Below are 140,093 nucleotides of genomic sequence, written 5' to 3'. Positions count from 1 at the left end.
TGCCCTCAAGTGGTCCAAATACATTTTTAGTTAGTTAATTTTGACCAACCCTAACCCTGACCCTAACACTAACCCCCCATTTTCACATAATTTCCCAGATAATATTCACATGCAACTAACTAAATTCCATAGGGTGAGTGCTCACAAATAAGACTTCAACGTTTGTAAAATTACTTAAATGGATAACAGCCTCTCTTCCTTTGTTGTTATTTATTTAAGAATAAAAAGCACAGCTTTTTCTGCTTATTTCAAGACTCTGTTGACTGTGGTTTCATTGAGCTGGTGCTTTTCACCTTAATATTAGCTTACATTTACTCAGGCTTGTAAAGCAGGGTGGATAATTAGAATCTAAATGAGAACTAACTTATTAAGACCTCCTGTTGTGCTGGAGTTACATTGTTTTTTCATATGTTGTGTTAGAGATTGAACCAGACAAAATTAGTACAATATAATGAGTAGAGAATTGTGCCATCACACAGAATAGCAGCAGTTTAACTTTGAATATTTGAATACTGGAAGCCTATATAGTGATGAACCACACATCTGTGGTAGCCATTTAGTGAACTGCATGTAGCCATGTTACTGATGACTTTGCGGATAGATGGATTCTTCATTTACTTGAGCATTTCAAAAACTATGGACACAGCTATAAGTTTTGGAGGATTACCGCCCTGTGTAATCGAAGGCAAGGAAATAGGGCTGTTGGACAGATATAAATATCTGCTGTTGATAGCAAACTGTGCCTGAAGAATCATACAGCAGCAATCTGTACAGCTGTTACTGCAGCGCTAATTTTTTCCTGCAGAAAATTATCCCTTTTAATGCGACTGATAAAAGATGACCTTGTCGAATCAGAGTGTTGCTCAATATGTGTTGATATTTTGTAGCGTATGCCAATTGACAAGTTGAGTGTGCATGAATCACACGGAGGAGAAAAATACTCACCAGGGAAGGCTAACCATGCAACAAGGTAATGACATGTTTAATGCTGACAGTTCAATTGTATTCTCTCTTGTCATGGACACCTCTTCAGATGTCAATCCAAACGGCATTAGTCGTCCAAGCTGCGGTGAGGTATTATAAGTACCTTTTCTTTTTTTTACATTTTTCCTCCCACAGGGTGTAAATGGACTGTTAATGGCTGCTTAGAATGTGTTTATTTATATGGTTATTTAACTCCAGCTGTGGCGGTGAAACTAGCTGTTGCAACAACTGTTGCACAAATCAGATGCGCCACATAGAGGGGAGCAAATGTGATATTTGCTGTTTTTTTAATTAATGTGCATCGTGCCACTAGAGTTGGAAAATATAAAGAAATAAAACACATCAAGTTCACTTTATGATGGTCTGCATACCGGCGTATGGTCTGCATACCGGCGTATGGCATTGGGCGTGCCATACAGCAGGACTCGCACACGTGTGAGTAAGTACAAATACTTTGTTACTTTACTTAAGTAAATGTTTCTGGTGTCTGCATTTACTTGAGTTTAAATTTCTTTCTGATGATAGACATTTGACACAAATATTAATAATCTCTACTTTTTAAACTTTCAAAACAAGCTTGTAACGTTTATTTTTATCTAAGGGGCCACCTGTCAAACATCAATACAGATTTCCACCTAAATGGACCAAGCAATAACAGAGAAAAGATAATTTCTTGCTGTATGTCTCTCAGTGCATGGCATGCACAGTAGACATTAGAGGGTATAAAAGATGTATCAAGAAGAAACAGACAATACAGGGAGACTCAACTGTGGAGAAGAGGCATAATGTTCTTTACGCCTACTTGAAGGCCTGATTAACATTGCCTGCTTTAGCAACAAAGTAACAGAAACTGAAAATAAATGTCCAGGAAGGATGTGGACCTCTCTCAAAAAATGAAAGAAACAAACATTTTCAGATCATAATCAATGTCTTTTTTTATATTCCGTGTTTTGGTGTGTGCTATAGATGCAAAGCTTTCTTACATCATAGAGCCATGTTGTTTGATTTATTGGCAGAGTGTAAAGAAAACATCAGCATGCTAACATGCACATGTCGATGATCTACATTGTTCAGTAGGTTTTAGTATGATTACAGTTGCTAATCTGAATTAAACACAAAGTACAGCTGAGGCCGTAAAGCAGTGGAAGTTTAACCTGATCATGGTGCTTTAGGGTTAAAGTCAGAGGGATCACCAAGGCTCATCAAAATTCATCCCGTGGATATTTAAGTCAAGTTCAAAGTACTCATCAGATCAATCAACAAACATTGCCTAGAGAGCCAGGCCACTAGCACGACTAAAAAACAAATTTATATTATAATGTTGCAATGCAGTCAATTCCTTGAGTTTTATTATTAATTCACCAAAGTTAAAAGCGGGTAAAAACTCAAGGAATTGTTGCACCCTGGCCCAACTTGTTTGGCAAGGTTAGTGCTGCTGATGTGTTGTGAAATGTATAATAAATATTTCAAAGCTTAGCTGTGTTTACTATTCCCTGTACCTGTTTAAATTGTGCCAAAATGCTGCCAGCGGTGATAAGGGCTGAATGTAACTACATAAGGGCAGGCTCCTGTGTAGCAACACCATCTGTCTGTCTCTATCGCTCTCACACACATTTCTTTCTCCTCCTCTTTGCTGAGCCAAGGTACCGCTCTCGCATCCTATTTCCTCTAACTTCCCCTTCGTTGAAAGGCAGATGCCCAGAAAAATCAATTGCATTTACTCAATTTATATCTGCTCAAGTCAACACAGCTGAATGAGACGGAGGGACGTGCATGGCATGCGCCGGGCGAAGCGGCTGCAGTGTTCGCCTCATCAACAGCACAACTGATAGACATCAAGTGCAATGACAGGGTACAGAAAATAAACGTTACTGTTGAATCACAGATAACACTCTATTAGGCTGGTTGTGCCATCACTTCACTAGCGGCAGCCAATGTCCTACAAATGAACTTTAGTGCAGTGACAGCATCATCTCAGCCCACTGGCCATAAGGGATTACATGTGATCCACTGTTAGGAGGGAAGGGGCTTTTTAAAATTGAGATTCAGACTGACAGTGGATTTCTTTTCACCCAAAGAATAAAAGCCTGGACAGAAACTCAATCACACAAACGCTTAAAGGCAACATTTTAATAAGGCTCTTGGGGAAATCCTTAAAGTAAATGTCTTAACCCAAGACTTCGTTCAGTCATAGATACTGGAAAAGCAGAAGGTGTTATTAAAATAATAAATGGTTGTTTCATCCAGTTGTAGCTGGTTGATATTGAAACAATGAAACAATGGATATTGATATCAATAGCCCACCTGTTCACGTAATACTGAGTAATAGAAATTAAAGAAAGATATTCTTAGCTCAACATGCTGAATAATTACATGGCACTAAATTAAGCTTTTGAATTAATTCAGAACACCGGTTCTCCCTCAAAGTGACAAATGTTTCAGAAAGCAAACTCAATTTTGTCTTTAAAATATTCATAGTCATAAATGTATTGACAAACACAAACAGCTGACGCAAGTGTTTGCTCAGGGATATTGGGCTGGAAAGGAAGCAGCATTGCTTCCCTCCTCGTGGGAGGGAGAAATTGAATTGAAGGATTTGGAGAAAATCCTGGCGGGTGAACTATGTCTGCTCCAGTTGCAAATGCCGTGTTCTCCAGCATCCTGTCGTTCCCCTTGAGGCTCCGTGCAATTGTTGTGTGTGTCTGTTTGTCAGAGACTGTGAGGTGAGGGGGCGGGTAATAAAATCAAAGTTTTCAGTTCCCAAGACTTCTGAGCTGTAAAGGAAAGGTCGCAAGGTGTAGCATTTTCACGACAATAACTAGCGGTTTATTTAATGAGGAGAAAATATTATATTTGCTGTTTTAAACAGTACAGTCAACATGTGATTTACTGATTTATTAACACTAGAGGATTATATTAGGATGAAAACCTTTTTTTGGAGCATGAGTTCTTTAGTAAGCTGCAAATCTGACTAAAAGGTGACATCCAACAATCGATTCACAAGTCTACTCTGTAATTCTCTCTTCACAAGGGTTTCTGTTATTACTGTTTTCAAAGATAAGTTGACACTGAGCTGTATCCTCTCAGAAAACATACACATCTTCAATATTTGAACACACAATCTTTTAATGGAGATCTACTTGGGGGTTGGCACATAACTATTATCTGTATGTTGTTTTGAATTATGTTAGGTTATGAGAGGTTATGTTTATCATCTGTGTAGTTCAATGTGCTCGGGCCTGCATTGTGCTGCATTTTAAATTCCTGGCCTTATTAAGAAGACTTTGTATGGGAATTAGCGACACTATAGACAATTAAAAGTCAATAATTGAAGGCTAGTTTAATGGATATGGAGAGACTTCTGCTTTGGAGGAAAGACATTTTCATTCAAAATAACATTTTAGTAAACCATAGTATATCAACAGGGTATGTTATGTGATTTAAACGCATTTGTCCAAACATAAATATTTATTGAAAATTCACTCTTTACTTTTTTTTTGTCTATTATCATTTCTGTATGGGGGGTTTAAAGACCAGCATTTACCACAAGGCTCTATACAGTGGTCATGGATTAAACCATCCATTGATTTTATCAATTTGTATTGGAAATCACAGAACAAAGAGAGCGAGGCGCACAACACACAGTGTAGTCCGGCCCTGAGGCCAGTGGAGTTTGAACCAGTGGAAAGGAAGGGATGAATGGTGATGAAAAATCCTGAATGGTGATGAAGTCACCATCCACACACAGCAAGTACTGTGTTTGGTGATGACAGAAATAATAGCTGCAGTAGATCAGTGGGTAACTCTGATGTGACGTTAGGAGAACAGCTTGTATATGATGATCATTTTAACCTTTATGCAACCATCTGGAAGTATAGGCTTCAGTCATTACTCAGTTGTACATGACTAATCTTGTCCTTCATATTACCCCTATATTTAGCTGCTGTCTAAAGAGGGTCTTGTTGGCTAGGTAGTATAACACCTTAACCCTTATGATTTTCCATTTTGCTTTCTTTTCCCATCACCACCTTCCTTTCTATGTGACTCGATAGAAGCATAGCATCTCTCTCCGTCACCTGAACATTTAAGGCCCTTGACAGGAGCAAGGATTGCGTTGAAATGTGGTTCTTAAGTTATGTAAAATTTTGAAGAAGGTAGATTTTAGAGTTTATTCAATGAAATAAACAGTTGTCAGGTCTTATTTTTTCAGAAATTCGTAATCCGGACCTACTTCAATGTTGGACCTGAGACAAAACAAAACACAAGAGATACTCCTTTGCATGACAGAGAGGTTATAAGAGAAGCACAGGGCAGATACAGGAAAGACGCACAGGACATTTATTTGTTGTTTGTCTAAGAAAAAGAGGGTGTGAGGGGGGACACAGGGGTTAGAGAAGAACTTGAGGGATTTTAAAGGGATTGATTCCCTCATGTAAACTGTAGGAAAGAGTCAGTATTTGATGTTCTTCATGGAATATTGAATGAGGTATTTACCTGCTCTTTTCGTTACGTTGTTTTTCAATTGTTTATAGTGTATTAATGCAGCCACAATGAATGAATGGCAATGGTTGTTGACCATGCAATAAGTGGAATGACTTTCTACACTTGAGTGAGCAGTCAGTTGTGATAACTGGACAATTCAGTCACCGCTTGATATAAGAAGCTTGTCTATTTGTAGTGTTATGTTACAGGTGCATTTCGGCTTGACAGCTCACTTAATCCATACACTCATGACTTTACAGCAGTGAGTAACTGCTTGTCTCTCACACTTTGAGGATTTGTTTCTGTTGTGTATTTTTTCCCTTTGTGTTGTGCCTTTTGCATTTGTGTATTTTGTTAATGCGCTAGTGGGAGACTTCTCGGCCACTGTGTAAGTGGGTATCTGAAACGACAAATTCTATCCTGGCTGTGCGCAGACTTTTGTCACTGTTACAAGATGTGAACAGATATCTTCAATTGATAATAAAAACAAGGATATGTAACAATTATCACAATTCATAGGTCAAAATCCAATTTTGTAACTTTTTTGAAAAACACCTTTCGGAAAAGATTGTTTATCCTCATCTTAATAACTATTTCAAATAACTTAGTCTCCTTAATATCTATATATCTATACATCATATATACATCACAATAGCACAGAAAAAGTACACAGACCCTAATTAACGATCAGCTCACGTGCGCCGGGATCCTGAGCCAATTTGAACATCAATGAAAATAATATTTAATTGCCCCGTTTTAAAATGGTACCAGATCCTAGCTGCAGGATAGGCAGTTCTTTGAGTGCATTTGAGTCCCCTCTCTCCATGGGATAGAGAGGGGTATTATGTTTGGAGTACCCCAAGGTTCAATTCTTGGACCACTCTACCGTGACCCACTCACCCGTGATATATAGAAACACAAAGTAAATTTCACAGCAGTGCATATCCTATTTTCCTAGATCTCATGCATTTTCTAACTCCTGGTATTGATTGTATAAAAAACATTTTACAACTGAACAAAGACAAAACAAAAATGCTTTCTCTCTAGAGGGAAAATGTGAAGTTGTGAATCTGGGTGTAGTCATGGACAGCAAGGTCAATTTTATGAACAATACCAATCATCACACAAGATCAGCCTTTTACCTTCACTTCTCACTTCAAAACAAAGGGACTTTAGAGTTACATTTCATTTTCAGAGAAACAATACATTGATAACATGTAGATCCCTACACTACTCTAATGGTCTTTTCACCGCCTCCCAAAACCAGCTGTTAAGCAATTACTGCACATTCAGAAAGTTGCTGAACAGGTTCCAAATGGAACTAAAAAGTCTGACACATTACATCTGTTCCCAGATCTCCACATTGTCTCCCTGTTCAAACTAGAACAGATTTAACATTTCTGCCACTTGTATACAAAGTGTATAGAAAAGGCCTTGCACCCCAGTATTCAAAAAGCATGTTAAGTAGATATATATAGATAAATAGATGTTACTTTATATAGACAAAAAAAACGAATACTTCAAATGTTAGGGGGAAATATTGTACTTTTTAGATCTGACCGCTTTACGTAATTAATAGTTACTTGTTACTGTTAATACTTTTGTGACATTGAAACATTGGTCAAACAATGAAATACAGTGCGTTCAATGTGTGTATACAAACAGGACAGAAACACAGGTATACAAGCAACAGAAAGTGTTCCATCTGTACTTACAGTTTCTGAGTTTATACGATAAATACTCAAGTTATCTGTCCAGAGGGGGGCTTTCTCCCATTCTTGACCAAGGTATAAACATTTTCATGTTTTTGTCTCTGCTGCCCACTGTAATGCCATGCTGTCATAGGACTGAGGTGTATTTTTCAAACACAGTGGTGAAATTCTGTGTGATAACAGTTTCCTTCAAACAGTTCTACTGCATCTGTTGCCTTGTTGGATCAGTGCCTCATGTTCCAGCATGTGCATGCAGGAGCTCTGCAGCCGACAGCACTCTGCTGCTGCTGCTCTTCACTTCCTATTCAGCATTTCACATCTGCGAGAGGAGCACCGACTGGATTTGGGAGGACACAGAACGCAGATAAATTATCAAACCTTTCCTTCTCAGCAAACAGGCTGCAAGGTGGCAGCCGCTTTTTCATAATCTGTTTTCTTCCCACACTTCTGTGTTCAAGGTAAATGTCTTCACAGGAGCTCCAGAGCTGCCTGCAGAGGTGCTACAGGCTCATTTAAAATCGGTGGAGTAAAGACTGCGACTCCTCTCAATCTGAGAACGCCCTCTCACAAGTGAATCCTGACTACCACCCAGTGGCTTAACTACAACATCACATTCCTTGGTGAATTACCATCATCAAGTTCTTGCAATAGATTGCATGCTGCGTTATGGCATCAGTCAGACCTTGAAAACAAGTCTGAAATTGTTTTAGAGATTTAGTCGTTTAGTCTGAGTTTAAATAAAATCTAATAAAATAAAAAACCTCTTGTTTACTTTCTTCTGTTATATCCAGGAATATTCAATAATCTTATTACAAAATATAAATGTTATCATCCTTCTTCAAATATTATGATTATTAGTAATATTCTAAACTTAAAGGGAATATCAGACATTTTGGAAAATAAGTTTATTGGTCTCTTACCTGAATGACTTCTTGTGTTGCACCACATAAGCCCGGCTGGCTACAGCTGTCAGAAATCTTCTCACCTAACTCTCAGAAAGCAGTTAAGTATATATCCTGCAGGGTTCTGTTGTACTTTGTTGACAAATAAGAGATCATGTAAATTCTATTGAAGCTCTCATTAGGGCCCGAGCACTGATGGGGTGAGGCCATATTGAAATTGTAAGGATTATTATTATTATTATTAGGGCCCGAGCACCGAAATCGGTGGGAGGCCCTATTGAAATTGAAATGATTATTATTAGGGCCCTAGCACCGACGACGGGAGGCCCTACTGAAATTGCAAGGATTATTCTTATTATTACCACCCCAATGACTTGGCTTTTTGAGGGCTTCAACGTGCTCAAAAATCTTCTAAAGTTTGCAGCAAATTAGAAAGTTGTGAAAATGTACGTATTCTGGAGTATTTGAAAATGGGCGTGGCAAAATGGCTCAACAGCGCCACCTGGAACGCAGCCCCTTGGTTTCCACATGACCGATCATCACCAAAATCTGATATTTCCTCAAACCGTGGAAAAATTGAGGTACGGCGAAGGCAATCCTTCGCCAAAGGAGACGATGAGACCTATTGACTGTTACTGTTGCCCAGAGGTGAATGGAGACTTGCCAAGGTTTTGGAGACTGTCAGTTGCAAACATAGGCTTGTGAGGAAGGTGAAACTATCAGTGGAAGAACTTGAACAAGAAAGGTAAACGCTCTGGTAAACTTTCAAACGTGTTGGATCAGCCAGATCAGCTTTGATGGAAAATGCACTGAAATAGTAGATGAGAAATTATTCGTTGTAATTGTCATTTGATACAAGACACTCATAATATCGCCAGAAGTGTCTTTCTGATATTTTATTGTGAAAATCTTACATACTTTTATTAGGGCTTGAGCACTGACAGGGTGAGGCCCTATTGAAATTGTAAGGATTGTTATTATTATTCATGCAAATGAATTGGATTTTTTAGGGCTTTAACATGCTCAAATTCATACAAAAATTTGCAGAAAGTTAGAAAGTGGTGAAAATGTACGTATTCTGGAGGAATGTCCAATGGGCTTTGCAAAATGGTTGAATGGTGCCCCCCGAGGCCACTGGAACATGTTCACAAAAGACCGGTCATCATGACCAGACATTGGAAATTGGAAAAACACAACAGGAAGCCTCCTATTTTGCATTTAGTGGCCATTTTGGCCATATTCCACATTTTTACTTTGAGTCACTTGTACCAGGGCTTACATCAGATCAACTTCAAATTGAGATGAGTCTTATCACAACAAGACGGAGATACAGACTTAATAAAAGATACATTTTTCGACATTTATGTTTGATCCCTGTTTATTCTAGAACAAAATCCCTGATGTTAATAACTATGCATATATAAATACAAAAGTAACTTTTATATAAGAGTTGTTATTTTAATAGAACACTGTGTTGTGACCACCAAACCCACGTTGCTTATCGTTATAATTTTTTTATATCACATTAATCCCACACAACGCCTGGAGCTGAACACCATTGAATACATTTGATGCAACCATGTGGGAGATTCAGAAACAAAGCACTCAACATGTTCAGTAGCTTGAAGTGGCTCTGTCAACTCCTCTTCCTAGAAAAGCATTGAGTGTGTAATTTGTGCTGCTAATAGAGTCACTGGCTGCCTGTTGACCTCCATCAAGGACCTGACCGACACCGGAGCAGTGGAGCACATCACTACTGACCCTGCTCCTCAGATAAACACTCTATTTAAATGGTCCCGTGGCTCCGCAGGTCAGAACTCTGCCAATCATTACTGGCTTTGTTTACATCCTGATTTTTATACAGATTCAAAGGGCTTTCCTAAACTTGTTTCTGGTAGGTAAAAATTAATTAGTAAAATTGATTTTTAAATGTATCTCAATTCTGATAAAGGTTCAATTTAAAATTGCTTTAAAGCAACAATCCTCTTTTTAAAAACAGGTCAGGCTCCCCAGCCATATATATGAAAATTAGAAATGGCACATTAGCAGTTTTGTTTGGATTTTCGCGGGGGGCAGGCTGGCCAACACCTGCACACACATTACTCTGCGCCTTTCTACGCCTGCTCCTCTGCTCTTTTCTAATCATCACACAATGATCTTTATCAAAAAACAGCTGAATTCATTTTTATGTTCCTTGATAAACGGGGCGTTGCCTCTTTTGCAACTTCCCTCCTGTCTGCAGTGTGTGCGTGTCGGCCCGTCCTTACTCTTCAAAGAAACATAAACGATCACATTATTTAGTTATTATTTAGTTATTAATCAATGGCGTTGGATCATGAATCCGGATGGTTCCGGTCACTTTAACCCTGATGTCCTGGCTGTGTGTCAAGTGCCTCATAAGCACGAATCAAACAAAAAAACAGTTTGTGTCTTAATAACTAGTGATCGGTGTTAGTGTTTATTGTTAATGTGTAAGTTTGAAGCATTATAAGGAAGTTTACAACTTATGGAGCAGCTGCATACCTGCCAGGCCATGGAAGAAAGCCCCATAATTTCAACTCATATGTATCAATAAATGTTTGTTGTTGTTTAATGAGTTTTTTTGTCTTTATTTTCATTATCTTTCATCCTCATCACTGTAATGTCTTCTGAGGTGAGGGGGTTAACTATTTCTGATTGCAACTGTATATCTAATACTCCTCTTACAATGTATGGCAATTCCATAACAATCAGCCTCAAAGCAAAAATACATCTAATACACCTAAAGTTGAATTCCTCGTGAAATAAAGAACATTCTTGAGTGACAGCCCATTAAGTATTCCAACGCTCTTTTTTTAGGTGCAATCACTTGCATCACACCTGTTTTTTCAGCGACACCTGTTTGTGATTCCCCCCTCCTCACTTTCCCTCTACACTGCACTCACCAGCAAGGGGACAAGTGCAGACAAGTGTGGATGAGAGTGGAGAGCTGGCAGGAGCTGTGAGTGGAAAAGAAGAGTGAAAAAAACCCTTTTAAAAGAGGTGCTGTGGGAGGAGGTTAACTACTATATAGATGCAGGGATGCTGGAGCTTTAAACCCATGCAGAAATAGACTTGGCAACACACACATCATGCACTAACACACACAAGATCAGTATATGAGATGAAAGATGTTATGTGATATGGAATAAGTGGTGACTCAGAAGGTGATTAGAAAAGCAAACATTTAATTTGTTGAAAGCGTTTGTCTCCATTTCCCACGACTTGTGTTGTAATTGCCTTCTATTCCATAAAGCCTTTGTGGCACCATAGATAGAATGCATTAAGGCATTCTGTTGTCAAACTGGTGCTACATCATTGTATTTATTATGATTAATCTGGCATAGATGTGAACTGAAAGATTGATTTTGAGGAACAGTAGAATAAAAACAGCCCTGACTTTCCTCACTGAGGACCTATCAATGAGGTTCAAACTGCAAATCGCAGAGGACTGCCTTAGAGAAGTCTACACTATGAATATTCATGATCCATTCTTTAAAAAAAAAAGATTTCTAGAAAATCCTTGAAATGTATGAAACAGACTTTTTCTTTTTGGAATTTGAGTGTTTTTCAGCATTCTTAAAAGCAAGATGAAAATGATTTAAATCCCATGGTACCTTCTGTTAAAACCAACGGGGCGTAATTAATGCCACTCTCTTAAACAATTGTGTGATTCGTTTTGTTCAAATAGGAAAACAATTGGTTTTGTTTAACTACGGTAAGGTAGCGTTTGTTTTATGTCCACATCACTATGATGACATTTGTATGCACTTGCTCTGTAACTCTTTCACTTCCAGATTTAAAAGAATAGGCTGACTCTGCAGTTCACTGAGGGAGCAGTTTAGAAACTCATGACTTTTAAAACGACACTATGCAACTGTTTCTTAACTTAAAACAGCAGCTTTGAAATAAGAGTGATGGTTCACTGACTTGGAAAAGGGAGAATGTTTCCTCTTTCATTCCCACTCTTCACCCTGAATGTCTGATCTTTCTCTGTGGAACTTTAGTGAGCGGGTATGATCTCCTGTGAGAAGTTTGGAACTGACTGATAGTCGCAGCTTCAACTTTCAGAATCAGCTCCAGCGAGTTCAAGAGTGATGCTGAACTGTGGATAATAAAAAATCTGAGTTTATCTCCATTATTCAGCCAGGAAACTTAACAGATTGTGGTATATTTGTACAGGGGCAGTTCCTCTGGTTCAGGAAACCGGGGATCATGGGTAATATCCATGATTTAGCTGTGTTCCAGTATAATCGTCATGGCTCCAGTCAAGGAATTGTTTCTTTCTCTACATGAAAATCCCGGGATTGACGCTGAGCCCCACAGAATTAATCATCACATTTGGCAGCAGAGGGCGCTGTTGCTCCGTAAAAGTTACATAGTGTAGCTTTAAAGCACGTTCACATTGTAAAAACAAGAAATAATGTGTCCCCAAGCACAAAATCACAGGTTTTCTTGAAGAGAAAATATGGAAAAGGTAGACATTTTACACAGGGCAACAAATAACAGCTTTTCACTTTTAATTATACTGCTGACCATTTTCTACATTTCATATCTGGTCTTTAAAAAGTCCCACATTGTTGTTTTTGGGATATTTATTTGTCAGGAAGACAATTGATGGTTACATGTGTTGTTTTTGACACGACACACATTCCTTTCGATGGTTTAACATACTGTTTCACCCACAGGTGCCAGTAATACGCAGCACTGCGCCAACAGAAGGGAAGATGAAGACTGCCAGCCAGCACACATGGATGTAAACAAAATGGGTTTTGTCGATCAGACGGCTCAGATCCATTCAAAAACAGTAGGTTTTGTTTTGATTATTTATTTTGATTATTTAATGGCCATTTTCATCACCACAACAGGACTATATTTATTTTCTCTGACTTCCTCACAACACTCTGACTCCATCCCCCTCTATAACTCCCTCACCCTCAAGGTAAATCTGCCTCCTGCCCAGTGTTTATTTCAATCAGATCTCCCTCCCAACATAAAGCTGCAGCAGACACCTGTCCATGAAGGCTCCGAGTCAAAAGTAGCCCGCTAGAGAACTCCTGCTCCCACCAGTGGATGCTTGGTAATTAGTGCCAGCTCGTCTAATTAATGTCAGATTTCCTATACGGGTTAAAGCCCTGAAGAAAGCACACAGTCTGTAACTGCTGCACACAAACACTCAAGCCTTCTGTCTGAAGCTGCTCTTCATAAATACTCTGCAGAGTCAAAAGAAAATTAAACGGGAGGGTGCAAATTAATTATTATTTAATTACATAACAGCAATACATACAAATCTTATGTTTGCAATGAGTAATCGTCTTTAGAGGAGAATCAGCCTTTTGACACTGAAGTGCTCAGCCTGTAAGTTACCTGTAAGTTTAGTTTGTCACAAACATGTTCTGGCAGCACAGTGGTGCGGTGGTTAGCACTGTTGTCTTATAGTAAAGTGGTCACTGGTGTGGAGTTTGCATACAGGAAGTTTGCAGCTTGGAGTTTGTGCCTTCTCCCAGTGTCTGCAGATTGAGGTCAGTTTAAAGGTCAGTTTTGTAAGATTTAGGTGAAGTGATCTATCCTAGGGAACAAATCCTAGTGATGTTTTCTCTGGTGTTTCATCTAAATTTTACAAATTGTTGTTTTCTTTGTCCTAAAATGGGCCCTTTATGTTTAGATACTTTATATCTACATCAGGAGCGGCTCCTCTCTATGGAGGGTATGGGCAGGGTGTACCCCACCTCTCGTCAGCTGGGATTGGTTCCAATTCCCCCTGCGACTCTCAAAAGATTAACGGTATAGATAATGGATGGATGGATGGAAAGATAAGTTTGATTCTCTCCAACGAAACAAAGTAAAAGGCATATGTGACAGTAGCTAAACTGGAAGAAATCAAGCAGTTCCTTGGTGAAGCAAAGTGCTTTGAAGTTGAAGTGAGGGTTTTCATTGCTTGGTGTACATGAGTTCAGGCCACTAGATGTATAGTGTTGTGCACCTTTCAGGTCACAAGAAGGCAGGCCTCATTTACACGATACTACTGTAGTTTAATATAATATAATAATAATAATAATATCGTTGAATAGGATTAAAGCAATGTGCTTCATTATCCTCACACACATTAAATGCATACCTAGATCTTTCATAGTGACTCACACTTAACATAGGGATCATTACCTAGTTCCGAAATGTATATGTTAGTATTAGCAGGTTTCCAATGACCTTACTATATCAAGTGCCATGATATATTGGATATTAGGATTTGGCGCCATACATATACAATTGAATTGAATTGAAATTGTTTCTGAAACACACACATGATTGGTCGATGAACTTGCCTGTCACTAACTGCCTGTCTGTACACACCTTGCCCTGGCTGTCACTGAGCATGACCAATAGCTAGAAGCAAGTCATGGAAAAGTCCACTTCTAGCAGTTGTAAGGCACTGCATGTTCATGTGCGTTGCTTTGGCGAGAAGGCTGTTGAGAGGGGGTGGGGTGTATCAGTTGCATATTTTCATTGTATCCTGCTCTCGTTAGTTAATAGAGGATTACCAACCCTACCCCTAATAGTAATCTCTTAAATACCAAATCTGTGTTGTTTTTGGTATTGTGGGATGTCATGACTGTCTCTGTTTCTAGGTCCTACAGACAGACCCAAAGAGTAGTGTGTCTTTAATAATTGATAATTATTTGTACGGCTTGTGCTTTCTGACTAAGAGAGGGGATACGTTCTTTACTTAACTCACTTCACTCTAATAACAGAAGTTGTACTTAGGGTGAAACTTAGCTCACCTCATTGTCACTCTGTGTCTCTGGTTGACTGCTGTACAAGCATCCACCTGCTCGTCTGTCTGCTCCCTCCCAACAAGATGTCTGCTTCTTTTTACTTTGCTATGTCTATGGGTGCTGTTGGCCCTTCAATGTTCAATGTTTCTATGATTTTTCTCAGAGTTGTGGTTCAAGCCTTTTGACTTCAGATCTGTTGTCTGCGGCGTCCAGTTCTGTTCTCAATCAAGATCATACAATCAAGACTAATACGTTAAGAGCTGGATCATCCCTTTATTCTGGGCAGCTAACGTCATTGCCAGCCTGTCAGCTGCTTTGTTTGTCCGACTTATTGCTAAGAACTATATTGTGTGAGACTATTGTTGTGATTGAACGGCATTTGGTAAACTTTACCTGGGAACTACACAGGTATTTTCGTTTAATGACTGATTTCGCAAATCTTAGAAGAAATACACTTCTGTCTATGAACACTGTATGAGCAGGGTTGCTATTTGGTTGTTTTGTTGTTTGTGGTTTGTAGGGAGATCTCTAAGGGCAGCAGGGAGAAGAGCAAGTTTCCAGGTGGTTGGGCTGTCTGAGGATCTTCTCAGCCCTTGACCTGCATCGTCTGTTATGAGAGTCTTGCAGGTCGGAGAGGGTCGTTCTGATAGCGTGCTTGGCTGAACGGATGACTGCCCTTTTCAGGGCCAAGAAGTCCTGCTTAGTGCAGCTGCCCGTCCAGGTGGTGTTGCCTCCCTTGGGGTCAGAATATACTTTCTATTAACTATGCTGATTAAAGATTGCCGTTTTGCATATCCTGCATCAGTTTGGTGCATTGGCAGTGAAGGTCCTCAGAAATTAACATGCAAGATGCAATACCCACTCTAAAGGTCGGGGCAGTAGCGAGTCCTTGACAGGGTCAGTCGTTGTGTTATCAATATCAGAAATGGCAGAGAGGGTTGAAGACAAGCTGTCTGAATTACCTACATTTGTTTCATACAGAATCTATTTGTTGTCTCCTGTTTGGTCATACTCCAAGAACTTATTATACTGCTAAGAAACCTTGTCAGTATGGTCTTCGGCAATAAACAAAAAAAATAACTGTTTGCTGCCTGTGTGGCTGTGAGATGCGCTTGCCTCTTTCCATCTGTCATTCTCTTTTTGCTCAAATCTCAGTCTGTCTGGATTTCACAGGGGCCGACACCACTGCCGTCAAACAGTTTGTTCAGTATCATCTGCTGACAAACTCAGTGTAATGCAAGTGTTGACACATAATATAACCGTATACAGCAGTGATTCCAAATCACAGCAGCTTCCTAACTATAAATTCACCACTCTTTGTTCTTTCTTTCTTTGCAGCCATCTGTCTGAACCTCGATGCTCAACACTTGTTTTCCTTTCATCCCCAGGTTTCTAAAGCCAGGATTGCATTATTCATTATGAAAATGGACTTGGTACACACACGCACGCACACAAACACAAATTGGTTTACTGCTCTTTTCAAGTGGAAGGAACAAGAACAAAATTTGATATAAATGGACATTGCATATCAAAGGAACCTTTATCACAGCAGGTAATTTGACTGTGATGCCACTAATAACCTTAAAAACCACTACAGGGAAAATAATTCCATGGTGCTGGAATTGTGCAAATGAGCCGTCCTTGATGACAGTGGTCTTACCTGCACTTTTCCTGCCATGAAAAGTCCAACAGTCTGTTGGCTTGACTCATAACAAACAATTCCCCATGTGCATGTTGTTAGTGTAACAGCCCTGACAACTCCAGGGTGCAGGAGTCAGTGTAATCCCACAAGCCAGCAGCTCACTATATCAGAGTTAAGAGTTATGTTAGCGATCGTATGTAGCTATCAGATGCATACTTAAGACCCTTCTTATGTTCTTATACGAATCAGACAGTAAAGTTATAAACACAGCCACACAATGATTTCTCAATGAATTAATGATTGTTATTGACTGTTGTTATTTCAGCTTGAAAATTAGATTAAAACATCGACCTCTATCTGATATCATGGAGCCCCTCATTCACAATAATATACATGTTGTGTGTTAAAGCTGCCCATTAACAGAATACATTTTATACTAGCTAGGAGGGCTTGAGCAGCCCTCCTAGCTAGTATGTGGAGCAGCTGGACTAATATGAAAAATGGCAGTAGTAGCTGCCCTGTTCATAACAGAGGCTTTCTGTGGGTCAGTAAATTGTCTCAAAAATATAGTTAATCTGCTTTTCACGTGCCTCTCTTGATGCAGGCATGTTTGAGGGAATACTCTGTTGCTGCTGGACACACTGACCTGCCTGGTTGGGTTTCCTGTTGTTCACACGGTTTCCAGTCTTTAGAAACAAGAACTAAGAGAATACTCATGCGGGGTAACCTGGCCTACTGGATATTACCAGGGCTGATGTTGATGCGGCACACACACACACTGTAGGAAAACAAAGCAGAAACTTGCAATCTCAGCAACATCAAAATTGAGCTATAAACTCTTAAACCAGGTAGCCAGTAACTGCTTAATCTCTATTCTGGTGGTACCTTTTAGTTCACACCATAAACTGTTGAGAAAGGTGGAAGAAATGACAGCTTCCTAAAATGGTGGGAAAAAGTGGAGAAACATAATCCATCATCACTCAGTTTGAAAAACACACAAACACTTAGAAAAGGGTTGTTTCTGACGGTTCATCGTAACTCCTAGATAACAGCTTCAATAATCAAATCACTTACAAATACGTGACATCTGTTAAGTATCATGTATAATGAAAATGGTATTTTCTGACATTAAGAGAAATGGTCTTTATCTCAGATGAGGCTCTAAAGATGATTAATCTACTAAATAAAGAATCTGTCCCTTTGATCAGATTATTTTAATGTGAGTTCAGCTACACAGGGTGTTTGGTTTAATGGCAGTAATAAATACAGTGGATAAATGTACAACTCCTCAAGAAGTAGCCTGGACCTTTACAGCTTTAATCTCACCACAGAAAAGAGCCCCTATTACTGAAGATGTCTGTGTTCTGTGTATTGGAGTGGTGCAGCTGTTGAGAGAGAGAATGGAGGTCTCAGCAGGGCTGGAAGCCAGGAGGAGGTGTATTTATGCCCCTGCTAAGAGCAGAGCTATTCTGCAGCACTCCATCTCTCAGTCTGAAGGGGGAACTCCTCCATCTGTTTTACTGCAGGAAAAATCTTGTTTGTCTGAATGAGACGACCTCAGTGATCCTGGCAGCATGAAAGCTTAATGTGATGGAGGGTAGCATGTGCGTCGACCCCTGTGTGTGCTGTCTCTGTAGTTTCATAGAGACGGTTGTGTAATAGGTTCCACTGGAAACAACCACATGTACATAAAAGACACGTACTGTGCAGATACAGCCACAAGGACGTGGGAAAACCCTGTTCTTTGCTGTTAATTATTGAAAAGGCTTTTTCATTATATTTGTCATCCTTCTGTGTATGTGTTTTATCGTGTTAGCAGAAGACAGAGTTTAAATAAAATGGCTGGTGATTATCTATATTCTTCGAATCCTATGAAAAGACCAAACACATCAATGAATTCATTCTGCTAATGTCGTTGTTTAGCTAAAGCCTAAAATAGGTTATGCCTGTTTTTTTGATCTCGACTGTTGTTTATACACAGTCGAGAAAACTAGACTTGTGTTCTAGGTAATCTGTCCTGGCGCCTAGGATTGTGACCCAGATATCTTATCTTTAGCCCGGAATAATTCTCCACTTAAAAAAATGCATGATTGTGTCGTGACTAAGCCTGAATCATTTTGACAAAGGGGGGAAAATCTACAATCATCAAGATGTTTAAATAGCTAAATTGTCCATCACCCATAAGCTTTGCTGCTGCCTGTATTGTGGATGAGGAGAGACTGAGGGACAGAGGAACCACTTGTTGACAATTCAAAGCACTTTACAGCACCGTAAAATGAAGGATAGTCTAGGTTTTTCGTTTTCACAAACTGAGATCACATTAATCCTTGTCAGTTATCGTGGTAATTTCCCCTGATAATCGAACAACCCTTTCTCCTCCTGCCGAGCTGAAGACGCTGCCTCACATGACCCTTCATTTCATCAGTCAGTCTGACACTGATCATATCAGAGTAGTTTTCATTTGCACATATTTTTTAGAACAGAGTCCCTGTTGTACATTAGTTTGTGACCCATTAGCTTCACATTTAGTTTACACAGTGGCTTCATCCTCTGCTCAAAATAAATCTATACATGAGACAGAGACTATGGACGTAAAGATAACTGTTAGGTTGTCAATCAGTTCCCCTGCATTCAAACAGAACAATACTTTCCAAAGTTTAAGAAGGAATCCTCCGATAGGCTTCAAGCTAACAATCACTCTACAATCACTTCGGATTTTAAGAAAAATCCTAGCCCCCCTGGAAAGATTTATACACCATGTGAAGTTTAGAGGGTAGAACATTGCTCACCCATTGCAACCCTAACCTCAATCTAAAAGTCAATCCTTAAATCTCAAAAATGCCTCTGAAGTTGCGGGGAATGGCAGTTTATATCAAGATTAGTTAATTTGTCTTTAAACACAGGTGATGTGATGTTTATCACATCCCTGCTATTGTGAGGTAGCTTGAGAGAGGGAGAGAGAGAGCTCCATGTTTACTCCACAAATATGAAAACCGTTCCTTGGTGCCAGCAGCTCCCAGGTATTTTTTCTGTAATGCTGCATGCTACAGTACATCCCTCTGTGTGTGTGTGTTTGTGTGTGTGTGTAGCTTACTGAAAGGACAGTTTTTAGGCTGCTTGATAATGCCCTGTTCACTGTTTTGTATTAAAAAACGTCGCTGTATGTCTTTGTGTGTGCAGTTGTAGATGCATGCAAATGAGCTAAAACAACAGCTAAATTCATAATCATTCGCATTAATCATACCCAATGCAAAATGCCACAGCTTTCATGGTAATATCAATCAATGTCAACCAAGACCACCTGAAAAACATCACTTGTATTGTTGGTGCAGAGCCGAATAAAAGCTGTGATAACGGAAGACTTCAGTGTGAGGTTTTCTTATTTACAACTGGTCAGGGCTATTATTTAACTATTTGTAAGTTTCGTGAGATTATCATCACCAGAAAAGACAAATATGCATTTTGTGATATTAGATATTTTCATTTTATGGTTTTGGTATTTCCTAAACATTTCCTTCTAATTATATCACATAACATACCTGAAAAGTCTCACACACCCTTTCTTTACCAGTGTTATTGGTTTCCTCATCATACAGCTCTCTGCTGCACATTAATGCTGGAGGATAATCTGTACATGCGTAGATAGAGCACAGCTTAACTCTGCATTTTTGAGTCAGCAGAAAACCAATCCTTTTGTCAAATGTTTATAATGGAAATGCAAAAGTATTTTTACAGATCTCACTCCATTGGAGAAACAGAGGTAGAGTTTGCTTTGCAACATAGTTGGTTGATAACTGTTAAAGGGGACATATTGTGAAAATTCCACTTTTGTAGTGCTTCTTCACGTTAATTTGGGTATCTGGCATGTCTACCGTCCCAAAAAGTCTGGAAAAAATATGTTACAGACATTTCATTAAGACTCCTAGGAACCATATCAACTGTGGTAAAATTGGCATACGGTAGGTCCTTTAAAGTCAGAAGCCGTCCCAAAGTCTGGTTCTTTCTAGCTCCGGCTTACTTTCCTGTTGTGACTTGTGATAACATTCCCAGAGCATTCTATTTAAAGTTGGGCAATGAGAGCTACAGCTCTGTACTGAACGTTGAAAGTGGAACAGGTAACTTAGGTCAGATGTATAGTGATTAGCTATTTGTGCAGCTGTATTTATTATTTTATCCCGGCCTGTCTGTGTAGTCAGTGTGTGTAGGTGTCTTTAAAGGTTGTATGTAGTAATGCTCATCGTGGAGATTCTTGAAAGCTCAGCAGATGTAGGGTGATTACAGCTTTGTCTGAGCTTTTACTGGTAACAGAGCAGACACTGAACTCATCTGAACTCATGTGTGTTGTGTTTGGAAATGCAGCTGTTACAATGTTGGCAGGTCTCTTCATCGATGTCTGTCTTGATTATTGTCTACAGTATGTTCTTGATAGTGATTGGTATTGTTGATGATGTATTCATTAAAATGTTTCGTTGAAGAAGTGTAGAAGAGAGTGAATAGTATAATTTTCAACAACAACAATTTTGTAACAACTTCACAAAAAACAAAAAAAAAAACATATGTATATATATATTTACCCTGTTGTACTGAATATTACTACGCTACAAGAACTGATTGATTGATTTGAATCAGTTCAGCCATATTCGGAAGAACAAAGATGTTTCTAGAGCTGTTAAAATACTAAATGGTTTACTAGGATCAGGTGTTGATGAGTGATATTCATAATACCAAATACAAAATCTATGGGACTGAGCTGAATGTTCTCTTCAGCATTTTAATACAGCCGAGGCAGATGCCAATGTCATTAGTTTGCAGATATCAGGTCATAAACCAAATATATTTTTGAATGCATGAAATGTCAGGGATCAAAGTTATTACAATTCATCCTCTGGAGACCATGAATTTGTGCGACACAGCTGTGGAGCTATTTTCCCTGAACTACAAATCCTAGCCACATGGTGCCACTAGAGGAAAAGTCAGATGAACTCTTAAGTCTTTAGAATTTTATTCTCTTCTCTTAGCTGAGTAATGGCTTACGAATGATCTATAGAGCATCAATAAAACAACCACTAACATTTAACAGGACCATTAATTAAAACAGCAGAGTTAGAAAGTCCTTTATTTGGACAGAATAAAACTAAACCTTCAGATGATGTTCACCTGATGTATATATATATATGAATAAAACTGATGATGTCACTTTATGTAACACACCTTTCTATTTCTTCACCGTGATTATATATTACCTCTCTATTGTCACATTTCTGCCACAACACTCCGACTGGAAGAAAAATAGTTTTTCCAACTTAGTGTGAAAAACCCTGCCTTCAGTTGAGATCACATGTTGTCTGGTCTCAGAACTGTAAGGTTGAACTCACACTGTCCTGGTGGAGGCGAGAGTTACAAAGACAGGCCTAATAGTTTATACTAAGATATGTTATCATTGCAATTTACAGTACAGGCTATGAAACATATTTACAGCATACTTTTATTGAAGACACACAACTCCTTGTGTATTTCATATTATCAGTAGCCCATCTATTTGTTTATTAGCAGTCAAATTGTTGTACTTAATTAGTGTTGAAGGAATGACTAACAATAACACTCATATCGCACCAGGTATAAATACACAGCTGATGGAGAAATGCTGCACAGCTAATTAAAGGAAACACACACACACAAACACACACACACACACATTGCCACAACAAGCAATGGCACTTGAACAAGGCACATGCCCCTTACACATGCAAGAAAAAAAGCACAAACCCACTTTAACACACATGCAGGCTTACCACATGGTGACATCTGCACACGCAGTCGCATTGGCTTAAGATGCACAAATGCACACACATACACAAATGATTTTAGACTCATACTCATACTCATACAGAAATTAATTTCTTTCACCTACACAAATGTACACACATGCCTCCATAGCTCATGCTGATGTGTGACTGTCAACACCAGAGGCTGACTGAGGAGGAGGAGGTGGAGGAGGATGCAGAGGAGGGGGCTCGCGTTATGCTGCGTGGTGATTGGCTGTTGCCATACCAACGAGGGAGGGCCAAAGTCGGAGACTGGTGGGGGTGGAGCTGCAGGCTGATTATAAAATCCTTCAGAGCAGCACTCTCTCTCCTCTCCTGAACAGTCTCCACAGTGCCTCTGACTCTCTATCTAGTCTTTCCAGTTTGCTGGCCAGTAAGGTGGCTCGCGGTGCTCGTCTTGGTGGACGGAGGGAGCCTGGAAGCGTGAGCTGTCAAAAGGACTTGTGGACAGGTTGGTCAATTTCCCACATCAGTCTGTCCATCACTGGGATAGAGCTGCATGCGTCTTGTGGATTAATATGTGTGTGTGAGTGACACCTGGGAAGGCAAGGTAGCACAGGGGCAGGAGTCTGCTCCCCGGCTGCATCTCCTCTTCATCACGCCCTCCTGTGTGTGTGTGTGATTGACCTCTGCTCCTCTGTAAGTATCTCTGCTGCAGCCACGTCGGCTCACATTTTTCATTAAGTCATATCAACCTCACAGCATGGGTCAGGGGTTAGGGGAGGAAGAGAGAGGCAGAAGTCTGTGTAGCTGTACAGTGCAAGAGATTTGTTCATCATTTCTGTCTCAGGATTCCTCATTAGCTCACTGGCCATCTCTCAGAGTCGTCCTGTGATCCACTGGGGTCTCCTAATTGGCCACATTATCTGTTACTACCTTCTGAGGTTCAACTAATGGGGATTCATTTCTGTGACGATTCAAATGATCATATGCTGTAAACTGCAGAACGAAATTGAGAAAGGACGTGTAATAGTATTACCCCACTGTGACAAGGCCGGCCATTACATAATGTACAGAGAGTACAACAGGTACTGATGTGAGGAAAGATGAGACGACATGATATGAAAAGTTCAAAATGTCCAGAACTGCTGCTTCTGTTTTCTGATCACCAATTCGATAAGAACACGAGGACATGTGAAACCCCCGCACTCACTCACTCGCTCACTCACCCACCTCTCTGCTCTCTGGTCAGGCTCATGCATTAGTACTCACATGTAAACTGACACTGGAATAGTAGTAATGCAGGATTCAAATACACACAAGTCCATCCACGTTACACACACAGCACTGTTTACCTATAAGGGCCTGCCAGTGTAATTGGATGTCTGGTGTGATTGTGCGTGCGTGCGTGTTTCTGTGTGTGTGTGTGTGTGTGTGTGTGTGTGTGTGTACACAAACCTGGTTCCCTTTTCCATATCACTGTCATGTGTTGATGAATAATGCAGAGATTAGGCTGCTGTAGTGGTAGCACAAATACATGTGAGTGTGAATTTGGACTTTTGTTGAAAGGTTTTGATGAACACGTCACAGTCTAAATAAATGAGCTACCTATGTCATTATTATAATTTTGTTGAAGGGTCTTCAGAAGCATCACTAGACTTTGGCTCATTAGCCATTTTATTTGTATGTTCCATGTTACATGACTGAAGTGATTCCATCGTTTTCAATGCAACTATAGCATTAGATTTAAGATCAGGTTTACAGATTGTTACACTTCTCTTTCGAAAAGCAATTAATAATGATATATCCACCACAATTAAGCATGGTGTGTCAGGCTGTGACTTCTCGACATGCCGACACTGTGTGCATTGGGCTCTCTATAAGTGATATTCTGTAAAGTTTGCAAGGTGCAATCCTGCCTTTACAAAATCAAAACACTAGAATGAAGATTGAATGGGATTGAATGGATTGAATGAACAGTGTTGTTTGTTTGTGTTGCAGACGATGTTAGCATGCTTTGCTAACTACTTGATGGTCTAAATTTGGAATCTGCTATCATGCCCAAAGCCATGGAGTATCAAATTATTTGGTAAAGGTCCAGTGTGTAAAGGCTTTACGATCATCTGTCGGGCAGAATCATTTTATTTCATATTGGAATTTATTGATCATTTATATTGGAATGAAATGTTTATACGTACATCTGGAGTGATCTCTTCCATGGCGTCCATCATGTTTCTACAGTGGCTTAAAATTGTTTTACTCTCTCGTAAGTGAGGGTAATGTGAAGGACATTCTTGTAGTTGTTATATGCAACCTCACCACTTGATACAACTAAATTAAAGAGTTGCTTATCTTAGCAAACTGACCTCAGACTCATAACATGTCTTGTACTCTATATTGTATTTTCCTCAGTCAACATCCAAACAAGGCTATATTGGGAAAATGTATTTATACTACAAATGTTATCGCTGTAGTGTGTAATACAAAAACAATGGTGCTCCTTTGTTTCTGTGTCTTGTATATGGATACAAGCAGATGGCTCCATTCTTTGGATGTTCCCTGGATAAACCACGCAACATGCTAAGATTAAACTAAGAAAAAAAAAAACGGTGGGCGTGTTGCAGGCAAGATACGTTTTGTTCAAGATGTATAACTATTACAGAGACCATGTTGGCCTTGGTGCTAAAAGTTGGAGGTGATGAAGTAGCTAACAGCTTATGACGCTGAGCACACGACTCTGTGTCCTGCATGAAATAATGCGATGCCTTTATGTAACATTATGTATATATACAGTCTATGGTAACAACCTACGATTCATTCCAAACAAGATGATCGAATATACAAAAATGTCACTAATTGTTTATTGCGTGCAAATTCTGTCCATCTTTGATAGCTTTGCATCTTTTTGTCAAATCAGTCACAACAAGTAACGCTTGCACCGTCAGCCGAGTCTCTGAACACCTTCTTGTCATGATAATAGCACCATTATGAACATATACCTATTTACCTCTGAAAATGTAACAGTAATTCAGTGTCCATACTAGCAACATGTTTGCCTTAGCATGCTGCAGCTGAGGCACAATAATAATGTTTACATAAGCAGCTTATTACCGAGTCCCTGATTCATCACACAGCCCCGGGCCCACTCAGCCATGGCAATGTGTAGATAGAGCCAAGCATATTCAACAATAGCCCTGTCACCAGCGCTAAACACCACTCACAGATGAACAAACACGTTCAACCATTTGGTCAAACACATTAAATGGAAGGCGTTTTGCGTTTCAGCAGCCAATCAACTTGCCACTGAGATGAACCATTGAGACGTTAAATGCTTCAACTTCCAAGCAGCTTTGGTAAAAATAACCCGTCATGTCCATAACGTGTTCAAGTGCTGGAGCCTGTTACCTAAACAGGACTAAGATCACTTCCATTAGGTATTTAGGCTCTATCATTGCTTTAGTGTCAAAGAGATTATAGAGCCAATGTTGTTATTTGGTTATGGCAGAATTTCTAGATGAAGTCGTCCTCCTCTTGCAATTCTGAGAAAACAACGTACAAAATTGTCATTTGTATAAGGGTTGGTGGGTTTCCATTGTGATGTTGTGGCCTTCAGCTCTTTACTAACAGCAGAAAAATATTTGAATGTTCATTCGCAAGTTCTTTGCCATCGGTCAAACAGAGTTGACTAAACCTGACAGTAGACTGTAACACTTCTTTGCACTTTATCAAGGATAGCATTGATCTCTGAAACAATGGCAGGAAAATGCACCACGTTATAAACATGACGATGCTTGGAATAAACCAAAATTGGCTCGTACTTATATTGTCTTAGCATGGTGCTTTTGCTTTAGGTGGTATATTTGTAGTCCTTTCAGAGAGCATAATTTAAATATGTAACAACATTGCCAAATATCAAAGGCCCACTTACTTGGTTTCAGAGCCTTCAACTTTATCTCACTTACTACATTTAGAGATTGGAAAATCTTTCTCCATGCACAACTCATAGAGACATAATATAGCAGAAGAAGTCACAACTGATGCATTCACTATATGACATAGTCACAATGGTCAAATCATGTCTTGGTGTGGATGAGCTTCAGCAGCACACTCCTTCCTGTGCCACTGCTGCTGCCAGGGTCACATTATCTAATGGAAATAAAATATTTTTCCTCACTCTGTGTGATGACACCCTGAAGTCCAGCATTTGTTTGTCTGGGCAGGAGGGTGGCCAGCATGCTCACATTTAACTGCCACGCTCAGTGGTGTAGGCGCTTTGAATAATTGCTGGCTTCATCCTCCCCAGTTGGTAGTCCAGTGCTGCAGCTATGATGTGTTATTAGACGGTGGTTCGCACAATGACACAGGGTGTACCCCCTTGAGACTTGTATGTGTTTGCTGTTTGTGAGTGGGGTGACGTAAGATCTCTAAGATTATCCTGTCTAAGCGTTTCCTGTCAGGAGTGCGGCCAGGAGCCAAAACCTGAGGGAGAAGTCCAAACTCATCAGAATAATCCCACATACTGTGATGTGACGAGATCTGACCGATATAAAGGTCTCAAACACTAATGTATTGTTATGCCATTAAACTTAAAAATAACACATGCAATCAATTTAATGGTCATGGTTTGCTTTGTTTAGTGGAGAAGGAAAAGGTTAACTAGACTTACATCTGCTGAGTCAACCAGTTAAGGCCTATGTATGCTTCTCCGTTTTGAAGGACACGGACATACACGGTGAGGGAATGCCTCTCTCTGAGTTCCTTGGAGAGCTTTTCGTGCACCTCTGATTTTTCTAACCATCAGTCGGCATTTCGGAGATCCTAGGGATAGCCCTTGGCTGTGATTGGTCCGCTAACGTCCGCTAAGGACATTTCCGGACCTCAAACTTCCTGTTTCATTCCCTATAGCACAATAAACCCAAAACACAACTACGTGTGTTAAGCCAGCGGAGTTGTCTGGCTGACGGTGGCCGGTTAGAGCACTAACGGCATGTGTGTACGGTCACATACGGTTATAACACCCTGTCATAACGCCGCTAGCGGGCTAGCCACCATGCTAACTGTGGTGGTAACAGAGCAAAAACCCGCTGTCACGACTTTAATTCCAAGGCTGTCATGACACTGTTTCTAATATAGCGTCAGGTTAAAAGCAAACACTTGGTAGTAGTTAGTATCGGGAGTCCCTACTGACTGTGTGTGTGGAAGCTGGGGGGGAAGCTAGCTGCCTCCTTGTAGATTCAAGCTGATAAATTAGCAACGTAGTTTGGAAACAGGACCGGGGAATCGCTGCGCTAAGAAACAAAACATAAGCATTATGACTCGCTGGGTGCAATTGTCTTAACACACTTGTCACATTAATCCTAGAGTCGTAGTTGTTTTTTTGGGTTTATTGGGCTATAGGGAATGAAACAGGAAGTTTGAGGTACAGAAATGTCGTTAGCAGACATTAACGTTAGAAAAATAAGAGGTGCAGGAAAAGCTCTCCGAGCGTCCGTTCTTGTCTGTCAAAACGGAGAAGCATACATAGGCCTTGAATATACTTCACTGGACTCTTTTCTTTTTTAAAAGAACATTGAGTTCCTAATGTTTTTCCTAATGTGTTAATGTTTTTATTTGTGTTTGAAAACATTCACACCAAACATTAGGTTTATGCAGGTATTTTAGGCACAGCTAATTTAACCATAAAGAAGATGATCAACTCCTAACCCAATCCCAGTAACGTATCCGTTTTCTTTTCCCCGGTGTGTCATGTATGACTTCACAAACGGTGTAGCTTAAAACGTGAGCGGGTCGTCCTCTAACCAGGAGCTCAGCAGTTCGATCCCAGTCGTCCCCATTCCGCATGTCTCAGTGTCCTTGGGCAAGATACTGAACCCCAAATTGCCCCTTGGTTTGCAGTTCTCATGGAAAAAGTGCTGCCCATAGATGCACTGTAGGAATCCGTGGACGATTGGGTGAATGGCAAAGAAAAATGCTCTTTAAAAGCAAATTGAGTGTTCCTCAAAACTAGACAAAGCGCTTTATGAATATAGGCCATATTTAAACAAACCAAGGACAGGCGCTCTCTCACCTCGCTGTCTTGCCAAATTAACACATTAACCTGGGTTTGGTGTTTTCATTGCTGCTGATCAAAGCCAGAGCTGATTACGACCTGTCATTTGATGAAGAAGTATATGCTGATTTTACCCATTCACTAGAAGACAAAAGACAGATCTCAGTGGATGTTAATGAATGTTAGTCGCCTTTTAGTGATTTCGATCACAGATTTTCTTAAAATTGAAAATACTGTTGAAGACTGATGGATTGTGCACAGCCATATTCATATGCTATTCTATAAATAACTTCCACATGTGTCTCCTCCACAGCACAGAGACAGCATGAGGTTAACACAATGCATGGAGGACACTAAAGCACCAACATGGCTGCTGCAATAGGTGTCAGTGCGTTAGCAGGTGGTGTTGTCATCAAGAGTAGTGCACACACGGTCTGCCTGCTAAGACCAATACATCCACCTGGTAAGTCTACTAACATTGACACTAATAGCATTCAGAGTTTGCAGGGAGGGAAGTGAAAATGACACCTCATTAAGATGTGGCTTCTTGCAGGTTTTTGTAAACTGCAGTATCGAAATCGCTGGCTCCTTGTCAGCAGGTAGTCTCTTTTGGTCTTGCTCCAGTAGTTTCATGTTTTCCGTCACAACAAACAGACGTCCATTAGACTGAGCCTGTCTGAGGACGATAAATGTGTGTGTCATTGCTATCTCTTCCACAGAAGAAAAAAAAAACTCTTTCTATTGTCTGTTCCTGACTCTTCCTCTTTTTTTCTCTGTTTCTTTCTTCCCTCACTTAACACAAGAACCCTTTCCCTCCACTCCAATCCTTCTTTTCCTTGTTCCTAGAATTAATTTCAAAAATAGTCAGCAGAGACATAGTCAGGCCTCACATTAACACATTTTAATATCAGCTCCATGGTGACCCTCAGACATCATCATTTAGTTCATGCATGTCACATGTGCACAGGTGGTTGGTGCAGTGTCAGGAGGTATGTGGACATTGTAATGGACTCTTGGGCCATTTTGTGTAAAAGAAGTAGTTGAGCCACAAGGCCAATCTTCTGAATCACGGGTGAGTCCACATTGCAACCCCTCACATATCGTCACAAGCTTTGGTTAGTGAAAAAACAAGGTCGTAGATACAAGAGGTTGAAATTAGGACTCTCAATGGTTGGCTGGGCTCAGCCTCAGAGATAGATCAGATATCCGGAGGTCCCTCATGTTGAAAGGGGACAGTTGCGTTGGTTGTTGTAATTATTTATATAATTGGTGATTTCTTAAATTTTTTTTTTTTCATTGCTCTGATGTTTGACAAACTCAGAAAAGCTAATAAAAATTGATTGACACTGTCTTTAATTAAACAAAAGCCTTGTTCCTGCAGTTATCAAACAACATTGTGATAATTGTCCAGAGCAATACAATTATCTTCATAGCATTATAAGCAAATTTGCATCCTTTTTATATCTGATTTACACTCATAAATCAAGGCCATGACAATTTTTTTTAAATAGAAGTTAAACTTTAAAATAAATTCCTAAATGTTAAAAAATGTATTATGTTTGTGGGCCGGCAGTTTTTTGAATGGGCTCCTTAGTGTCACTAAACACTAATTTCAGTGTTTTTAGAAATTTAAATGCTATAAATGCCCAAACAAAACAGCCCTATTGAAATGAGTGGCCTGTTGCACAAGGTGATAACCTGTGATTCAACAGGCCAATCTGATGTTGACCCCAGTGGTGTTGTTCTTCACTCACGGCCCCTGGATACACTAGGCCCTCTGTTCATACAGGGGCAGAGGGTGACATGTAGACGGCAACAGAAGGGAAGACAGAGGGGTTTATTGTTGCTGTCAATGCTACTTTCAGTATTGCTTCTAGTGACGTCTTCTTTATGAGAGAAAACATCTATGAAGATGTGAGTTGGATGAGACCCCAAGGACAATGTGGGATAAACAAAATAAAGAAAAGACAAGTAAGTCAGTCAGAGAGATGGCAGGAGTGATATATCAACCATATAACAGAGCAAATAAGGGAGTGATTGTTGTCTAGTGAGACCCGAGTTCAAGAAAAGATGGGATGGGAGGAAACAAAAGGTCATTTTATCACAGCTTTAGCCCAGTGATAAAGAGGCCATGAGAATTTGACAATATATTTGTAACCACTCGCCTTGTGTAACATGTCATGAAGATGTCAAGCAACAAGACCGCTAGATTTCTCCTACTGAGTCACAGGCTCAAGGTTGCTCTAGACCTAATGTTCTCTCAATGTTTCATCTGCGAAGAGAGATGTGTGGCAGAATTGATTAAGCCTGTAGGACCACCTTTGGGTTGATTCTATCTCCTAAAACAATGAGGGCTTAAGCCAAGTCTCATACTTTTTTTAGTAAATTGCAGTTTGTCTATTCCAACTTCTCATCAAGTGAGACAGTGTTAAGGCAACACAACTGTTAGGGAGTCTCTCTGCAGGCTCTGTTCAAAGTTCATGTGGATACAATCTGACTGTGAGCTGGATGTGGAATCAACACAGATATGATCAGACTCAGCTAATTCTCTGGTTTCTTGGTACCTCAGATTGTATGAATAGTCCTCTAATAAAATTCAGTAGAATTTACAATTGACTGCTTTCAGAAGACTGATAAAGATAAGTGCTTTTCTTTAGAGTTTAAGAAATCAATATTTTTCTAAACCAATGACTGATGAAAATCAATTATGTATTAAGTGGAAGGGTTGCTTGCAGGGACAGACAGAAGTGTTATAACTACATAACCTGCCCAGCAAAACAACTGACGCAGCTGCTAGTATGTGAAGTGAGCTTAAAGCAGCTATAAAATCCTGATATTTCTCTGAGGTGAAGGAGGAGACCAAAATTGAGCTTAAAAGAAATTGACCACAGGACATTTATCAGGTGGCCAGACAGAATACTTCATGTGGCCAAACTAACAGTTAATAACAGTTAATAGTTAACAGTAATTATATAAACATTTCATGTTCATCTAATCCTGTAAATACTGCCTTAAAGTTGTGAAACTTTATATCTGAAAACAGAGACATTTTTATTTCACATCTGTAATAAAGGTGGTATAATTTCAGAAAAATGTCCAGATCCTAGACTGTTTGGTAAAGATACATGAGGTTTTCATTTTTGCATTGGATTTCCCACTACACTGTTGTGTCTCCCTTATACAGTGTGTGTTGTTTTAAGAACTTGGCTGGATAATGGTAGCTAAAATTAGATCAGCTGCATTACAGAATATACACAGCAGCTGTTAAACACCAATTCTGTTTAAGCCACTGTGGTTTCTGTGAAGCAGCACTGTCACCACCATTCATCTCTTTAGGAGACCACGTGTGTATGTGTGTGTGTGTGTTGTCTGTGTGTACAAGCTTTGCTGTTTTTCAGTCCATATGAACTACTGGAGCAGATAGTGATGTAGCCCCAGGCCCAAGGTCAGTTTTTGAGCATATGACCAATCAAACATACAAACACAGATAACACAGGTCCATGTAATGTTTATCAGTTACATTTTCCATAAAAAAAAAATCGAAGTGTATTTTGAAGTTATTTTTTCTAACGATCTATTAGTATATGGTTGGCTAGAAATAGAAAAAAAAAGAAAAGTAGCATTTCTTTTTTTCTGTTTGTAGAATATGAAGGTTGGATGAATTCACATCTGATTGGCTAGCAGAGGCTACTTCATCCAATCATAGCATTGCACAGATCTCACTGTTACTTTGAAGGGTCATTCTTCACTTGAAACACAAACTCTGAAGGAAGACTGGAAATATACAGCAATTTTCTTTATTACTCAGGAGAAAAAAGTTAAATATCAATCCTATGAAGGCGATGCTATTATTGTTTGACAGTGAATCTGATGTGCAGATTGAAATAGATAAAAAAAGTCCGGTTGGTGGCAGTCACTGTAAAGCTGATTAGCTGAATAGTCCCTGGCCTCCTGACTCACTACTGTGTATACTTAGTGAAGTCACACGATACACTTTGCAATCGTGAAATATCCTTTTAGATTAGTATAATTATTCCCATGTATATGATGGGAATACTTCTTCAGAACAACTAGCCAGAGCTGAAACCTGATGCTGTTCCTTGTCTCTCTCTCTCTTCTTCTCCTCTTTTCCAAACATTATTTGTGTTGAATTTATTTCTAATGTTGATGCACTCCTGCTCTGTTCTGAAACTTGAACTCACTGATGCAGCCCCTCTGATGTGGGTTTGCTTGCATAGTTAAAGTCAGACCATATCTGACATGTCTCATATGTTGCTGAAATGCTGAGAAGTAATGGGAGAAGTGTTGCTGCTGAGCAAGACTAGTTTGATAAAAAGGTTATGTCAGGGAATCTTTTCTTATCACCAACACTGATGACTTAAGGTGATTATTATTAATGGGACTTCAGTTTCTTACTGAAAGATAAGAGCCCCAATTAGAATTCTACAAATAAAGCCGAAGTTTGTTTTCTTTCCCTTTGTATCTCTTGTCTCAGATGATGTTTCTCCAAATGGCAGACAGTTCACCTTTCTCTTGTTTATTTTTTGTGTTTATGCCCCCTCCATCCTGACCCTCTCAGAGATCATAGCTTGTGTTGGCAGACTGTGCGGAACAGGAAGCCGCCAAACCAGATTTCACTGGATAAACACAGCATACGGACGAAGCTGTGGTCCTCACTTTAGCTTGCTAATGGTCTGCCCTAGAGCTGCTTTTCCGTGGCCTCTCACTTCACGACCATTGATTCATTCATTCCTTTTCTACAAACCTGGACAGAGAGCAAAAAATGAAAGAGAGCGTCAGAAATTATTTGCCTGAGGTTTGCCCAGTGTGAGTCACACTTGTGTATCCCCATACCTTTTGCTTTATGCCTCGTAGGTGGATGTTGCAATGTGTGTCATATTCTCTGATGGCTGTGTCCACTGACCTGTAGAAAATCTTGAAGCCCATCTAAACAAGCCCTGCATCCTTTCCATCAGCTGGCTGACTTGACATGCAAATGCATCAGATGAGTTATGCATTTTAATTTAGGGTCATGAGGACAGGGACATATGGCTTTTTTGCTGAATCCAACTAAATCATTGTCAACCCAACTGATGCGACTATCCCTGAGCTGCTCCAGCAGATTGCCACTGGCCAAAAGGACAATATTGTGTTTGCACTGGGCAGGTCATGTTTTTGCAGTGATGACCTTTGAGGGTATGGAGAGTCCAAAATGGAGGGAGCCAGCTTATTAGCAATCACTCCATCCGCCTTTATTTGAAGGTATGCTATGCAGAATTTACCTAAAAACATGGACTCATACTCAAGTAGCTTCATTATTATGTCGATTTTCTGTGTTCAGGATGTTTCTTGGCTGCATCCTTTCGATGGTGGCTGTGTAGCCCCCCCAGTCAGAACGTGACTGCATTCACACAGCTGGTGTACCAAAATAAAAAAATATCCATCCAACCTGGACAGGAGCCAATCAAAATATACATCAATCCAAAATATACATGTACCAAAAATTAAGCAAACATATAAAGGTGTAATCGAATAAATATAAATGCTTTTATTTGTATTTGCTGAGCTTAATGAACAGTTGTTTATCTCAAAGTGTAAAGTAACAGTAAACAGAGACATGATGTCTGGGGCAACTGCGGCTCAGGAGGCAGAGTGGTTGGTTCAATCCTGGGCTCCTCCAGTCTGCATTCTGAAGTGTCCTTTGGCAAGATAGTTGTGCCCTGTGACTGATGTGTGACAGACTAAATGCTACATGAATCGGTGAATTTGATTACTACTCTAAAGCACTTTAAGTCGTCAATAAGACTCGAGAAAGGACTGCAAAATACAGTCCATTTAAACAGAATCAAGCTCTTTGTCAGAGCTTCTCTTTCTTAGTTATATTCTTGAACAATGCATTTTTCAGTAACCTTACTTTTCAGTAAGGTTAAAATCTCATTCAGGCTTAATTTATCCAGTTTATTCATCTGTGGGTATATCACAACCATACTACATGTCCTGCTGTCTATGTGTACTGCTTTTGTGCTCCAACAAACTTTCCCTCTTGTATCAAAGAGGCTTTTAACAATACACATGCCAAGTGTCAAGCCAATAAGATTAACTGTTCTCGAGATATATAAACTGAAGACTGACTGACAGACATATTTTGAGCATGCTAGCTTCGAAAAGAGGAGGAATTTTTGGAAGCTCTTGTGACAGACTAGTGCAAACATGTTCCTTACTTACTAGTGTCAGATCTCCGGTATTTCACCAGCTTGTCCTTTGACTGGTCCTTCGGTCACTACAATTTACAGTGACTTGTGTTCACTGTTACCACTGATAAATTGTTTTCTCATAGTAGCCTGCTTTTTGAGTCCATAAAAATGTTCATGATGTGGTGAGATTGTGTTGGATAACAACAGCTCATAGGACGCTGTGGATGAGGGGTAGAGTGGTCATCCTCCAACCTGAAGGTCGGTGGTTCGATCACGAGTCTCACCCATCTGCATGCCGAAGTGTCTTTGGGCAAGATGCTGAACCCTGAAAGGCCCCCCGTAGAATAACTAAGTGCTGCGATTAGATGCACTGTATGAATGTGTGTGTGAATGTAAAACTGTATTGTAAAGCACTTTGAGTGGTCGTCAAGACTAGAAAAGTGCTATATAAATACAAAACCATATCTGACTAGGTTTAAGGGGCTCTCTGGCCAAATTGAAATTAATGTCACAACATTGTAAATGCAGCCATTCTGATTTGTTGGGTCCGTCCAAAGCTGTTCGAAAATTATAAATTTCAATGTTTTCTAATCTAATCCCTACTTGGGTAATTTTCTGTCAAGTTTAGGTAGACATGATTTAAAAAAATGTTGCTTCATCAATACCATTGTGATGTCGGGTAATCACTTTCGGGTTTGAACGAACAACAAAGGATCATTTTTGTTGTTATGACATCTTTCTAATGTCCCATTGTTCTGGATTGTGGTGCCTGCGGTCAGGTCCAAAGCTGCTGCGTTGGCCTTCTATCAGCTCTAATTTGTACCTTCATCTTATATTTTTTGCTGACAGCACTACCGTACAAAGTTAAGTTATCCACAATTCATTATTCAGTGTTGCTGTTTAATTTCAGTAAACACATCAAATTACTTTGTGATCCCGTCTGTAATATTGCTCACATGATGCCTCACAGTCAACTGATTTTCTTGTTGATTTGTCCGCTAAATGTATTAGAAATAAATGTTAAATCAGAATAAACCTTTATGAAGATGAATGAGATGGAGGAGGGGCAGAGAAAGACAAACAGACATCAGAGAGGAGCAGGAAAAGAGTGAAGAGGAGAGTGGGCGCCGTGGCAACATGAAGTGTGTTTGTGTCGAGGGAGGATCACAGCTACGGGCAAACTGAGATTTGCTGGCACCTCATCCGAAGCAGTGTGTGTCCGACAGTGTCACCCAACTTCCTCCCTTTAACAGAGACACTCAGTGAGTGATGCCAGAAACTCTGCGAAGTTCCGGACCCTAAAAACTGTACCCTTCCCCAACAGACGTTTGTTGTTTAAAAGATAAATGAAGCACACCGCCAGTCCTGCACACACACACACACACACACACAGTCCATTTGTCCGATGCAATAAGGAACTTTGTCACTGAGGACACATGCGATTAAGTTGTTAAAGAAGGCAAATGAGGGAGCTCAGTGAATATAAAGGAGACCCCCTGTCAGTTTGGGGCCATGTCCTGTTCAGAAAATATATGGTTCATATTCTCTCTCAGTCAAGGCGGGGAGAGAAGAGGGAACAAGTGCAGACGACAGGAAGAGGATATCATGCTGAGGACGCTGTAAATAAGAAGTATAAAACAAGAGTTGAGGTGGGGACCTGTGGAGCCTCTCACCTTGGCGGGACACCAGACCTCTCACATCCTCCTGATCACAAACACTATGCTGCTTTGACGAAGGGGATCATTTCACTGAAAGCATTTTGACGACAAATGATGATATCAATCTAATATTTAAGATTGCAGAGGCTGATTCTTGAGGAGAATTAGATTTGAGTGGGCAAGTCCCGATCATGTGCTCACACTCTGTTGAGACTGCAGTCTCAATTTTATCAAGCAGATGTTCTGTCTTAACGAACTGGAACAAGAGACACTCATATTCACTTTTCAAATTCATAAAAAAAGAATTCTAAATACTATTTCCATTCAAGATGCTTGGTACCCACCTGTGACTATTTAAGATGTATTCTTAATATTCACATAAAACCTTTTTTGATGATACATGAAAAAATATTATTATTAATTATTATGAATTATATTAATTTTTTGAAATCCCACAAGAAAAGATCACAGACAACCGAGCTACAGCGTATCATATATTGGCTCATAAACTAGATAATTTGAAACAGACTTAATTTAATTGGTGGCACTCATTTAGATCATTTAAGATAAAATAGCTAATGCCCCATCTCCATCTGTGGATTTTAAAACCCTCCAGGGTTTAATTCTGAAAGTCTTGTGATGCTCTGCTGTCAGTTTGCACAGACTGGCATGGAGATTGGACGGAGTGTGAACTTGTGGTATTGCTGTTGCAAATAAGAGACAAATCAAATCATCTGCTTGACTCATGACTCCCTAACCCTCAGCCCTGCTTTTACATCGTCGTACTTCCACAATGTTCAGCCATGATTTAGAGGTTTGGTTACACAACAAAGTGGACAGAGCCAAAGTAGAAGAAAGTTTATTTTTTCTCTATGGACTAAGCTCAGAGTTATAGCGTTGGTCTGAAGTGTAAACAGGCAGCAATGGGTGGAAATGAGGTTATGTTAGACGTGTGTATGGGCCCTGGACTCTTCCAAGGTTGCATAAAACACTTTCATGTTAGTATTTGAAACATTTCACTGAATCTTTCTTTCAGAGAAACTTTAACCATGTCACTCAAAGATAAGTAGCATTGAAACTCAACATGAAGCTTATTTGTCATTCTCCTTAACCATCTTTTTGTCTAATGTTCATTGTTTCAGTGCCATTTTTTTTATAAAGAGGAATTATTAGTAACAGTTTGTACTTTACATTGTTCCATTTGTCATTGATTAATTGTTGGTGAAATTAAACTAGATATGATCTATAAACCGTTCGTAAACAATCTTTGATATGACTGAAGGTAGAGTTGGGAGCCTTTCTTTTTATTGTATTTTATCCACTTAATTGTATACAATCCATGCCAGTGGCGCTGGTCCAGAAAAACATACTAAAAGTCCTAAGAAATCCTCATTGAGGAAATATGTTTTCATCAACCATTCGTGGTGGGGAGGCTTGTGTGCCTCTGTGTCCCTGAAGACTATACCGGCGGGGGTTTTACCCCTGGCAGGTACTACCAAGCCAGGCAGTTTTCAGGTTAGAGGCCAGTCTAAAAGCAACTTTGACATCATCCATTGGCAGTAGGATGATTGGATGAAAATTATTTGTCATACATATGAATGATGTTTCTGCCTATGCAAATTAGGACATATTCAATAAGTGTGTAGCTCATGTGCATATTCAAATTCATTTCAAAAGAAACTTGTAATACAAAAAAAGTTTATTTTCATGTAAACTTTGAACATGTAAAGTTTTATTGTGGTAGGAGTAAAGGAAAAACTTAAGCCTATTTGAGTGTATTTTGGGCATATTCGATTTGTGTATGGCTCATTTGCATATTCTACTTAATTTTCAAAGAAACTTGTAATACAAAAAATGTTACTTGTCATGGGTAGTTTCATTGTGTAAAGTTTCATTTTGATAGGAGTAAAGGAAAAAAATAGCCCCATTGGGATGTTTTGTTGCATCGCCTTATTGGCACACATCTCGGATTGATGAGAATTAAACATATTTCCTCATCTAGGATTTCTTAGGACTTTAAGTATGTTGTTCTGGACACCTCAAAGAAATGATCTATGCTGAAAAAAATTATTTTACAATTAGTCTGTCGTAAAACGCTACTTTGCCTGGACTATAAAGATAAAAAAAGCTTCATACATCTGCATGATTTTTAGGCTGAGCTTAACGTAGTTTAGTTAACTCTAAGTATCTTTATCGATAGAAAAAGTGGATGCGGTGATACATTTGGATATAGTGTTGACTGAGTGAAAATTATCCGCGGATACTTTTCTATTCCTTTATAAAAATGTTTTCCAGAATGGAACTGATCAAGTCACAAGATAGATTTAATGGCACCGCACAGCAATTATAACAGCACTACTCTAAACAAAATCAGAAACCTTGACATAATTTATCTGGGTGACCCTCATTGACAATAAATAAAGGTGGACGACACGTCTCTCTCCTCCCATTGTACAAAAATTTAGCCAAAAATATCCCAGATATGGATGCTGCCATCGTGTATGTCTTGCTAATGATACATTGATGGAAAATACCTAAAATGGCAGGAACCATCTTTGGGAACAATGTATTGCACATGCACTCTTTTATTTTTGTCCATTTCCCATCTGCTAAAACGGATGAGGCAGGTTCATGACCTATACTGCAGCCAGCCACAAGGGGGGCAATCAAGAGGATTCAGCTTCAAGGAAGCTGTGTTATCCAGGGGCGGATCCATGCAAGGGGGAGGTCAGGGGGCTACTGGCCCAAGCTGGAATCTGATTGGCCTCTTTTTTTTAGTAGTCACTAACTAACAATAGAAACAATAAAAATGATAATGTTTTAAGAATATTTATTTTCTAAGCTTTTTTTTAAGTACACAATGTGCATGAACAAGATTTTAGGAATTGTGCATGTTTGTTGGACCACCACTGGTGTTGTCCATCTTTATATTCAGTCATTGATGGAAACACTTAAGAAAAGCGCCTGTGCAGCATCAGTTAAATGCTGCAGGGATAGAGGTGTGAAGTTAACTTCTCATCACAGTAATAAACACGTCCTCCTCACTGAAAAGACAATAACTGAGAAAACGAGTAAAGCAACACAGCAGTGTTATTCAGCTCCTGAGACAAAGAGCACTTTGTACTCTGTTTTAATACTAATGCCAGTTTGCCTGAGTGGATTACACCTCTTGTTTAAAGCAGTTTGTTCTATTGAACTCCTGTATGAAGACGACTGGAGGCACTTCCTGTTTCACAGTTTAGACCTACAGTACAGTGTAGCTTAACCCTGCTGAGACACAGGGGAAGTCAGCATAAGCCACAACCATAAACACATCAGCCTTGCTGCCACCTGCATTTCCTTCAGCAAAGAAAAACCTCTTCTAAACTCCACCCCCGTATTGCTCTTGGCAGACTCTGTAGCCCAATGCACAAGACAGCAGCATGTATCCAGCTTATTTTGGCTTAATTTCTGAATGGTGGGAGGAAGTGGAGACTAGCCATCCATTTTCATATACCGTCTATTGACTGTAGGAACCTAAACGTGAATCATGCGTGGCGTTTCTTTCAGTCGCAGCTTCACACAGGTTCAGCATGCTGCAGCACAAGTGATATAACTGGTGAAAGTTGTGCTTATTGAACTCAACTGGCGTCGCTCACTCCACCCTCACAGCCAAATGTTTACCCCTTAATGCACTCTGCCAGCCTCTGTCAGAAGTAGAAATGTCAAGGATAAGAATAAATGACAAGAAACCACACATGCCTACATCTTAGAGAGCGTTCTTTGCAGTCATAATAAGGTTTTCTTCATCATGCAGATCTTCCACAAGACATGTATTCCTCAGTCTACCATTTCCTAGATTATCTGGGTGCACCTGTTTTCTCTCTTTTTTGAGCCTCTTCATCATTTTCTTTACCTCACGTCACCTTTTCACTCCACATTTATGAGGACGAATAAACCTCACCGAAATGGTGACTTTCAATCTACTCTGTAGCACAGAACATTTAGTAGAAAGGTATCTAATTAATTTTGAGCCCATGCCACTTGGGTACTGTGTTAATGGGGCTGTGTCTTATTATTATTGGCAATTGAATGACTGTATTTGTGGCTTATCGTGATTTCACAAACATTGAACTCTCATGAGTGCTGATGGATGGTCATTCTCACGATGTAGACATAAAGAATCAGAAATGGAAATCTGCTAAATATCTGGTTTGAGATGAACGTCTATGTGGCACACGTCTTTACTGCTTGCTACAGTTTGATAGACCTTTCTCATCTGCTGTAGTTATAACAAGTTAGCTGTCTAGTATTGAAGGTAGCAAGAATTTAACTCTGAGTATGTCAATAGCATGGTACAGCATGAGCACAACAACTCCCTCATTTTGGGTACTTCATAATTGACTTTAGCTTGTATGAAATTCCTACTGTTTACCTTTAAATTACATTAGAAATATAGTATATTTTCAGCTTTCTTACATCACAACAAAACCACATATCAGAAGTATGGGGTGCGTACAGGAAACTTGCGGTAATCCATCTGTGTCAATTTAAGACTTCACAAGTATTCAAGCCACACAGGATTATAAGGCACAATTTATTAATCTCCTCTGAACAAGGGAAACAAATTGGTGCATTTTTCACCTGTTTCCCGAGTTTCCCGCCTACATCAGCTTCCCCTTAGTCCCACACACTAACTCTGATTACAAAATGTAAATATTGCAAATGTCTTCCCTCAGAACAGAAATTTCTCTCTGTGTAAAAACACCCTGCAGTATGTAAATAGCAGGTTTTCCACTCTGAGCTAACAGCCAGTTTCCTCTTTGGGGTAATGAACATTTTCCATCCACCACTTGTGACTTAGCAGGGTAAAGCACAAAAATAAGTCCTTTTTTTTCCAGTCATTCTGTTTTGTTCTTCCCTCCACAATGATGCTGCATGGATTCACTCTGTTTATAAAAAGCAGTCGTAGCTGTGTATTCAAACATCATAAATGTGCAGACTCTGAATGTGCTTCATGTAGTGGAGAAAATTGGAGTGGATTATTAGATTATATTTAGATTATAGAACTGGTCGCACTCAGTGAGGTTGTAGTTGATTGGTCGACTGTTAAATATGCTCTTCGCAAATTTTCATTGATTGAACAATTTTGGACTCTGCCAACCTAATGGAGACTTATTTCTCAGATTTAATGTTTACTGAACGTGTACTCCAAACTAAAGCCGTTTTCAGACATGGAGAGTGTCCTTGCAATTTAGACTGGAGTTTCTCCAGAGTTTTGAAACATTATTAACACACTGGTTCATCTCCTGCTGTGTTCTCGCAGGAGTTTATTCAGCTATTAAATAGTGTTTTTGCTAGACCGCCTGCCAGAGAAACTCCAGAGAGAGTCAGAAGCCTCTCTCTCCGACATTTGCATCCTCAGATGTAGCCCCTCTGGATAATGCCAGGAAATTCTCCAGAGTTCAGTGCAAGTCTGGAAGGAGCTTATTGACATAATGTCTAAAAAGTAATTGCTCTTGCTGCACTTGCTCGGTTTGATGCTTTGTCAACTTTGTGTTTAACACCTCAGGGCTTTAGTTCGAACAGTGCAAAATTGCAGTATTTCACTGTTTTGTTCGATAATGCCTAATTGTGCCTGGTTCATTTATAATTAATTTGGGCTAATGAGGTGCCGATATAGACTGCACCCACTGCTCTGTGACCATTGAGATAATCCAGTAATTACACATTTTACCCTGCTAGCAGTTACATGGTTGACAAGTAGCTATGAGTTTTACAAGAAAGATTTTAATTAGTTTGCTACAGTTCTAGCACTAAGATGCTGTGTGTATTTTGAGTAAATTTGTGTGCAGTTGTTTGTATGAATTCATGAATGCATGTACATTGCATGTGTACAGTAATATCTTACTAATATGGCTATCAGGGCCTAAAAATAAAAGGAGGGATTCTTGCTGTAATTGAGCCCATGACAGACATCTCTTCTTTCACAATAATGAGAAGAAACACACACACACACACACACACACACATGCACATGTCCATGACACTAAAGGAATCATGGAGACCCCATGACACCGGCCTCTGCACCACGTAGAGCGAGGGAAGAGAATGAAAAGATGAGTGAAAAATTGAAAATCAGGAAAGTGAAAACGAACTAATAGGCCTGGCTGTGGTTGTGTAACCTACCAAGCAGGGACTCTGTTGATCAGCTGTATTCCTGCTGCTTTCTTCCTCATTATAAGATGAGTGTGTTTGGTGAAGTTACACAAAAAGATCCCACAGGCGCTGCACACACCCTGCAAGCAAGGAATGTTTACATAGTTTCTTTGACCGAGGCTGTACTGTATGTTCTGTACACAATAAGATCCATTTCTGGATTGCTTTGCATTGAAATTGTTTTCATATCTCAGTAGTTTTAATGGCACAGACTTATTGCTCAAATATCGGACCATTACACTTTTCTTCACAAGAATCATCCAAGAGTCAGCTGATGTATTGAGTGGAGGATTGATATTGTTGGTAAAAGTCCTTTTCTATGTTTTTTTCTCCCCCCAGGGTCTGCTCCTCAGCAACATGAACAAGATGAAGAACTTTAAGAGGCGTTTCTCTCTATCTGTTCCTCGCACCGAGACCATTGAGGAGAATGAATTCACTGAGCAGATCAACCAGCTCAACATTCAGCACACTCAGGGTAAGACCCCTATATCTACCCTCACTTAAAGTGTCAACTGTACAATCCTGGTTAAGATTAAAGGAAAACATTTGCCCTTAAAACCAAAATAACCTATATATTATTATATATGTCGCCAGAATATTTTTCTAATATGCCGTACTTGTCCATCCACAAGCCCAACCACAATGTATTAAAAAGACAATGTCAAAACATAGTGACTGTTTTGTTCAAGTTTCAGCTCATTGCTTAGCTCTTTAAATGAACAACAAAACTTGAAAAAAATCTAGTATACTGTATCAACCTAAAACGTGATACATCAATGTATTTCATAACTTTCCACTTCCCCCAAATGAAAATAATCAGCAATTGAGGCCTCTGACCGGGTGGCCACATTGGCTGAAGAAAACCTTTTAGAGCCTATAAAGCACTGGTTAATTAAACACATTGAAAGTCCTGTACCCTGAGCTCGTCCATTTCCTGGTGTCTTTTGGTCTCAGTGTTAGAATAATAGGTCATGTCTAATAATAGAGCACATACTGCAATCCATTTCTGGGTTTAATACCCAATACAAAAGCCCTCCTTGCTGCCGTGTCTGTAGCAGCCCCCCACAGATTAGCCAGGGTTTTTCCCTGCTATGCCTGGTACCGCTGCTGGCGCTCAGTCACAGAGGATCAGCAGGCCTCCAGGGGAATGAGGGTTATTGTGGGATAAATGGGGATAGATAAGGAAAAGTAGAGAAATACATTCAGAATTAGCATTTCAAGTGTGTCTGCTTTATTGTGCAGAGTTTGAGTGTAGAGAAGCAATAACAATGATGTAAGCACATTATGTAACCCTTCGTGAACATCAATGTGTATTGCTGCCTTTAAATGTAGGTTGTTTGCTGTAAGGTGGGACCTTTTGATATCACTAAAATATCCCAACATGGGTTATACCATGCTACTTGAGAGGATCAGAGGTTAATGCCAAATCAAGTGCACAATTTCCACATAGAAACCATGATGTGCTGTAAACAGGTGGCGTTATCCTTACGATAACACTTGAGTTAAGTCATCAGCTTCTAACTAAAGCTCGTGCCTGCTGTGTGAACACAGAGTGCACATCAGTGAGTCTGTAATTCAGCTGCCGGAGAGAGAAGCAGCTGGCTGTGTGGTTTAAAGCCCCCTGAGCACATCTGCCTGCATGTCTCTCTGCTCCTGAAGGTCAGGACAGAGGTAACCTTACACACACATTCACACAATCAGATAGAAAGACGGAGGAAGAGGGCAAACAAAGATAAACAACTGAGCGAAGACGAAAGAAGACACAGCGACATACAGAGGTTGAACCATCCCGGCAGACGTTTCATATTTATAAAATAGTTTTCATTTCACCTCTCTTTTCTATCTTGCTCACTCCATCCTCTCCTGGGGGATTATGTAATGCTCCCAAAGAGTGACACACAACATATAGCAGTGTTTAAATGTAGAGAATATATTTTTAGTGTAAGTTCAAGAGGATATCATATATGTTAAAAGGTCACCCTGAATGAATAAATAAAGCTCTATATTAAACAGCAGCGGAATGGAGGAAATAAAAGGCACATGGTTGTGGTCTTGGTTATTTGATCAGTAGGATCTAACATTTGGTGGGCAGATTTCTAACAGCTAAAGCATACATCAATATATTGGAACTATTGTGTTTGTTGCGTGTTTTTTATGCAGCAATAAGTAATTTTTGTTTTGCTTTTTTCCAGAAGGACATGAATCTTATTGAACTTTATCATTAGAAATAAAGACATCAACCAAAACACTGTAGTTTAGGCTAAACAACTTACTTCCCTTAGACACTGCATTATGTGTCAACATGATCCAGCAGGGCATAAAAAGTCCCACATACATCCTAAAATATCTGCGAAAACATTGCCTTTGGTAGAGCTGCTTGTGTCAATGGAATTCACTTAAAAAATGTGTAAATCTAATTTTTATGGCTGCACACCGGCAACAGTCTTTGGCCAGAGGATTTATGTTTTCCATTTTATTCTCATGAATGTGATTTTTCAAGAAAACTTTGGGAGAATACAAACATTCACTTGGACTCAAGGATGACCTGATTAGAATTTGGTGGTCAAAGGTTAAATGTCAAGGTCACTGTGACATAACTTGAGGTAATTTCTTTAGCTTTGGCACAAATCATCAGTACGACTCACACATTATTGTGTTTGTGTGTGTGTGTGTGTGTGTGTGTGTGTCCTGAGGCATGACTTACCACTAATATTTCACATTGGACAAAATCCCACTGTTCACTTTCTGTATATTTAGTCCATTTAGAGCTGTTGTGTTGAACGTGCTAATGTAGTGTTGAGAGTAATCACTGAGCCACTGTGACACACCACCACTCTGATGAGGGCTTTGTCTTGATAGAGTCGAAAACAATAGGGGATTGATGGAAGGATGAATAGATAGTTAGATAAAAAGATAGATAGATAGATAGATAGATAGATAGATAGATAGATAGATAGATAGATAGATAGATAGATAGATAGATAGATAGATAGATAGATAGATAGATAGATAGATAGAAAAATTGACAGATTTTCATCTGTACTATGTAATAGTGGTTGCTTTTAACCTGATTATTCACGTCATCAGATGACCTTATATTAAACTCTGTCACTAGTTCAGCATTTATCTACTGGGACCGATCTGGATCCCAGATGTCAAGCACACAAAGAAAGCCAGTAAAAAGACTGGCAGGGCTGCCAAAAACTTTAATTTTTTAGTGAACCCCTGACCTACTACCATGATGGTTTACTGGTAGGCCTATTTGTCCTTGTTGTCCCAGGGGCTTTGTCCCTTTTGCCAATATTTGTAATATCTAATTAGTTAACTTCCAGTCACCATTGTCTTATTTGTGTGCCTGGTACTGGTAAATATTTGTCCATAAACATTTGTCTTATCTTCTAAATTACCAAGATATGCGGCAGGAGAGTTGCAAATATTGATTTCTCTAGCTGGTGGTCCCTATCTGGGAAACATCCTCTTTAGGTGTTTGAAGCCTGCTCCACCTTTAAATCTCCCCTTTTCATCATTCTATTTCTTTTTCTCTTCATCTGCCTTACCTCAGCCTTGGAGTCACTACCTGACTCCACTTCCTGTTGCCTTGATCTCAAATTAAAAGCCCTCTGCCGAGATCGGTTATTGCAATTTAATGACATTTCAGCTTTGGTGATACGTGTTTGTATAAAGCAAAAACACTGCAGTGTACAGTGAGTTTGTCAGAACTGACTAAGGCTGTGAAGACAACACTGATGAGTGCTTGAGTGAATTAAATAGTTTTGTCAATCACAAGCAACACTTACATGTCATCATTGCTTTCATTACAAAACCATGAACAGAGTGCAAAACCATGAACAGAAATCTCTATAACACTACTATATAAAAACCTGTCAGTACCTTAAATATAAAGGTTATCCAAGATTTAACCAAACCTGAGAACTAAACTATATATGAAAACAAAAATTGTATAACCATCATTTGTCATACAAGCAACTAAAATGGCTCCAAGAATGCTTACATCATTCAACCTGCTGGAAAATCAGATCGCTACTTTGGTACAGACTGAAACAACTCAAAACCCATTGGTTATTTTTTCATTCAATTTGGCACAGACATGGTCCCAAAGAATCCGACTAGTTTTTGTGATCCTTATTGGAGCGCATCGTACGGTTAACATTTGTGGTTTTGAGTGAAATGGTTCTGCAACTATCTGATTGATTGTTGTGAAATCTGGTTCAGACATTCATGTTCACTCAAGAATGACATGTGATAACTTTGGAGAGCTTAAATCTTGTTCAAGTACCAGTTTCAAATTTTGAAATGGTCTGATACTCTTTTTTATGACCAAATTATGCCGATCACTATTTTTTATACTTTGTGTGGAGTGCTAAGTAGAAAATATGTACATGTGGACATGAATTTAAATGTGAGTATCACTTTGAATATAAAAAGGATCTTAAACTCTTAATCTTAAACTCAGTGTGGATTTTTATTCTAAAGCTTATTCCCCAGCAGATTTTTCTTGATTATTTTAATTTATTTAGACATTCACTTTCTCCCTCTCTCTCTCCCTGTAATCACAATTTCAGATGGAAACGCTACAAAAACATCATGTGGCACACCATATTGGATTGTCCTTTCCCTAACAAGATCTGTAACAGGCATCCATCCATATCTCACAGCAATCAGGAACAGTGGCACAGTGTGCGGTGTGCATGTGTGTGTGTGCTCACATCAGTGTCGCCTTCACTGACCCTAATTAGCATCGGGAGATCAAAGAAGCGCTGTAGCTGTGATATTCAAATGACTAGCAAACAGGTTGTCATTTCATCCCTCCAGCCCATCTAGACTATCAGTCTGACACAAAGTGGCCTGACAGGAGACGTTCTGCCTTGTTAAACTCATCCAAGAGATTTCACATTGTCAAGCTCTGCAATGAACAACCTGTGTCTCCATATGTCTGTCTACTACTGTAATTGTGATTCACCTGTCTTTATATGAATATATTGCGTGTTTCTTTAAATGATGCAACACTACTGAATTTCCAATGACAGAGGCCATAGGCCAAGGAGTAAAATGGATTTATCTGTGTTTTCATTTGTGTGTGTGTGTGTGTGTGTTTGTGTCGAGGGGAAGGCTTTTAAGAGCTATACAGTGTGTGACCCAGGGTCTGCATCCCTTGTCAGCCATTGTCCCCATGGAAACAAGGAGTTAAAGTGCTAAATGCTTCAACCCAGGAGGGACTGGTTATAACACACACACATCGGGAAGCTGCCATAAAATAGACAGACATGTCCACTTAACACCTGACGCCTGCCGTACCGATGAGGCGGCCAACAGACGCCATTGAAACTGGAGATCAAACTGTGGCTGAGATCTCACAGCAGGGTACTCTCAAAAGACACTGAGCGGGCATCAAACATGCACGACGTACAGCGAAGTACGTTCTTCCCACTACACTGTCTAACATGTTCGCTTCAGCAGCTATAACTGTGATCTCTTCTGTCGTCTTGATGAGCCTCATCTCTGAAAAAAAGCTGAGGTTAAATTCTGTGGTTGTGATGAGGAGATTAAGTCAGTATTAGCATTTGTTGTCTAATAAGTTTGGGAAAGGCGCTTAGCTTTCTTATCAAGAGCAATGTAAGAACATGGATACCGCTCTTCACTTAAAAGGAAAATGAAAATGTTCACAATGTCTACTCAACATTATGCCGATAGAGGGGGTGGAGTCAGGGATAAACAGAGTTGCAGCCAAATCCAAATGGTGACCGATTCTTCAAACTGAAAAAAAATTACATAAAATGCCTTTGTGCTCCTGTGGTTTCATCCAAGCATCAGTAAACCCCGACATTTAAATTTGACTCAAGACGCTGTCATTTACACCAGGTTTTTTACTCCAATGTTCACTGTGATCCACCCCCTTTCAGAGGAGGAATTTAGAGGACATTCATGGTAAAAACATTTTGAATGAATCATATGCGAAGGTGAATGTTGTTCCAACCCCACCAGAATATACCCGGATGAGCACTGCAGGTGTTCTGTGTCGTTCACACACCATTGGCTTTTCCTGCACCACCCATCTGTTCATCTACTGGTTTGTTTTCTTGGTCAGGTTTGACTCCCGACAGACTGGGTCCTCCCTCTCATGATGCCAGTCCCATGAGCCCTGAACCCACCACACCAGGAGCTCAGTCTCCCTCCGAACTCCACTACAACAGCAAGGCCCAGCACAGACGTTTCTCCATGGAGGTGAGTAGCATGGTCTCTCAGAGCAGCTGTGGGAGAGCACAGGTTAATATAAAGGCAAGTGTTTACTTTGGTGTGTTGTCATGTTGTTGTCAGACACTGCCAAGCTTTTCTTACACAAAATGTATGTGCTGCCGAATAAGCGCTTACAGAAAAGCATACAGTCCATGTTCACATTAAAAGCATTACATATTATTCTGACATTGTTGTCAACAGGGACACAGGTAGTTTGTTCCGCTGTTTAAACTCTTCCCCAGGATTCATTTCTCCATTTCCACCAGCTTGATGAGATGAGTCACCTCTTTTTACTCTATCCACAGCACTATCATTTTTATTGGATATGAGAGAGTTCACAGTTCCACCTTTTGAGAAAATGTCCCTGCAGAGCTTGTGTGATTCACTCTCAATCTTTCTCATACCCCGCACAACTCGTACCAGACATGTATAGGCTATGCCAGAGAGAGAGAGGATTATCAGTAAAGGACACTGTGCTGTGAAGACAAAAATAATGGTGTGACAGTGAGATGGCTGCGAGCTGAACAGTGTGGATTGACGTATGTAGGTATTTTTGAAAAAGGGGTTTATCTCAAATGGCAAATTGTGGTTGATGGATGCTTCATAGATCAGTCAGCCAATGATAATGACCACATGGTTAACAGGTTGTGAAAATTCTGCTTAGCTACGTTTTAGCTAATTTAACAAGGCAAACATTATGGAGCATTCAGACCAAAAGTCACATACATTTATTATTTAAATTACAAGCCTAGATTTGTCCTGTTATTGAAACAGGAGATCACCTTGTTCATTGATGACTTCTTAACATTTAAAGGGGACATATTATGCCCTTGTTTATGCGGCCACTTAAATGTCTGACGGGAGGCTCGCGAGCTAATGCTAGCCGGGCTCCACCTGCCCGGTTAGCTTGTGAGTTAACGCTAGGGGAACCCGGCTAGCGTTAGCTCGCTCGTCCAAGGCCATGTAGCGAGACTCCCTACATGGGCATGGTGTGACTATGACGTTTATGTCGGTCGTAATCCCATTCGACACACTCTAGCGTATCGTTTCTGAAATAGAGGAACCACAACAAATCGCGGGAGTTGTTTTTTCCCAGAGTTTTTGTAGATGTAGACATGCCAGATACCCAAATTAACGTGGAGAAGCACTACAAAAGTGGAATTTGAATAATATGTCCCCTTTACAGGGCCTGCACACACCCACATTCTGTAGGTTTGGAATGGCTGTGACATGTAATTCTCAGCGCACTTCCACTCACCTTCAACAACAGCGGAGATCCAAACAGTTGAAACAACTAAAAACAAAAGGGAATGTTTGCTGGACCTACAGCACTGCAGGACTGACAGATTTTTTAAATTAGTTTATTGATTGACTCACTCTCTAATAAGCCATCACTATGACGGCAGACATCATGGCACATGTCTGCTGTTTTTCAGGAAAATGTGATCAATTAACTTAATGGCTTAACATCCTACCTGTCTTCGATATATCTGTAGCTGAAGTTAAAAGGAAACAGTGACAAACTTATTCCGTTTGGAGAATGGTAGGTATAATAGAGTGTTTAAAAATGTGTATATTGATCTTTATAATATGATATTAGGTTAAAATTTAAGGTTAAAAATTTAAATATTCATTTTTTCTTCCTTAAGTAAAATCAAGCACATTTTCTGTTATTTGTGTCAAGCCAATGTTATGAATAAACATATCACAGACTTCTCTCAAGAGTAGGTCTAAGTAATATGATTTTTATTGGCAGTAATGCTGATATGGATATGAGAATCACAACCTGTTTGTGGAAAAATTGATAACATTACTTTAACTTCAGGCCCAACACAGCCATGAAAGGGTTCCTGATGATGAGAATCAGGTCTGTTGTTTATGTTACTAAGTGGCGAATAGATAGATTCTGGTCTGGAGCTGCAGCTCTTTTTTAGAAGGCTGGTTGTTAGACTGTCTCTATATGATGATTCAGAAAAACCCTTGATGAATGATTCATTCATGCTATATGGAGAGTACCTGCCTCTCATGCACAGAAGTCAATGAAACACTGGTCTATGTTGGTAAATAACATAATATTAGGCCATAGCAGTTTGACATGGTGCAAAATTAGCAGATGACCTGGTTGTAGTCTGTTGGTTTCTGGTTTCTTAAAGCCACATTAATACCTCAAAGAGTGAGCTAATTTCTGCAGATAAATGATTTATGTACAAGTCACCCAAGTAAGAAAAGAATCCCAATATCATGTCAGCTTACTGTAACTAGCTCACTGTAGATTAGGCCATATGAATTGAGGTAAGAATACTAGATTGGCTAAAGCAATGATGTTACTAACGTCCATCCATCCATTATCTACACCACTCATCCTTTGAGGATCACATATGGGCTGCAGCCAATCCAATCTGAGATTGGGTGAGACTAAAAAGGACCTTGGACAGATGAAAAGTCCATTTTCATAATGCTAGAAATAAAATGTATCTCTTTGTCCAAAACAGACAGACAGGAGAAATATATATGTTGTTAATATGCTGTCTTCCTCCAGGATGTCAGTAAGCGCATGTCCCTGCCAATGGACATCCGCCTGCCTCCAGAGTTTCTGCAGAAACTGCAGCTAGAGAGTGAAAACTCACCGCTCAGCAAACCATTCAGTCGCACGTCTCGACGCGCTTCACTGGTTAGTTACTACATATTATCTCTCTATCTCTCCATCCACGTTATCAGCCTATGAACTGTTGAACCTTGACAAGGATCACAGACCACTGTAATATATGCTTTATTGATTGCTCTCATAAATCTCATTTAGTAACCCTGTTGGCTTGTTTCTATTTGAGAGATTCCTCTTCAGCCAGTGAATGTCTCAGTTCAGAGCATATTTGTTCTTTGTGAGTCCTCTTATCTTGTCCTCTTATCTTGTCAAAGGTCCCTTATTTTCTTTCATATCTTCTCCATTTCACCATTCAAAAACAATGTACTTGAATTAAGTCTGCAAATGTATTCTAAGGTGCTGTTAAAGGACTGAATAGTGAAAGACTAATTTGGCTCTTTCTCTTTTCTTCTAGTCTGATATAGGCTTTGGGAAACTAGAGACATACGTGAAGCTCGGCAAATTGGGTGAGGTACGTCTCTCCTAATTACTCACACCTTCACCTTTTAACAACTTCCAGGCTCTAAGTCCATTGGGGGATCAAAACGTCGCCATAACACCCACCGCTGCTGCCACACAGCAGTAATTCTAGTTGGAGTGAACTTCATCAAATAGAAATAAACCATCTCTCAGATGTGTTATGTCAACCGCACTGACCACAAGTTCTCTGTGAGTTTTCATTTTGCTCCTTAGCCCGGCTGTGAGTCAAATCTCTTGGGCGCATGCAGGATCCTTTCAAAACCGGGAACAACACAGTAGCTTTGTTTACATGCCAGAACAAGTCAAACTACAGTACACACATGTCCAGCTTCCTGCTGTAGCTCCTGCAACTTAACAATAAGGAAAGTATTAATGTGCTTGGATGATTTGCTCCCTGCAGGGTCACAATGTTAGGAGCCCCACTGGATGAACATGGCATTTAAGTTGTGTGACATACATGATGTGCTTACATACAAAACCATTCATGTGAGAACGATTGTTGCCTTGAGGAGTCTAGAATGATTAGTGACGGAATCAGCTTGAACCCAGTCACGAGGCTCAGCAGCTGATAACAGAAGAAATAACTCATTTCAGCCAGTTATTCGAATATCCACAATCATTTATCATGTGTAAATGAAGCATAATCTCAAGAAAGAACATCTGATCCTGATGAAATTAATATATGTATTTAAATATTAGTTTAAATCAGCGGCCGTTTAAAATGCTTGCTTGACATTTAAGTCATTAAAGTACTGTGATGCTGCTTGTGGGTGATAGTGTTGTTTAAAACTTCTAACCTGATTCAGTCAGCTGCAATAAATAAAGTGGTAAGCTTTTGTTTATGCGCTACTTTAAAGATGATGATGAGAAGGTAAACAGGCAGCGACGATAAACAAATTCCAGTCACATTAACTTCATTATTCTGTTGCTTGTAGGCTTATCTTCAAGAGTTCTTTCGTATATAGTGTTATCAGAATGTCACCTAGAGATGTATTGTGTGTGTGTGTGTGTGTGTGTGTGTGTGTGTGTGTGTTTAGGGGACGTATGCCACAGTGTTCAAAGGGCGAAGCAAATTAACAGAGAACTTGGTGGCGTTGAAGGAGATTCGACTGGAGCACGAGGAGGGAGCACCATGCACGGCTATCAGAGAGGGTACACACATCACACACTCACTCACTCTCACACACACACACAAACACTCAAATTGTCCGTCAAGGTTGAGAGCCACGTGTCCTGCCCTCCAGAAGATAATAATTCTATTTTAGGATCAACAAGAAGGAATTGACTTTACTACATTTCTCAGATCTTGTCTTTCACGAAACTCAATTTTAATACCTTTCATTTAAAAGAAAAATGCATGTTAGTGGTCTGAGATTTTGAGCAAGATCATGCAAAAACTATTGGATAGGTTATCACAAAACTTGGTGGAAGGATGCAGTCTAGGTAGAGCCCATCAAGGTGTGAATTGGAAGAAAAGAAAAATTACAGATTGTGATATTTATGTTTTTGACATTTTCACTGATTCCAGAGGTTATAATTCATGGATTCTAATAAAAAAATCTGGAATATTTCTATGAGTGTTTCCAATTTGTGCAGCTTGATTTAGTTTAAGAAGACGATTGGGCCTTGGTGGAGATATGTGCACTATAGAGTTTAAACTACAGGAGGACATGAGGACATGAGGACATGGCAGCTTGGTTTATTGACCTCACACTTGTGTTCCTGACAACGGACACTGAAACAAATTTTTAACCGAATTTTAGGGCAAATCTCACCCGCCTCTTAAGAGGCTAAATCATGGCTAAGTTATTGTTCAAGCAGCTTTGAGGTGATGAGAGATTGATTTGTTGTAGTTATTAGTGTTGTTTTTTTACTGGTGGGGCATTGTCTCCTTTCTATGTCCGCACAGTGTCTCTACTGAAGAACCTGAAGCATGCCAACATCGTCACGCTGCATGACATCATCCACACGGACCGCTGCCTAACGCTGGTGTTTGAGTATCTTGTAAGTGCCGAAAGCGTTGACCTCAAATACGAAAGTGGAATATAGATATGAATATGAAGGTGAATACTGTGAATACTTTGTCTTCCAGGACAGTGACCTTAAACAGTACTTGGACAACTGCGGGAATCTCATGAGCATGAACAACGTCAAGGTGAGCTGCACGCCAGGAAGTGACTCGTCTGCAGCTGCATCAGATGTCAGGCACACCCCCACCCACACATTTAAGACAGACAGGCACATGTAATGGGTTACATGTGTGCTTACACATGCGACACATGATTCATTAGTAACTGAGTAACTGAGCAAAATAAATAATTGGTGAGTTTGGAAAAGCCAGAGGGTCTTCGACGAAGCTCAAAAGGTATTTTCAGACTGTTCAGACTCTCTTCTAACCATCATGGATTAAAGGAATACTCTGTCTACTGTAAAATAAATCAGTTTAATCATTTAAAAATGTTATAATATTTTTTTTTAACTTATTTTATGTTAACAACATCTGCCATGCAACAGTTTCAGCAAGAGTTCGTTATTTCTGTCCACCATCTTTGTATGGTTTTTAAAAAAAGTGCATCTCTGGAAATAGTTTGAAAATCTTTTTTGTAGCACAACAGGAGGATTTCTTTTCACATTTATGGTTCAAGGAGTCTTTTACGATTCTGAAAAGACTTTTTACAAAAGCAGAAAGTCTCAGGTATGTGAGGCAGTGCCAGTATTACATTTTCAGTCTAAGATTTTGTGGAATTTCTGCACTTATCCCCAAAAAAAGGCAATATATTCTTTTACTTTGTCCCACAATGGGGAAATTTGCCGAACATCAAGGCTGCGTATCCTCAAAGGATGGCTCGGCTGCTGAAGTATAAAAGTACCGTTTCTATTATGAGAATGTGAACATGTTTGTTAGGGTCAGGCCCTCAGGGAATAGGATGCTTTATAGGGATGTGGTCAGACATTCTGTTGATTTCGCTAAAGGGTGATACAGGTCATATGTCACATTTTTACTCCAAACTAACTTGGTCACATTAGTTTAAAAATATCCATTAATGTCAGATTAAGATATGGGCAGATGTTGACCTCCCGTCTCTGCTGAAAGCCTGAAGAAACAAATAAGTGATACAAATCGGTCTGGCATCAGTAACACCCAAGAGAAAATATTTCATGGTTTTATATTATGATATTAATGATGAGGTCAGGATTCAGTTGTCCTGTTTCTTGGATAACGTGCAATAGTATCATAACTAGCTTCTCTTTTAATAAGTGTGTTGCTCTATTTGTGTTATATAGGATTTGTGCAATTTACTGTGTGTATTCTAGAAATGTTCTTAATCTTTCAAATTAATTTTTGACATTTTTGTTAACGTATGACTATGTATTTTGGGCAATTCATGCTTGTCATCCAAGTTTGCCCTACAAGCTGGAACCACCATTGTATTCCATTATAAACATGTAGAAAGAATGAGGTCTAAGATTTGATCTTCCCTGTATACCTACAGATCTTTATGTTCCAGCTGATGCGTGGCCTGTCCTACTGCCACAAGAGGAAAATCCTCCACAGAGACCTAAAGCCTCAGAACCTGCTCATCAACGATAAGGGCGAGCTCAAACTGGCTGACTTCGGTATTAAAAAAGCAAACTTTTACAATCCGGCTCCACTCACTTTCCAATTCTATTTTACTCTAATATTTTAAGTCTTCTTCATTTTAGCACCTTTGCTTCCTGTATCCTAGCAACTATGCCCCTCTCTCTGTTTAACTTGAAGTGGGTAGAAAAGCCCACTAGAGGTCCATTAGTCTTTTTCAATATTTTTATCTCAACGCAGCAAATAAGCTTGTTTCGAATATTTTTATTCAGTGATCTGTCGGACGCTCTATGACTACACAATGTATAGAGGTCAGAAGGTGATATGAGGATATTACTGCTCTGATTCATTATATTAGACTTATGTATCTTAATATTTGTCAAATTGTCAAAATTAAGGTTTGTAAATGTAGTCTGATGAAATCCAATCTGCTGTCACTCAGGTCTCAAAACCTTTTTTGTTGTCAGGTCTGGCCAGGGCCAAGTCCGTCCCCACTAAGACCTACTCCAATGAGGTGGTCACTCTGTGGTACAGGCCCCCTGACGTGCTCCTGGGCTCTACAGAATACTCCACACCCATCGACATGTGGTGAGTAGGACATTGATTATTAGTTGTCTAGGTTGCACTAGACCTCCTTGGTTTACTAGACCAGACTTATCCTGTGTCTCAATTCAGAATCTAAATGGACCACGAATGATGTGGTCTTTGAGTTTTTATTTAACCTGTGTACAGTTTAATCGAGTAGAAATAATGTGATATATATATATACCATATCCTTAGTTACTTAGAAGGTGGGAAAAACAACAAAACAGGGGTGCAAAGTAACAACGGATAAAAACTGGCCACACTGACACTCACGTTGGTGTTTTCAAGTATTAAATTATGGATAAATTCACAAAAGAAATTCTTTGTAACATATTTTTTATTTTATATTTATTTTACTTAGAAATGTTGTCTTCAAAACTTATTATTTCAAGCATAGTACAACCAAGACATGAATCTTGGAGTATAAAGCCCATCTGGATCAGGTAACGATAATTTAATTGTATTTAGCACTTTTATGCTACGATTCGCATTCACACACACATTCATACAGTGCTTCTTTATGCAGTACACTTTCTATCACCCGCCATTCACACACTTTCAGGGGAAATTTGGGGTTCATTGTCTTGCCCAAGGACACTGTGGAGTAAAGACTGGAGGAGCTGGGAATTGAACCACCGACCTATGTCCTTCCAAGTTCTGTTGATTACTTAATCACATGTGTAAAAACGGTTAATACGTTTATATCTTGTGACTGAGGTGGTCGCTGCAAACAGCAGCAGCAGAGAAACCAAAACGACAATCAAACGATAAAAATCTTAATGTGACATGAGAGAGATCATTGTGTTTAGGCATAGATTCCAATGCTGCTAATATCAGAGCTGAAAATGTGATTAACTGTTATTAGTGTAGATGCTTGAGGCACGGATCCACCCACCAGTAATATTTCTGCTCAGACGTCACTTGTGGCCTTAACCTGTATTTGATCTGAACAGAGCTGACACGCTTCAATCTTTAGGGCAACGCAGAGCAAATGGGGTCCTCAACACGCTTGTGTTAGCTCTGGCTCTGTGTGATACTGTTACCTTGTGATCTAGATGGATACCTAACAGCGTGAGGAGAGTCCAGGCTTTCTATGAATCTATTTCAATCTCCCAAGTTATTAACAGAGAGATGAGTCACTGTCACACAATGGAGAGTAATTTGTCTGCGTTCACCTTCCATGTGTGTGCGTTTGCCCAGCCGCAGTTTGCCATGGAGAGACGACTGTATCTCTCTAACGACACGACAGGCTTTTATGAGTTCACATATCGTCTCATCAGACAACAGGACACCTCTTCAACACACCATCTTAGATGGAAAAAGACCCACTCACAATAAACGTGTTTGTACCTTTAGCACACTTTGAGGTGTGTGTTTATTGAACCGGGCCTCACCAACAATATGACTTTATCTTTTCCGTCCTATTCCAGGGGAGTGGGCTGTATCATGTTTGAGATGGCGACAGGTCGTCCCATGTTTCCTGGTGCCACTGTGAAGGAGGAGCTACATCTCGTTTTCAGACTCATCGGTAACAGAGCAACAGAATATAACAGCATCTTTTCAGGCCAGATAAAAAGTAGTATATGATGTGACAGTGTCCTCTGTGAGAAGATGACTGCACAGTCCCTTTACTCCTTTTCCTTCAGGCACTCCAACAGAAGACACTTGGCCTGGTATCAGCAGTAATGATGAGTTTCGGTCCTACCTCTTTCCTCAGTACAGACCTCAAGCTCTCATCAACCACGTTCCCAGGTATCACAACATTTCTCTGTCTGTTCAGATGAGTGGTGACAGGAGAGTCAAAAGACGAGATGAACTGTTTGCAGCCATGCTAGCTGGCCTAAGAGCCTGAACTACACTGTGATAGTTTCACTTAAATGCTATTGGCATGCTAATGTGCTCACACTGACAGTGTTACTGTAACATACTGATGTACTAGGTGAATGTTCACCACCTTATTTTAGCATATAAGCCAGCCTGCTCAATTTGAGGTGAAGTGAAGTTGTGTACTTGTCCCAAACACAGGTTCCGGCTCGGTCCAAAGGATATGAAGATTAATGTCAGAAGGACAAAATAAATTATTTGTATGAAGCAGAATTTAATAACAGGGCCTGCTAGACTTGTCAGCTAACTTGTTGAAACTGTTGAAACGTGAGGTTTAACTCAGAGTTTTTAGCCTTGTGGTAAATCACCATGGTAACATGTTGAACTGCTAGTTTGAGTTTGAGAATAGAGATAGAAACCTCTCAACGACCGAACTACTGACCAATCAGGTCAGTGGAACCAGAGTCATCAATCTACAGGATTCTGACAGGGACAGGAGAGTTAAGGCTACATTAGAGAAACAACAAACGTCAGCAGATTTCAGCTTGTTGAGAGCAACTTGTGTTAGTTGATTTTACAGACTCTACAGCCAGATATCAGCATTTCAATCAATCAATCATCAATCAAATTGTATTTGTATAGGCCATATACATAAATTTCAATTTGTTTCATAGGGCTAAACAAGGTGCGACATTGGTGCTCTTATCATAAGAACAACAAGAACTTTATTTAGGGTTCTGACAATGTTCCTCAGAAAAAAAGTACACCTCTGTCACATGAACGTGCTCATAGCTGGATAATAAAACCAGAGTTGACTGAGATGGTTGGTAACCAGCTATGTAGTCCAGGTTATCAGAATGGCCTGGATAGTTGAACTCGCTTTATGCAGGCCCCAGGTCTGTGTTGCCAAATAGCTTTATTGACCTACATTAACAAATTGTTTTAAACTAAGGTCTAAGATCTTAGTAGATTAGATAATACAATGATGGATAATAACGTTTTATACTATTTTATTGCAGCATTGGGATTAGTATTATCTGCCCTATGTTACATTTAGCTTAGCAATTAAAATGGATTATTGCCTACGTAGCTAAACCATATTTTCTTGTACATACGTAATACGCATTCATATATTTATCCCCTCATTACTTTGGTTTATTACCAGTAACAAAGTAACTCCTCTGAACAGTCATAGTATGTGCAAACTGAGCTCTCTTCTTTGTCTCCACCAGGCTGGACACGGAGGGGATTGACCTGCTGTCTGCTCTGCTGCTGGTATGAGACAAAAGCACGATGACATTCACACACCGGGATCTCACAGTTGGTCTAATCAGCTGCTTTTGTGCTTTGATTGCAGTACAATACCAGGAGCAGAATGTCATCCGAAGCTTCTCTGCGACACCCCTACTTCCTGACTCTGGGGGATAACATACACAATTTGGCAGACAGTAAGACACACATAAATACACTGTTCAACACTATAAAGGCTTCGCAGGTGTAATTAAGATTCACGGGTCTCGGTAACTCAGCTGTGAACATAAAAGAAGTTCTGAAAAAAAAAGGTTTTAAACATCCTGAAACAAAATGCACAGAAGGATTTGACAGAACGTGTAAAACGTTTTAAAAAGGTTAGTGCAAAACAATGTGAGACTTTACATCTGAAGAAAATTTTGACCAACTTCTTTTGGTGTTTTGTTGAAGATGCTAAAACAAGCTGTCAAAGGTTAACCAGTGGTTTAGAAAAAAAATTGCTTCTGGCAAATCATTTGGGGCTAAAGAAAAAACTTCTGTGTCTAGAGCCCCGGATACCCAAGCCAGGCGACACCCCTGGGCGACTGACGAGTTTTAATCAGTGCTTCTCTCCCTCTCTTTGTTTTAGCTAGCTCAGTGTTTTCCCTCAGAGAGGTGCAGCTCCAGAAGGACCCAGGCCACCGCACTTCTGTGTTTCAGCCTTTAAGTAAGTGACCGCCACAGGTGACATGATATGAATTCACTATAAGCTGATTACAAGTCATAGTTACCGGCAGCCAAACACTTTGTTCGCATAGTGGTAATTCTGATAACTATGTTATGATGTTAAAATAGTTCTGCGCATCTTAGACCTGTAAACAAAAAATATTTGTTTTTACCTTATATTCTCGTAATGTCGTGTTCTGTAAACACATTCGACTGACAAAGTATTGATTGATAACTATGGGATGGATTATCTCTTACACTGTGAGTTTCCAGAATTTTTTCTAATGAAAATGAATTAAACTCGTCTGTGTTTTACTCTTGGCCACAACATCTGAAATGTTAAACTGTCTGCAGACATACTTTGCTAATTAGCAGTGCTTTGCAAGAAGCCGGCATGCTGAGTTTGTTTATTGTGACACAAATGAAATAGTAGAACGATGAGTCTCATAGGGACTGAAAAGACTAATAACCAAAGGGTTGTTTTCATATTCAAGCCAATTACTGTCTACTCTAGTATACACTCTGATAGGTTAATTTAATTTAAAGTCTCACTATGACTGTATATCCACCTGAGTACCACCAAGAAGCATCAAGTTAATTTAGGTTAAAGGGGTGATGCATTCAGGGAAAAGATGGAGTTGTTGCTTCCCTGTAAATAGACTGTGTCTATAGACGATAGACTGTGAATAATTACAGGTGTAAATTAAGTGTGTTCTCACTTTGTCTCTCCTCAGCTCGAGGAAAGAACAGAAGACAAAGCATCTTCTAGGTGACACACGGATTAGGACGAGAGACACACATTAAAGAGGAGCAGCCTTTACGGACCACAGCACTAAGGCCATCACAGCTCCTCACATTCACAAGCATGCCTCAGTTACACACACGCACATGCAAGTACACACAAACTTGTATGTGCACTCACTCATTTCTATGGCAGCTGACTGTGGAGACACACAGGGTCTCTGCAAATAACTTGCTTGAACTGCACTTGAAATGACTGAGCTGAGACAAACACACATTTGCATACATTTGCACAATCAGCTACAATTGTGCCATTTCTCAGTGGCAGTAGAGACAGCAGATATTTAAGTATCTTGCTGACACACACACATTTCAAGGAAAGAACTGTCCACTAAATAAAACTTCTTCAGATAGGATTAATATGTATAATTTCTGTACATGCACACACCCGGTGTTCTGGCCATCCACGGTAGCGACCACATCTGGAACATCATCTACCTGTCAATGTAAAGAAGTGTTGCTTGAACACCACTGGGTCAAACAAAAAGGAGAATTGGGATGCAAATGGAAGTTGCTTCAGTTTTGTGTAAAAATCTTCTGAGGTTACTTTCTTTTCAAATAGTTTTGTCCTTATTATGCTTAGGCTTATCTGTACACCAAAAGACACAAAGATGTAGCTCAAAGGTACACTCTCTGATTTTTGATTTACCATCAAATGTTTAGAATACATTTGGTCTAAATTAACTTTTATGTTTTATTAATTAACTTTACAGACTTGCTTTATGTACATTTTTTGGTCTTTTTTATAAAAAAAAGGGTTTCAAAGCCTTTTCTGTTGGGACGTTTTATTTTATTATTAAGATTATTATTATTATTATTATTATTATTATTATTATCATTTTTGGCCCGAACTTTGTCAAATGGACACATTTTAAATCTGAAAATGCTTTAATTTTTTAACTTATACAGAATAAGTTTGAAACATGCTTTCACTTATAGAAAATGGTCCCTGTAGCTATAGCCCTGGGTGCTATTAGACACTTGCTAAATAACAAACTCAGAGTGTGTACTTTTAAAAAGGATTCACACATTACGGGCAAAATAAGCAAAAGTTTCCAACCTCAAAAAAAGACGACAGAATAGATTCAACCTTGTATAAGTAAATCACAAATGTGTGGGGGAAGTAACCATGGTTAGCTACCTGAACATGTAAGCTAGCTCATTATCTGACGTCATTTAAGCTAAATCCGATTTATCTGTGATACTGCCATACTGGCAGCCACATGAGCTGCCAGTATGGCAGCTCATGTGGCTCAGGTGTCATGTGACCTGACAGCCTTGAAATACACAAATAATCTGGACATTGAAATCGTAGCATCACACTGTTCATCTGACTCAATTATGAATATAAAGCAGATTTGCCTTGCTACAGGGACTCCATGTGCCAGTGCATTGTGGGGTTTTCTGTTCCATGCAGTGTTAACAGCTGACTTTCACTTCAGTTCTTGAAGTTGCCTTAGTAAACTGTGCATGATGTCTTGGCTTGTGAAGACTCTCTGGGGGACTCTCTGGGGGAGAGCGTGGCCTAGGGGATAGAGCGGGTGCTCTGCAACAAGAAGGTTGCCGGTTCGAACCCCACTCTATCCCATCTGCATGCCTAAGTGTCCTTGGCAAGATACTGAACCCCTAGATGGCCCCTCATAAAATGATGAGTGTTGTAAAAATGTAAGTTGCTTTGGATAAAAGCGTCAGCTAAATGACATGTAATGTAATGTAATATTTGATCTAGTGCATCCAGTGTGTTAGGAGGCATTTGCTCTGTGTATGTAAATAACTCATTGCGAGCATATGTATTTCTTAGTCTCCTATTTGCACAAACCAGAAGTGTCCTCTGACGCCTGCTCCCTTCCTGTAGTGTCTTTCTTACCTACTGTGGTTTGAAAATATGACCCCATATTGTATGTAAGCCCAGAGGTTAAATCCTATGCCCTTGATAATGAAGTGATCTTCAGTAAGAAAGTGATGGGGGCATGTTGCTGAGCTACACTTCTTTCCTAACTCTGCTTCCATCTGCTCACTCCGCATCCAGCACTGCTGAGTTACTGCAGACAAGGAAATGCTGAGGGGAGGCGTTCCAGTGCCAATGACACGCTTAGGGTTGGGGCCACATAAATGACCTGTGGGGTCTGATCAAGGTTGTCTAATTAATTAACAGTGCAATATGAAAGAGATATAGACAGTTTGTGTGGAGCGCAATAGTGGCTTCCTATCACCATCATACTTCCAGTTGCTAAGTTGTTCTGTGCTTTGATATCGGCAGACCTATTGATAAGAAGTTGCGTATAAAAATGGCACCATAATTTATTTACTTATTTCTCGATTTTAAATTACACCGACCAAATCTTTTTTTTACAATTTGGTTTAGTAAGATAAATGGTGACAGACTGTTTCCTTTGTAAATAATGATGATTCCATCCTCAATAGGTATGAGACATGCTTCTTCGAGGCTCCAGATGTGTTAAGTGTAGAACAACAGGACTTGATTTAGATTTTAGAAGACATGTTGCCTTTCATCTTCCTTAATTGTGACTGTTTTGTTGGCAGTATGTCTGAAACAAACTCATTCATTACTGTTGTGTCATATAACATCATCTGAAAAGTGCCAAATTTGTGGTGGCTAATAAGTCTGCTGTCAAAGAGATGGGCTAAATGAGGTAAACACGTGGAGATAATGGAGGACAGGCTCTCCTCAAAGGTCATGGTGCTGCACTTGAAAAAAAAGGAAAGAAGTTGTGTGAAGAATGAGAAAACAGAGTTTGAGAGAGGGAACAGTTTTTTTTAGACTATCGGAAAATAACCAAAATTATTTGAGATGGCGTAGAATAATCCTATAAGAACTAAAACTGAGGTGTACTGAACCCTTGCCAAGTATTAAATCACTGTTGGATTGTACGCACATTGAAAACTGTTGCCACTCAGAGATGTGCGAGCATGCCCAGAAAAATGCAGATGGTTTAGAAAAGGAGTGGAGGATGCCATGTATGTCCAACTAGAGCAAGAGAGGGCAGATGGATGGTTCAAGAATCCTTCCAAGGCAGTTGAAGATCCATTTATACCTTTATTTATGAGACTGTAAAAACACTTGCAAGACTGCCCTTTGACATGAAGTGTCTAATAGGGCCAGGTTATCAGGAACAAATATTATATTTGAGAATATTTTTTTCTGTAACATATTATCTGATCATATCAGAGGCCAAAAGGGTTCAAAGTTTTGGTAAATGACCGCAGAACAAACATGGGATGATGAGATGAACAGCATTGATAGAGGCGAGGTGTGATGAATGGTTGAAGTATGGAGATAACATACATTTGCAGACTGCTTCTTGACAGCCTCTCTTCCTAGGAGTGCTGTGGACATATGGGTGCAAATCTATTATCAGTTTCTCAAATCAAGAAATAGTTGAGAGCATTTAAACAATATAGTATGAAAGAGAAGTTCCAACCCCGCTAACGTTCCCACTTTCCCACTAAAATTGTTATTGGAACCCCCTCATCTTTCCCAAAACAGATTTTGGCAGGTTACATCAAACAGTTTCCTTGCAAATATACAAAACTCTGAAATTACAGGATTTCCAACCTGACTCATGCCTCCAAAATTCCAAGCATTGTGGTCTGCGGTCTGTTGAATTGCTAGGGATGATTTGCACTCCTGACACTATCACTTCTTCCAAGGCATAGCTGTTTTAAAAGTAAGAGTAAGAGTTTAAGAACCACCACATCCTGGTTCCCCTGCTTTAGTCTTCTAGAGAACCCTTCCTGTGTACTGCTGTGGAGACTTCCACAGTGCTCAAGAATATAATGTAGGTAATGCAAGTGTGTACACATTATTTGTTATGGACAGTTTACACACACAGAGGAGATGCACAAACTTTCCCAACAGCTTGATAACTTTTACATGTCTCAAGGACGATCGTACGAACGACCCTATGAGGTTTGAATCCTTGACTCAACCATCCCTCGGACCTGAGGAAGCCGTTTAGATTAGAGGCAAAACGTCTTTAAGAAATTTGCAGCAACTTGACAGCAGTCAGCTATGATTAGGCATTCCAGGATTATTTGTTTAACAAAATGTAAAGAGGTTACCAAGCAGGGGCAAAAATTATGATATTTGAGATTGTCCAGGCAAGCCAGCGATAGAGAAGCTAATAATCAGGAGCCCCTTTTACACATCCTCTTTAAAGCAGAAATGTTCCACCTTCTATCTGGAAGTGGAGGTTGACACTGAATGTAATCTTTATAAAGCTGAAAGCAGGCATTCTGGGAACATGTCCTCTGAATACAGAACACTATCTAATCCAGGGTGGCAGTATGTCGGCTTTATTTGCTTCAGTGTAAGGAAGCATGTAGTGAGGGATGTTTTAACAGCAATATAGTGGGATCTTTGTACCAAAGGGGCCAGGGAGTTGTTGGTTTGAGCCTCAAAAGGAGGGTGTGTTCAGGGGCCTTAAACCAAGCGCTGAACCCCAAAAGCAATCCAGCGGCATGTGCAGGTCGGGCTGTGTTATGTTTGCTTGTGTGAAGAGACAAATTCCAATAAGAGTGTTAAAGGGTTGCTGAAAGTTTTCCTACCTCTAAACATGAATGACGCTGATGGAAGAATAATGTTGTGACCCTCCAACCCTCTGATCACCTGTTAGTCAGCTCAAGTAAAGGTGGTGGGAACAAGAAGAGGGGAATTCAGGGCAAAGCTCCAGGGATTTCAGAGAGACGCTCTGTGGATTGTTACACTTCCGAACCTCCCCTTTCTTCCCTCAGTGGCAGAAGTATTACTTTGTGTTATAGTTGTGGTAAATGAAGCTATTTTAAATACTGTAATGACAAAGAAATAATATATATGTATTTTAACAGCTGTTTTCATCTTTCTCAGTGAGTTTTATGCTGTAATAAAAAAACAATAGAGCCCTGTATTTAAAATGAAATAAAAAAAAAACAGATTATGTCTAAATGTTTTATAAAAGATAAGTTTAGATTTTGTATAAGATGTGATATTTTGTGTGTTTTGTCTACACTGTTCTAAAATGATAAATTGAATGTACTGTGACTGCCAACAGGCATACAATTGATGAATAATTGATTAATTAATCAATATATAAGCTATTAAAACTCTCGAACACTCACCCGTTCAAAGTCTTCTTCTTTCATAGTTCATTTTAACATTATGAGAGGATATGATATACATGTTGGAGGATACAGTGCATATGCGAATGTACAATAACTTGGAGCAACAGAAGATGGTGCTATTGGACAACTGCATTTTAATCACCAGACGTCGTTTACTTTGAAAGATAGATAGTTGCTACAACCAAAGTAACTCAACTGAATTTGTTTCATTCCATTTTGTTGCAAGACTTTATTTTCAAAAGATAATCAATACATAAAACCGTTTCTGTATTTCATGTTACTATTCAAATTAATTAAGTTAATAAAATAAGAACCAAAGCACATGTGAATAAGATGATTATGAATGAAACTTTTTATGATTACATATGCTAAAAAAAAAAAATTTGAGTGCTGGGAAAGGGAACAAGGTCACAAGGATTTTATACATGGCCTTCAATACATAATAGCTTTATTAATATTAAAAATATATATCATATTCTCTATATCAAAATGTTCGTGTTAAAAAGTATGAGACAAAGATTGATGTGTAAATGTATCTTATGTCAGGTACTCATGTTACTGCCCTAAACCAAACGTCCTTTTTGTGTGCAAGCAGTTTCCAGTAGCATTTCAAGTTATTATTATTATTATATTGATTTATTTGTCTGATTTATATCACATCTCTCAGAGAGAAACAGACTCCCGTCCAAAGCAGGGCGGGACCTTGGGGACATCAACCAATCAGCGCCACCACCATGTCAACAGTAGATAACCGGCACGCCTGGCAAATGTGTTTAAGTGATTGTTTACTTTCTCCGCTGATACTTCCTTTGGACTCAGTGTAGACGCGTGGCCGTGAGGCTGTGTGCAGCTCGTCTCAGGACCGACATGAAGCTGCTGGACGAGCGCATCTGCTCGCTGTTCAAGCGTCACTGGAGGCAGACTCTCACCTACTGGAGCGTGTTCTTCAGCTTCGGCCTGTGCATCGCCTTCCTGGGGCCCACCATCCTGGACCTGCGGTGTCAGACCCAGTCCACCCTGCAGCAGATCACCTGGGTCTTCTTCTCCCAGCAGCTCTTCCTGCTGGTGGGCTCCGGCGTGGGAGGACTCTTCAAGAAAACGTGAGTGTGGTTAGGGGGACGTGATGGGAGTGATCCACACCATGTTGTTTTCTATCATAAAGTCATGGTGAACATGGCAAAAGGTACAAAAAGAAATAAATTCGCAACAACTCTAATATAATGACTGTTTCTATATTTAAACCTGAGTATGGACAGGACTGATAACGTTGTCTGTTCAACTCCCACATTAAAAAGCTAGCTTAATGATCAGATGTCTATCAACTAACTGCAAGGAGTTATACGGCTAATGATAAGGAGTGCCGGAGGCAGGTTAACGTTTGTAATAACTGTAAAATATTTCAATGTTGTTGAAACAGGAGCTTTACTGACCTCTAAAAATGTGTCAGACTGGGGTGTTGGTCTTCAAGGCCTTTTGCCTTGTATACAAAATTTGCTTTTATAACTTTTCAACCCCTTAGTATCGGTTAGTATCTGAATTTAAAAGTGTACCCTCACGCTTTGTCAGATTTGCCTCCATTCAGGACATCCAGGTCACGTCCTCACAAATATGAGGAATGTGAATTTAATTCAATTTGATCTTGACTGCCTTGAGTCGACAGTCCTGCCATTGAGGCTGAATAATTTAAGTGACTGATAAAGTGTCCGGATGTTGAACATTTCATTGACCACATCATCCTTCATTGAGACTTTCGCTAGACTGAATTCTTGATTTGACTGGCAAATACTTAACATTCAAAGTACAGACGGTTGTTTCCGGTCTGTGCTGAACCTCACACTGAGCAGCCACTCAACCGCGACTCAACCGTGACCTGAGGTGTAAATGTGAGTGTGTGAGGTGGATGATTAGAGTGCTGTTTAAAAAAAACTTTATTTCACAGAAGGGTTCTTCTTCGTGTATCATATTCAAATCCCTGCTCAAATCTTAGTAACTTAGTAGCTAATGACAGTTATAGAATAGTTGATTAAGTGCAGGGGCGTTGCAACACAAGGGGCACATCATCTTCTTCTTCTTCATCATCTTCTTCGTCTAGACCCTGACCAAACAGTTTTTCTGTGCAATGCAGTGACAAGAATTAAACTTCTGGTTGTTGGCGCGTAAATATCCATGAACGTTTATGTAGCTATTGTTTTTTTAAATCTTGGGAAAGAACTTTGGTAAAGACAGCAAGGAGAGAGATTACAGAAAGATTACCTAACATTGAAAACATTACATAAAACCTCAGCGTTCATCATGTTCACATGCTTACCGAGGATTTTTATCCTGTGATGATTACGGACTAATCTGTATTGCAAGCCGTCATCACAGGCTGAACAGTCTTGTGAGCAAACTAAAAGTTATGTAGGACAAGGTTAAAGTTGGCAAGTTGGCAGGAAAGAATGGGGAATACAAGGTGAAGATAACGTGTCTATACTGGGTATATACAAGTTAGAGCAGTAGCAGAGCATCAAGGTGACTTCACTGCAATAACAAGATAAAGCCTGAAATCACTCTGGCCTGGGCTGAGTCACTTAAATAACAACAAGGTTATAATATGATGACTATGGGGTCATTTAAAAATAATTATTATATATTTGCAATGAATCTGTTGTTATTCTCTATAGACTTAACATGAAGATTAAAGCTGTGGCTGTTGTTTCTTCTCCAGACTACTGTCCTCCCTGGCTGCTCTCTTGTCCTCAACGCTCATCATCTCGATTGTGTTTGCCATCATACCGTTATGTCACCACGTGGTGCTGTTGGCCATCACCATGGCGCTTGCTGGCAAAGCCATGGGGGTGATTGACACCATCGCCAACCGACAGCTGGTGAAGCTGTATCAGAAGGACTCGGCCGTCTTCCTGCAGGTCAGAGGAGGAGGGGGAGGGGAGAGGACGGGTGTGAACGTCTGTGTGTTTGTGTCTGTTCTTGGTTTATTTTCATGAGTTGAGGCTGAAGATGGCATGCTGACTGTATTGTATTCGGACCAATACAAAATTAAGCCCTTGTGCACACACACATGTAAATATACCACTAGAATTGTGACAGCAGGGACAGGCAGTGCAATATAACATAAAATACTTTTACTACTAAAAATAAACATAGGGTTCTTCGTTCTTCAATATAACAATGACGAGCAAGCCTCAACACACATTTGATGACTTCAACATCTTAAATTAGGCACTGACTTGTTGACGTCACACCAAAGGGAATGAATAGGAGTGAGAAGATGTAAAGGGAACTCTCTGCCTCCAAGTTAAATCCACTGACGCTTTGCCTCTGTGTACAGATTAAATTTTGCTAAACCGATTCTTCACACGATAATGCATGGTTACTTTTTATATCATGACTTTGAAAAGTTGGACAAATTTAATATTAACTGTGGAAGGTGCAAACCTTTGGGCAGCCCTCTAAGTCAATCCTTGGATCTTGGCATCTCCTTCCACAGGCTTTGCATTTCTTCATTGGCCTGGGAGCACTGGTCAGTCCCCTGGTGGCTGACCCATTCCTGGCAGATGACAACTGTGTTCATGCGACCAACTGGACCCCCAACTCGTCCTCCTCGTCGGACCTTGAGCACCTCCGCAGCAGCCTCTCTGGCCATGCAACAACACTGCACAACATCTCCCAGTATCCTCTGTACACTGAGGGTGTCGTCGTCACCAGGGTGTCTTATGCTTTCTGGATCATGGCTCTTATCAATGTGAGTTCAGGACACTAATACATGAGACACATGAGTGATGTTGACTAGGAGTTATATAAGATGCTCACCATCGGATTCTTTCTAAAATATTGACTCAATGGTCTACTGCTTTTTTAATAGGATGATGAAAGGGACTTAGGTTGAGCCGGTTGAAACCGTGTGATTTGCCTAAGAGGAAAGATAACACATAAGGTCCAGAGTCTGTTCTACCAGGGCTGTCAGTTTTTCCCCAAATCTACTTTGAACAAATTTGCCATTACACACAATTTGTTTGGATAAAAATTGCGTGTACCTCACACACGCAATCAGACAAGGTTGAACACTTGACCATGCTCCATTCGTCTGTGGTGCCTCCTCTGCTGCTGCAGGTGAACCGGTGAACACACAGAGTTACAGGTTACAGAGAGGACAAACAGCCTCACCTTCGATCATTACATTTCCATCTACAGTCTAGAGTGCCTCTAAGGCACGGGCAAATTAAAATTGTGAAGAATGAAGTAAAAGTTGATCTTGGTTAACTTGCTGAAGTCAAATGCGGAAGAAAGTGAAGAATGTTGTCAGTGAGCTCTTTTCCCACGATGCTTTGCAGTTTTACAGCAACATGCTATGTACTGGTTCTGCAGTAGGCATGTGTCGATTATACAGTAATAATGCTATAAAAACAGAAACCTGTTACAGTGTGCAAGTCTCCAGAGACCGACCTGTGCTATTCTTTTTGAACTGGAGCTGCTCCAAGCAGAGAGCAGGATGAGACCAAGTGGACTCAACTAGTATGAGAGGAGGTTCACGAACGGAATCAACTGACAGGAAGTGGTGACTGTTCAGTTAGTCAACAAGAGATTCCTTGTGTGTTCTGCCAGCTCCCTGTGCCTGCAGTAGTGCTTGCTCTTATGTACCACGAGAGATTGCTGCCGTGCTTCAACAAGGGTCCACGTCTGCTGGATAAGGAGTCGCTGCCTGACACGAGTCCCACCCAGGAAAGTGGCCAAGGTAATGGATAGATGTATTTGTGTGTGTGTGCTTGTCGCCAAGCTATTCAAATGAAGTGACAAATCTCTTTATATCCCTATTCCTCCAGGACACTTGAGCTGGTGTGGTTGCTGCAACCCTGCCACACTCCGGGGCCGCCCTACTACTTTCTTCATCCTACATGCTCTAGGCGGAGCCATCCTCTTCATCACCGATGGGATCATAGTCAGTGTTCCCTCCAACATAACACATATTGGATATTCAACACATGAAACGTCTGTGCCAGGATGTCTCAAACTGTGAGGCTGTAGGGGGATGCATGGGAACTGTGAGACATGAGGATAGAACTTTATTTATCCACACATCAGGGAAATACACTTGTTACAGCAGGAAGGACAGAATGAGGCTCTAAAATCTTAATCTAAAATAAAAAATGGATGATTTGTACGACACACAGGGTGATTAGTACCTGGCAAGTAAAGAATCTTTTGTACATAAGAGTGAGACAGTTTTACATAAAATAAACTTAAAAGTACTGCAAAATAGTACAATCAATTATGCAAAAGAAAAAACTGTGCAAGATATTGTAACTAAACATGAAGGATCTGTGGAAGGGTTCTTTTTTAACCGCAGGTCAAGCAGTCCGCTGCTGAATGAGCTGCTAAGGGCTCCCACGGTATGATGTAGGGGGGAGAGGTGTTGTCCATGATTGAATTTAACTTTGCATCCTCCTCTCACCCACCTCCTTAGTGGGATCAAGAGGGCAGTCCAAGACCGACCGGTCCTTAATAGTGTCCTGTACCCTCCAAAGGACCTCAGTCTCCTGGCTCTATGACTGTGTCATCAGAGAATGTCTAGATATGACAGCTGTCTGTGTTCTGTCCCAAGTCTGATGTAAATATGGCAAACAGGAAAGCAGAAAGCACTGTCCCTTGAGAGGCTCATGTGCTGCAAACTGCTACATCTGACACACAGTCAAAAAGCCTCACATACTGGGGTCTGTCGGTGAGGTATTTGATGGTCCATGCAGCCAGATGGCAGTCCACTCCAGCACCTTCCTGCAGTGATGGCTGGATTGTGTTGAAAGCACTGGAGAATTCAAAGCACATAAGTCTCACAGTGCTGCCGGTGTTCTCCAGGTGCTCAAGGGATATGTGAAGGAGTTAGATGATGCGTCATCCACACCAATGCCTGGCCGATACGCAAACTGTAGGGGGTCCAGCTCAGTGCTCACCAGAGGGCGTAGGTGCTGGAGTATAATCCTTTTCATGGATTTATTCAGGTGAGAGGTCAAGGCTACCGGCCTGAAGTTGGGGTGGAAGCTGGAAGTGGGGGGTGGAAGCTGGAAGCCAGAACATCAGTTCCACCCTCACCTGCCGGAAAGACTGCATTTAGGTTGAGGCACAGAGTCGTGTTTGGGTGAAGCTTGAAAGAGGCAGGAGATGACACAAAATGTTTGCTGCAGAATTTATACTTTTGTTTGCATCAACCAACAGAATGTTGCTTTTCTTTGAGTTGATTTTGGCTTCGACCCTTATCAACTAGGGTTCCTGAATCATTTTGTTGACCTCTCTGTGTAAATTATCTGTGTTTCTTGGCATGCAGGGCTCATACGCTGGTTTCATCTACACCTATGCCATCTCCTCTCCTCTGCTGATGGGCCATAAGACTGCTGGCTATCTGAACAGTGTATTTTGGGCCTCCATCACAGCAGGAAGACTGGCTTTCATCTACCTGTCCTACAAATACAAAGCACCCACGCTGCTCACCTTCAGTCTGGTATGAATGCACATCGAAAAGACAAATCCCACTTAAAGTCTAGACTGGAAATTACAGTCCAGTGAGAAAAAAGATCAACACGCAGACATCAAACATAACTCAAACTATTCAAATAATTAATTATTTCCTAAGTACAGTAAGTATATTGTAAAATAGCAAGAACTGAAGACCAAACTAAACTGCTTTGACATCTTCAGCCCTCTAAGGACCCAGTCACACCTATTGGTAACATTTGTTTTAGATCCAAGCCCAAGTGCAGCTCTATGGCTTTGTCTAGAGTAATATATTTTTTGTTTCAATGTGCTAATTTTACTAAATTCACACCTGGCATCCACACAAATCGAGAGATTTCGAGAGATTTCGAGACCTTGACAACACAACAACCTGATTGGGTCTTTTTAAAATGAGCTTTGCTTATTTCACTGTCTGTAAAAACTCTACTTCATTGTCAGTCCAAGCAAGACAAATGTCCTAGTTACTTTACATAATTTTAAGTATGCTGAGGAGACAATCTGCTTCCTGTTTACACTGACCTAGTGGCACATTAAATCCCAAAACAAATTGGCCATTTTGCTATGGTTTCTGGGCTGAAACTCTCCTGACAACGTCAGATACAGGCTAGTTAACTATGTTTAAAGTTTTTATGTAAAATAACTTGTTGACTGATTATTATATTATTTTATTAAGCTCTATGACACCATTAGATAATTTATACTGAGGTAGTTGTGCAAGCAGCAGGTTGAGCTAGAGCAAAATTCGTTTTAAACTGTGTTATATACAGAGCTTGTTTTTCTCTTTGATTTGTGTTGAGATGTTGGATCATTAAAGCATTAGAGAGCTTAAAAGCAACTCGGATATTTGAAAAATCGAAATCGCTTTTTCAGAAGTAGAAAATGTTCTAAACCACTTGTTTAGTCTGAAAAAACATGTGTAATATTTCTCAATTTAAAAATAAAGTAAATCTGTCAAAGAATTGTAAAGTATTGGAGATTTACAGTATTTGTGACATTGTATAGTGTAAACTCTCCAGCCGGCAGAAGAGAAGTAGTCATATTCAGTGAAGGAAATAAGTATTTGATCCCTTGCCGATTTAGTAAGTTTGCCCTCTGACTAAGAAATGAACAGTCTATAATTGTAATGGTAGATTTATTGTAAAAGTGAGAGACAGAATATATATATATATATATCCAGAAAATCACAATATATAAAAGTTATAAATTGATTTGCATTTGATTATGTGAAATAAGTATTTGATCCCCTAGCAAAACCTGACTTACTACTTGCTGGAGAAACTGTTGTTGGCAAGCATAGAGGTCAGATGTCTCTTGTAGCTGATCACCAGGTTTGCGCACATCTCAGGAGGGATTTTGGTCTGGTAAAATAGCCACCAGTCTGGCTCCTGCTTTTGGGAGCTTGTGGGTTCAGATAACTAGTACACATAGTAATTCAGTTCTTGTGATATTGTTCAAAGTTTTGGTATTATCGTTGCTAAAACAGTTTCTGTGTTGTGCACTGCAATAGCCTCCTTACCTTAGGTTTAGCCTCTTGAAATAATTCAATTTCAAGATCGTTAGCCTGAAGATCTAAAGGTCCTCGGTCCATTCCTTGGTTTCTACAGCCAACCAGATGTCTTTTTCAATTTCAAGCGATACAAACATTTCAGAAGTGCTTTCAAGTTTTGGGATATATTTGCTAAAAAGTTTCTGTGTTTTGCACAGTCTAGCCTCAGTTCAGTTGGGAAAATGGAAGGACCCTGATTCAACCTTGGACTTTGATAGATGATGAGCTCTCCATACATATGACATTGTTGTCTAGGGTTGTGAGTATTCAAACAGAATGTCAAAAAACTTACTCACTTAACTTACTAAAATATTGATTGGCACTGTGTAGTCTCCATAACTACAGTTTAGCATGCCAAAATAGTTCAGTTGGTTGAACATTACACTCCAATGGTTAAACTTCAGGTCTCAGCAGATGCTAGACTGTGATTCAACCTGAAGTTATTCTGTCTTTATGATGTGAAAGCTCTCTTCATTCATGTGGGTTTCCTCAGACCCCATATAGCAGGTATCTTAGGGAAACTCACCTTCCCCTCTTCACCTCTTTGGTGACACTATGAACTCAGGTTTTGGCAGATTTTGTTGACTCAGTCTTTTTGTTCATGGTCATTGGCTCACTCTCGTCTGTCTGTTCATCTTGCAGGTGGGAGTCATACTGGTACAGTGCCTGTTGATGATCTTCTACACAAGCTGTGTGTTTCTCTTCATCTGTACTTGTGTGTTGGGACTGTGCATCAGCAGCGTGTTTCCCTCCATGCTTGCTTTTACAGAGGACATCATGGACTACAAAGGTAAAAAAGAACACATACACAAGTTTGGACGCACAACATAACACCCAACATCATTATCAATTTTGTAGGTTAGAAACCTCTTAAGCAGTGGTCGCCAACCAGTCGATCGCGATCTACCGGTTGATCTCCCAGTCTTCACTGTGGATATCCCCAAACTCACTGGCTGTCGTCGGGCAGAAGATTAGATTTGTGTCGGTTGTCTGTTGGTCACACGCATTGTGTGTGCGCTACTGGTGGTGGAGTTGCAGGTTTATCTCCTGCATTTCCTTCAAGAACAAGTCGGTTTATGGACTAAAGTAAATGGCAGGACTCTACGGTATGAAGATGTGCATCTTTTGGTCTGTCGAAAAAAATCAAAGCCCCGTTTGAACAAATGGGTGGATTTAGTAAGTGAAACGCTGGAGTGCTTTTGCTTGAAATGGGTTCGGAAAGGGTTGTAAATACATTTGTGTTATAGACAGTTAAACATCTTGGTTCACAGCAGAATAAACAGAGAACCCTGAGTTTTATTGTTTATCTGATGAATTATTTCACAAACAAATAGTTGCAGTGCTTTCTGTATGCCTTTTTTAAATAAAAGCACTCCAGCGTTTCTTTTGATGGAATCCGTTCCCTTGTTTAAAAAGGTTTTTTTATTGTGAAAAATTTTCCAGAGCGGAAGATGCACGGCTTCATTCTGTGTTGTACTGGTATTAATTTGAGTACAAGGGACTTGAGTACCCTAACCCTAACCCTAACCCTTTATACAAGGCAATAATCATATTTGTGGCCATATTCAAATCAAACCCTCTTTGCAAAGCCATTGTGCTCCTCTGTAAAACATGATGTGGACCTGAGAAGCTACATATTGTGCATTGTAAATATGAATCGATATTAATTTTTATATTGTGCATTGAATAGAAAAAGTTGCACAACAGCCTCTCTTTGTGTATATTTATTTCTTGTACATTCAGCCTTCACCAGAAATTGCTAAAAATAATAAATATTACCCTCCTAAGAGGGTGGTAGATCATGGCTTACGGTTGGAAGTTAAAAGTGATCTTGCGCTTGAAAAGGTTGGTGACCACGGCTCTAAAGGAAGGTTCCCAGGAGGCATCCTGACTAGATGCCTGGAGCAGCACTACATGTCAGAGCTTCCTCCTGATGCCTGAACTCCACACCCCAACCTCGAGGCTGAGCCCAGCCACCCACCGGTGAAAACTAATTCCGGCTGCTTTTGTTAGCAACCTCATTCTTTCAGTCACTACCCAGAGCTCGTGACCACATGTGAGGATCAGAACGTAAATTAACCGGTTAATTCAAGGCTGCATTACTGTTAAGAACCGGTACAGTTCCTGCCTCACTAGTGACGCTGCGCCGACCCGCCTGTCCATCTCGCCCTAAGGTACTTAGACTCCTTTACTTGGGGCATCAACTCACCCCAATCCATCATCTGATTATTTCGTTTGATTACATTACACTTTTATGTATTTGGGTGTTATTTCATTTTTTGAAATATGAAATAATTTTTTTTATTATTTGATCATTTATGTTGTATTTCCTTATTATTTAACGGTGACTACGTGTTTTTCAGTCCTCTTTAACCCAACCCACTTTGTTTCTCACCCAGGTTGTGTCACAACCGTCCTTGTGACCAGCGCCAGCACAGGAGAGATGATGCTGCAGTTGATCGTAGGATCGGTAAGAAGTCTCTAACGGGTCTTTGTGAACACAATCCTATCGTTCTAAGTAATGATAACATCAACACAGTGCTTCCTCATTACTTTGGAACAGGTTTTTATGCCACTAATGCATATTTGATACCAACAAATAGAGTGTATGGAAAAACAAATTATCCAGAATTAAATATTTACTCAAAGGCGTGTGATTTGTTCTACTGATCGTGTGTGTGTGTGTGTGTGTGTGTGTGTGTGTGTGTGTGTGTGTGTGTGTGTGTGTGTGTGTGTGTGTGTGTGTGTGTGTGTGTGTGTGTGTGTGTGTGTGTGTGTGTGTGTGTGTGTGTGTGTGTGTGTGTGTGTGTGTGTGTGTGTGTGTGTGTGTGTGTGTGTGTGTGCACGCGCGCGCATGTACCTTCTCACTTCAGATGATCCAAAGTCACGGCAGCTACGCTTTCCTGTTGTGTGGTACAATATCCTCCATCATCGGCTTCTGCCTTTTCCTGCTGCTCATCTATGTCCAGTCCATCTACAGAAACCGCAGCCCAGGTACACACACACCTGAGGACGGAAACTCCGACAACTCTCTGGACTTTGTTTGAGAATACAATTTCAAACAAAGAGTTAAGGTTTTATAAGCTGTACATTTAGAGTTTAAACATTTTATTTTTCTGAAATGTTGTGATAATGACCACGGAGATTGTCCAGAGCAGGTTGAACTGAAGCTCTTTAAGGTCTCTGGTTTGATCCTCAATAACATTTTGGTAGCAGAGGGCTGCTAGGTCATGTTCGTCAATGGGGACACTGTGAACCAAACACATATGCTGCAAATCATCTTATCATCCCAACAGTCAAATTTCCAAAATAGAAGCTAAGATTGTGAAAAATATTGCCACAATCGCACAATAGAGCACATACCACTGCCAAGGTCCCTTTGAATGATGAGGGCGCTGCAAAATATGCCAGATTTTTTTCATCAAGCTCCATCAAGACTGGAAAACTTAACAGGACAAAAGCTGCCAAACTAATATGTCCATACTGGATTCAAGTAAACACTCAGTCATGGTGTTTTGATAGTACAGCTGTACATACCTCTGATCCAAAGTGACTGCTTCTTCTTATTTGTTATCGGACCACCTAGCAGTCACTGTGTCTTGGTGCTGACTGTAGGTTTTCTAATCAGAAACTCTTCTATACAGTAGCAGTAGCAGTAGACATGAATGTGCATGGCTAAGACCGGGCGTAGTTTTGTTGGTGCAACCAGCCTCAGGATGTTTGGCTTGTGGTTGAACTGCAGCAGCATCAGCCTGCATGATGTCAGTATTCAAATAATCAACACATCAACATGTTTTTTTTGGTCAGAATCATCTGCAAACATGAACATGAAAGAGAAGCCACCGACAGAAGGCTCGTGATCTGAGGCTCCGTCCGGGACCAGGGGACACAGTGTGGAGAACAGTCTCAGGGAAACTGGCATCCCTCCAGAACCAATACGCAGAACTGCAGCCTGTCCTCCTCCAGCTCAACACTTTTGAAACTAGAGATAGAGAATTCTACTTTCAAGCCAGATGATCAAAAAGCAGCTCTATGAATGTGCAATAGCTGAATTCACTTTAATGTTTATTAACTTTTAAGTGTGAATGAAATGTGGAGGTTAACGTTTTCTTACTGTTAAAACATGACTTGTGTCAGTCTGGGTTAACAGCAGTGTCATGGGTGCTTGGTGGTGAACTGTAGCAGTCAGACTTTATTTATTATAATGCCATTTCAAAATGATGTAATTTATACATTATGACGCCAAATCATTCATCTAAATAATGAATGTACAATCTTACGATATGATAAAACCCATATCTATATAAGCTTCAGGTTGTGTCTGGAGTCCTACAGGATGTAGAGAAACCTAAAAAAATATGCATTTTTGTACCAGGAATTACATGATTTTTTCACTTACCTTACCTTACTTATCATATGAATGAATCATTTTCTGATCATCATAAACTTTAGATTGACTGTTTCCAGGAATTGTGTTTTTGGGATCTATTTTTCTTGATCAATCTGCTCAAAATATAAATCATGTGTAGATACTCTCCAATGTTTGATGAAAACCTGTCTACACACACACACATACACACAGAGTGTGTACAGGATAATGAAAGACTGGAGGCGATGTGGTCAGTTTGAGATCTTTTATTACTGGTCTCACTTATCTCTTCCATTATAAACACTTCCTCTTAACCTGTCAGACATCAATACGCCACTTAAGACAAGTAGCTTGTAAACATTTGAAAAAAGCTTCAACAAATAAGAGAACTGGACAAAACAAAGTGAGAACAATGTCATTTCTTTTTTTTAAAACAAGATTTTACAATTCAAGATAAGCTGAAGGAAAAACATCATCAGAAAATACAAACAAACAAATAAGCTCATGACACGTCTTGATGGGGGTAACTTTTAAATGGGCTTCAAGGTTATTTTTCCCTCTATTTTATAGTAGGGTTACATAGATTTGGTTGCTTATATTGCAAGGTTAGGTTTAGAGTAACCCTAACCCTGCAATCTATCTGGCTCAAATATAAATTCAAATAAATAAATATTGTACTGCCAAATTACAATGAAGGTGAAGTAAACTACATGATATGTGCTGTAGAAGATTAGATTGAACTCTTGTTTTGTGGTATAAAATACTAAGTGCATAACTGTATCCTCCCTTCTGGAAAATATACATTTCTCAATAAGCAAACATCACAACATGTCATTAAATCTGAGTCATAGAAAAAGCCACAGAATCCAATACTACAGGAACCCCGACATTTTTAAGTGCAAACGTTTCATCACAACATCTGCATGTACAATATCAACACTATATCAAAACACATCACATATAAAAACATGGATTTACATTTCTCCCCATAAGGCTTTGATTTCCTTTAATAAAAAATAAAAGCCAACACCACAACGGGGCCACGGCTGCCCACCTCCACAAGAGGATAACAACATATTGAAAAACACATGCACAGAGAGAACATTAAATCAAAGAAACCAAAATAGCAGACTTCTACCTATCTGGCCATTACAAAAATAGAAATGAATCTTAAATTCTATTGGATTTAGAGGAAAATAAAAGATTAGACAAAAATGATATAGGTTTTTATCCTATATATATATATATATTTCTATATATTTTCTGAGTAGGTCTGTTATCACAAAGATTTATAAGCAGGTTGGATAGAGACAATGGTTGCCAACTCTTAAAATTATGCCAGGTTCAGTTCTAGGTACTGTGCATATTAACCCACGCTGCCGTCTCTATGTCGAGTGAGGCAACCTTAAAACCTTGCAGCACACGCAATGTGGCGGTGAACTTTATTTCAAACTTCCTCTGGCCTATGGTTTGGTATACTCAGAGATATGGCATAAAAACAAACAGGAGTGCTGTTGTTACGGTTAAATCTGTACTCCTTCCACTTGGGGGAGGGAAACTTGAGCTTGGCTGTGGTAAGGCACCATGTATCATTGATGGACAGCAGGTTGGGGGGGAGGATAATGTCTGTAGGTTAAGTAAAAGTGAGCAAATTCAACCCCCCCTCCCCCCAAAAAAAGATTCATTGGTCATCCATCCCTGGGTTTAGAAAGTGACACTTGGGTAAACACACTCACTTGTGTGTTTTATGTTTCGTGTAAACAAGGGTAATGTACAATATCCATGTTAAATAGCATAGAAAGTTGGGATATACCTCGTGAGTCTGAGTCTCAGAGTTATGGCTTTAAAGTCGTGTAGAAAACAGGTGCAGACCTTTCATGGCTGATCATCTCGACGAGAAAGATTTAGGGGACAGGAAGGTGTTTGCAAGTTCTATAACATTTCTACATCCTCGTGATTAAAAGTCAATGTAGTTCAGATTTGCTAAAGTGAAAGAGTCCAGCTACTGAGATGAGGAGGTTCAGTCTGGGTTTCAGTAGCTGCACTGAAACGGCAAGCAATAAAAATGTCAAAGCTCGTTAATTTACAAGAATAAAGGAAACTGACCTGTGGACAATGAACAAGGTTCCAAGGTCTGCTGTGATTTTGATTCACGAGGAACAATTCTTTCTGCTTCCAGAGCAGAATGTAGGTAAAAGACACTGAGCATGCATTAGCAAAAATTTGATACAATGGTTGAAACCTCTCTCATGTCTGTCTATTCTCTAAGTATCTGTATAGCTGGAGACAGCATGTTGTTTTTTCACTTGGGATTTTGTAAATATTAGGATTTGTAGCTGCCAGGCATCAGACATCAGGGACAGTCACCGCCCCTTTGCCTCCCAATAAAAAGTGGTGTTTTAACATTTTTTATTAAAACACACAAATAACAGTGTTTATTGGTGAGCAGAAAATGTTTTGTTACTCTCAGACTCAGCTTAACTAGTCATTTACCAATATCCAGCTTTTGTGCTACGCTAAGTTAAGGAAGCTACATGTTTCCTGGTCAAACATGATGGCTGTGAACAATCCTGTCATTTACCTCTCAACTGTATTTTTCAACATGTCAAACTACTGTCTTCTTAGAAATTTACCATTTCATTACATGTTTTTTTCATTACTTGAAACTATCATCTGTACCATGATAAGTGAATTATGTCTGCCTTTATCAATTAATGGTTAAGTTAAAAAAGCAACATCAGAGCAGTAAGACGTTCAGGGTTTCTGAGTTTCTAATTGCAGAGTCGATACTCAGAAAGGGTTATGGCTTCACTTTGTGTCATTGAAAGCTTTCTGGCTGGAGGCAGACCAGGCCACACTGGCTTTCAGGGCTATTCTACTTTATCCACACAATAGAACAGTTACATAGAGGTGTGATTCAAGGTTCAGCTCGGACTATGGCCACACGTCACAATAAGACATTCAAGGTAAAAGTCCAGTTGGATATGGCTATAACAATACAGAGCAGCTGAAGGCAAGGCTTGACATTGAAGTTCAGGTTGAAAATGAAAGATCTTTAGTTTCACATGCCAGGTACATGAGCATAAGGACAGCGCACCAAAAGGAGCAGAGTGTCAGCAGAGAAAAAAATTGGTTGGGAGCTTTTTTTGTGGCAGTAACTGTTACACAAGATAAGAACGGAGCTCTAAAGGAAAGGTTGAGCTATCTGCAATTTGACTGGTCTTGTAGCAGCTTGTGGCTGACGACGGTCCGATCCACATGCACACAGTTGCCATGGAAATTCCTCCCTCCTTTGAACTGCCGTGACTGAGGATCCCAACAAGCCAGACAAAAATACTATGTAAGTGTGTGTGAGTGCAGTATGGCATCCTCAGGGTGTAAATGCTAAATGCTATGAACGTGTTACCTTCATCCATCAAACCTGGATTCCTCAGCTCCTCCCTCCACACAGCCGATTGTAGTGAACTTTAAAGCACCAGTGTGAGGGGGAAAGGTCATGACGGAGCTCCCAAATTAGTGTCCTGGATGTGGGATGGCGTTCTGGAGTGGTGGGTTGGGGGGAGTTTAACTGTCTGGGTCCAAACATGGTGATCCCTGGGCGGTTGAACTCTATGTCTTTTGAGGGTCTGGTGAAATAGGGCCTGGCGTGTTGGTCCCATCTGTGCTGAATACAGGGATCTGGAACTGGGGGGTGAGGACCGACGGAAACTGGAACAGGTGTCCTCCCTGGCGGCGTGTGGCTGGGCTGAGTGGAGCTACAGGACTGAGCGTGCTCCAGAAGTGGATGTTGGACAGCAGAGGACTGGGAGTCAGCAACAGTGTGGGAGTCTGAGGAGGAAGACATACAATAAAGACTCATGTCACTTTCATAACAACGTGAACACAGACGCAGCCATGGCTGATACTGGCTAATTTGATCTATTTACATATAGAAGTGCAGCGCCCTTTCTTAAGCTGCCTCTTTGGAATGTTTGCCTGTTGGTTCAAAGTTCTGTGAAGATCGACTCAGCACATGGAACCCCAAACTGAAGTATCAGTGTCTGTTGTCATGAACGATGTTGTCTGTAAGACAATGTCTATTACGTTGTTGCGTCCCAACCACTGCTGCTTCAGTGAACTGCTCGCCTGTTTATTCAAGGTCTATTAAGATATCGTGTACACAAGGGTGAAGAAAATAGGATAGTTGGTTCTCAAGATATGTGAGCCACAAACAGAAAAACATTAGTAGATAGATATTGTAGCTGCCTTTTAACAACAATAACTAATGAGAAATTCCAATAGAGAGATGTGTCCATTACCAGTAGAGGGCCCAGACATTCAAAATTTTTCTAAGTATCGTCTACATAGTGTTCATACATTTTACTTGGTAATCCCTTGGGCTCTAGCATCTATGAGAATTATCAACACTACTATAAGCACTCACACGGACACACAGACACACCCACACACACACACACACACACCCCACATACACACACCTGATCAGTAGAACAAATCACATGCCTTTGAGTAAATATTTCGTTTTTTTAGCTGTCACATCTATTGCACTAGGTCTATAATCCCTTATTGACATGTATTTTTCAGGTTTCAGTGTAATCTTAAAACACTTCATATTGTCACTAACTCTGTATAATTTGTTTTCGGTTAGTGAATGAAGGGTTAGGTCACATGTTAAGATACTGAACACAAGAGTATGTAAAAAATGACATGTAAATGACATGTCAAAGAGTAATTACACGCTAGTAAAAACCTTCAACTACATGAATTTGTATTGATAATCAAGAAAGCAACTCAACAGAGTCCTCCTATATGACCAAGAGACACTGCTTTCAGTTGGTCTCTAACGGAGAGAGAGAAATCAGAATGGAACTCTTGGCTGTACTGGCTGTGGATCTCATGACTTAAGCTGACCTACTGCAAAGAGACAGAATAATATACTCTTGGAATCAGCAGATCTAATAGACATTTTTACAGTAGCTAACAGTCATGTGGTCTATAAACAGCATCAGCAGGATTAAATTAAGCACAACAAAACTAGTCCAAACACCCTAGCATCAAACGATAAATGAAGCTCTGCTGCCAGCTACTGGTCACAAACATTAAATGCTGTTCTCTCTGCAAAACCAGTTCTCGACTGTTATTTAATCGGCTAATGAAGTTTGTCCCCTGATGTGTTTTTCTATTTACTTACAGTCTTAGTTTACTCTACTAAGTTTATAGTAAGTGACAGGTCTAACCGCAATACATGGAGGTGCACATAATGGCATGGAAAACAGTCACGATACGATAGTATCAGTTCAGGAGTCAACACTGAGCTTTGTTGGATATAGAAATAATTATACAGTGCTGTGCAAAAGTTTAAGGCAGGTGTGAAAAAATGCTGTAAACTAAGAATGCTTTGAAAAATATAAATAATAATTGTTTTATTTTTAATATTTGGTTTTACTACCCTTTGCCTTCAAACCAGCATCAATTCTTAGAGGTACACTTGCACAAAGTCTGGGATTTTGTAGGATTATAGTCAGGTGTATGATCAACCAATTATACCAAACAGGTACTAATGATCATAATTTCACATGTAGGTTAAAACATAGTCATTCACTGAAACCGAAACAGCTCTGCTACCAATGTGAGGTTGTGAAAGACAGTTTGATGTCACAGGTCATACACCATGGCAAGACGGAGCACAGCAAAATGTTGCATTGTACTTTATATGTACAGCACATGCAACCCCAATTAGTATTTTGAAATAATAATAAAAAAAATACTTTTGTTGTTTTTAACATTTTGAATAATGCAGGATTACACGGGACAATTTTTAGCTCGCTCTTCTTCGATGACTATGCTGTTTCCATACGAATGCAGGACCTTACATTGCAGTGGGTCACAATCAGGACTGAAGACGATATGTTATGCTTCTCACAAATTATTCAGACTACAGCAGGTGTTCTGTGGAATGGATGCTGCCATGTTGTTGACATAAAAAGTGTTTACATACTGTGGCAGGAAGAAATTGGGTCATTTGATTGTCTCACTAGCACAGGGGTCGGCAACCCGCGGCTCTGGATCCGCATGCGGCTCTTCAGCCCCTCTGCAGTGAATGTAGTCTAACCATGGATAAATCCCCAAAAAGAAATGTCTGCAAATATATGTTTTACTTATTTCAATGTGGGCTCTTATTTCCCACAAATACGACTCAAATAGGCCTGCATAGTTCTGTTTTAAATTTATTTCAAAGTAGGCCTACACATGCCAGTGTATTTTGTTCTCCTCTTCATAAGAGTTTGGTGCTTTCCTTTGTTGTAACCGGTAAAAATAGCAATAAAATGTCAACAGTTTTCTTTACTTTTAAACTATAGTTTTTATATATGTATAGTACAACTATATATACACTACTTTATAAGCTGTGTTATAAAATATGTTTTGTGGCTCAAGACTTATTTTATTTGGTGGAAGAGAGGGCAAAATGTCTCTTTTGATAGTATAGGTTGCCTATCCCTGCACCAGCATCAAGCTACATGCTCTCAGCTACAGAATTATATGCACATAACACATTTCGTTTATCATCAACATGTTCAATCTAGTTCAGACAGGTTTCGTGGCGCTGTTATTCTATCTCTCATGAGCCTGAAAACAAATGCTCACCAAATCAGCTTTTCAATCTTTTATCGAGTTTGTTTATATTTGTGTGCGTTTCACAATTACTTTTCTGCTGTTGCTTTCAAGTGCTGTTTTGACACACATCACTCTTGCAAACTGGCATCTTGAGACGTTTTCATCTTTCAAACAGTCTGCACACTTTACTAAGCTGTCCAACCACTTCATGTTCTTGCTGCTGTGTTTGGTTATTGTTTAAGTGTGACCTGAAGTCAAATTCTCTTCACAACCTCAGGAAAAAAGACCCCACTCACCTGTAGCATTGCTGGTGTGAGAGATGCAGTAGGTAGTGAGGGGCTGCAGAGGTTCATGGGGGAGAAGTCGGACGCGGTGACCAGCAGAGCAGGTGGACTGATCTGCAGGATTTTCGGCGGCTTGCGTGTCTTTCCTAAACTCTGAGTGCTGAATGTGGTAGAGCTGCTCACTGAGGATGAACTGGTTTCAGCATCCATAAAACTGATCTCATCTCCAGAGAGAGCGGCGCCGCTGTCCACCTGCTGGACACAGTGAGACACTTGTCATACTCATAAAATATCTGTGGATATACATTAGCAAAGCATGTGCCGTAAGCAGTGTACACATTTTATAAGTAGAAACAGTAGGCCATAATAGGTTCAATTTTAATATAGAACACACACAAGAATGATCCCCTGGACTAATTGCGTTAGAACAGAAATTGTATTTATTCATTTTGTTAATAGTGAAACCTATTTTATTTTCCTGAGTTAGTGGTTGTTGGGTGGGGTGCTGAATGACTACAAGAACAAAATTGCGTAGTTTAGCAACTATTTATATATCAAAAGATATTAATAACAACAAATCCAAAATCTGTTAATATTGTTTTGCTCAGTTTGATGTAAAGCACTTTGTGTTACATTGTATGAAAAGTGCTCAGCTTGACTCCTTGAAAGACAAAGGTTTGTGTGTCGTGATGAACTTAAACAGAATAATCACTTGACTGTGCTATCTGCTGTCTCCACCAAAAGCCCCCAAATATTGGCTATTGCTCACAGAGGCTAATTCTTCATCAGACGAATAACCAATGGGCTCCAAAATTGATGCTGTGGAAACCCAATGACCTTAAGAATGGACCTGTTGCTCATGTGAGATGCTTTAATGCTCACCATAGATTTGGCTATCAAAGTTACTATAGCCTGTCAGCTACCGTCATCTGATCATTCTCCACACTAATATGGAATTAGTGATTCTGCCTGCAGATCTACTAAGCGCTGTTTTTTGGGCTCCATTCTGAGTTCACTCACACTCACAATGACACTTGTGGACATCAATTGAAGCTTGTGAACTGTATCTGAACAGTTTAATACACTGAAGTGCTGCCACATGATTGGCTAGTTGGTGAGTATTTGTTACACAGGAGTTCGTGGAGACCAACAAAGAGCTAAAATGTGATGATGGTGATCGTTGATGGTGATTTACAGACTAAGCTTTTATTTATTGAAAGTTTATTTGGCTTCATCATTCATATATGGGTGCATTTTAATTTAACTGAGTCAGCTTTTAAAGGTAATGAAATAAAATGTCATCAGATTCAAATGTCAAAAGTCGCTCAAATCTGATTGGTGCCTGAAATTCAAACCAGTGAAGCAGAGCGCACAAAGAAATTTAAAATCTTTCAGAGTTGGAACATATAAGAAGCGGACTTATTAATTGCGTGTGATGTGTTTGTATGTATATTTGCCTTTTCCTGTGCCTGAGCGTCTCTCAGCTCTGCCGCCTTAGCATTTTTGGGCTGAGATGATCCAGACTCGATGTCGCTGTCAATCACCAGTTCCTGAGAGGAGTCAGGCACTAAGTTTGGGGATGGGCTGGCTGAAGTCAGTTCTGATAGGTTGAATGTTGGTTCTGATGGGCGGATGTGTTCAAATAAGAAGACAGAATGGTGCGGCAGGGAGGAGTGTGAGCTGATTTCTTTGACCTTCTGGGGTGGAGCTTGCAGAGGATTGAAGTGGTTGGACACAATGATTGGCTCTATGGCAACCTGAGGAGGCGATGCTAGTGCTGGTTTCGAAGGGGTGTTTCCAAACTTGATGACCGACGGCAAAGCAGTGGGCTGTTGTGGCTGGCTCTGGGCTGTGGCAGTGAGACCCCTCTTGTCTGCCATCTTCTCTGCTGGGTTCTCCATTTTTATGGATTTGAAGAGCTGGCGTCCATTTTGTAGCGAGTTGAGTGTGAAGGACGTGTACAGGCCTGAGTGTATATAGTCGTTACGGTTTGACTGCTTGATGCTTGAGCCCAGAGCCCCTGTGCTACCTCCTTCCTGTCCTCCGTCACCAGACTCACCCTCCTGTTGGGTGCTGTCGCTTCTTGTTAAGGGTGGAATGCCCCCACCACCCACATCCCCATCATCTATCCGGGTAGCCACATCTCCTTTCAGGATTTCAGGATAGGACACAAAGCGATAGACAAACTTCTGACCATTCACCTTCTTTATGATGTTCTGTAAGACACAGAAAACATGTTATGTTATACGTTTATCTGCAGTTGAGAAATTCTACTCAGTATAAAGCATGATAGCAACAAAATGAATGCTGTGCTTTTACCTTCAAGACAACATGCTAAAGAGGAGGTGATTCTATTTATTTTGCTGCCATGACGGAGATCTTTGAATGTCTATCTGTCCGATATGGTTGTGAAAATTATATTGCTGCGATTTTGACCCCTGGTTTGACACCATAGCCAACCACTGTTGTAGTTTATCCTAGGGCGTAGAAAAAGACAAGGAAGGAAGACTGTCCTAATCACACCAAAATCTGTACTTCATTTTCTTGGGCAATTTACAATACATATGCCAACTGTGAAGCCAATAAGATGAACTGTTCTCCAGATATGCATTCTACATACAGACAGAGAGACGTCTGTGGACTTATTAGGTAGAAATAAAATATCTAAAGAACTACATCACTTAAAGAAGGATATGAAAGCAAGCACACGGTGAGAGCAGAAACAAGACTTTCCATCATGTAGTATGTGTCTACCCAGGAGGCACTAGAAGTAACATAGAAAAGGGGAGACCACAGCAAAGTCTGACGGATGGGACAACTCTGTCCTTCCTGTCTGTACCAAACCAGCAGCCACTAACACTGCAGCCACACATACCAAAGCAGCCCCGCCCAGAACGCCCACAGAGTTAGGCAGTGCTCCTGTCAAACCACAAGCAGACTGAGAGACAGACACCACTCTCCCTCTCTACACATGTCACTCAGCAATGGACCTTTACCATTCTGGTTGTTTGTGGGAATGACAATGTAGAGCACAGGCAACAGTTGACTATTGACTATAGTTGGATATTTCCTTTATTTACCTCAAGGTAGATTTGTATTAGAGGCAGGTCTTTCTAATTCCCTCTGTTTGATGAGTATAATTGGTCATATAAGTATAACACATCTTTTTGTTCAGCTTCCATTTGCCCCATTAGTTACTGCATTACGCTGTCAATACATCACTTCCTTAAATTGTTTCGATTAAAAAGCCCTCAAGCATTTCATTGGAAAGAGACTTTATCATCAATCTAGAGCAGGGGCTCTCAAACTTTTGCTGGTTAGGGGTAGTTGCCCCCCCCCCCCCCCCCGTCACCCTCAACTACGCCACAATATATAGATCGTAAGATAGCTTGGAGACAGTGCTATGCTTGGAGTTGGTGGATGGTTGTTGCTGGAGGCCATCACGTTTACCTTTTGAAGAAGTCCACAGGCTTCTCTTTCAAGTCGGGGTGTTCTGTGTTGAGGTGCCTTTTCAATGTGCATGGCTTCTTGCTGTCAATTGCCAGCACCTGGGCACACAAGACACACTGTGGACGTTGCTGAGTGACGCTGAAACCAAACTGCAAATAGCTCTCGTCATATTTGCGAAGCTTAGGCTTCTTCGCAACTGGCGCATCAGTTGCCTGACTTTTACCTATCAGAAACTTGTCCATAGTTGTGTTTGTTTGCTGATAGAGTGTGTGGGATGTTAATAAAGTTCTAATTGTAACGTTGTGGTCTTGTGAGTGTGTTTGTATGTGTGGCTGGGAGCGACTTCCACACGAATAATGAATAAGGCTGTGCTAGGCAATGGTTCCTAACAAAACGATCAGTACACAATGTAGACAGGGACAGCACAGAATAGTATTCAAGTGCTGGTGTTATATTTGTTTCAACACGGTGGATGATTGAAGATGTAAAGGTAGGTGTTAAGGAGAAAAGGGCTAGCTGCAGTTGGAAGAAGTTAGCTAGCTAGAAGGCTAGCTCTTCGGGCTAGGAGCTTTCTAAAAAAGACTGTGGAGCAAATTACTCTTTAGATTAGGCTACGAATAGGCCTGCTGCAAGTTAAGGAAGGTATTACTAAGGAAGGAGTGAGTCTTTAAAAAGACTGTTTATTAAGCAATGAATATCTGAATTATAGAGGAAACAAGAGCAATCGCACAAACTGTGCAGGGTGTCGTCTCAGTGAGAGTGAGCGCTGACCATGCCTGCAGTTACTTTTATACTCTGAAACATACGTGCAACTCGCATTCAAATGATAACACTCCTCTTTTGATTCGTGGATCAGGAACAAAACAGTAATTGATTTGTTTGTGTCAGTCCAGCCCCTAGCATTTCGCCACTGAGGGAGCTTCTTTTTTTTGGTCTGTGACACTGCGTCCCCCATGGAGAGTGTCCGCTCCCCCAACTTTGAGAACCACTGATCTAGAGATCACCCACCCCTCCATCGGCATAGTGGTGAGTAGATAATGATAACATTTTCATATTTGGGTGAAATATTAATTTAGGTGTTAAATATATGAGGGTTATATTACTGGAATGATAGATTGGTATTTTTTTTTTTATTATTTTCATACATAATATGTGCCCACCCTAGAACAGGCTTACAAGACAGTTATTTAGAAAAAGAAAAACTACAAGATATAAAGAAACCGCAGCATCAATAACAATACTAAACAAATACAACTTTCTGACTTTTCCCCCAAGATTTAGAAACAAACATCTTTTTTGAGCCGCGGAACATTTTTTACATTTACAAAATGCTGGGGCACACCACCAACCAAAATGTAACAAAATGACAATCTATGGTCTAACACAGTACATATAATACATAAAGTTAGTAAAACAGTTTCCAGATGTATTAAAAATCACTATTTTAAATTATTTCAGCCCATTATTACTCTTATTATATTATTATCTTTTAATGAGCACAAATTTAATCAGATTTACAACACAATCTTTGATTTAACTAAACTTTATTTAACAGAGACATAGTATTCCCATTTTACCACAAGTCGATATGGTTCCTTGGGGTCTCAATGAAATTACATTTTTACCCTGTCTAAAACAGCACTCCTCAGATTTACCTGTTTTTTAGTGCCAACAGTTACTCCCGCCGTTTACCCGCGCTTCATTGTATTTTTTCACTTTGACATTCAGAGCACTCCACCCACCATGGGCCTTCGCGATGCTTTGTTTTAAATAAACGGTGGGATTCCCATGGTCCGCACCAGTTCTAAGTCAGCTGGGAACCCTCCGTCGCATGAGAGGTGATCCGGTCTCTGAGGTGATCCGCGAGAAGGGCCCGACACGTGTCCAGAGTCGACGCCGCCATCCTCCGTACCCGGTCCCCTCCAACGGCCCGCCTTCCGCACCGCCGACGGACACTGCCCCGCGGTCCAAGGGAAAGAAAGCCCCCGCACGCCTGGTTGAAAATCACTGCACTACAGACATAATAGCTTGTCCCCCTCGTTTTTTCCTGGCCTGTATTTGAGGTCCAGCCTTTATTTGTTTGTGACGGGTGCGCCTTTGGCAGAGACCCAGCTGTTAATTGGCTACCAGCCTTTATTTTAGGATATGTAGTTTAGTGGCAATGTAAAGGTACTGTTCTAGTGACCTGAGAAAATCTGAAGACTAAATACTGAGCTGCCACATCAAATACAAGGCAGCTGCTTTCAGTCAACTAGAACCACTGCAGAAGAGAGGAGTTGATGTGTGTTTACCTTGTCGTAGTAGTATCTGAGGGCCCTGCTCAGTTTGTCATAGTTCATGTTGGGCTTGTTTTTTCGAGCACCCCACAGCCGGGCAACCTCCTCTGCCTGCCGCAGCTTGAACTCTCCTTCCTCATTGGTCCAGCAGATGAGTTGGTCATTACTGGAATCCAATAGGAGCTGGAGTAGGAACTGCCACAGGGTGACAGAGTTGTCCATGTCTCTCACTTTGAAAGAGGAGAAAAACCATTAGGCTCATTAACCAAGAAATTGCTGCTCACAGCACAACAATATTGAATTACAAAAGCTTCAGGGAAATATATCAGCCTTATATCAACACACTGCCATGAGTCACTTAAGTTCATTCTGACAATTAAGCCATGATGAATGAAATGTTGCAATTTAGTTCTTCTTATGATTTGCCTTGTTTGATCAGTCAACCAAAGAACGGGCGAAAGCTCCAACACCAAGCATGTGAATGAACAGCAGCACACAGAGAGATGATAAATGTAGGCATCAGCCTTATTATCATTCTGCTATATAGATTACAAAGAGGGCTAGATTTTACCTTCAGGACGTATGCAAAGACTATTTAGTCATCTTTACCATTATTTTTTAAAAGCAAAAAAAAAACTACCTAAAACAATAGGAAACAGATGAATAGAAATCAGGTGTAATTTCTGTAAATGGTTATTTAATAGCCATGGAACAAGAGGCTGTTTAACAAGACCATGTGCACCTTTTATTATAAAAAAAACTTCCTCACATGCTTCACACATTTCAGGGTGAAAATGTCACCATACATCCTGTTGAATAAACTATAGAGTGTTTTATTAACATCTGGATGAAGCCAAACACCTTCCTTGACTTTCCCTTCAGGGAAAAATTCTGATGCCTAAAGTAAATGTCCAGCTTCTTTGTCCCTTGGTAAGCTAGAGTGTGCAGGAAAGCATAGGGATCTTGTCCATTCAGTTCAGGGTGAGTATAACGGCTTATGTGTGACCCTCTTATGGTTCGATCTATGACCATATCTAAACATGTCAATTTGTTCACATTAAACCAATAATTCAGGAATAAGAAAATTACACCAAGTTAAGTCATTCACACATTACGATGGGGCTGTAGAGCTGACATACAGTACTTGTATCATAGTTGTAGTGTTAAAATCACAATTAGAACTAAATGAGTTAGTTATATTAAAGAAAAAATTGCTAAATTAAATTCACTTTTAAAATTGCTGGTTAAAATTGCTGTTTAAAAATGGGGGTATTTTCTGGTTATCTTCAGTGATAATAAACCAAATGTCAATGTCTTATTAACAGTTTGTCTGACAATAAAAGGCATTTTAAGCGTGTCATCATGGTCTTTGTTAAATTGTGATGGGCTTTTTTATTATTATGATGTATTAGTCAATAAAGAAAATAATTGGTAAAGAAATCAATAAAACATTTTTTTGTAGCCCTTATCACATTTTTACTGTAATATGATGACTTCAGCTCCTACAAATGTCACATCCAACATAATATTAGACATTACAACAGAAACTTACGTTTACAGGCCTAAAGGAAGTATTATTGTATGTCGCACTGTCAGTCTTTGTCTAAAACCCTTACAAGAAAACACCTCCAAACAAATCAAGGTAAATAATTTTTTTGAAGTGCTTTCATTATGCTTCAGTAACAGTAAACCATATTTTGGTGTTCTGTCATTTGCTTGTGGGTTGCTGACAACACAATGACTTGTAAACAACGTAGTTCAAAAGAAGCTGATTTCCTGTTACGCCTGTGTTTGACTGTATTTTCTTTTCTGCTAAGGTACAAGGCCACATCTGGCACTTTCTTTGATGCTGTTGAGGGTCTCTGCTGCAGTCTTTGCAGCTTTTCCACCATGACATCCTACGCACAGATTAAAGGCCATGCACACTGGAGGTACACCCACACAGGTGTTTTCACTTTGGATAAGACCTCCTCTCAGCTCTTTGGGGCTTGTACAGAAGCTGTTTCATTGACATCTGCCTAATTTATTTGCTGGACCAGTCAGAAGTGGAAAATCATTAAAGTCTTCAAACATATTTTTGTGATCTCTGCAAACTCCCAACTCCCAGGGTTATTACACCCAGCTTCAATCTGAAATAAAAGCATTACAGTGGCAAAGCATACCTCTTCCCTGCATACACACCAATCAGGCAATGCCAACTTTTATGTATTTTAATAACTAATGCAGTGCCTGTTCTGAACCTGCATGGGTTGAATGGGCTGCTTGCTCGGGCTGTGGGGATGCTAGTTTCATACAAGAAACTGCAGTAATTGAACCACAGCAAATACAGACTAACTGCTGTACTTAGTCTCCAGAAACCTGAAGCTGCACCAACGCTGCTGCACCAATGTAACTTACGCTGAAAGAATCTTTTTTATCTCTGTGAGTTGTATAAAACCTGATGTCACCAGTCATATGAAACATCCTTCACATCAACAAGGTGGAAGCTCATGCAGGGTTTTTTTAGTAAAGTTAGCAAACGTGCTTTATTGGATGTGTTTAGCTTTCATGTATCCTCCTCTCACTGCTGGTTAAAGTCAGTAGACGTGAGATTTAAAGAAGACTTGGGCGATGTTGATGATGAGCCGGGTTCAGTCATTTGAGAATGAAAATCACCCAACCACTCATCAGAAAACGGTTTACAGTTGACTAAAATTTGTTTTGAGTATTTCTGTAATGCAAGTGCTATTTATCAATCTGTGTTCAACAGATGATCAAACTGAACTGTGTTGAGTGAAATGTCAACAAGACACATTGTACAAATCTTGAACACTACCCTCATGTCTTCATTGTTGAATACCATGGACTCATCATTTACTTCAATTGTATAGGATTTGGCTGCAACGTTGTTTACACCTGAATCTCCAAAAGTGTTTAGTGAACTCAAAAACCTCACCGACCACTCCATCTGCATAGTGGTGAGTAGATAATATATGGATTTAAATTTTTAGGAGAAGTATCCCTTTTACATTGCTGGTAACTCTTGAAGGTCAAACTAAACTTGTAAATATTACATGCCCTCCTGCCTGTGTCACCTCAACTGGTGAATAATGAAAGAGTCACATAATTACATGGTGTTCAGAAGGAAAGGGACAGGTTCCTCTTTTCACCAGATAAAAAAAAGATGATGGATGAGTGTTCATGCTGTGATTGACAATGAGAGTGAGCACATAAGTGAGGGCAGGGAAAGCTGTGTTTATAATGTAGGTGGATATCATAGAATCATCAACCCCAGCATGACAATATGTATCTTAAGTAGAGCTGAGAACAGCTTCAGTACTCCTTGTCCTGCTGTGTCTCTGCAGCCTGTAGCTGTAGAGTAAGTAAAGGAAGAAAAATACGTCCCCTCAGAGGTGCTCAGATCTGGTGGTGTTTCATAATTGTGAGATCATTTAGGCTTGGTGTGTTTTGGAATTGTGTTTACCCGTGCCAATATAATATCTTTATTTCTCTAGCAACAATGATGATGTATCCATCCCTGGTTCATCACTATCACATTCCCTTTGCCAGAGAAAAACAAATGTCATCAGTCTCGACTACCACCAGTGAATGCAACATGGGGAACAGATTACAATCACTGCTCACCTTGTTCCCAACAGTTGTTGAGCAGTTCTGCCTTTAATAATGCTACAGCTGCCCACACGTGCAGGAAAATATCGTTCAAGCAAAGAGCTACAATTTACAGATATGTGAACAAGGAATCTGACCAGAAATTAAATGTAACTTTTCGATACTTAAAACCAACAGTGTACAGAAGTCTGATACACAGCACTAGACAACACTGCCTCTGAAGTTATTTTGTGTCCCTTACACCTGTATCTTATTCTTGAACAGAGGAAAAAAGAAACGAAAACCTTGGTGAAATACCGCTTCCAAACCAAGAGTTCCACAAAGACCACTCAGACCTAATGTGACAAGACTCAGTTGAGCTACAATAACAGCATATCTCCGAGATGGTAAGTGCAGATAAATAATGCAATTAACAACTAAGACAGAGCAGGGTGGAGACATGTTTTTTGCAGCATCTCGCTGAGGGAACTGTTAAGCACTCTGATGTGGCGAGTTAATGTCAAGGTATCAATTTAAAAGGGATTGAACCAAATATACACTGGCTTGATGCACTGCAGACAGGAAGATTTACAAACAGGAATGACACACCTTGTGGTTGCACCATTCTTCCAGGTAGAGTTTCAGTTACACTTTCCCTTTGGGCCACTGTGGGTGTCAGCTGCCAGTGCGCTTGTAGCTTTGCACCGTGACAGAAAACTGTCATGCAGCAGCTTGAAGACTTGTTATGACCCGAGCTAGCCAACAACGCCAATCATCATCTATGTAGGGCTGCCTCCCACATGGCAGAGGCTCTGCTGGAGAGTCTTATGCTCCAGATCAGTGTCAATAACACATTCACATACAATGCAATTATGGAAATGGGGTTGTTTGTGCACCATGTTTCCACAACAACCCTCACATGGGACACAAAGCTTGCCTACATTTCCCTGGGGATCAATAAAGTCTCTATCCATCTCATTCACACTCCAGTTATTAAGCCACTCACATGGTGCATGTTTTAAAGCCTCAAAAGTTGTTGTCAGCAAGACGACACACACAATACATGGTTCAACTACTCTCTGTTTTCAGTTGTTTGTCCCCTCTATGCTACAGATTGTGATTCCCTGTCTGAATATGTCGACATGTGTGTGTGCATGTATGCGTGTGTGCGTGTGTGTGTATGTGTGTATAAGCTTCTTATGAGGAAGAGTAAATCTGCTCCGACCTGCTGGGTTGAAGACACACCCCCCACACATACACAAACACACAATCTGTACTATCCATGTTAAAAGCAGTGATATGGAGGGAAAATAGGACAGTGTTAGATCTGCTGCCCGGTGGGGGGAGAGAGAGAGAGAGATTACAGATGGATGTTATATAACGCCTGACATTAGCAAACCTTATCTACGGAGCGATGAGATAACGTCAGCTCGGTCACATCAGTCATGAATTATTCAAGCTATAAACTCTCAGGCTGGAGAGAATGGTTTGGACTATCTGTTAACCAGTTTCACACAAACACACACACACACACACACACACACACACACACACACACACACACACACACACACACACACACACACACACACACACACACACACACACACACACACACACACACACACACACACACACACACACACACACACACACACACACACACACACACACACACAGATATAAAAGACCACTTGTTGATGGATAATGTTAGTTTCGGTTCGTCGGCCACAAGTGTCCACAGTCATTTCCCGGTTGTTGACAGTGAGTCAGGGGGGAGCTGAAGTGTCTCAGTCCCTGTGACAGTCGACAAACAAAACAGCGCAGCAGCATTATAAGCCACTGTAAGTTAGCGCTCCGCTAGCTTCACTTTAGCTTGTGTGCTAACAGTACCTCGCTCGTAGAGCCCGCAGGATTTCCAAGTCGTCGAGCCGCGTCCGGGTATTCCCCAAACATGTCTGAAAAGCCTGTTACTCCGCCATAGCGCAGGAAACAACTTTCTAACCGAGTGTCAAGCAAATACCTGGACGTGAAATACATTTAACTGGCTTTGACTCGAACCGACGATATATCCTCTGTACAGGAAATTATGTTGCGTTCATTGATCCTCGTACATTTCAAATTGGACGACTGTGTTGCCTGAAAGTGCGATACAGTATTATGTCATATATATGACATAATTAGGCATATGTGATTTTGTCAGTCGGTAGCTGTTGCTGTATTGTTATATTTTAATATTATTAATATTAGAAGTAAGAGTACAATATTGTTAATGTTTCTGCCAGTACTACTACTACTTTTAATAATAACAATAATAATAATAAAGTGTGACAACTCAGATAATGTATGGTATTTAATCATATTTTGAACAATATATTGATAGTAATACTGTCAGAGTATATTCAAGCAATATACGTAACATTAACTGTTTGGTTGGATATTGTAGTTAGCACGATCTTTGACAGTTAACATTACACCATAGAAACTCTTGTAACGCCACTCTGTTGTATATGTTTTCAAAATTCTGATTCTCCCCACAGCCCTAAACGCGTCATTAAACTCACATTGAGGTCACTTCCTGTCTTGTGTCTCTAGTTGTCAGATTTGTCATGTTGTTTTTTGACTTCAGTGAGGATTTGCTTTACTAAAATAAAAATAAAAATACTAAAACGTGTGACGTCTCCAACTTGTAGGACTGTTCTGTGTATTTCTCCAGGGAAGTCTTGTGGTTTACAACGTGTTACTACAACATCTGAGCCTCCAGTTTAAATGTAAATCAATACTCTGATTTTACCGTCCATTAGCAGATCAAACCCAATTTAACAAAACTCATTGACTGAAAGTACAATTTATTAGAGTCCATTATTACTTTGACAATTGTGCGAATTCACAAGTTACTTCAGTTAATAAAAGATGAGTGGATACAATTTCCTGTAATTTGTTTCTTACCTAATTTCATACAGTTAATATGAAAATCCTGTTTGGGACTGCGATCAGAGTATATTTATTTGTGTCGCACTCTGTTAATGATTTTTAACCTATCCCTACATGCACTGGGCACAATAAGGCTATGTCTATCAAATACATAAACTGCATCCCCATTTTATTTAATTAGAAGTATTTCATGGAAAACCGAAATTCACCTGGCATGGTTTCTCATTGAACTGTTTTATCTGGCTGTAGTCACATGTTTCAAATAACTCTAACAATTTCATTGAATTAATGTCTATTTAAAAAAAATCGATTTGATTCACTTAATTGTGAATAGCTTTATGAATGAATTTTAAGAAGACAAATGGGCAGCCGAGACCCACTCTGACACTGGACAAAGACATACATAGATAAACACAACACCCACTAACATCTGACTTTTATCTTCCGTGGGAAAGATCACAATCAACATTAACTCTCAGGTGAAATGACTGCAGTGTAGATCTTTATCAGTTCCAGCTTTGATTGATGCACACATTCTTTAACCCTTTTAACAGAAGGGAAAACGTGTCCACTTGAACTTGTGTATATCAGCTCGATTTATCCATGTTTAATAAACGTGCATGTATGCAGTCTTTTTTATAATTTGCTTCCACCATCACAGGATCAACTTCTCAACTCTTTAAAGGGCTGTACAATGTTGCGCCTTATTACATTTCTGACTCTTTCAAGCGCCCTCTCTTTTTATAGTCTTTGAAAGTAGCTCAATAAAAGTAAATAATTTGTACAGCATTGTAAACACAATTTAATTTAAGACAGACAGTTATTAGCTAAATAGAAAATTGTACTCTCTTTCTCAGTTGCCATTGAATGTATGTTTCAGATTCACCACCAAGTGGCAGCATATCACAGCAATGTCACGCCATCAACTGACCCGCCGCAAACTTCAGTCCAACCTGTACACATTCATTGGGGTGAAAATAAAGTAACACTTTTATCTGCAATCAGTAGCATCCAATCAGAGCACAGTGTGTGTCCTATATGATTCTGACATGCAGCCAAACAACATTAGGACTATTCAGCTCTCACTGTGATGCACTGACAGACCAGAGGGTCTTAATAGAGCTATATAGTGATGGTTCTGCATTGATTTACTGACTGAGTGAGTCTTCACAGCTGAGGAATATACTACTATGGATTTAAACTTTTTCCAGGTTTGTCATGTGTTTACATTTTACATATATGTACGGTGCATTTAAAAAAAAAATGTGATAGCAGAATTTGATGTTTTCCTAGGCAGCAGAAGATTGTTTTTTATGGCTTAATTTTATCTCTTCATGAGATAGTTCTCACTGACATCATCATTCAGACCAGAGCTGCAACCATTATTTTACGAGACTGCTGGCTGGTTGAAGTATGGGTTACAATCTGCCAGTGGTGGGACGTGGACCAAACTAAAACTTATAGTATTATCACATAATTTGTTGTTCAAAGATGGTTTCTATCATTTAAATTAGTTCTTATCAGACTGATGTATGATCAACTGTTCAGTTTTTTTTGGAAAGTTTGGTTTTCATTAGTGATTCGTATAAAAAAGAGTTGAAATGTCATGATTGACAGCTGAGACACACTCAGGATTGGTCTAACAAGCTTATTACTGTGGCTCCATCCCTCGATTGCTACTGTGCCAACTGTGGTTCCAAATTACATCTTTGATGCAAGCTTGCAGGATTCTGGTATGTTTTGACTTCATTTCTGGATTGTGGGTGCAAGTGGAGAGGCTTTGTCCAACTTAAAACAGCAAATATGATCTATTACTTATACTTATATCTAAACTACAGCTCTTACTTGACTTTAACCAACTTATGTTTACATATCTATCTGTGTGATGTTTTGCAGAGCTGAGAGGAACTGAAGAGAGCAAATCGACTAGGTTTATCAAAACAAGGATTCTCTTCCAAGTAATTTCTTTTATCCATTACTAATGTTGTTTTTCTTATGTGAAAACAGTTTCAAATAGGCCACAAGAAAAATGGAAAGATGGAAAAGAACAAAATGAGAAAGGGAGGGAGAAAACATCCTGTGAATTCTTAGAATAAGTTTCTTATTCATTGGGGAAGTAACTGCTTTAAGTTATCCATTAAAAGAGGATTTTAGAAACTTTCTTTAGAAGAAAGATGTTTTGTCACAGTTACTCATTAGCATGAATCTGCAGCTTTTTAAACGCAGCATTGTTCTTATTTAAAGACAGTACAAGGCTTGTCCTACAGTAACCTCTATAGTCACAATTGTTGGTCAGTTAAACTAATTACATTACAGCCTGCAGCCATCTCTCAATTCTGAAAGGAAACCCCCTTCTGTCCAATGATTCTTCTGGTCTGTTTCTTTTGGTGCAGGCCCCGGAAACAGTTTATGAATAAAAAACTGCACATTAGGAATCAGATGAGCAGCCTTTTCACACTGCGTTATCCCAGAGTATCGATAGTGTGAAAGGGCAGAGCAGGAAAGGAGACAACTGCTTTGAAGCTGGTCCTTCCTTGGGGTGCTCCCACCTCAGCCAAACATGACTGGAAAGCATCAACAGCCAGAAAATCCAGGCTGATACGCACAGAGCTAAAGCTGCAGCTTCCTCCGCTGACTATTGAACAAAAAGATGTTACTACAGTCGTCAGATCAGCGCTAGAACGCTTTCAGCATGTATTTATCCAGAGCCTCAGTGGAACAGCCTTGATTTGGTTATCCTGCCACCCACTCTGTGCTGTAATCTCTGCTGGTGCTCAGCGCAGGAATTTCAGATTTGTGTCATTTCACAGAGACAGTCACTGGGCAAATTAGTAAAGAGGCTTTAATGAGAGCAGGCGGGTAATTGGTCGGCCATGAAAACAAGGTTTTTATGTGTTCGATAAAAGCTTATGATTGAGTATATTTTTCATACCAGTAAAAGGGAGAATCATCTTGCAGCGCACATCATCCTGCGGTGCACATCACCCTGGGGCGCACATCGGCGCACATCGTCCTGCGGCGCACATCATCCTGCAGAACACATCATCCTGCGGCACACTTCTTCCTGCAGCGCACTTCTTCCTGTGGTGCACATCGTCCTGCGGCGCACATCATCCTGCAGCGCACTTCATCCTGCCGCGCACATCATCCTGCAGCGCACATCATAGTTCAGCGGACATCATCCTGTGGCGCACTTCATCCTGCGGTGCACCTCATCGTGGGGCGCACCTCATCCTGCAGCGCACATCCTCCTGCGGGGCACATCATCGTGTGGCGCACATCCTCCTGGGGCGCAGATCATCACTGCATATCATCCTGGCGCACATCATCGTGCAGCAGACATCTTCCTGCTGCACACATCATATCCGCACATCATCCTGCAGCCACATCATCCTGCTGCACATATCATCATCAAAGCGCATCATGGTGCACGCACATTATCCTGCTGCGCACATCATCATTCGGTGCACATCATCCTGCTGCGCACTTCATCCTGCTGCACACATCATCTTGCGGCGCACATCATCCAGCTGCACAAATCATCTTGTGACGCACATCATCCTGCAGCATCATCATGCAGCGCACATCATCCTGCTGCATTTCATCCTGCGGCATACATCATCCTGCCGTCACCGCACATCATCCTGCAGCATCATCATGCAGCGCACATCATCCTGCTGCATTTCATCCTGCGGCATACATCATCCTGCCGTCACCGCACATCATCCTGGCGCACCTCATCGTGAGCGCGCACATTATCACTGCACATCATCCTGCTGTGCACCTCATCGTGCTGCGCACATCATCCTGCGGCACTTCATCCTGCGGTGCACCTCATCGTGGGGGGCACCTCATCCTGCAGCGCACATCATCCTGCTGGGCACATAATCGTGCGGCGCACATCATCCTGCGGCGCACATCATCACTGCACATCATCCTGGCGCACATCTTCAAGCAGCAGACATCATCCTGCTGCACACATCATAACCGCACATCATCCTGCAGCCACATCATCCGGCTGCGCATATCATCATCACAGCACATCATCATGCGGCGCACATCATCCTGCTGAGCACATCATCATTCGGCACACATCATCCTACGGCGCACTTCATCCTGCGGCACACCGCACCTCATCTTGGGAGCTCATCATCCTGCCACGCACATCATCCTGCCGCGCACATCATCCTGTTGCAAATCATCAACAAACATCATCCTGCAGCGCACATCATCCTACGGCATAGATCATCCTGGGGCACATCGTCCTGGCGCACATCCTGCGGGAAAATGATCAACGCACATCATGGTGCGGCGCACATCATGGTGCGGCGCACATCCTCGTGCTGGCGCACATCATCCTGCGTCGCAAATCATCACCGCACATCATCCTGCGTCGCAAATCATCACCGCACATCATGGTGCGCCGCACATCATTACCGCACATCATCCTGCGGTGCACATCATCCTGCGGCACATTTCATCCTGCGGCATACATCATCCTGCCGCGCACATCATCACCGCAAATCATCCTGCTGCGCACATCATCTTGCAGCGCCCATCATCCTGCGGCGCATTTCATCCTGCAGCATACATCATCCTGCCGCGCACATCATCACCGCACATCATCCTGCGGCACACCTCATCGCGCACATCATCACCGGCACATCATCCTGCAGCACCTCATCATGTGGTGCACATCATCCTGTGGCGCACTTAGTCCTGTGGTGCACTTGGTCCTGCAGCGCACTTCATCCTGTGGCGCACATCATAGTTCGGCGGACATCATCCTGCGGCACACTTCATCCTCCGGTGCACCTCATCATGGGGCGCACATCATCCTGCAGCACACATCATCGTGCAGCGCACATCATCCTGCGGAGCACATCATCACTACACATCATCCTGGCTCACATCATCGTGCAGCAGACATCATCCTGCTTTGCACATCATAACCGCACATCATCCTGCAGCCACATCATCCTGCTGCGCTTATCATCATGCGGTGCAAATCATCATGCGGCGCACATCATCCTGCTGAGCACATCATCATTCGGTGCACATCATCCTGCAGCACACTTCATCCTGCAGCGCACCTAATCTTGCGTCATCCATCACCATCTCCATCATTCTGCGGGGCACCGCACATCATCCTGCCACGCACATCATCCTGCCGCGCACATCATGTTGCAAATCATCACCACACATCATCGTGCAGCGCACATCATGTTGCTGCGCACATCATACTGCTGCGCACATCATACTGCTGCACACATCATCCTGCGGCGCACATCATCCTGGGGCACATTGGCGCACATCGTCCTGCGGCGCACATCCTGTGGTGCAAATCATCACCGCACATCATCGTGCAGCGCACATCACAGTGCCGCGCACATTATCACTGCACATCATCGTGAGGAGCACCTCATCCTGCAGCGCACATCATCACTGCACATCATCCTGGCGCACATCATCGTGCAGCAGACATCATCCTGCTGCGCACATCATAACTGCACATCATCCTGCAGCCACATAATCCTGCTGTGCATATCATCATCACAGCACCTAATCGTGCCGCGCACATCATCCTGCTGCGCACCGCACATCATCCTACGGCGCACCTCATCTTGCGGCGCACATCATCCTGCCGCGCACATCATCCTGCCACGCACATCATCCTGCGTTGCAAATCATCACTCCACATCATCGTGCAGCGCACATCATGGTGCGGCATACATCATCACCGCACATCATTGTGTGACGCACATCATCCTGCTGCGCAAATCATCCTGGGGCGCACATCGGCGCACATCGTCTTGTGGCGCACTTCATCCTGCTGCGCTCATCATCTTGCAGCGCACATTATCCTGCGTCCCAAATCATCACCGCACATCATCTTGCGGCGCACATCTTCCTGCGGCGCAAATCATCCTGGGGCACATCGGCGCACATCATCCTGCGGCGCATATCATCATCACAGCACATCATCCTGCGGCACACATCAAAGGAGGAGGGTTGGAACTAGAGCTAGAAGTTCCATCCCACATAACAGCCTTTTGATTAAATTTGTTATTCCAACATTTAACAATTCAGGACAATATCGATTTATGTAAGTGGGTTTGGATACAGCATTAAAGTCATGAGGTTATTTTGAGAAGTGATGGCCTATTTCAATGGCAAGATAAAAAAAAAAAAAAGAATCAACAGAAGAATACGGAAGCGTATTGCATTCACTTTTATTTTTTATTTTTTGGGGCCATTGTCTAAGAATTTCCGAAGATAATTATCCCAGAAAAACAGAATTTTTTTGTTAAGTGAATGTAATATGCTTCTGTAGAAGAAAGCTTATTTTAAGTTCTAAACATATTTAGGGTGTTTTTTTCTCACTTTCTGTACGTCCTATACATTATGCAACTTAAGCGATTACGTCATTTAGCGACATCTGGCGACTTTTATGACAGCCAATAGCTACTTTCCTTACTGAGGAGTTGGCAAAACTGGCTGTGAGGGACTTGCACACGAATAATGAATAAGGCTGTGCTAGGCAATGGTTCCTAACAAAACGAAACAGTGGAATAGTATTCAAGTTCTGGTGTTTTATTTGTTGCAACACGGTAGATGATTGAAGATGTAAAGGTAGGTGTTCAGGAGAAAAGGGCTAGCTGCAGTTGGAAGAAGTTAGTTAGCTAGAAGGCTAGCTCTTGGGGCTATGAGCTTTCTAAAACTGTGGAGCAAATTACTCCTTAGATTAGGCTACAAATAGGCCTGCTGCAAGTGCAGGAAGGTATTACTAAGGAAGGAGTGAGTCTTTAAAAAGACTGTTTATTAAGCAATGAATATCTGAATTATAGAGGAAACAAGAGCAATCGTACAAACTCTGCAGGTTGTCGTCTCAGTGAGGGTGAGCGCTGACCATGCCTTCAGTTACTTTTATACTCGGAAGCGTACGTGCAACTCGCGTTCAAATGATAACACACCTCTTTTGATTGGTGGATCAGGAACGAAACAGTATTTGATTTGTTTGTGTCTGTCCAGCCCCTAGCATTTCGACAACCAGTGACAGGTCGTCGGTCGTTTATTTTTTTTTATTTATTTTTTTTAAATATTTTTTAGCCCACACTTTGCCCCCCACTTTGAAAACCACTGACTTAATGTGTGAAAAAGAAAATGTTTACAAGTGACATTAACTTTCTATGGCCATAGGTAAAAATGTAAGACTATGAACCACACTCAAATAAATGTTGAGAAGTAAACATTGCAATATAAAGTGTTAAAGTGTAAAATCAAACAGAGATAAATTAGCTTTCATTTGTAGTTGTGATACAAATGAAAGCTAATCCACTGCTCAAAAAACCCCACTAACATCTGGTGATTGTCTGCAGTGTGAATGGAACTGCATTCTCTCCAGGGTCAAATTACTCTAAAGAAGACACAGTTATTTTTTATCAGCGTCAACTCCGAGGGGCAGAGATGGAAACAGGAACACAATGATTTGACAGGACAGCTAGGTGAGAGAGGGCGTCAGTTGTCAGTGCGCTTGTGATGTCAAAAATGACCCAGAGGGGTGAAAAAACATAGTATCAATCTCCTTTACAGACAATGACAAAGGAGTAAATGGCCTGTTTTAGTGTGTTTACCTGTGTTTAAAGAAACTGTGAATACCGCCTCATTTTGTGTAAACCAATATAGGCCCAATGTTTATTATCCTATTGCATATGCTGTTCTCCACAAACTGCTGAGAAAAGCATCTGGTTTCTGGTTAAATCTGGCTAAATGCTACACTATATTTACCAGGTAGTCGCTAGCTTGAGACACTTATACAATTGCAGTACTGTTGCATTCCTATTCTGCCTCACTATTCTGTATTGAAGATAACAAATGATGACAGTGGTGACAATGAACCAAAAAGATCAACCACCCAGCCATGAGGCCAAAACGATTGGCTAAAAGACGCTAAAACATTCTTTACATTACATTACATTACATTTAGCCGACGCTTTTAAACAAAGCAGCTTACAATAAGTGCATTAAACCATGAGGGTACCAACCCAGAACAACAATAATCAAGTAAGTACAATTTGCTTAAAGAAAGCCAAACTACAAAGTGCTAACATGTTGCACTAAAAGTGTTACTAAATATATAGTGTTTTAAAAAATTGTTTGTATCCAAGGTATAGTTGGAAGAGATGTGTCTTTAGTCTGCGGCGGAAGATGTGTAGACTTTCTGTTGTCCTGATGTAATTGGGGACCTAGTTCCACCATTTGGGAGCCGGGACACCAAATAGTCCTGATTTTGTTGAGTGGTGATGGAGCAGTGAGGGAGCAACAAGGCGGTTGGCAGATGTAAAGCAGAGATAATGGGGGGGGGGGGGGTGTAAGGTTTGCCCATTCGCACCATTACTTAACTGTACTACACTTTTTTTTTTTTTTTTTTTAATGTTAAATTTATGTCCAACCCCAGCATTAAATTCATTACAAACGCAAATGTTTCTGTCTTTGAATAACAGATATTTCCATTAGGCACCATTCAAATGAGCAACAATTTTATTAACAAAAGATACAGCATTTAATTTTTTGTTATTTATTTCTGCAAATAGGAAAATAGCATTTCTGGTATTCAAAAACAAACAACAACAACAAATACACAGGCAGGACTGAGACAGGAACAGAGAGAATTGCATGTTGAGCGAATACAGGTCTGGATGTAGGTCAGTAGATGCAGCCTGGGGAGGCTCAGACACAAAGAGCACCCTGGTTCAGACAGATAAACATGTCTGACCGTCTGTCCACTCTGAACAGGTTTCTACATTACTAAGCATTGTTGTATGAAAATAATAAAACCTAGTGTGTCCATAATAAAAGAGACAAAGAGAAGAGGATGGGTGCAATGTAAAAGACTGCACTGCTACATGCAAAAGTGCTCTATTTTGTTAAGTTCATCCAAAACCACATATTTGTTCGGGCTAAGGTAAGATTGCCATTAGCCTGCAGATGGTAATTGTAAGTTACGGTCACAGAAAGGTTATGTGAAGCTTTCGGTTATACTGTCTGTCTCTGAAGCACGTGCGGGTGAACAAGCACCAAAGTGATGAGTTCAAAGAACACATGATAATAGCGTCCGCACATCACAGTGGAGTTTACGCTTCCAGAGAAAATACGCTTTCCTGTTTTTGGCATTTTAAGGGTTCTGAATCATTTTTTAAGGAACGTCCATTGTAGCACGACGACAATTTCTCTATTTCCACGAAAACAAGTGCACTTGAAACCAGCAGATTCGGCTTAATGGTTAGAGAATTGGGAAGAGTGGGACTCCAGATCCCACACCATAATCAGCCTGACACGTCGTTGGATCAGACTGATCACAGATTGATCACGCTACAATCAAACTCACAAAACAGACGAGACACCTCTCCAGAAACACCACTGAATAGCTTAATGCACTGATCGAATATCATCTTTGATAAAAAAAAAATCTATATAATATAAAGGCTACAAGCTGTACACGTTGTCCTTAACGTTCAGTACACATTATATTGAGTATATGCTAATACACATGATTGGACAGATGTTAGCCACCTTTTCCAGCTGTTAAAAACTATTAGCTTTTCCTTGTTGCTATAACCAACAGAAAAAAAGTGTTTACAGTAACTGCTACTGTAAGTAAGAAAGAGCAGCACTTTTTGAACCATCGAGCACTTCTGAAACATGGAGCCAAAATACAATATACAGGCCGAGTAGCTCATAGGCCACGTAGGTCGGCTGCACAATGATTTCCAAGAGATTTTCTTAGAACAAACAGCTTATAAACTGTCACACACTGAGGGTGTCATTATTCATGCTCTCACAGGGCCACAACTGGAATTTCTGGTTTGGCTACCCTCAGCACGGAATCACAGTTCAATAAGAGCAGTCATATGGTAACTTTATCTTTAACAGTAGGATCAAGTGAGGTTTTGTTTTGCCATATGGACAAAGGCGTTGACAGGAAGTAGGGCAGACTGGGACTGAGCAAAGGCATACAAAGGGTCAAAACAGGAAGCATTGTGGTTGGACAAGTAAAGGCCAGGTTCGGATTTTTAAAAACATAAGAGTTTAGGGAGAAATATTCTGTGAGCATAGCCACAAGTTTAGTATGACTGAATCAATATCTCAGCTTTTACTCTTAATATCAAGAGTCACACTGTTCATTCAGAGTGAACTGTAACTCTGAAAATCTAATACTTAGAAGAGTATTCTAATGCTTTAGTCACAATTTCACCCCACAGGGATGACTGTCACGCTCTGACACATTGATAGCGTCTATCGCATGCCTTATGATTAAAACACAAGGCAAGATTGTGATGCTAAAGACAATGTTTCTCTTTAACGATACACAAAAGTATTGGGAATCTTCATCCGTGTGGACCCTGAAGTTTGGCTTCAAGACAGACGGGCAAATGCAAAAGTAGGAAGGAGATAATATAATTACAGACGCTCCCACTACTGTAACAACACCACCCTACACTCAACAGCACCTGGTGGTTTGGAAGCAGGAACAGTAGTGCAAGCAGAGGTGGAAAAAGAGGGTCTCTCTGTAAGACTTTCTCCTGCTATGCATGTTTTGTTTGATGTCTGTGTGTGTTGGAAGGCCAGGAAATCCACTTTTCCTGAGGTGGCTGTAGCTGTATAAGACGAGCTGCTCAGACCAAACAAGTGAAAAGTAAACAGCAGGGAGCAAAGGAGAACGCAGAAACAATGAGTGCGAAAACGGCAGTCAGCTCTCAAGATTTTTTCGGAAAAGTTCTGCCTGTGAAGCACCAAAAGTCCTGAGGGAGACCCCGACCCGAACCTGGTCATTAGCCATCCTGGGCAGACAGGGTGGGAGGGTGAGGGCAGGGTGCAGGGCCAGTTGAAGGTATCACACGGTGGATCTGATTATCCTGCTGGGCCTGGAGCCACGGTGGACCTTGGTGTGTTTGGATAAGTGGTCGCTGCGGGCGAACTTTTTTTCACACAGCGAGCACTCGTATGGCTTGATGCCGGAGTGAGAGCGACGGTGACGGGAGAGTTCGTCAGACCGGGAGAACCTGTCGACAAGAGCAGATGGTGGTGTAAGGAGAACAGTCACAAAAGAGAATTAAAAGGATGTTCACCAGCCATGCTGAGAGGTTAAATACAACATTTAAACATGGGTGAAAAAATCTGTCATTAATGTTATAGACGATAGTGTTTATAGAAAGTTGGATATTACTAATGGAAGCAATATGGGAACATTGATGATAACTGAAACTAACAGGGAACAGAGGTCCTCTACTGAGACTATATAAGGAATATGGACACTCAATATATATATTGGACTGGGTAATCATGTCTTTGGGAAACTGATACATATCGTTATGTTGTTTATGTTCAGGGCTGGGAACATTTCAATTAATTTGGATTTACTTTTATACAGATATGTCAGATTGTTTGGATAAATATGGTCATATAAATGTTGTTACCCCTTGTTAAGGAAACCTACGCTGCAAAGCATTTGATGTGGATGGGGATCCGAAAAAAATAATCAAATAAAGATTAAATTTCAATAGGACGTCCACCTTTTTCTGAAAACCATTTGAGTGACCATGTTGTGACACTTTCTATATATATTTAATCTCATCTGTTTAATTTTACATGCACTAAACTGGGATGACAAATGCCCCACAATACTAAACAGAATGAAAATGGTAGCATTCATAGCATGTATACTTTATGCCAAGAGTCTCACGGTGCAATGAAGGATACGTGAGCTACAGCTGACAGCAAATCCCTGATGTTGGTTTGAAATCTCCATTCATCACTCATCACATTGTCAACTACTTAATGCAACTAAATGCTGCAGAGATTTTAATCAGATCTTATGTTGAGTGATCTTTAGCTAAACTGAACTGAGTCTATATTAAACCCAGGGGAGTGTAACACATCAGTTTATCCATGGTTTACATTTATGACTATTCTGTCATTTAGTCATTTCTTTGCAGTAAGTTGTGTAAAGCCATTTTAGACAAGAACTCCAGAGGATGTCCAAAGAAAGTCCGTACTTTCATACATGCACAACACAGCAGGAGATTCTCCACTCAGACGTGTTCACAACAACACAGAAATCTCTGGAGAACGACCGCTCTACCCCTCAGCCACATCCAGCTAAAAGCTTTCCTAACATCTTTGTAAGTTGCTTCCATGTGTGTGAACTGCTTCTTTTATCCAAAATATTTAATGTGTTTTTTTTAGTTTTCTGTCTCTCATGGCAGGATCCCCTGCTTTGTTCTCACATCGGTTTATTCAGACATTCTCCAGGGTATTTACTCGGGGGGTGGCAGGAGGAACTCCAGAGAAGGTCCAGAGCCATTCTCACATGCAGCTCTCCAGGATCTAGAGATTCTCTGGAGTTCAGGGGATGTCTGAAAGGTACACCAATGCATGGGCTAGCTAGAACATGGGAATGATATATGTCCCCCCTTAAAATAACCATTACTGCATTTTCACTGAATGATTAATTACATGTTTACAATCGGGCAAACTCATTAAAATATGCAGTACTTCATTATGGAAAGTGGCATTAGAATGTGCCTGAGCACCCCCCCCCCCCCTTTGAATGGCTACTTTTTCCCTCTAGCTGTGTTCTTCTCATCCTAGTGGAAATCCTTGTCATTTTCCTTGGTAACATCATTTCACTGGTGCCTGAAACAACACAACTCAGAATTGCAGGCCCTTCCATCAGTCAGTGGGAAAATCTCCCTATAACTCACTGTATTCCTTAAAAGTTCCACTGTATATACTTCCGGTGGAGTTACTGGCTGAAAGGAAAATATGATTTCAATTGCGCAAAATCACCTGAAACAATTGTCAAGTTTTGGTTTTCTTAAAATGAAACCTTTATCTAGCATGCGCCTAGATGTAAATTAATCCTTAAAACTGAAACTTCAATATTAACCCTTGAACTTTGTATCAACTGTTAAACAGTATATTTCACATTATGTCACATACCTCCAGCCACACTCAGGCCAGCTACAAGTGTAGGGCTTCTCTCCTGTGTGCCGGCGGAAATGAGCCTTCAGATGGCTGCTCTTGGTGTACATCTTCCCACAGCCTGGGTGGGCGCACTTATGGACCCTCTCTGTAGGAGGCACTCTGCTCACCCGAGGGGCCATGGCCTTCAACAGGCCACTGGCCTGGGCCCCAACCCCAGTCAGACCCATAATCTCTACAGTCCTCATTGTGAGGGGCAAAGGGGCTATCTTCACATACTTCTGGTCAGCTGACTTGAAATCTCCACTGTTTAGGGATAAAATAGTGGCGGGCCCGGAGGGCACCTGGGGGGCCAGCAGGGTGACGTTTTGTCCTGTGGCGCCCTGGAGCCCCATGATGAGATGAGTGAGCCAAATGCTGTTTTGGGTTGCGGGGGGAGAGGCTGCTGGGGTCTGAGGCTGGGCCAGAGGTAGGGACTGGAGCTGGAGAACCAGCGGAGCACCCAGGAGCATGGAGGGGGTCAAGCTGGATGGCGAGGGGGTTACTTGGGCAGAAGGGGATGGGTCAGCTGGGCTGGGGCTGGGGCTGGGGCTGCTTTGCTCATAGGGAGGTGTGTTTGGGCTTGAAGTGCAATGGAAGGCACTCATCCCTTCTTCACTGCAAGTGTCAGAAGAGGAGGCCGGGGGCGTAGTGGAAGATGGAGAGTCACTGGAGCTGCATGGGAGAGGGCAGGCCTCCTCTTTTGGGACCATCAACCCCTCTTTGACCAGCTCCATCTTTTCCCTCAAGAACTCTTCTATGTCCTCCAAGGTTGGGGAGAATGGGGAAGAGGGGTCAAAAGAAAATTCTGGCAGATTAGGGTCCTGACCCTCAGGTTCCTCTTCTTCTGCTGCCTCTAGAAAAATATGCAGGCGAGAGCCATCATATTCATCTTCCTCCTCCTCCTCATCTTCATCCTCTCCGAAGCTGGGGCTGTGCGTGATCCACAAGTCCCCTGTCTCGGGGCTGTCGCAGGAAGCCAAGCTCGCTCCCTCACTGCAGGCTCCGTCTCCCAGGCCGAGGGAGCACATGCTGTTGCTGTTGCTGTCCCTGAACAGGTCATTCTCCAGACTCAGCGTTCTGCTGCTGAGAGACACCATTGATGCAGGCCAAACACAGAGGAGAGGATGTTGAGGAAACTTGAACCAGAAGCCGAAGCACAAAAACCTGCACAGGCAACATCAAGAAAGGATGTTATTAACCAGCCAAAGGTATTGATAGAAATTGACCCTAATACATGTAACCCTCTGCTGTGAGTTAATTAACAATAAATTACTTCTTTAAAAATCAATAAAAAAAAAAACATATCACATGATGGTGAATATGTCACATGACAGGGACATATCATCAGTTGTGTCCTTCGGGTGTGTCTTGCTCAGAGCATACAGAAATGATGGGAAAGGAGATCAAACTAGACCAGAGAATAATGCCCATCAGCCGCTGACATATTAACCTGTGGGCCCCTTCAGAGCCACGCTGCCACTTCCAGGTCGTATGTGATCAGAAATTATTTACTAAACTCTGTGGTGATTTGATCAAACACAGCTTATTATGAAATTATGCAAGATTTTGCACAAAACAAACTATTATGATTCATGTCTTAAATTAGATATTAATATGGGCCACTTGTACTAAGGTCATTTTAATCGCAGGTTCCCAATTATTAAGACTTTTCTGTTACTACCATGTGGTAAAAAAAATGTCTAGACAGATAGATATTTCTCAACACAAATTACTTGAATCAAGTTAAACTTGAAATAGCTGGCGGACCCCTGTAAGTGTCTCAGGGTCCTCTATCAGGTCCCCTGACCTCGAAAGGGCAGCAGATTCCAAACAGAGTCCAAACAGAGTCCACACCCCCTGGTAACATCATTTCCATGGGCTCATGTAAAGGCTGTTTGTTGCTGCTGTCAGACCGCCAGGCACATGTTGCAGCAGGGCCTCGCACTCCAAAGTGCGTGGACCAGGCGCTGCACAAACACGGCCCCGCACTGTGACGCACCCAGAAACATGTGGGGAGGGAAAAGTCCCTGTGAGGAACGCATCGGCCCGCGGAGAACCACAAAACGGTGTTTATAAAGGAGGCGCGGTCGAAAACGAGGCGATGCACCTGAACCCAAATGCGCCTGCACAGGAATCCACGAGCCTCAAGTTCGCCTGGGTCATAAAACATGATCTATTTATACTCCTCCGTCTCTACGGACGATCCAAGCAGGAGGATCCCGGACATTTGGCTCAACCTACCTTGCGCGGCTCGGCGGAGGAACGCAGCGCCGTCGATCGCTCGCTGTATCTCGGCCTTTCTTTTCTCCTCCGTCGTGTTATTGTCGTGGCACGCTCACACATCCCGTCCTTGCCACGGGTCCATGTTGGCATTCCTTCTCCCAGCGTCACGTGACCGCATCGCTGCACAACTCGGAGGCACGGGTCCTGTTCCGCGCATCTGATTGGCCGCGCGCAACGGAGGCTCGCCCTAATAGGCGCGCCCCGATTGGCTGCCGCTCGGTAAAGTCTGACTGCCATGTGTTTATGGTGGATTGCAGTGTGCAGGATACAATGTGGTCTATTAATGGCGTAAACACACGTGGGGGGCAAAATAATGGAGGCACCTATTAATGTAACAAGATAATGAATCGAAGCAGCATCCAGCCTCTCAATCAGAGCAGCTTCAAAGATCTGAAAGCCTGGAGAGGAAGTGCACTCCTCTGCTGGTTGTGTCTGATGTTTGCTGCTGAGCTCACATTCAGAGAACCACTCAGACGTACAGCATTGATTCCCATGAGGGTTTTCCGCCTTCCTCCAAATGTAAAATCTACAAAATAATGCCACATTAGACCAAACTTCAAAGATGACTCATCAGCCCTGTTTTGTTCAGCTCACATCATGGGATCTCTCCTGAGGCAACAGCTCAAGTTGACCCAGTCAGTGTCCCATGATGTGGTGAATGACGCTCAACTGCAACAAGCGAATGTTTTTAACATATCAAAATGGAAAACAACACAACACAGTCTCTAGTGTGTTTTTATGTTCATGAAGTAAATCAGTCACTACAAAGCGTGTCTTTTCCAGAGTCTCTGTTAATGGGTCAAGTATAACACAGTACACGTGAAAACAAACTGACCCACAACATTCATAAACATCACCCGAACATAAACAAAAAACAGTTTAGAAGACACTTTGATGTGGGCTGTGTTTATTTGTTTATGCATGTACAGTATATGTGGACTAGAACTTATCCTTTGATATTTATTATTTATACATTATTATCTGTTTAAACAGCAGCCTCCTCATTTGGATGTTGCCTGCGGAATTGTATACATCTTGTATAATGCAAACTAAGGGGAGAAAGTGTTGCCGAAAACAATGTACGACAAGTTTTTTAATTCTATATTGTGTTAAATTAAAACTCAGTTTTGACCCTTGATCCTACCACAACATCCCAAGACTAAAGTCACTTTATGAAGCAGTTGATCAAGTTTCCTCAAACCAACTGCCATACATTGGGGCTTTTGGGTGTTCTGAGGGTCCGGGGCCCTCCAGGTACCTGCCCACTCTGCCAGGTTGGCGGGGCAGCCTAATTGATGCTACGTCTCTTGATTCTTTTACACTTACAGTTCAGATCAGTGAAGAGGCTGTGGATGTTTTCTTTGCTTTGACTGACAGCAGTTTCCCAAGAGCCTCTGTAATGAAATGGTACGGCCTCCCTAAACAATGGCTCAACTGGAGACTGGAACATACTAGAGAGGACACCAAGACAATAGATGTGCCATGAAAAATAAAGACTCTTTCTCATTTAAACCAATCATACTCAGATGTGACAAAAGAACCAAGTGAGTTGGAGATGTCAATGAAAAGAAGGAGACAATACTGATCCTGACATGTAGGTCGCTGCACCCAGCTCGTCACCCTGGACTACCTAAGAGAAAGGTGTAACTGCACTATAAGGAAATCCAGACTACTGGACTGTTGAAAACCTCCAGCTCAAAACTCAAATGACAAACTATCTAAACTATCCCCAACAAGAGGATAATTAAGCAGTGTCCCCCTTTTTCAATGCTTTTCACAGCTTCCACGCCTCTCTTATCAGATTGTTGAGACACTGGTATAGGAAGAAAGAGAGAGAGAGAGAGAGAGAGAGAGAGAGAGAGAGAGAGAGAGAGAGAGAGAGAGAGAGAGAGATAGCTTGGTGAATCTTTCCATGTAAACCAAGGCATTTCCGGTTTAGACTGTTCTCTTGGTCTTTGTTGATGCTCTGCAGCTACTTCAGAATAATTTCTTGTCATAAGTGAGTCCTCCTTAAGCAGTTCTACAATATACTGTCACTTTTATTGTTTGTGTGGATGTTTTGTACTGAGATTTGTATAAAATGTCTATGGTGCAGTGTGTTCATCCCACCTGGTTTATATGTAATGAAGTTTCATGGTCAATGTTTTTCGTAAAAATGAAACTGAAATTGTTTTTATTACTATTCATGTGAGTGTCTTAGATGTATGTGGACGTTTGACTGATTTACCTAACTGCTTTTATTTTTTTAAACATTGCAGGTTGACTATTATTGAAGTCTGTTAATCAATCAACACAATCTTCAGACCCTTGCTCAAAATAAAAGTTCTATAATTCCACTCAAACAACATGAACATTGTACTTATACTTTGAAGACATGTGGCCAAACAGGAAGTGATTCTATGAATGTTGTTGGCATTATGGAAATCAGCAACCGTCAAGGGTCAGTTCATCTGTGTTTGTGTGTCAGTCCGATATGGTGGAATAATAATAATCCAATTATCATCATGATATGGAATCGATTTTGCCCTGATGATCCAGTTGCCGACCCCAAGATGTAGTTATATCCGATGCCGCAGAATAAGACTATGAATACAAGGCACTCCCTTCTCAGGGCTTTGTCTTTCAACTGAAACTATTTCTGTCAGTGGAAAAGTTCACAACACCAACACCCTTTTTTCCTGGCCTCTGACATGCAGGTTAAACAAGAGCTTGTAGGGCCATCACAGTCTCTGCTTGCTTGCCAGTGACAACAGGGAAAACACTCTGATATGGAAACTAGTGCTGGGTCAAATGATGTCAGGGTAATAGGATGAAATAGAACATGCATGGCTGAAAAGTCTCAAGCATTGCAATCCTCTTCTCCAGATGTCTTCTGGTTCTGTTTGAATGGTGCTGTTCCACTGTTTACACCTGTGTACAGGTGGTCATTAAAGAAGGATGGTTTCCATTCAGGTTCAAGTTTAACGTAAGCCGTTTTCAGTGATGTCCTCTTGGAGGAAACCCAGAGAATTGGGTCTTGACATTCTTTAGAGATTTTCTTTCATCAGCTACTATCAGCAAAAGCTCTCTTGATATCTTATTGTGCTTTTTCACCCTGAGACAAAGGTTTGCTTTTTGTATTTCTAAATTTTGCATCTGTGGCTTGTTAAAAAGTTTACAACACACCAACTCTCTTGCAATGAGAATTGCGGGGGCCTCTTGCTGTATTCTCACATCGGCTCCTCTGAACCTTCTGTAGACTTTATACTCGGGGCCCAGTGGGAGAAAGTCAGCAGAAACTCCAGAGGCTCTCACTCGAACATTTGCGCTCACACATAAACCATGAATGTTTCAATCCAGAATTTTCACTTGAAGGAGAATCTTTTATTGTCCCCACACAGGAAATTTGACTACTGCTTAGACCTAAGCACACAGAACACACACATATACACACATATACACACACGCACACCAGCAGTACACATCTGGAGGAAGCAGGGGACAGCCCTAGGGAGGTGTATTGCTCAAGGGCACATCTAATGCAGAGGGAAGGCAGAGTGTTTCCCTGCCACCTAACTGTCTTTCTGCCACATACATGATGAATCAAGCTAAACTACGCATAAAATAATTTAAGGCTGACTATATATATTGAAAAGTACAAGTTTCATTTGGCAATAAGAAAGGGAAAACAGGACTAAGTCAAACCACACACAATCCTTACTTATAGTGCACGTGAACAATATGACACAAACATCTGGGGTTCAACATCTCAAAATTCTGTTCTTTTGTCTCATTTTAGGTCAGTGTTTAACAATGGCACTATTACCCCATCCCAAAGTTGTATCATTGAACACATTTTTAAAGGGGTTGACACCCCCCCCCCCCCCCCCCCACACACACACACACACACATGTGTGTCTGCTCTGTGGAATTTTTGTAACAGCAGTGTCTATCAAAAAGTCATGCAAAATAGACAACCCACATTTAAGATCTTTTCAGCCACAATACTGGTTGCACAGACGCAGGTGAGCCACCTGCAGATGACGCTGATAATATTCTTAAAGTTTTGTGGATCCAGCTCCAGTGGGGCCCTTACCAATTTCACCCTCTAGCGAAACACACAGCACTATTTTACTGAAGTTACCACCAGACTACAACAGTTGGAGTCCGAAGCCATATTTCCTCCAGACTGACAGTCACAAATAATGTCGCAATCCATGTTTATCTGGAGTTCCAGATATTTGAACCAGCAACCTTTTGGTCCCAACCTTCTCTTAAAATCTAACATACATTTCTAAAACTTTTATTTTGATGATAAAATTGTAATTTAAAATGGTTCCTGCTAAGATCAGAGACGGAGAAAGAATACACTGACCATGTTAAACATTGAAGAAAGGAGAAAATACACCATTATCAAATGAATTTGGGGGCTTGAGAAGAACTACACTAGACAAACAATCTTCATATCTTGTTTATATGGAGAACACTTATTATTTTCACTGTGCTGAAGCCTGTAAAGTACAACTAAACCACCATTCTTGACTTGATGCTGAAGGTCTGTGGTATGAAGGGGCCCTCTGGTGGTTCAGCAGAGCCAAGTAAGCACTGAGTTTTAAATCTGCTCATTAAGACAATGTGTGGGAGGATCAGGTAATGAAGTGCAGCAACAACATGTGCTAGTTATGCATGTTAGGGTGCTGGAGGTGTTGGACGAGAATAGCACTTACACTCTGGAAGCTACGATCGTCATGTGCCTGTATAAAACAGCCCCAATACATTTTCACCCATTTCCCTCAACTGCCATATTTCCAAGCAACCTTTACGTTTGAAGGTGCTTGGTAATCTTGTATTTTGCTATTTATTCACCTGAGACATTTCAAAGGTCAGTATTGTCCCAAGGACATTGACATGATCTGGTGCCAGAGGTTGAACAATAGGAGAAAAGGGTGTGGAGAGATAATTTGACAATATCTCAATCATTGACCTACATCATGGATATGAGTACATCCAGCTCATTGGTAAACAACTGTCTGTATAGTTTAATTTAATGTTATATTCAGTTTTTGCTTACTGACTATAGGTGATCCTGCTGAAGCCACACAGAGCATATGGATGAGACGACTGCAGCACACAAGGAGAGTCAAGACTCCGATGTGGTTTCTTAGCAACTGTACACAGCAGGATATCATTCCCTATCATTCCTTATACAAGAGTACAGAAAACCAAACTCATTTCATACAGGAACATCGGTTCTGTGTATGTTTTATTTGTAAATCACTCCGACAGTGATAAATGTATGCAACAACAACACCTCTGACTCAGTCTCGGTCACCCAAGAACCACATTACAACACAGGCTATGTGCTACTTTATATCTTGAGGGTTGCTGTAGGGTCAGACATTGATTTGTGTGGTGGGTGGCGGGTTGGTGAGGATTGGGATTTCCCCTGACCAATCAGTAGCAAGAACCGTCCTAATGATACTTTCAGTGGAGAGGGAAGCTGCGTCAGGTGCTGCTGACAACACTTTTCTCTGCTATAAGAGATATATACAGATTTATCAGTTTCAATGTTGCCTTACGACAACCTGTGCAGTTACAATAATCACATTCACATGATGAATCTTTGCAGCCATTGTTCTGTCACATAGAGTGTGTATAAAGATGGACGGCATGAGCTCCCAAAATTGGAGGCAAAACATCTTGATTGCTCCCTTGTGGCTGTATAGGTAATTTAAACCCTGCCCATCCACCAAAGTTGAAGTACACGCAAGAGATGGTTTCTTTCATTCCAGGTAGTCTTTATCACACTCATGTTTGTTCTAGTGATGAGTTTGTGTTTGATCAGTAATATTATGCTTCAAAGACAGGGGGAAACGTCATGATTGACAGCTGAGAAGAACTGACGATTGGTCAAACGTGTGTATCGTTGGGACCTTGATACCGTGGCTCCATGCTTCCATCTCTACTGCTCCTGCCGCAGTGAATTGTGGGATTGAATTTTCCCGATGTTTCATATGAAGAAGATAAATTAGTATATGCATTCAAACAGACTACAGAGACTACAACTGCTGTGTTGTTCCAGTACTATTTGAGGCTAACCAGGGGAAATGTTGATGACCTGGTAGATCAGATAGCTGCTACAATCTGTCTCTGATGAGTTTCAGTCTAAAAGTAAGAAAAATTCCTCCAAATTTGGTTACAATACAAAGTAAAAATGATCATGGACCTGCTGTAATTAGTCACTTATGAACAACTTAGACTGAAGCAAGAAAAAAGGTCAAGACAGGACTAGTGAACAATGGATGTTCTGTATTTTCACAAATGAATGATGTGAAACAACCAAGAAACAGAACCAGTTTGGGATAAAGTTTGAAATGTACCTCACCCCAGACATCCTCCCAGGCTATGCAGCTCTCCTCCTAGCTGCAGAACAGGTCTGACAGCCGGGCCACCACCACGGTGTGAAAGGCCTGTGGAGCAAACACGAGGTTTAGCACCAAATCACAGCCACTGTAGTTACAATAACTTAAGCTGCAAAAACTTGTTCCCAAGGTGTAAACAGTTGCAGCAGCTAACTCACCTGTCCACAGCTTGCAGCCAGTATAGGCTCTGTGGTCACATCAGTGCAACCAGGTGCCAGGCCTGTGGCAGGATTTGCAGGCCAAGCAAAACTCCCAGGCCCACATCCAAATGAAGGGCCTTCGTTTACCTAAACGGCCTTGCCATGAATCGCTGGCCGAACCGGTTATTGGCTAACAAATATAGCCCAGAAGTGGACCCACAGCTGGCAGAAAGGGGAAACATGTTCCTTTTATTAAATTGGTTCAGAGGTAGTAAGATAAAAAGGAATTTGCTCATAAGTTTAGTGATGATACATTTTTGTAGCGGGTTCACTTTTCCCCGACAGCAGTTGTTACGCACATTGACCTTCCACACTCCAGCTGTATACAGTATTTTAAATCAATCTAATTCCTATCTTTAGCCCATATTAACAAATCACAATTTGTCTCATAGGGCTTTAACAAGGTGTGACATCCTCTGTCCTTAACCTTGTTATGGGAATTTCTTAGTCAAGCACAAGTCATTACAATGTCTTTCTGGAACATCTACAGATGGGCATCACCGTACAAAACCATGGCATAGATTTCATACAATGAGCAATGACATACAAGAAAAAGCAGCACTTTATACATCTCCAAGCCCCTCCTAGAGAGGAAACAAGTGTTATCCATCAACTTCTTTGATGTGAAGTAATAGATGATCAATACCCTGTCACCTACTCTTTCCCGATCTTTACAACCAACAAATCCCCTGTGCTGTTAAGTCTTTGTTAGGTGACAAAGACAGTGAGGAAGTCATATAACATTTGTTTGAGTGCAACCCTGACTTCTCAGGGAGACATTTCTTATCTTTCTAACATCCAAGTTGTTCCTCATATCAATCATTGCCATAAGAGTAAAATTTCTATCACAACCTTCAGCAGGAGTAAGGAAAAACTACCAAAAAAAATCTTTAACAGGGTAAGAAGAATGTAGAAACCTCAGAGAGAGCCACATGTGAGGGATCCCTCTCCCAGGACGGACAGACGTGCAATAGATGTCAAGTGAAAAGGAGAACATCAGCAAGATAAGGGTATTTGCAGTATTGATTAGAATAAACACTTTGTAGCATAATGGAAGGTCAATGAAATTATGGATTATTGTTAGTAATGGTCGAGTGTCTGAGAAGAAATATTGTACATCAAGCAGTCTTGTTGTAATCATAGTCCATGGTCAGCAGCCACCACGATCAGGATCCACCATCGAGATCGGATGCCACCATGGTCCACAATCATGATCCACTGCCGCCATCAGGATCCACCATCAGCAGCCAGCTTGATAATGGTCCACCACCATTATCAGATGCCAACACGAGACAAGATTATAATCAAACTCAGCCAGCTAGATACCGGATCCGTCATTCGTATTTAATTTTGAGATACTTTGCTTTCCAGATTTTATGTACTATATATTATAATACTAATGTGTCTTTAAGAGTTTTCCAGATTTCATGTTCTATTAATTCAATGTAATTTGTTTTTTAATCAAGCAGCAGAGACATGTAGCGTTTCTTCACTTCAGCCTGTAACAGCAGCGGTGGGATGTAAATTATTCCTGTAGCCAAGCACACCTCCAGCCCACATGACAAAAAACTCACCAGTATTATGTTCCACAACAGGCCTCGCGATGCATTCTGCACCTGCATTTTGGTTGATTTACTCAGAACTAACACTTACATCTTCCAATGGATTACAATACTGATTCCATAACTTGCCTTGCAATGTGCACTCAGTAACTGACTACATTGCACTGTGATTAGATCCAACGCTGGTCACTAATCAGATGATACCATTCATTCTCAGACACAATATTAATATTAATGCTCAAATTTAAACTCAGCTGCTTCAATTGCCTTATAAAAGTCCTTTGGTGTCTCCTCAAGGAAATGAGGTGTAGCGGTGTCAGCAGCAGCTCACAGCTAATCACAACTTCTCTCTAAAGCTCAGCCGTGTGTGAGCCAATCGTCTTCTCTGTTGAACCTGTGGGTGGAAATGCCATCTCATCATGGTGTGACAGCCAACCTGCGATAGAGTTTGTTTTTTTCAGTCCTTTCCTACTTCACTGGATTCCTGATAAGCTATGATTTTCACACTTTTCCAAAAAGTTCTGCGCTATTTTGTTAATCCAGCACCGATTACATTAATATAATGATGTGCATGTTGTTCCCACATATATTTGTATTGATATGTGAAAATATATATCATATGTACAATTATCAAATCTCCACGACCAATATTGACCAAACTGGGTGGAGAAAATGAAAGAGACTTTTCTCCCCACTCTCTTTAACTATATTTATCACAATTGAAAAATGTAGATTATCAGATCTCTTAATTTATTCTTTTATATTTCTACTATAAGAATTAGTGTGGGAATGTTTGGACTTAGCAGAGGTTGGCTCTATTGAATGCCATTTTGTCTGTCATTATAACAACCAGCCTGGCAATTCTGAAACACAACAGTTACATATCTGCTGTTGGTCTCTCTTCTCTCTCCAACTCTATTCTCCATCTCAATTCCCAGCCAGGGAGTTTTTTCTCTCCACTGTCGCCAAGTGTTTGTTCATGGTGGGACTGCTTCTCTAATAGTGTAAGGTCTCACCCTTACTATGTGAAGTGAATTGAGATGATGTATGTTGTGATATGGCGATGGTGATAGGCAGATTTATGTTGTGACCTCTGGAGAGACCTGATTCCTTGATAGGGAAACACTGGAGTAAATCTCCACCTGGATGAAACTGAACTCCACCTTAAACCGGCTCCAAATATTTTGTCAAGTTCTCCATGGATCTCCTCCCCTCCTGCCCAAACTTGAAAGAGGCCTGGTTAGTAGAACGCACAGGACAACTCGCTCTTCTTTATATTTTCAATCCACTTAAGCGCACAATGGAGGTTTGATGTTGATTGAAGAATGTTCACAGTTTTGTTTTTCAGGACTGATCAGAGTTATTTTTTTCAGGTTGATAACCTTTAAAGACACAAATAATGAATTTCACTATATATAGATTAAGATTAAGATATGTTTATTCATACCAAACACATGCACAACACACCCATGCAATGGCAGGCAAATTCAACCTCTGCATTTAACCTCTTAACATCTGTGTGCAGGAAACACAGAGCAGTGAGCGACCATGTACGGCGCTCGGGGAGCAGATGTTGGGGGAGTAAGGTGCCTTGCTCAGGGGCACTAGACAGGGTAGGGAGACTCTTGGATTTTTGGACAGATCAATCCAGGTTCGTCTTTTGTTGTCTCTCTTTGGAGTTGAACCAGAGACGAACCAGAGACCTTCTCTGCCCATAGTCCAGGTTTCTGCCACTAGACCACCGCCTCTCCACCTATTTAACTGTACATAAGTACATACAATATACAAAAACTCAGTACTCTTCCAAACAATAATAGTTTCATCACCTGTAATCAAGGTGAGTCAATTTGTAACCATTTTTATTAACTTATATTACTACCATAACAAATTTCCAATATCACAATCGGATGAAATCAGTGTTTTCTTTTCCCACACCAGCAGTGTCTTTGGTTAGGCCACGAGGTGAACGCCATCTTCTCTTTGTCTTTCTGCTGAGACGCCAAGTGTCCACACAGGTTTTCACTTTTCTTAATGAGCCGGTGACTTGTCTGTTCTTTATCTAATAGTTCCGCTGGGAAAGGCAACTGAAAGTGAAACTTAAATTCCAGCTGGTTCATTTGCACTAAGTTACTCTGGTATAAAGAGGATGTTTGATTCTTATTTCTGCCTTTGGTTCTGAGTTTTAACTCAACATCGACACTGATGTTAACAGTCATATTAAGTCAGATATAAAAATAATCTGCCAAAAAGGTACCTGGCTATGAATGACCTCAGACTAATGTGAAGTGAGTACAGTAGGTGCGAGTGAGCTTCTTCTGCATTGGTCAAAACAGTGAGTTGACGATCACAAGCTAGGTAGCTAGTGCTATAGGTTATGATGTGAAATGATCTATAGTTACATGAAATATAGAGTATATTTAAGCCAGACAACTTATGTTACAAATGTTTATGTCAGAACATAATTAGTGTTTGGCGTCTAGACTCCGACTTCATCACCTCCTCGGATATGATTAAATAGATATAATGGGAGTGATGAGCATATATTTATAACCCCCTCTGTGATCCTACAGATTGATGCTGGGGTGATGGAGGGGCTGAATCCACCAGCACCAATACTGACACAGCAGCAGGGACAAGCAAAGGGAGTGATGGGAAACATTTGCAGCTTGAATAGACCGCCAAATTGGCAGTGTGTGTATAAAACAGGGTTGTGGAGAATATGGAGTATCGTACGGTTGGATCGCGAACCAGAGATCGTGATGGTGGATCTTGATCATGGATAGTGGTGATGGATCGTGACCATGGTGGTAGATGATCATGATCATGGTGGTGGATGATGGTCGTGGATAGGGGTGATGGATCGTGACCATGGTAGTGGATCATGGTGGATCATGGACAATGATTATAAGACTGCTTAATAAACAATATGCCTACTCACATATTCTACAACTGGGAATGACGCCTCCATTTCAATTGTCATTGCTGTCTAGTTAATCTCTATCAGACATTTTCATAAGTATGAATCATTTAAACATTAACACACCTTTCCATTAGGCTAAAAACAGTTTGCTCTAATCAATGTTGTAAATATAGTTAATTTGTTGTTCTTACATTAAGAAAGATTCAACACAGGTGATCTTTTTCCTCTTGTTTAACCAATGAAATGCTGTCTTTTCTCTCTTCTTAAACCTTTCATATTTGAATGTTGACGTTCAGAGTTTCAGGCAGGTGTCACACACACATGTGAAGCACAGATTTTTATATTTGGATGTTTTAAAAAAAAATGTTGCAATAAGAAGTCTTGCAACTAAACAGTATGTGTGCAGTCTGTTCATCGACTCAGAATCATGCATGGTAAAACACAGCATCATGCTGTTGCAAGCACCGCCACTGAGTGGCAGGCAGCGAGTACTGCAGGTCATTTAACACCAAACCCCTCTTGCACATTGCTCTTCCTCAGTCGCTACCCGTACAGCACACAGAGCTCAACGTCACAAAACAAGTAGTTAAATCAGTATAAAAAGTAGGTTGCCTTTATTAGAAGCTGGGAAACCAAAACATCATCGTTGTTAATACTTTTTTGTAAGACCACAATATTGCATCATCGCTTCGCACTTTTTCCACAACATGCAAAAGATTCAAGAGTTCAGCGTTCCTTTATCAACTACTGACAAAAAAGTGTCTCCACTTGGTCTTCTGTAAGAATCACAATTGGCATACATTTTTACATTGCCAGTACAACGGAAGGTAGATAGAAAAGAAACATCAGAAAACAGTACAACAGAAGTCGTAGAATGGATGAGAAAGGAGAAATTCATAGCCTTATGCTATGTGCCTCCGGTGGGATGATGGCGAGGACTCTCCGAGCTTTACATCGGTATAAACGTTTTTTTCTCCCCCTTATGTATTCCTTGTTTGTATCCAATTGTCTTAAAAGGACATTAAGGACTGGGTGCCAATTTAGGACCTGAATATAGAAAAAACACAATCATAAAACAAGTCAAATGTGCTTCTGAACCAGGGACTAGGTTCGAGTGAGTCCTGTTCACATCCAGGACTGATTTCTAGTGCAGCCTTAGGACCAATCACAATTACTCCTGACCAACGCCTAATACATGAGGTTTAGTTCCAAGACCATGAAAGCAACTTTTAATTTTTCCGTTTTTTTGCTTTGACATCAAACACTACTTATCGCAATAAAAGACAATCTCACAAGTGCTGCACCTGATCTCTCAGTCACTAGTTTTGAGATCATTTATGGCTTTGGATGTTATGCTGATTGTAGAAATTGTTAACTTGTAGTAAGACTAATTTGCTGCTTGTAGCAAAGAGCTAAAACGCAAGGACAGATTACATTCTCAGGCCTCCAGTGATGATATCAGAGCCACTACTGAAAACTCAACTCAATGAAAATTAAGGCATTAATAGACAAATGAACGCCAGATACATACTGAGCTACCCACCTCATTATTTCAACCCTTTCTGAGCCTCAGTACTTTACCACTCTGGATTTAAAAATGTGTCAGCTTGTGAAACACTAACGTGAGCAACAAAAACTACTAAAGAAAAGGGCATGGATAGCAACAGTAGGGGGCGCACAGGAGAAAGAAAAGAGCAGGGACAGGAGTGAAGAAGGGAGGGATGGCTGGTCCAAACATCAGGCAGAACAGATTGGATAGGGTCAACTTTTTTCTTTAAAATCAAGATACATTTTATTTCTTTTCTTAAAAAACAAACATTACAAAAAAAATCTGAATAGAGAATTAGAACAATGAACCAACAGGAGAAAAAACAACATTCATTTTTTTAACCCTCAAAAAAAAACAAAACAAAAAACAAACATCTCTTCTTGCATTTCGTAAAAACAACAAAAAAGATATAGGGGTGCCTGGCACAACAGGTTGAATGAGAAGAAGCTGCAGCTGTGCGCTGAGGGGAGGATGATGTGATCTGAAAAGGGACTTGGATGCTTCATGTGGCATCATTCAAAAGCCAAACATGTAACAACAGAAACCGTTTCACACAATGCTATGGGCTAAGTGAAACAACAGAAGCCATACCCTCTTACAGGATTTACCCCACAGGCATACAAAGTTAAACAAGTACATAAAAACACACATGTTGGCTTGAAATGTGTTAACGTGTCAGATGGTCTCGTAACAAACACTCAGCAGTGACCCATCACTCTGCCACTAACACACTTTGATCTAAGAAGCTGCAGCTATAAGAGAAATACTTTAAAATATAAAGCGCTTCATTCTCCACACAGCCACACAAGAGGTCAGGGCATGGATTTGTCTGAAAGAGGTTGGGTTCTTTAAAAATAAAATTAAAAGATGCTGCTTTAACTGAGAGAACAGTTTTAAAGGTTGAAAATAAGAACTAACTAAAGAGGCCCTGTTAAAACATGCTCCTGGTTTAAAAGCACAAGTACCAGAGAGGGTAAAGGCTTCAGCCCTATGTGTGTATGTATGTTGACTTTGTTAATACAGCGCTCTAGTTACTGAAACTGGGGAACTCTGAACAATACTCCCAGAGAGGATCGATATCAGTAAAGTGAACAGGGAAAATAAAGTGTGGCCAGTTGTGTCTGATCGCAGGAGAAGGGTAAAAGAAAACCTGGTGAACTTGCGTTATCATTATGGGGACGGAAGCTCATAAGCACTGAGCTCTTAAAAAGGCAGAAGCTCAGAGACTGAGTTTTTAAAACTAAAACCAATGACATAAATTAACACAGGGGGAGGGAGGGGCTGACTGTCGACAGTACATGACCAAAATTTCTGAATTGAGGTGTGGAGTGGGGCTTACAAGAAAAAGCACACCAAGTCCAAACTATTGAGCCAGGCCACCGGGAGGAAAAAAACAACAAAAAACTGGTGGAAAAAAAAAAGCAAAAAAGAGAGAAGAGACAGAGAGAGAGAGACATGGAGGATGGGCATCAAACGGGTACCATCTTCTAGTCTTCTCCGGAGGGTGCCTCCTCTTCTGAGCCATCCTCCTCCTCTTCGTCTTCCTCCTCATCCTCTCCTCCTGCGGCCTCCTTCGTTTTTTTGGGGGCAGGGGAGGTCTCTTTCTTCTCAACCTCCTCTTCTTCCTCCTCCAGGGGACTCTCTGGGTCCTCCTCCTCCTCCTCTTTGGGTGAGCTCTTCTCTAGGGCCTTGGCGCTGGGGCGCCCCTTCCCCTTTCCTTTCATTGGGCTGGGTGTCACTGTGGGGAAGACACAGAACAGTTAGTCATCATCAGATCATGTCCAGTCTCACTATTGAAAGCTAAAATCTTCAAGTCTTTATTCAAAAAAGGAAATGTTTAACATAAAAGGGGAAACAGTCCGGATCTGTCTAAACTTTAAATACATTTAACATATTTCAATACTTTAGAGATGTCAAAAGGTGAAATCCTCGGATTTAAGGATAAGGGTAAAGAAAAATTGAAATATGGAACATTTGAAATTTGGTCCAGTGATCATCAACTTAAACTATTATATGGTTTAACCAACCTCAAGGCAACTTGAGCAGAAGAATTATAAACTAACACGAAAACATTTATATTCTGCCCCGCTGAGCCTTGAAGTCTGATCGCGTGAAGAAGTTTAACCGGGACAAACTAAATACATAGGTAGATGTTTAATTGCAGGGATTCTCTTCAATGTCTGTGGCTGTGATTGGACATCTCACCTGTGGCCTTTAGTCGTGGTTTGGGGCTTTTCTTCTCTTTCTTTTCTGGCCGTCCCCGTCGAATCACCTTCTTGGTTCTCTTCTTGGAGCGACCATAGTCACTGTCATCGTCATCCTCCACCATGAAGTCCTCATCGCTGCCAGACTCGTCGGCTGCACACAGAGGTGGGACATATATCCATCAGTTTCTACACTGTGAGGTAACTGATTTGATTACAAGTTCCTGTTATTTCAGGATTTATATACCTGACATCATCTTTACAGTTAACCAAGTCTGCTACCAACAATTATTGCACAAAATAAATATATTTTTTAAAGTGGATTAAAGTAACAATTCTATTTGAATAAATTGTTGCAGCAGTACATACGGTCCAAGTAGGGTTCTTCTTGTTCTTCCTGCTCTTCATCCTCACTGCCTGCGTCTCCCAGCAGGATCTCCCTCTGTTTGGACACTGCCTTGGAAGCTGCCTGTCGCACTGTACGCTTTCGACTCACTTCCTTGTCTTCATCACTGTCATCTACAAAACACAACACAACACACTCAATTTGTCAGGAAATCCCTCCATCTAAATTTCTACTTTGACACATTAACAACAGCAACAAATCCTCAGCAGGATTGAAGTGAGGGGTGGCGGGGTAGATAGAAGCAGTGTTTTTGTTTACAGCACATAGACACCGGCTGTGTTCCCAAATGGGCTCCCCAGGACTTCCTGCGGACTTTATACTAGGGCTACAAGCACAGGAACAGATTGACACGTACACATATTAATAAACATGTCATATTCAAGTCACCCTCAAAGAGTTCACAATTGTGGCAAGTAAATCTCTCTGTATTACACAGGTTCTGTATGTGGTGACATTCCTGTGCTGCACAAAAACACCAATGTGTTTTACACCAGCCAGCAAGTTTGCCAGACCTGAGGAGGGAAGCGGCTGTAGTGACTACAGGAAGGAGGAGCCTATGGTGGGATAAAACCTATGAAGCATCCATGAAAATGTTATGATGCTCCATATGACAAGAACAACTCAGAAAAGGATTACAATTGTTATCACTGATGAGTGCTGACCGAAAAAAGGGCACTTAATAAATCATAAAAGATGAGATGCCATCAACCTTTATGAGTTGTGTATCTTTGCATTTGAAATCATTGTCCAGCAGAAAAAGTACTTAAATAGATTCAATAAAGCAAATTTCACACAACACAACTTTCAAAGTCGTCGGATTGCTGTGCAGTTCAAACTAATTTACTTGCCGTTTCATAATCAGGAATCTTGCAGTTGTTGGGAGTTCATACTGCACAACTGACACACAACACAAACCTTCACCAGAAGAAACACTGGGTCCCCAAACTATGTCTAATCACAAACACACACAAGAAACAACAAGTCTGAATAATCCTACTGCTCTTTCTGTTTCATCCTGCTCACAGAATTATACATCACACTGGGGGAGCTGAAACTATTCAATGTACAACAGTAAGGTATAAAAGCAGCTCTGGTCTTATTTTTCTGTCAAGGTTGAAAATCTGATCAGAGTTCACAAATAGTGATACAAGATTCCCAATCAAGAGCCGATCAGTGGCTTTTGTAGTTGATTAGCAAAACGTGTCTGCGACTGGTATATCGGGGGAAAAAAAACTAGTAGTGTGAACTGCGCTTTAGGGAGCTGAAATTAATTGGTTTTGATCAAATGATACTGAACCCCATCCATACACAGAGTAGGATGTTGCTTAATATTATCACATAAAATTAAGGTATTTCGATAGTTGTAGATTGTGTATAACAGCCAGGTTGTGGACATGCCCCTACAGCACTTTGTTCACACAGCAGGCCCAAGTGACATGAATTGCATAGGCGAAGGCGCGGGCGGGAGTCACCCGACGTGGGGTGACACGTTTGCACAAGCTAAACGTTAGGGGTCTTATTGTAACCAGTCTGTATTATGCTATTAGATGTTATTATAGCCTGCAGCAAGGATAATTAGCAGCTGACAGATGTCTGCTAATCTCAACAACTTCTACCATAAATCCACAGGCCCAACCCACAAACCCTCAGAAGACATCACTCGAGGCAAATTACTCACTCAGCTACCTCTATACTTTTTCACACGCAGTGCTGCTCAAAGCTACTTTTCATCCCTTTATGATTGATCAAATTAAAACCTGAAGCAGGTTGCTGAAAGTGATTTAAAAAGACATTAAATGGTAAATGTTAATTTAATCTTAACTAATTCTTGCCTTGAGTTTAATTATAACATTTAAACAGTCAATTTAAATGGTCAAGATAGTGTGGAGTTTTAATCATGTGTGGTTATTTAACTTAATGCAACTGCCGTAATTTCAATGATTCCACTGTCAGTTTTTAAATCCATTCTTCTCTCCATCACTGTCAGTGATTCACTGCGACCATTCTCCATCCCATACACCTGCAGTATTTCTATCCAGAGCCTTGGTTGAGCCAATCATTATATTCTCTTCATCCTATTTAAGCGTCAAAAGTGTCTGGCTATCTAATTCTAAAATCATGACATCACAAGGTCTAATCAACTAATTGATTTCTCAATGTGCAGGGCGATAAAATGTTATTTTAATTTGAAAATGTAAGTTCTTGTGGTGGACATGGATTCACAGCGTTTAGTAGTTTAATCTATGGTGGTAACAGGGGTGCACCTAGATGAGCTCAAAGGTCTCTCTGATGTGCAAGGCACACAGACTCAAGAGAGAAATATAAGTTATCATGTAGGCAAGGATCTGCATTGCTGCCACAACTGCAGCTGAAACTATGAGGTCTGACTACCTGCGTGGGCGGTAAAAATGCAACAACGTGCGCGAGGACACGCTGCAAACAGCATTGCATACAACAAGTTAGAGTTCTTTTTGGTTATTAATGAAGTGTAAAACACATTTTTTGGTTCATAATGAAACTGTGGTGGGACAAATTAGAATATGATGGGCCACCACCACCTGTGAACATAAATAATGTGAAACACTGCCCATATACTGTATATCAAAGCAGATCTACAAATGTATAATATCATTTAATGAAGAATTTATCCATAATTGAATGAAAAAAAACTGTAACTTTGTAGAAGGAATAACCTGGATTGTTACCTGCAGGCCGTTTTCTCTTTGGCCCTCTCTTGGCGGGCTTCTCCACCTTGGGTTTCTTTCCCTTTTTCCCTTTCTTTTCTTCATAGTCGCTTCCTCCATCTTCATCCTCCTCCTCTCCAAATTCGTTGTCTTCCTCTTCGCTGCCAAAGTCTTCTGAAGCAGTGAAACAGGGGTAAGTCAGTGAGCTGATCAGTTGCCACTAATAAAAGCCGTGCAGTTTTCACAGAGTACATGAGCCAACCTCCTTGTCTAAATCAAAAAACAAACAGACCTACCTGCTGAATCATTTTTGGGTTTAGAGACCTTTTCATCAGACTCCTCACTGAACAAATAGACAAAAACAAAGTCTTAAATCACAATACAATACTAAAACATGCAATAGGGGATATGTGCTGACAACTGCTGTTAAATTTGTATAAAAAAACAACAGCTTACTACTACATTTTTTCTCCAATGCAATGAACAAAATGAATTCCCTTATATTAGTTCTGTCAGGTGCAACACACTGACATGTAGATTCAACAGCACAATTATAAGACAGGAATTATAATGGGTTGGATTTTTGCTGCCCAATATTAAGACAGATAGGCAAGTTGCCTTCAGGCATGTATATGATTGTTGTAAGAATAAAAGTTGAAAATACATCCGACTCCGACACATTTCCGCACATCTGGCTGCTAACACAGGAGCTGCTGTACCCTAGACCCTCAAGGACACATCTGTTCCTCTCAGTGTTGATATTGTTAAGCAACAGATGGGGCAGGATTGGTTTATATCTGTGCAACATATGTGAATGTGTAAGCTGTACGTGTGTGTGAATTAAAAAACATCACTATACAGTCAGCCAATTTATAAAATTGTCACAGCAGTAAATGTACTATATGAACGTGTAATAGCATTCTCTACCAGGGACTCACCTGTCATCCTGCGAGTTCTTTGAACGCTTGTGCTTGGGTTCACGAGGGGCTGGGCGCACCTTCTTCGGCTTATTATCGCCATACTCCTCATCTATGAAGAAAGGACAGGATTTCCATCATTCACTCGCTGAACCCAACAAGGACAAGTTCTCAGACAAATAGTTTTTTATTCAAGTCTCTAGACATGTCTTTGATTTGCATTGGTGATTATGGGATGTCCGCTATAGTTCTCTATTGTGTTTTGGAAGGGCCTCCCCAAGCCTTTGTGACGCATTGTTGTGAACCAACTGTGAACAACGCCTACGACTACATTATAGAGGAGATGTGCGTAAAACTTGACACAATTGTTATGCTGCGCCACAATCAAACTGTATTTGCCCCTTGTGAAGTTTTGACCTATTACTGGTCCTCAAAAGCATTCATGTCAAGTATTACTGAACAAAGAGACTTGGGCCTTGTTCAGACTACCTCTCCAAATCCTTTATTGGACTAGATGCCAAAAAATACATGAGATTGGGAATTTTGCTAAATATATTCAAACCAATGGATGGTGGTTTTAAATGGGATTGCAACCGTTTACAGGTGAGCCTTAGTCTATCCGAATCAGATTTCAAAAACCTGTTTCTGCTAGTAGCATGTTCGCAGCTTACCATGCCAAAATCGTATCAAAAAGTTTGGTCGCAGCCAGGACATCAGGTTTAATGTGACCGGTACAATCATGATCCGACACCATTGATTAATAACTAAATAGATGTAATCACCAGGTTGTGTGTGCAGAATGATGAAGACGAGCAATCAGACAGCCACAGACATGCACAATCTGAGAGGAAATTATTATTTATGATTGAATATTCTTTAGAATTAAGTCGGTATAAAATGGTTTCAAAATGATGACAATATTGATAATATAGTCGCAATAATTTCTGGGACAATATGTCATCCAACAAAATGTGATATTGTGACAGGCCTAGCTTACAATTTTAATAATGCACCAAGTGAGATGTTGCCGTGCACAGTTAACAGCTTAGTGGCTGTTAACTGGCACTTTCAGGGCCCTCATAGCCAGTGCCTGATCTGTAACCAGTTTTGTGTTTGACAGCTAAAGAACTGACGCTCGGCCAGAAAAACTGGTTCTAAAGTGACAACTCGTTGCTGGTTAGTAAGAACCGCTATGTCAGAGGCTGGGGCGGGATTACCCTGATGTGTAAATAAAATAATGCATGTGCAGCTATGAAGAAAGATTTACTCGTTTAAAAAAAGTATTGACCATTATGTGATGATCAGTGCCTATATTGTGGCGTCATTTCAAACTACGTTTAAACTGTAGAGAGACAAAGACTGAGTCTGTGTCGGTGTGTGTGTAAGTGCATGCAAGAGAGAGAGAAGAGAGCGAGCGAGTATTCAATGAATGATGCAGCACACAAGTCTAAACTGAATGAATGTCAAATCAGTGTGGAGACCACTGACCACTGTCATAGACTGACTGCTGTAGTCAGATTTTTGAATTGACAACCTTATTTTGTAAATTAAACACTTATATTCACATACCCTCGGAAACGGCGTACACATTTTTCCTCCCTTCTTGTGGCAGTGGACTTTTAGGCTTAAAAAATGGTGTTAATGACCTGGATTTGAGTTGAATATGAACGTTTAGGCTTATGAACACTTGGATGACACCCAATGAGCAGTATTGAGGGATGTTATATTTTCTTTCTGTTTTATTACATCGGAAGAATAGGGCAACTTGGCTGCAACCATGTTTATCCCAGAAACTCCATTAGTGTTTGGTGGACCATCAGCATAGTGCTGAATAGATAATGGGTGAATTTTAAACTATCCCTTTAAACAGCAAGTACTAGTTGCGTAGATAATAAGCTGTACTGTTTCCACTGTTGGAGATAAGGCTTAAATAGCTATGGATGGATTCAGCAATGTTGATAATCAATAATCAGGTCCACTTTATGGTGATACTTAATTTTTTTTTCAGTTTTTAAATAATTTGTCCTGTCAGGAATTTAATTAGGATCAGGATTTTATCCGTGCTGTTACTGCATACACACTTCGTTCCAACACACATGAAACCTCTCTTACCTGCATCGTCAGACTCGTTGAATTGTGAGTAGTTCACCACTTTCCTGTTCCTGTGAAGAATAACAAATGGTGCATCAGATCATATTTTCAACAGGACTTAATAGCTTCATTGCCCATGTCTGGTATTATACATATCAATCTATGCTGTAAGATGTCTACAAAGATGTCAATTCATCAGGTAGTAATTTTTCCGGGTGTATTTTTTGTATTATTTGGTGTAAGAGGCCACAAACAGACTCCAGCTAGGGGCACTGAACTGGACACTGAACCACCTCCTTCAGTTTCAAAGGCTAATTTGGCAAAGTGTACGGGGGAAGCCTCAGATGACACAGCCAACTATAGTTCAGGTAACACACTCCTATAGAAATCTGCCTGTCACCTGACACAGATCTTAGACACTGTTCAGGTTAAATGCCACTGTGAATAAAAAACAATACTTTTGAATGAAAGTGGATTTGCAACCCAATTGCATCGAGTTCAGTGTCCACACTGAACAACTGGTAATCACCAACTAGATCTGCCTGGAAAACTCTGTCTGTGGACAAAAAACACACTGGAACAGTGTAGTGGTGGTGGTGGAAAGGGACGGTAGAACAGCACCATAAACCTTTACAAGTAGCTAGATCACAGCTCGCTCTGGGGGAGAGAGTGGCCTAGGGGGATAGAGCGGGTGCTCTGCAACAAGAAGGTTGCTGGTTCGAATCCCACTCTTTCCCATCTGCATGCCTAAGTGTCCTTGGCAAGAAACTGAACCCCTAAATGGCCCCTCATAAATGTTGAGTGTACTAAAAATGTAAGTCGCTTTGGATAAAAGCGTCAGCTAAATGACATGTAATGTAAAATATCTCATCTGTATTTATTGTATAATCTTAGTAACAATGTAATGTAACAACAGCAGGCCCTCACACAACAGTAAAAGTCCCAAACATGAGCCAGTGACATGCACGCCAAGCTTCCACACATTAATGATATCAGAGAGCGCAAGATGAAACAAATTTCAACCATTTTAGCTCTAATGAGTCACCAGACAACAGTTCATTGAGGGATCAATATATGGCGCAGCGAGTCTCAGTCATGGGGAAGGGACCGACATAACTGATGGCTCAACGGCCATGGGGCGGCAAAAGGTTATGAAGAGCAAGTTGATTGACCAGTTGTTACTTTACTGTCCAGACAGACATCCATGTTCACTTCCTGTTCGGGTCTTATCAGTCAGGATTTTTTCATCCATGATTTTTCAGACTCTTATCACGTTACCCTTTTCTGGAAGAAAACAAACGCTGCCATTCACAACTCTCCAGACGTGAATGCAACAAAAATAATGAATTACAAGTGTTGCTGACCTTGTCTTTGCGCGCTGTTTTTGTGCAGTTAAATATATTCTGCACTTTATAATGCTACAACCACAAGCCCAGTGTAAGCAAATGGTCATGTGGTATGTTTGAGGCATGTTAGTAGTGACCGCTTATTTCTGATAAGGAGCTAAAGCTTGTCTGGATGGAGGTCATATCCGTTATTTTAAAATGAAAATATTTCTGTTGATGTTGGATCCCAATATTACACCCATACAGTGAACTTATTCTTGACTAATTTTTACCTTTTATTATTCTTTGACTGTATTGTATGACACTAAATCAATGCATTCCCATCGGGACTTATTATGCAACTTTTCTTCTATGGAGAATTGAGAGCAACTGTAAATCTGTCAATTCACATATTCAGACCATATACTGTATATTAAGACAAAATTCATATTCATGAAGTGTGTGGTTCAGGCAAGGACGAATAACAACAAAATAATACTAATAATAATGTCATCCCTACAATCAACTGTACTTGTTGATTATATTACTATTTATCTTGTGTTTCAAGCGGTTTTCAGACATGACCTACGGCTGAACTCCAGAGAATTGGGTCTGCACTTTGCCTTTCATACATGCACAGCAGTAACAAATACTCTGCATTAATCAGGTGAGAGGTGGAGAGGTCAGGTGCAGCAGGCAGAGACAGGAAGTGAGGTATTAACACCGCTGCGGAGATCAAATGATTTTCTTGACAGAGCAGAGACACTGTTATCAGTGCTTATCGCCACAAATTCTCTTGACATCTTATTCTGTATCTTCTACGTCTATGACACTGCCTCATCAACCCCCACCACGCACTGTCCATGTTTTAATGGAAACATTTACAGTGGAAACTCATTTCTTTTTTTTCTTTTAGTTATAAAATTAAAAAAATAAGAATTTGTTTACTGAATGCTTAACATAATGACGATAATGGTTCAAAAAAGAAAATCTGGGAACCTCGTTACTTTGGTGCGTCGAATGGGATTATGAACGAGAGGTTTCGCAAGAACATAAGAAAACCAGGGAGCCTGGTTTTGGCTTAACAACATTATGCTGGTTAATGGGGGGGGGGGGGAAATGTGCGTTTATAAATCTCTACTCACTTAAAGCTGTTGAATAAGAAACCAATGTGACAAGAGCTTTTAGGTACTGTAGATCACAAGTCAGATCAGTGTGTGGGCTACATGTTCTATTTCATGTAAGGTGAGGGGTATTCAGCTGGAACATACAACCTCACCACCAGATGTCTCTAAAGTCTACACCCTGTACCTTTAACTCTACATATCTCATGACCACAAACTCTCTAGACACCTCAGTCGGTGTCCTCTACATATAACGCTGCTAATCATAGGGAGATAATTATTTTCTTTTTGTGTCTGTTGCATGTGATCAGGAGTCATCATCACCCCCCCACACACACACAAACTTTCAGTGAATCTAGCTGGATACCATGCTATGTTTACAAATCAAATTATCTTGAACTGCTCCAGACTTTATACCCCAGCGCCAGGCGGGGAAAGTTGCCTATAGGACATTTGCGTTCACGCATGTACCTCCTCCTGAGAAAATACGGAGGGTCTGCGGAGTTCATTGCATGTCTGAAAGCAGCTATCCAGACATTTGTGGATTCTAAAGGTTAATGAGCACTTAAATGTTAATAAAGTAATGAACAGACTTCTACTGCAACATGCTTGGATTTCATATTATTAATGTTCCATATCATGGAGGTATCGCAGTTTCATATTTTTATTTCAGAATCGCTACACTCTCCTTTATAACGCTGGTGACCATTATTGTAATTCTGTTATTAATCACACCCCATTCCACAATATTACATATATAATACACCCCCATGTAAATGCAAGTCGAAATAATTATTTTTAATTAAAGAACCAAGAACTGGCTCTGTAACTTGGATGAAGCTTCCAGACACAAAAAAAAATCGCGAGATTTCGAGGATCACGTTTACGTTGGATCTGACTGTATATATCCACTTCTAATCAAGTTAAAGGCCATTTTGATTTGGATTAAAATGGCCTGAAGACGCCCCGTGCGTTTTAATCAATGAGGGGGGGCACTTTTTGTAGTTATCCGCCTTCCTCTGACATCAGCGTTGATTCACTGCTGAAAACCTGGATCCGCGCCCCCTCGTTTTCCCTCCTTTCTTCTTTTCGTCGGTCCAGAAACTCGGACACGTTTAAAATGCGTCGTAATGGAGGCTGGGGCACGACGTCTCTAGTCTGCGCGGTAACAGGCTCAAATCCCGAGGCTGACCACCACCTCCTCCGGTGGTTTTCTACGCTTTGGGTGGGGGGATACTAGCGCTTCACAGCTCCCCCTGGATGAATGGGGTAGCCATATTCTCATTCTCCGTGCGAGGTAGAAAGACACATGCGGGCCTGGTCGAAGCGAAGCCGCTAAACGTAGCTGCTTAAATCAAACAGACTAATTTTCCGCTCGGCCTACACAGCAGCCAACAATGCATATCCCGGACCCATTTAAAGCATTAGAGACACGACGCGGCGCGTTTCTCCACAAAACATGGCGAACAGTCCCCGCCGCTGGGATCCGTGCTGGAGAGGGAGGCAGCACACACACGGCAACACACACACACGCTCGCGGTGCCATTATTTTTTCATGAAATAAACAAATTCCCAGCTCATAAAACACAGCACGGTCGAGGCGTGCACGTTAACTGCGACGCGTGCAGCAGCACGGTGTCGATATTAAGGTGCGGGGAGCAGAGGACACATTTAGCACACCTACCTCACGGGTCTTGACATTTTGCAGGAATACTGTAGAGGTTAAGGATGTAAGAAAGGGGGGAGAAGAAAAAGCACAGGGGGGGGAAATAAATATAGATTCCCGCTCTGCAAAACACCGAGGGGAGCGAGACCGTCGCACGACTCCACCGTCCGAGCTAGCGCCTGGAAATAAAAAGGACGACAGCGACTTGCCCTCCAAACGCAAATATTCTTAATTTTGTACCTTCAGCTACACAAAATGGTGAATAAAACAAACTGAAACTGCAGCCTGTGTGCAACCAAACCCGCGGCTTTGAGGGGTTGGACCTCAACCACAAGCACCGCCCCCACGGGGCCCTGAGAGGAGCACCGCGGTGCCTCTTTGCTCCCATTGGTCGATTTGAACGACGACTTGAACTCGGATTGGACATTCCGGGTGCTTATTAAAAGACCTTTAGCATACTGTTGCCCGCCTCCGACAGCAGGCTCGGTTGAGGCCGCACTGTTAAGAAAACAAAAAGAGGGCCTCAGTTTAGATGCAAACATTCAATTCAGTGAGGGTCCCACAGAGAAACATTGTAATTAAAGGTTAGAACGTGCACAGGCATTGTGCATGTATGATGACAGAGCATCGTGCATTTCAGGGATCTGTCTGGTGTTTCTCACACTGAGTCCGGCCCTCTACTGTTTCACCTGGATACTACTGCAGCATGAGATGCAGGCTGGAAGCGCTTGTATCTGTGGCATTCCAGCTGGGAAGCCTGGAATATTACAGTAACAGGTTATGCACTTATTATTCAAGATCAATTTAACACAATTATGACAACTTTCAGGATCTTCAGACTGTAATGATAATCTCAGGAGAATAAGTTCTCTCGATTATCAAAATTGAAAAAATAAATAAACCAAAATTTCTGCTCTCATGCCTTTTATTATTATTAAACATGTATGCAGACCCAGGATTCTCTTATATTGTCAGATAGGCCTGGCTGCATGACCCTGCTCCTGCTAATTTAACTGGGTGAACACGATTTTCTGTAGTAACAAATATTAATATATGGCACATTATATTATATATAATATACAGTACCCCATCTACACTATTTTCAATATCAGATGTGATGTTGCAGATATACATTGTATAACCCTAACCCTTCAGAAAGTGAATTATCCTGTGGGCGCAAGTATTGCTATCGCTACACCTAAATAAAACTAGGATGCCTCAAGAAGACAAGGATCTTATTGCTGGCCACTGGCTGTCCATCACACACGTAGGCCTATATCTGATCAAGTTTTTTACCCAAAATCACAATTTAAAAAATAAAGTATACCAAAGACTGCAAACCTCACCCACATACAGTTTTGCATATTCAAATACATATAGAGAGGTCTATGGCTTGAGCCAATGCACCAGCATTTACAGCCGAGGCTAATAGATGATCATTAGTTGGTGGGCCGATAACAATGTTTTTAGTGTCTAGACACTATTTTAAAGGGATTGTTCACACAAAAAATTAAGATTCACTTATTATCTACTCACCACTATGCCGATGGAGGGGCGGGTGAAGTGTTTGAGTCCACAAAACACTTTTGGAGCCTCAGAGGTGAATAGTGTTGCAGCCAAATCCAATAAAAAGAAGTAAATAAAAAACAGTTACTTCGATAAAATCGAAGTAACTGGTGATCATGTCTTCAAACAAAACATAAAGGCCTCCATTCGGCTCCTTTGGTGTCATCCAAAACAAATGCACACACACAAAAAAAACTCCAAAGCAGTTTTTGGGACTCAAACACTTCTTCCAACCGTCTATCTGCATCATGCGGAGTAGATAATGAGTGGATTAAAATGTTTAGGGGAATTATCCTTTTAATATGTTCTTATCCAAAAACTATGAGTATATTACATGAAATGTTTACCAAAAACTTTCCTGTGTTTTGCACCATGTAGCCTCCCTCATAGCAGATTATTGTTTCAGCAGACAATGACCTGCATTAACAAGACTTGGACAACAGGCGTCAGGGATGTAAACATTGCAGAAGTCCTATAATTGCCAAGGAGTTCCAGTTTATTTATTTATTTATTATTTAGCAGTTTATTGTGCTAAAATAGTTGGCAGGGTTTTGCTTGCCAAAGACCTGTGACAAAAGTACTTTGATATCGTGTGATATAATATTAATATATTGTATAGCACTTATGTAAACAATTTTACAAAGTGCTTCACACAAAAGTCCATGGCAAAATTGAAGAATTGATTGTAACAAAATATGTTCTGTTCAGTCCAATTAAAGAGCCAAATCATAGCATAATAAGGTAGATATCTTAGGTGTGTGTCCACAATGAGCAGCACTTTGGCACCTGTGGAGAGAAAAACTCCCTCATTAACTGGAAGAAACCTCTGGCAGAACCAGACTCAGACTGGGCGGCCATTTGCCTCGACCGGTTGGGGTGAGCAGAGAAAATGGGGAAGAGTGGAGGTAGGTGGCATAGAGAGAGTAGAAAAGTGAGAGAGATTGGGGTCGGGGGTTGGGAGGGGGGATAGAGAGATCAGGAAC

The 140,093-nt window shown here is 40.7% G+C and overlaps 5 protein-coding genes across 6 annotated transcripts; 2 read left to right on the top strand and 3 right to left on the bottom strand.

Annotated features, from left to right (window-relative positions):
- The first annotated feature begins 22,662 nt into the window (after positions 1-22,662).
- cdk18 (cyclin dependent kinase 18) lies at positions 22,663-61,271 on the top strand. Its single transcript, XM_062411236.1, has 16 exons — positions 22,663-22,789; positions 42,717-42,852; positions 48,484-48,620; positions 51,172-51,303; positions 51,689-51,745; positions 52,791-52,905; positions 53,663-53,757; positions 53,846-53,908; positions 55,248-55,371; positions 55,801-55,921; positions 57,349-57,446; positions 57,565-57,670; positions 58,975-59,017; positions 59,100-59,190; positions 59,622-59,699; positions 60,433-61,271. Exons 2-16 carry the CDS (start codon positions 42,735-42,737, stop codon positions 60,465-60,467), a joined length of 1,413 nt encoding a protein of 470 aa, XP_062267220.1. The 5' UTR covers positions 22,663-22,789; positions 42,717-42,734; the 3' UTR covers positions 60,468-61,271.
- A 5,126-nt stretch (positions 61,272-66,397) lies between these two features.
- mfsd4aa (major facilitator superfamily domain containing 4Aa) lies at positions 66,398-78,172 on the top strand. Its single transcript, XM_062394644.1, has 10 exons — positions 66,398-66,720; positions 68,328-68,526; positions 69,108-69,362; positions 70,223-70,352; positions 70,441-70,556; positions 71,937-72,110; positions 74,313-74,460; positions 76,070-76,140; positions 76,544-76,664; positions 77,478-78,172. Exons 1-10 carry the CDS (start codon positions 66,488-66,490, stop codon positions 77,528-77,530), a joined length of 1,500 nt encoding a protein of 499 aa, XP_062250628.1. The 5' UTR covers positions 66,398-66,487; the 3' UTR covers positions 77,531-78,172.
- Positions 78,173-78,290: 118 nt separating this feature from the next.
- On the bottom strand, positions 78,291-96,348 carry elk4 (ETS transcription factor ELK4). The gene is made up of 5 exons (XM_062394645.1): positions 96,146-96,348; positions 90,680-90,894; positions 86,396-87,154; positions 84,951-85,190; positions 78,291-81,867 (listed from the first exon to the last, which is right to left on the bottom strand). Exons 2-5 carry the CDS (start codon positions 90,884-90,886, stop codon positions 81,649-81,651), a joined length of 1,425 nt encoding a protein of 474 aa, XP_062250629.1. The 5' UTR covers positions 90,887-90,894; positions 96,146-96,348; the 3' UTR covers positions 78,291-81,648.
- Positions 96,349-105,709: 9,361 nt separating this feature from the next.
- Positions 105,710-112,589, bottom strand: si:ch211-117k10.3 (Krueppel-like factor 15). The gene is made up of 3 exons (XM_062394643.1): positions 112,454-112,589; positions 110,189-111,376; positions 105,710-108,249 (listed from the first exon to the last, which is right to left on the bottom strand). Exons 2-3 carry the CDS (start codon positions 111,307-111,309, stop codon positions 108,081-108,083), a joined length of 1,290 nt encoding a protein of 429 aa, XP_062250627.1. The 5' UTR covers positions 111,310-111,376; positions 112,454-112,589; the 3' UTR covers positions 105,710-108,080.
- An 11,586-nt stretch (positions 112,590-124,175) lies between these two features.
- nucks1a (nuclear casein kinase and cyclin-dependent kinase substrate 1a) lies at positions 124,176-137,854 on the bottom strand. Of its 2 annotated transcripts, none has more exons than XM_062394641.1 (8): positions 137,563-137,854; positions 133,451-133,500; positions 131,360-131,450; positions 130,718-130,764; positions 130,443-130,595; positions 127,701-127,850; positions 127,333-127,485; positions 124,176-126,865 (listed from the first exon to the last, which is right to left on the bottom strand). In XM_062394641.1, exons 1-8 carry the CDS (start codon positions 137,577-137,579, stop codon positions 126,615-126,617), a joined length of 912 nt encoding a protein of 303 aa, XP_062250625.1. In that variant the 5' UTR covers positions 137,580-137,854; the 3' UTR covers positions 124,176-126,614. The 2 variants fall into 2 exon arrangements, with proteins under 2 accessions (XP_062250625.1, XP_062250626.1); XM_062394642.1 differs by having other exon boundaries at positions 130,443-130,592.
- Positions 137,855-140,093: the final 2,239 nt, after the last annotated feature.

This window comes from Platichthys flesus, chromosome 2, assembly GCF_949316205.1.
Source record: "Platichthys flesus chromosome 2, fPlaFle2.1, whole genome shotgun sequence".
NCBI classification, from domain to species: Eukaryota; Metazoa; Chordata; class Actinopteri; order Pleuronectiformes; family Pleuronectidae; genus Platichthys; species Platichthys flesus.
This window is presented reverse-complemented; position numbering and strand designations above follow the sequence as displayed.

What these genes read in the sequence shown, in the direction of transcription:
- si:ch211-117k10.3 (XM_062394643.1), bottom strand. Translation starts at nt 111,309, where the DNA reads ATGGTGTCTCTCAGCAGCAGAACGCTGAGTCTGGAGAATGACCTGTTC. An exon ending in TGGCCTGAGTGTGGCTGGAG is followed by an intron (nt 108,250 to 110,188) that starts GTATGTGACATA and finishes TCTTGTCGACAG; the next exon opens with GTTCTCCCGGTCTGACGAAC.
- cdk18 (XM_062411236.1), top strand. Translation starts at nt 42,735, where the DNA reads ATGAACAAGATGAAGAACTTTAAGAGGCGTTTCTCTCTATCTGTTCCT. An exon ending in AGCTCGGCAAATTGGGTGAG is followed by an intron (nt 51,746 to 52,790) that starts GTACGTCTCTCC and finishes GTGTGTGTTTAG; the next exon opens with GGGACGTATGCCACAGTGTT. An exon ending in CTCATCAACCACGTTCCCAG is followed by an intron (nt 57,671 to 58,974) that starts GTATCACAACAT and finishes TGTCTCCACCAG; the next exon opens with GCTGGACACGGAGGGGATTG.
- elk4 (XM_062394645.1), bottom strand. Translation starts at nt 90,886, where the DNA reads ATGGACAACTCTGTCACCCTGTGGCAGTTCCTACTCCAGCTCCTATTG. An exon ending in TCAGATACTACTACGACAAG is followed by an intron (nt 87,155 to 90,679) that starts GTAAACACACAT and finishes TGTGTCTTACAG; the next exon opens with AACATCATAAAGAAGGTGAA. An exon ending in ACGCTCAGGCACAGGAAAAG is followed by an intron (nt 85,191 to 86,395) that starts GCAAATATACAT and finishes TGTGTCCAGCAG; the next exon opens with GTGGACAGCGGCGCCGCTCT.
- nucks1a (XM_062394641.1), bottom strand. An exon ending in AAGAACTCGCAGGATGACAG is followed by an intron (nt 130,765 to 131,359) that starts GTGAGTCCCTGG and finishes CTATTTGTTCAG; the next exon opens with TGAGGAGTCTGATGAAAAGG. An exon ending in AGAAGAACCCTACTTGGACC is followed by an intron (nt 127,486 to 127,700) that starts GTATGTACTGCT and finishes CTCTGTGTGCAG; the next exon opens with CCGACGAGTCTGGCAGCGAT.
- mfsd4aa (XM_062394644.1), top strand. Translation starts at nt 66,488, where the DNA reads ATGAAGCTGCTGGACGAGCGCATCTGCTCGCTGTTCAAGCGTCACTGG. An exon ending in CACCCAGGAAAGTGGCCAAG is followed by an intron (nt 70,353 to 70,440) that starts GTAATGGATAGA and finishes CTATTCCTCCAG; the next exon opens with GACACTTGAGCTGGTGTGGT. An exon ending in GGACATCATGGACTACAAAG is followed by an intron (nt 74,461 to 76,069) that starts GTAAAAAAGAAC and finishes TTTCTCACCCAG; the next exon opens with GTTGTGTCACAACCGTCCTT.